This window comes from Lissotriton vulgaris, chromosome 10 (assembly GCF_964263255.1).
Source record: "Lissotriton vulgaris chromosome 10, aLisVul1.2, whole genome shotgun sequence".
In the NCBI taxonomy this organism is placed as follows: Eukaryota; Metazoa; Chordata; class Amphibia; order Caudata; family Salamandridae; genus Lissotriton; species Lissotriton vulgaris.
Genome location: NC_141698.1, coordinates 119959841 through 120104019, shown reverse-complemented (window position 1 = coordinate 120104019; position 144179 = coordinate 119959841). Strand labels below are relative to the sequence as shown.

At 45.4% G+C, this 144179-nt stretch overlaps 2 protein-coding genes across 2 annotated transcripts; both read right to left on the bottom strand.

Moving 5' to 3' along the window:
- Positions 1-4215: 4215 nt before the first annotated feature.
- On the bottom strand, positions 4216-49874 carry LOC147684808 (actin, cytoplasmic 1-like). The gene is made up of 6 exons (XM_086940676.1): positions 49740-49874; positions 26420-26548; positions 24089-24328; positions 19260-19698; positions 9591-9772; positions 4216-7004 (listed from the first exon to the last, which is right to left on the bottom strand). Exons 2-6 carry the CDS (start codon positions 26540-26542, stop codon positions 6861-6863), a joined length of 1128 nt encoding a protein of 375 aa, XP_086796802.1. The 5' UTR covers positions 26543-26548; positions 49740-49874; the 3' UTR covers positions 4216-6860.
- A 43699-nt stretch (positions 49875-93573) lies between these two features.
- LOC147684807 (actin, cytoplasmic 1-like) lies at positions 93574-142882 on the bottom strand. Its single transcript, XM_086940675.1, has 6 exons — positions 142791-142882; positions 116036-116164; positions 112249-112488; positions 109415-109853; positions 96983-97164; positions 93574-94069 (listed from the first exon to the last, which is right to left on the bottom strand). Exons 2-6 carry the CDS (start codon positions 116156-116158, stop codon positions 93926-93928), a joined length of 1128 nt encoding a protein of 375 aa, XP_086796801.1. The 5' UTR covers positions 116159-116164; positions 142791-142882; the 3' UTR covers positions 93574-93925.
- Positions 142883-144179: the final 1297 nt, after the last annotated feature.

The window sequence follows — 144179 nt, the reverse complement described above, 5'->3', positions numbered from 1 at the left end:
TTGTGATTGTATCTCTTGGCATCGCTCTCTGGTACATTAAGGTAATTAAATTCTTAGGACCCTAGTATAGGGCCCCTTTATTCACGGCAGGGTCTCTATTCTTTAGCTTGAATTTGGCCTCTCACAGTCAAAATATTTCAGTGCCCTCTGGATTCCTCAGACCACAGGAACGCCACAGATAGAATTACGGCCACTATGATGCTTAACCAGAGCTGCATGCCATGATGTTCTAGTTGCAGCAAACAATTATTTTCACTGATAGGTGCCCATTGAGATGTGGGTCCCTAAGACCGCTTTCACCATCATAGCTAAAAGGAGCCCGAGTTGTTGCAGGATATGGTACTCTAGCTAATGGTTGTTTGACCCTGACACAATGGGCAGTGATCAACGGTGCCAGACACGGGTGGGAGGATTCATAGGGCTCACCTCATAGCAGCAATGGAGATGGGTCGTGATGTGGCACAGGGTTCACAAGGGGGGTAACAAGTAGTCTGGGGTTGTTGCAGTAAAGTATATACCGACAAGGAGCATTTAGGAACTCTTGGAAGCAACTCACCAGTACTTTACGTTGCCTCCCTTCCCTCCTTATGACTGTTTATCCACTAGAGTGCCTCTTGATCATTGACTGAACTGGTCCCATCACAGGTAAGAACACTCTCCAAGACAAATTGAGAAAACTGACTTAGGCTGGCAGGGCTGTATCCCAGCCCAAGATAGACACCTCAACAATATCTCCTTACATGGTGAAACCGCGTGCTTGCAGCCACTCCAAAGAGAAGAGGGTCATACCTGCCTGGTTGGTCATCTAGTGGAACAAGCACCAAACCTTTATCAGGTACTCATCAAGCAGTAGTCTCATCCAAGCTCACAGGCAAAGGGAATGATTTATGGATCCAGCCTGTTTATGCTGTAGGTCTTCAAAGCTTTTCCACAGTAAAATCTCGTCCGATGGCAACAGCAGAACAGGCTGTATCCATAAATCAGACACGTAATCACCACCTTTGTGGTATCCCATGGCTCAATCATGGCGAGTACTCTATGGTTATCAGGGCAGAAGACACATTAGGCTTTCCACACGTTTAAAAATGACGAAAGCAATCTTTTGGAGAAAAAAAACACTAAAAGTGGCAGGGTATGCCTGATACAATAAGCAGCTCCATATTTTTGTCTTTTGAGGCTGCTTTTAATGATGAGATAATATTTTGGTATGTATTGTTTCTGCTTGTCATTTGACACCTGTGAGCCTACAGTGTGTTTGCTTTGGCTGTGTTAGGTGTTTGATCAGTGTGGCAATATTTTGTTGTACTTTGTATACATTTGCTGTTTGATCACAGTCATCCAGTTATGTGCTAAGTGAATGATTATTTTTGTGTGCATTTGCAGTGTGTGGCATCTAATATAACACTTTGTATGTGGTGGAGATCAATTGGTGTGCATTTTGCTGTATCGGGGTTGTATTATAAACATCTTTGTGAATATTTATGTGAGAATATTTGGGTGTGTATTGGCTATGTTTAGGGTTTATGAGTTCGTAATGGTGTAAAACTACTGTACTGGATGTTTATTTAGTACGTTTTTTTAGGTCTCGCCTAGGCAGCACATGCGCGGTCTCTTCGAGACATGCTGTATCTAGGATATGGGCTTGAAAAAACACCCATCTTTTTCATTGGTTCCTCTTGCTGTCCTTTAGAAATGCTGGTTTTTCATTGGTGTATACAGTTGGTAGTCCCTCCTTTTGGAATTTTGTATCCTCCCATGAGGACTGGCCCTCTTACATGTGTTCTTACTGTTCAGGTTATTTATACTTAGAACTCTTTTTTTAAGTTAGCCTGCCTGTTTGTTCGTTAACTGTTCTGTTTACTTGTGCAATGAAAATTCGGTCATTTGCTTAACTCCCACTCACCCCTCCCATAACACCGCTTTGGTCGCTTGTCTCCTGTGCCTCTCCCTCACCCCTCCCACAACACTGCTATGCTAGCCTGGCTGGTGAAGGGTGTTACTCTAAAACCGTCCCAGGATGCTTGTTTCCGGTTCAGGGAGGACCTGGCCTGGCAGTTCGAGGTGGACTGTTCAATTTTCAGGATCCCTCTTAGAAACAACTATCGCCCTTGCCTCAGTTGCACCTAATTTCATCCTTTTAGGGGACTTAAATTTTCATTTTAATGATCCATGCGATAAGGGGGCAATGGATCTAAAGCTAGAGTTAAAAGCCTTGGAGCTGGACCTTAAAAATAAAGTTGCCACTCATACCACTCTCTTGTGTTGTTATAATGAATGAAGTTGATTGAGATAAATTCCTCTCTACATGGTATTTTGTTTTTCCATGTTTTAATAACAAAATGTGTTATATACTACTGGAAACGAAATCAGTACACAGAGTAGTATTTATGTTGCCATTTTGTATGTTTTTGATAAAGAAAATAATCTGTAAAGAATAAATAACAGTAAATACTGTATTTTCCTTGCATTTTTTGAATGATAGATCACTGTTGTGACTAATGAAGAAGCTATGAAAAGTATTTAAGTGATTTCTATGGGGACAAATTGTAATTTTACTCATACTAAAGGGCATCTACTCGACCCCATATTTACGAATATCGCACATTTGGCATCATGTCCCCCCTGCCCGTTACCCTGGTCTGACCACTTTTTGGTCCCATTTGAGTGGCAAATTAGTATCGACCGTCCACAGGTACAGGCTCCACGCACCTTAGAGAGAGTGTTGTCCAAGCTCTCCTTTGAAAACTGGATCCTCAGATTGGAGCAGACAGCTCCTCTCTCTGATCCTGATCCCTTAGAGGCAGATAAAAAAAATCTAATTGGCTCAATAGCTCCCTAGACTCCGTTCTTCCTAAGAAAATAATGGTAAAGAAGAACAGGGTGTTTAAAACGCCTTGGTATACTTCAGAACTCCGAGAGCTAAGGAAAATATGCAAAAAAGCCGAGCGTACTTGGAGAAAAGATTGGGCCTCCCACAATAAAGATGAGTATAGAGCTGCTATCAGGACTTATAAATCATCCCGGAAACTGGCGCAGGCCGTATACTTTGAGGAGAAAATTAGAACATCCTCAAATTCATCTAGAGAGACTTTTAAGATTGTGAAAGATCTCCTAAAGGCACCAAATCCCCCTATGGTGCAGGAAGCGTCTGAAGCCATATGTAATCAACTTGCGGCTTTCTTTGAAAGTAAAATTCAAAATATATTAAAAACTCTATCTCCGAATGACCAAGTCCCGGACCCTGTTCAATCAGTGGGCAGTATTTTTGCCCCTCGCCTTGATGCATTTACTTCTATCTCAAGGGATGAACTCCAAAATATTCTGTCGACTATGAAGAGTGGTTCCTCTAATGATCCAGCGCCCATGCATATTTTGAAACGGGTAATAACCACCATTGCCCCGCTAATTACAGATCTTCTTAATGCCTCCTTCAGTCAGGGAGTTGTCCCCCCTAGCGGGAATCAGGCCTTGGTTAAAGCGCTTCTTAAAAAACCTGAGCTTTCCTCTTTTTTAGAAAGTAATAGGCTGCTTCGCAACTCCCAAACGTGCTTCCGTCCAGGTCAGGGAACAGAGTCTGCCCTGTTAGCAGTGGTGGAAGAGGCAAGGCGTATCTTGGATTCAGGAGGATCAACGATGGTGGTCCTCCTGGATCTAAGTGCAGCCTTTGATACGGTGGACCATAAGATCTTAATCCATCGCCTGAGTAATTTGGGAGAATTGGGCACAGCGTTGCGATGGCTCACTTCGTTCCTGGAGAATCGAACTTTTCAGGTCTGGGAAGGTGAAGCACACTCCAAACTGATCCCCCTCCAGTGTGGGGTCCCGCAGGGCTCATCGTTGAGCCCTACCTTGTTTAATGTCTACATGGCCCCCCTGGAGGATGTGGTGAACCCCTCTGGTATCAAAGTTGTTACCTACGCTGACGACACCCAACTGGTCGTCTCGTTTTCTCAAGAGAAGCATTGCATGGAAAATCTTCACTCCTGCCTAGTGGAAATCCATTCTTGGATGAATAGTTCACGACTTAAGTTGAATGGAGTTAAGAAAAAGGGGTAACCCTGTGTCCCTCAGAACCTGGGTATTTATGGTTTGAATAAAAAACGGTTCTGTTGGGTTGGACCAATTACTTGTGAAAACATTCAATTAAGGAGAACAGAAACAAGAACTCTCTGATACAAGTCCCACAATTTGAGGAATAAATCAATGAACACTCAAGAGCTTTAAGTCATTTATTCAATCAATTGTATTAAAGGCTTTCAAACATTTGGTATCTGAATTGTATTCATTCTTAGATAACATTCAATGCTTGTAGTGACTGTCAAATAAAAAGTGACTTTCGGTGAAAGGTGCTCAGTGAATAGCAAGATATACAGTGCAATCTATGTACAGGTATATACAAGTTTCTTCATTGTCAAGACAATGCTTTTTGAACCAAGGATTCCCTAAGTTCCTATCCGGATCCTGGTCTTTCTGGGCCTATGATGCTCGTCGACGTTTCGACCCTATTGCGCCCCGGTTGGTGGTCGCGGCGGGTCTTTCTCAAGACAGGGGGACAGTATATGGGACAGACCGGATAACTTCAGCCTGAGACCGGTGTGGCATTCATGCCAATCAACTCTTGTGAAGAAATTACTTTCCAGGACAGACGGAGGTGCTTCTTTCCTCTCGTATGCGCGCTTGAGTGTTGTTTCTGTTCTCATTAATTGAATGTTGTTTTCACAAGTAATTAAGTTGAATGGAGCCAAAACAGAGCTCATGATGTTGGGCCACCATGCAACTTCTCTATCCAATTCCATCTGGCCCACCTGCTTGGGGACTGTCCCCACTCCAAAGGGTGAACTAAAAAGTCTGGGAGTATGATTGGATCTGTCATTCAGGACCCAAGCAAAAAAGACAGCGGGCATTTGTATTGGTTTACTCCGTTCTGCCCGTAAGATTCTTCCTTTACTGCCAGAACAGTCAAGAAAATGGCTCATTCAAGGACTTATCCTGTCAAGGTTAGATTATAGCAATGCCCTTTTCTAGGCCGCCCCCGAAGCTACTATCAACACTCTTCAACGAGTTCAGAACTCGGCGGCGAGGCTGCTCACCAGCATCTCTCGTAAATCTTCAGCCAAACCTGCACTCAGAGCCCTTCATTGGCTGCCAATATGTGAAAGGATTACATTTAAATCCTTATGTATCGCTCACAAGTCCCTACAAGGGAAGGGACCCCCCATCTTAGGGAATCTTGTGTGTCCATACAAGGTTAATAGATCTCTTCGCTCTGATCTTGGCAATTTGGCTATCGTCCCGAGAGTTAAGCGTGCCCGAACAGGGGGGCGACGATTCTCGGTGAATGCCGCAACCCTGTGGAATGCCCTTCCGGTCAGGATTCGGACTGAACCAAGTCATCTGAGGTTCCGAAAGCTCCTTAAAACCTTTGTTCCCCCAGGGCTCCTAACTCTGAGTCCAAACTGGAGTGGGTAAATGAGCTAAAGAATGATGATGGATTCAACCCAGCTCTGTGACAGGGGTGATTGTCTGAAACGTTTCGGCTCTCCATCCAAGTTTGCAGTGCACCTATATCCACAATTCATTCCTCATTCTGACCCCACAAACTCGAATTGCAGAAGTAAATCTGTTCCAGGGTGAAACTGCAATGTCTGGCAATGGATTTACCCCAGGTGATTTTGCCCATAGCTCAGAGCAAGGCTCTAGGGAGTTCATTAAGAGCAGGGTGGTAACTTTTCTAATATATAAACATATATGTAAATCTATAATTTTATATTCTGCTTGTGAAACTTCTATTCACTGTAAATAATATAGGTTACTACAGTAGCGGCTCGCATAGGGCATGCTGCGGGGCGTTGGGGCAGGGTGGGGGAGTAGCAAACACAGACATACAACGGAACAGAGGAACGTAATAATTACTTTCCTCCGTTCTGTCCTATGTCCGTGTTTGCTCCCCCCCGCCCCACAGCACGCCCTATGCAAGCCGCCACTGACTACCACCTAATTTAATAGTGCTCAATTTCCACAGCTTGGAAAGCTAGAAGGCTGAGTGGGCATTGCTGAAATTCAAATTTGTGACCTGCAGATCACATCACACGTGATAAGCAGATGTTTTATCTCCATGAACCACACTGCAGACTTGCTTTGGATTGCCACATGCAGTAAACCCCTTAGGATATTCACATTAACTACCTGCAATCAGTCAGCAAATAAATATTTTGAGACTAAACTAACCTTCCAAAATTCGCACCTTTATTTTACATTAAAAACAAACTGCTATCAAACTTTTTTCTTCTTTGTAGTTGAAGCAGTCAAGAAAACACTCAGGTTTTGCCTGATCAGAGTGAAACACTGTGTTGTGGGCATTTCGATGAAAAACAGCGCCGCCCACAAAGGTATTCAGGCTTTATGGCTTATTCCCTGTAGGGCAGCCTCTGGCCAGGATCACGGACTCCAATATTGTACAAGATGTCCCCAGAAGAGAAGCCAACCCAACATCCAAGCCAACTGAACTCTGCCAAGATGATATAAAAGCTGGTGATGTGAACACAGATTTATTAAACCAGAACGAGATGCATGTACAACCACATTGACTGCCAATAGGTGCCTCAGGTGTCTTTTCTCGTGGTTCAAAAGGAATTTTAAACCTAGGAACACTGGTATGAAGGAATCTTTCTTTTGCAAAACCATGGCTGTACAATAGATCCTGCATGGATTCTATATGGAGAAACTCTTTACAAGAGTGAAGTACCATCACCTTTTTTTCGAATGCTCGACTAAGGGTATACAAATGCAAGGTATAAAAATAAAAAAGCCTTGTCTGTGGTTGCTTTGATGTTTGTACTGCGACATTGTGGGGAGTCCACTTAGAAGCATTTGCGGTGGACGATGGAAGGGCCGGACTCCTCGTACTCCTGCTTGCTGATCCACATCTGCTGGAAGGTGGACAGGGAGGCCAGGATGGAGCCACCGATCCAGACCGAGTACTTGCGCTCAGGTGGGGCGATGATCTGTATAAGAAAAACAGAAGAATTATATGAACATGTGCAACAACAATCTTTGCTGCAGGTGGACCGAGACAGCATTTTTCGGTTCCTACTCTACATCTTGAGTTCTAACCTTAGCTACAGGTCGTAGTGACGAGAAAGAAATACTTGGGTCTTCAGAGAGACATTATCCTGCTAGCACTGAAGGCACAGAAAGTGGAAAACACTCAACCACAAAGACAGTTTTTGCATTATGTATGGAGCAGGATCTGAAGTGTTGCAGTGCCAGCCCCTTGTAAAATGTGCAATAAAATGGTACATGTCCAGACCTGTAAATTCAGTGCGTTTGCTGCACCAAGAATGGTATGGAATGTGGCCTGCTGTCAGCAGTGGGTTTCGTTTTTTGAGTCGCAAAGGTCAGAATTCAGAGGCTGGGCCCCAAATGGCCCATTTGACATATTTGTCCACATTTGGAAACATTAATTTTAGGGTGTTCTGTTGGTGAAATGAATATTGAGACCTTTACATTTGGTCCACAGTTGTCAGACCTCTCCTTAACAGAAAACATTCTTTGTTAAAACATTATATAGGGGAGAGGGATGCATGTTCTCACCTTTCTCTCTGCATCTCTCCATCTTGTTCTCTCTCACTCTTATTCACTCATTCATTTGCATCTTGAGGGTGGATTTAGGATGGCATTGCAGATCTGGGCAAGTTATTGGCTAAGCACACTTGGGTCAAGATTAATATAACGTTTCCTACTCTTATGCCCACTTTCCTTCTTTTATCAATGTTTGGAGTAGTTTGCTGTGCATGAATTTAGAATTAAAATAGTTCACCTTACACCAATCTTTGGTGTGGGGAAGCTGCTGAAATAGCCTGGGCTGTACGGTTAATCGGATCTTCCCAAAAATCTTTTTTTCAGGCCATTATCAACCTCATTAAGTTTGAGGGACAAACAATACTTTTTCTGTTCTGTAGATTGTAGACTCGTTAGACGTTTATAGATCTTTTAACTCTGATAACAGGGAGTTATAAGGAATGTTTCTTTACAGTGTATTGTGGCTTTCTAGACCCCTGCCTTCGCGGTCAACCCACGAGGGATAAGGCATTGGATTTTTTTTTTTACACCACCCACCTTGTCATGATATGTTCTGCACTTATAGGCTCCTCCTTCCCTGAGAATGTTGGTTGGGTGGAGATTCGGGGTGTTTCCTATAAAGACATTTGTAGTGCTGGTACCATGGAATCCTAAACTTTGTGCTTCTCTTCTACAATTAGTTAGGAACACAGGCATGTTTTTGATTCCATAGTAGAGACTATACAATATTCAGAGGGCTCCCAAATTAGGGTTTGGTGTTCAGAGGGCCCTTACAATGGCCAGTCACCTCGTTGCCCATTTTCATGGAATAATTGGAGATTTAGGGTCACATGTACGAAGCATTTTTGCAGTTGGAAAGGGCTGATCAAAAATTATTTTACATATGAACAAAATACAAATTGCGATTCGGTATTTGGTAGGAGTGTGTTTAGGTTGTCCCTTCCAAATCTAAATTGGATGTATGAATGTTTTGTGACCGAATTACGGTCACAAAACATTAACCCTTTCCATGCGGCCGCGATTCCCCTGGTGGGCTGTAAACAGCACGAACAGGGGCGGGCCGTGACGAACCCCAGCCGTCATCAGCACACGAGCACCGTAGTGCATGACGGCTGGGGTTCGTCATCAGCATGGAAGGGGTTCATATTTTACTGACTCTTTGAAGGAAGTGGTGGTAACCCATTCGCAAATGGTAAGTGGTCCCCAGGGGACTCCTTCCTCTTTGAGAATTGAAAACAAATAGTTTTTTTAAGAGCAGGCAGTGGTCCAAAGGACCACTGCCTGTTCTCAGAAAATGAAACTGTAAAGTTTCATTTTTTCTTTTTAAATGCATCCCGTTTTCCTTGAAGGAAAACAGGCTGCATTAAAAAAAAAGACTGCTTTATTAAAAAGCTATCACAGACATGGTGGTCTGCTGACCTCCGCAGGCCACCATCCTTGTGATGGCTGCACTTCCTCATGGGTTTCAAATTGCGACCTACCTCATTAATATGCATGGGGTAAGTCACTTTGCGACCCTCTAGGAATTGCTAATGAAACTCAAAAGAGTTTCATACATTAGAGATACTGATTTCCTAATTGTGATTCACAGGAAATTGGTATTCCTAATGTAAGTACACCTGGCCCATAATTATATTGCTTTGGGTCTTGATCAGTGATTATGGAATTGTCTTAAAATGATATTGTTTTCCTCTGTGAATGATGTTAGGTATTCTTCTAATCTGTTTTCCTTTCTCAAGTAATCTGAGAACCTGGATGGTGGAGATTTACATTTAACAACAGAGCTCATCAATTTAATCTTACATGCATTTAGCTCTCCTACGGCTCATAGTTGTGACGCACTATGCAGTTTGATAATGCATAGTCGGACTAGTATTAGTATCAGTAGTCAGAGGGTCTGAGCCAAGCATGACTTCAAGCTGAAAGTTACCTCCACAGTACACTAGCCTCAAATCCTGTTCATTACAATGGTTCCATTGCTTGCATGTGGTGCTGCCGTTGGAAATTACCTTAATCTTCATTGTTTGTGGTGAAAGGCTTGTGATCTCCTTCTGCATTCTGTCAGCTATGCCTGGGTACATGGTAGTACCTCCGGATAGCACAATGTTAGCGTACAGGTCCTTACGGATATCAACATCACATTTCATGATGGACATGTATGTAGTCTCATGGATTCCAGCCACTTCCATTCCTACCAGGAATGAATGGACAGGTCAGCAAAGGACATAGTGCACCACCACAAAAAAAACAATTCCTCCCCAAGACAAAATTAACAGTTTTCTCTCTCAAGAACATGAGGTTCCCTTTCCAACATAAACGAAATATTGAGTTTTCCCCAGTGTTGCAATATATTTTTATAAATAGGCTTTATCCCTCCAATTTCAGACCTACATCATACAAGTAGTATGGCACAACAGAGTGGAAACACTTCAGCTGTGTTAATATTCAATTGCAAACACTAGTATAAGATGCAACATAGTAGGATTTGTTTTTAAAAAAAGAGTAGAGTATCATCTGCGTAAGCTGAATCCCTGACGTTAGTATCACCTATTCAGTATTCTGAAGGCACGAGGTACATCTAATTTCTTCACGTACTGTTTCCTGTAGCAAAACAGATAACATAGGAAGTAGTGCTAAACGTGATGCCTTATATCCACTTGATTTGTTTACCCTTTCCTTTGGTGTAATTTTGATCTTAGGAAAATTACCTCTCTAACAGTGAAATTCCTAAGGGCTCAAAAAAGTTTTCATATCCAGGGATTTCCGTTGCCAAATTACAGAGAAGAAAATGTTGTGGGGAGATTAATTTACCAATTTATAATCTCTTGGTTGAGGTGTAGAATAAATATCATGCCTTTTATCTTGAATATATGAACTTCTATGAATATTTTGGATTTTGGCTTGGCAGTTCGGGCTTGACTGTTCCCATGAGGCACAGGGTCAGACTGATTTGCATATGGCCATGTCTGAACTGGGGTGGCGGAGGCAGCTAAAGAACGGTGATGGATTTAACCCAGATCAGTTGACTGGGGGTGAGTGTTTGTATTGTCAACGCTCCGTCCATCACCACCTTTGGTTTTTCTTTGTTCGCCCTAAGTTTGCAGGGTATGCTCAGACGTGAGTCCCTTGCTCACTTTGCCACTAGAGTCAAGCAAGCCCGGCTGAAGACGGCTGTAATGCCAGAAAATGGTCCTGGGAAGCTTGATTCCGGGGAAGACATGGCTTTGTAGTTCGGGCTGGATTGTTCCCATGAGGCATAGGGTCAGACTGATTTGCATATGGCCATGTCTTAACTGGGGTGACGGAGTGAGCTAAAGAACGGTGATGGATTTAACCCAGATCAGTTGACTGGGGGTGAGTGTTTGTAATGTCAATGCTCCGTCCATCACCACCTTTTGGTTTTTCTTTGATATGTAGGTGCACATTAGCTAAATAAGGAATCGCAAAAAATTGCGATTCCTTATTTTGCTCAAGCATTTAAGGAATCGCAATTTTGCGATTCCTTAAATGCTATGTAGGAGTCAATTTTAAAATGCAATTTTGGAGGGAGGAGCCAAGCCAGCAACCGCGATGGCCGCCTGACTCCTCGGCTCCGCCGACCCGCCCGCTTTCTTCCCGAAGCGCACCGGATCCTGATGTCTATCCTGTCTGGAAGTGGGCGCTTCGGAACCGCGCTGGGCTTCCGACTCGGATGATGTGCTCCCCGTCGACCGGCTCGCAGTGGATCCGGAGCTCCGTCCTCGTCCTACCCCTCCGTGGCGTGTGAGGGTCCGGGTCTTTGTTCCTCAGTGCGGCTGCCCCTGGACTCGACAACAACGACAGCCTGCAGCGGGAGGGATCGGCGGCTGGCGAGATACTGTTGCAATACTTGCTACAGTTTGCCGACCGACCCTCCGCGCCTCCATGACTCCGCGCTTGCTTTGGAGATTGTAGCGGGCGCTACATTGTATCCTTCGCCCGACTCGAGATCGGCGCTGGACGAGTCCCCGTTCCTTGGCGCTGCGGTAGACGCCATCTTCCTGGACGCTTTGTATCTCAGCTCGCAGCTTCTGGAGACCTGCATGGGTCGCTCTCCATCATATGAGCAGTTTCTGGCAGAATCGGGGCAGCTGGGGTTTGCCTTGCAACGTTGACCCGTGCTAACTGCGCCACTTCATAGCACCATCGGCTTTATCATCGGGATGGGCTCCGGCGGACGCTCCAGCGGACGACAACATGGCGACGCCCTCCGGGGACATGACTCTGCTGCCGAGAAACCCATCTTGCTTGCTGAGGTTTTACATGCCCTACGCGACCTGAGATCATTTATTTGGGCGAGCGCCCGGGACCTGGGTGACCGTCTGGATGCTGTGCTGCCTGGAGAGCCTTCGGACGTTAGCACTGCCTGCTACCCCTCGCCAGCCCTGCTGCACCCGGTGATCGGTGGTGGTGTCCTGAGCGCCCTGCCGTGTGTAGCAACGCGGAACCTCCCGGATGAATCGGCTGTCGGGCCCCCCACCCTGGATGTGCTGAGACATGTGGCAGTGGAACCTGCCCTTTGGCTGGAGATTTCTTGTTGGTCGACCTGCCTTGTGCCCACCTTGGGGTCCCCCGGAGTGCCCCCCTGTTCTGCCGGAAGATTGTTGCATTGGCCCTGGCTGGTCGGCCTTCAGGTACTGTTGCTGGGTTTCTATCCTGATTGGATAGCTGCTGACTGTTTGGCGCTACGTGGGACAGATTTCTGTGTGGGGTTTTTGACTTGGTGGTGGTCCCTACATCTGCGCCTCTCGCCTAAGATGGCCGCTGCCCGCCCGGACTTCACTGGTGGGCTAGATCGACGGGGACAAGGCTGACATTGTCTTTATGGTTTCCAGATGGTCGGATGCTGTTATGGTTGACGGAACACTAGCATTGCTGGGCTGATGTATGCTACTACGGTGTCAGGTTGGAATCCGAGGAGAGGTGGCCAAGGGTGGACACGTTAATCATATGTTTTCTTTACCTGGGCCCTCCCCCGGTCTTCTGTGATTTCTTTTCTCTCTTTTCTTTCTTCTGCATTTCGGGTACTCTTTTTGGGGCGACAGACACTCTGCTAGGGGGGGGTAGGCCGTAGCCTCTGCATGTGTGTAGGGTGGGTTGGGTATTCTTATGTTTGTTTTTTGTTACTATGGGCCTTGGTTTTATTTCTTCTATTCTTCTTCTTTTCTCCTCCTTTTTCTCGGGGTCATTGGGTGGATTATTGTGGTGTGGGAGGTAACTGCCGACCGTAGTATTGCTTGCTTAAAATTTCTCCTGTCCGGTCTTCTGCGGTCAATTGCTTCGGATATATTGTTTGCCTGATATTGATGCCGCTACTTGCCCACTTATGTCCTGGATGATCTATTTTGCCTCTGATCCTCTTTAGCTTCTTTTATGGACATACTAAAAAACTTTAAAATTAAACCTCACTTCTCCTGAATCCCGGTGGCATGTATGACTCCAGTGTAACTCAGCTTTATCCTGTTTTGTGCTCTATTGCTCCCGGGTCGCTGTAATGCTTGCTACCTTGCTTGAGATGTTTGCGAGGCCGGCCGGATGGTTGTAGGCCCGTATTTGTATGATTCTACTTTGCAATAAAGGTTTTCAAAAATTTAAAAAAAAAAAAAATAAAATAAAATGCAATTTTGACTTAAGGAATCGCTAAATACCACCTACTCCAAGTAGATGGTATTTTGGGATTCCCTTTTCTCAATGCATTTTTTTTTTATTCAAAGTGACATGTAGCGCACAGACATGCCCTTAGGGCATGTATGTGTGCCACATGTACTTAGAGGCACATTCCAGGGGTGCAACAGGTGTCCTTTGGACACCCTGGCACCCTTGGAATTGCGATTCTCAAATTGCGATTTTCTCATAGAAAATCGCAATTTGAGAATTTATCCCCATTCATTCCTATGGGCCTCTTAGCCCATAGCAATGAATGGGACACTCATTCCTTAATTGCGATTCGCAATTTGCAAATCGCAATTAAGGAATGTTAGAGATTCTCAAAAAAATTGCGAATTTTTACCTACATTTCATTTTGCTATTCTCAAATAGCGATTCCTTAAAAATCGCTATTTGGGAATCGCAAAATGGAAATTACCTACATATGCCCCCTATAGGCGAGTGGAGAACTTCTCTCCTCTTTGTGGGCTCACTAGGAGATCTTGCAGGAATAAGTCATGTTTTTCAGAAATAATGTGAAAAAAATATAGCACATTTCTTTTAACTATCTTAATCAGGAACATGTTAGTTGTGGAAATGGACAGACAGTCATTGCTCCAGGTGAGTCTCATGAGCTTTGGGCTACTGCAGTGTACAGAGTTTCAATAGCTTTAGGGTTCTTTCTGATCTAATATGCACTTGGTTTACAATTAATTCCGGTTTAGGACAGCTCTATTTTAGAAACAAACATCTACAAGGGAACTATAGGAAAAAAATACATGTTTACTCTTTGCATCCCAAATAATCTATTCTCTGAGGGCAGACTTTATTTCCACCTTGGATTCCTACAAAAACATATAGGGAACTGTCATAAGACGGTTTTTATTTAAATTAAAAAATATATATGTTAGCCCTTTTACCTCCTTTGCTCTACATCAAGTAGGAAAGGGGGACCTGGGTATTTATTCAGCCAACTAACCCACATTGTCGCCTGATGTAAGTGAATATAGAGGAAACCCTGGCATGGAGCCTGTGACATCCACCTGAAGGTATAAATATGAACATAGCAAAACTATAACTGTTCACATTTTTCATAACCCTGAAAAATGTATTGATGGATATCTGATGTCTCTCGTCCCTCTGTTTGTCTGCTCAGCATTAAAACTGAAAATTCACATTTTAACTTCTTTCCCAGCTGTTAACATTTCCCTTTTTCCTCACTCAGAAATGAGGACAGTGTTATTTGGGAAGGAGAGCATAGGTATCAGTCTCCTCTGGTCTTCTCAGTGGAGAGATATTACACATACATACACCTAGACATTATGGCCTCCACCCATTGATGGTTATATGGTTACAGCACTCTGTCTGTGACATATACCTCCTAATACATTTAGAAGTGGATGTTACAACAGATTAGCTGGCCTGAAAGATGCAGTGAAAATGAAGTTTCTGTGTTTCTGTATAACATTTCCATAAAAATGTTGTTTTCTGGGCATCTTTTATACCGAGAGATGGTAGAATAAAAGGAGCCCATATATTTACTACACAGGATCCTCTGAGAATAAGGATAAAGAGATGCTAGATGGGCTTCAGAGTCCTCTGATCTACCTGTACGTGCTATGCTATGGGATTTGTAGAGCGCATGGCGACCGAAGGCATCTCAGCGCTAGTAAAGAGCGGATGCACAATTAGACAGATATCAGCAGTCGTCCTAGAGGGCTTTACAAATATGCAACTCAGTGTCTAAAGTCCTGATGGCCAAGGAGAAGGAGTTCCAGAGCTTAGTTACATTAAAGCTAACCTAGCGTCCTCCTTTTCTGGCCCTTTTAACTGCAGGGACGGTGACCAAAAGTAGGTTGGAGGAACGGAGTTCCCTTTTGGGACCATATGGTTTAAAAAGCTGTTGAAGGATGGGAGGACATTTCCCATGAAGGACTCTATGGGCAATGCACAGCGACTTCTATTCAATTATTTGAGCAACTGGGAGCGAGCCAGTGAAGAGAGCTTAAGATGTGCCTTCTAGTATTGTCAAACTGTGATTGAACTCACCTCGTCACCCTACCATTTTTTACAATTTAAAATAATTTCTCTTTGCCAGTATCATGCCCCACAGTTTAAAATTAACTGATGCACACAAACTACAAAAATTGCTTTTAATTTATTTTACTTTCTACTCTCAGAGAGTTTGATCATGCACAAAATAAACTAATTTAAATTAATTTGCCTACTTCAGATTTCTTTCATTCTGTCAAGATGTCTTATAAAGACCCCCACTCACTTTCATTTACAACCACAGAAATTATGGTATAATTTGTGTTAGTATTCAAATACAAGTAACACATTAATTGGATTCAACATGTAGTAATTGGCGTGCTCTGGCTCCATCCCAACCTGTAAGCAGAAGCAATTCTAAATGTAGAAAATAAGAAGTGTCCCTTTATTAGGTGTTTAGCTGTTTCAATCGCAGGCAAAAAAACAAGTGCAGAGCCCTTTATTAGGCGCAGTGAATCTAGGCATGTACAAGGTGCAGATTGAACCACACCTTTGTGCTAGGAGAGGCGAGATTGTGCCATGGGTTTGTGAAGGTGTGAATGGCCAATTCCAAGAATGTAAAACTGGTAGTTCTTTGCTAGGCTCCTTGTAGAATGTAGTGCCAAAGGCATGTTTACACTTGACTCCCTAGAGTCTATTCCTTCATCTTTTATCATCAGCCATACGTTGTGTGGGAATGAGATCAGGTAGGTTTGTAACACTGGTGGCCATCATGGAATGGCTGCATCGCCAGGGGTCCCGACAGCTGCAACTATTTCCACATCTTTTACTCTGAGATAGTGGGAAGCAGCAAGACAGAGTTTGTCAGGCAGTGTGCATCAAACACGATGACAAAGGGAATTTCGGATAGTGGCATTAGACAGGACTTCAGACAGAGGACCAGAAAGCAACAAGTTAGTTGCAACTAATTGGTACAGGTTGTAAAAGGCAGGAATATAAGGCTGGTAGGGGGATGTTGGAAGGGCTAGGGAAGGGGATGTTGTAGCAGGTAAACAGAAAAAAATGTATGGCAGAATTCAGGCAGGACGGCAGGCTGAAAAAGGTAGGTGGAGGCAAGAAGGAACAGCTGTAGCAGGCTCATCTTTAGAGGGTGGTTGTTAGAATTGGGATTTTTTATTAGGCTAGGACATGTGCCAAAGCCAAGCAGAAACCACTATTCTAGTCAGGATAAATGATGTACACTCCTATAATAACCCCTGCTCACCCCCTTGGTAGCTTGGCAAGAGCAGTCAGGCTTATCTTAGAGGCAGTGTGTAAAGCATTTGCACATAACCAACAGTAATACAGTGTAAGCACTACAAAAGGACACCACACCCGTTTAGAAAAATATCCAATATTTTTTATGTACTTAAGACAAGACCAAAAATGATAAAAATCCACAATACAGTACTTAAAAATCTTCAGTTATCAAAATATGCTTGAAAAACAGTTCCTTGATGTCAATAGCTTCGTCCGGGGCTTTCAAGGCGTCGTGAACAAATCCAAACAGTTCTGGCTGACCGTAGCGTCGCGGACCAGCTACAGTGTTGAGAAGATCTGCAAACAGTACCTTTTAGAAATGCAGGGCATCGGCGACCTCTCATTGTGCTTCCAAAAGCACGGTGTCTGCAGGCGCCGGTTCCGGAGGTCGGTGCAGGAGTCGTCGGGGCCCTCGAAGTCACACACGTTGCAGATTGAGTTCCTCTCTGTTGAAGTCAGGAGCGCTGGCTTCTGTAGGCGTCGGGTGCAAAGTGCAGCGGTGCGGTGTGCAGTGCCTTCAGGTCGTGGTGCGAGCAGCGGTCGGTGGCGGCATCAGATGGTGGCGTCAGTGAGACTAGGGTCGTGGTATGAAGTAAATGCGGTGCTCGTCGAGGTGCTGGCAGGTCACGGTGCAAGCAGGGGCGTTGTCACTGCTGAAGCGCTGTTGTCGGCTGACGAACAGGAGTCGATGGCGCCTGTGTCGGTAGGCCAAGGTTGCGGTGCAGGATGAGGGCGGTACGTGGTGTAACTTTAAGAGCTGTGTCCTCGAACCACGGTGCTAGCAGCGGCATAGATTTCGGCGTGGAGCATAGTCGTTGGGGATACCAAGGTGTCGTCGTGAAGCGAGTCGGTGCTGAGTGCTCTGCCCCTAGGTCGCAGTGCGAGCAGTAGCTCGGTGGCGGTGTCAGTACGTTTCGTCGGTGAGCCCAGGGTCGCGATGGTGCCTTAAGGACACTGAGTCGGCAGCTGCGTCGGCGACGTCGTCAGGTTGCTTCTTCTTCTGTTGCAGCACAAAACTCACAGTCCCCAGTGCTGAGGGCAGAAGAGCTTGAAGTCTTTGCTGTTCCTGATACTTCTTGAACAGGGGGCAAGCTCTACCTCAATCCCTTCTGAGAAACTCACAAAAGTAGGTTTCAGAAAGTTCAGTCCAGTCCTTTCACTGCCCAAGACAGAAGCAGCCACTGCAGGCCAACACAGCAAAGCACACAGTAATGGGGCAGTTCCACCTCACAGCTTTTCCAGCTCTTCTTCTTGGTAGTCTTCTTGGTCCAAAAGAGTTCTAAAGTTCAGGGGTCTGGGCCCCAGTATTTATTTCGCAAAACTCTTTGATCTCTTAGGCAGAGAGTGTCTGTGCCCGGCCAGAACCAGTTCTGCCTTCTCTGGTGTGACTTCCTGGCAGAAGTTGGAGACGGCATGGTCAGAGGCAGACCAAGTCCTTTGAGGTGCAAGCAAACCTCCTCCCCCTTCCCCAATTGCAGCCCAGGTCTATTCAGCCCTTTCGCAACTCACCTAGACTATCTGGAGCCACTCCTGCTCCCCAGCCTTCTGTCATCCAAAACCCAGACAGGCAATACAAATTCCAGCAGAGGCACACAGGATGATTGACCAAGAAAATACCTACTTTCTAAAAGTGGTATTTTCAAACACAGAATGTAAAAATCACCTTCACTAAAAGATGCATCTTTAGATTCTGAGTTCAGGCATACTAAACTTTATTTTCCTACCTAATTTCCCGGGCCAGTTATGTTTACAAGATATTATAACAAACTCTCCATTCTGTCCTATGGGGAACAGGTAGCCTTGCAATAGGGAAAAATGAAATTGGCCCCAATTCACCATCAGGACATGCCACACACATGAGGGCATGTCCTACCTTTCACATACACTGCACCCGGCCCACTGGGTACCTTGGGCGTACCCTTAGGGGTGGCTGACATGTAAGAAAAGGGAAGGTGAAGGACTGGCAAGTGTGTGCACTGGCAAAGTCGACATGGCATTTACAAACTGAGCGCAGGCTTCGCAATGGGGGGTCTGAGTTACCTTTTCAGGGCTACTCACGTGGATGGCACAATCAGTGCTGTAGGCCCGCTAGTAGCATTTGATTCACAGGCTCTGGCACACTCAGAGCACTTTACTAGAGACTGACAAGTAAATCAAATATCCAATCATGGAGACACCAATCCATAACACAATTTACCACAGGAGCACGTGCACTTTACCAATGATCAGTAGTGAGAAAAGTGCAAAGAAACACTACGCCAGCAAAAACAGAGTCAAAACCGGGAGGTCAGAAAGCAAAAACTCAGGGGAAACACACCAAAAGATGCCATGTCTAACAGTGGTGCTTAGGAAGGCAATCAGATGGCTAGAAAGAGGTTTGCCAGCAAAGGTGTAAAGGCTCTGGAGCTATGATCCCCCATTAGGCAGACCGGTGTATTAGCCGTGGGCACTTTGGTTCCACACTATATGGTTCATCTGTTCAACCATCCTAATGTCCCACCAATCCTCTGATAACACCCCTCAATCCTTCTGTCATGACATAGCCCAACTCTTTGCACTGTCACCACCATGCCCTTCCTAGCTGGTAGACCCTTCTACTGTAAAAACAAAATTCCCAGAATCCTGCAGACAGGCGCAGATATTCACTATTTAAGAATATTAATGAATATCCCACAATGTAGCCTCATTATCACATTACAGCAAGAGCATTGATATTGACTTACCCAGGAAGGACGGCTGAAAAAGCGCCTCTGGGGACCTGAACCTTTCATTGCCAATAGTGATCACCTGACCATCTGGCAACTCATAACTTTTCTCTAGTGAGGACGAGGAGGCAGCAGTGGCCATTTCCTGATCAAAGTCCAAAGCAACATAGCAGAGCTTCTCCTTGATGTCACGCACAATTTCCCTTTCAGCTGTGGTAACAAAGCTGTGGCCCCTCTCAGTCAGGATCTTCATGAGGTAGTCTGTCAGGTCACGACCAGCCATGTCAAGACGGAGAATGGCATGAGGCAGGGCATAACCTTCATAGATGGGCACAGTGTGGGTGACACCATCACCGGAATCCATCACAATACCAGTGGTACGACCAGAGGCATACAGGGCCAGGACAGCTTGAATGCTAACATACATAGCTGGTGTGTTGAAGGTCTCAAACATGATCTGAAAAAGAAAAATTGTACAATGCAATAAGAGAACAAAGGCTGGATCAAATGTTGGTTGACTGATAATGGTTGTGTTATCCATCAGAAAACGCTGTAGTTTCATTAACTATTTGAACTAATGTTAACACTGTTTATTGCATTTCCAGAAACATCCTACAAATACATGCAAGATTCTGGCCAGTAGAGTGTAAATAATATGCAGTCCTATTGCAATAAATCACGGTTGGTATCCTTTAAGGCACTTAGGGGCTCATTAGGATTGCGGTTTTTCCGCATCCTCGGGGCCGGCGGAAGCCACCGCCGGCCCAGAGGATGCGGAAAACCGCAGCGGACTGACCATAGACCCACCGCCACATTAGGATGGCTGGTGGGTCCTGGTTTCCGTCCGCAGCTTTTCCGTCGTGGCTGGCTTACAACCGCGGCGGAAAAGCTCTAATCTGGTGACGGTGTCTCTCAGACACCGTCAGGCAGATCAGGATGGGATGTAAAACATGCTTTTCCACTGCGGCTTTTCCGCCGTGGAAAAGCATGTGTAACTTCACTGCGGGGGCCCGTTGCGGGCCCCCTAGGTGAAGGGGGTGGGGGTGCACATGGGGGGTACCTACTATGGTACCCCCCTGCATTTGTATGTAGAAAGCAGCAGGCACCGCAAGGTGCCTGCCTCTTTCTGCATGCAAATGCAATGACTGCATTTTTAACATTGCCACGGGTGCAGCTTGAAGCCGCACCGGCCGCAATGTTATAAATAGAGGATGTGACCGCCAGGGTGGCGGTCACATCCTAATCGCACAGGAGGGGACTCCGCAGCCCATGCGGACGTCCCTTCCTCCTCATTGATCGCGGACGGACGCAAGTCCGTCCGCGATCATAATCGGCCCCTGTATATGGATGGGAGGTCAAGGAGAATCATCTTAATTATTATGGGGAAAATTGAGTTATTAGCAAGGTGCCCCAGAATTCCAGAGATGTGGAAAGTGTCATGGGAATACACGTGACACAAAGCCTATCATTTTCACAGTCTTTTATGATTGCACAAAAATGTTTTCTTGCTCAGACAGTCTGAAAATTAAACTTTCTAGTTCAGACCGTAGGAAACTAGATTATGTAAAAAAACGTGGAATATTTTAGGTGTAATTAAGAGAGATATAGGGCTAAAAGTATCCTCTTTTCATATGTTGGAGTACGCTTTGGTTTTTAGTACAAATCTGATCTCCGAATGTTCTTGCTTAGAAATAATGATGGCCTTATTAGCTTTGTATTTTATTTAGATTCTATAACCCTCATTGGGCCCGACTTAGACTTTGGTGAACAGAGTAGTTCACTGCAAACCTGGTGGGTTAACATGTCAGCCTAACCATCGTTCCACCCGCTCTAATATAAGGGACTATCAGAGTAAGGATATCAGGCATCCTGCCCTATTTACTGCAAACCGTTGAATTTTTTTTTTTGTCGCTGCCCGGAATCACATGGCGTTCTGGAATATCAAAGAATGGGAAATGACTCATAGACTCTGTAAGACATCTCCCAGGTTGTGAGGGTCATTAGTTCTTTTGTTTTTCAATAACAAACACCTACTTTCTAAGTCTGTTTTAGAAACAGAAATAAGTTTGGTGCGCAGCCATTTGATAAGCAAAAAGATGAAAGAACAATTGATGGACGGAATTCAGAACAATGTCATACATTCACCCCAGTACAAAGTTGTGGGCCTAAATTCTTCGTTTTTTTTGCTCACCGTGCCATTCCAGTTTGGACCCAGCCATATGCAAATCAGTCTTGACCCTGCGCCCAATGGGAACAGCCCAGCCCGCATTGCCAGGCCAGGTACTCCCTGGACTGGAAACAAGCATCCTAGGACCGGTTTTGGGCTTTCAGCCCTCATCAGCCAGGATAGCTTGACCCCAGCAGCATGGAGAGCACAGGACCCACGTCTGGGCATACCCGTCCCACTCAGGGTGACTAATACAAAAAGAACTATTGATGGACAGAATGCAGAACAATGTCATACATTCACCCCAGTACAGAGATCTGGGCCTAAATCCATTGTTTTTTGGCTCTCCATGCCATTCCAGTTTGGACCCAGCCATATGCAAATCCTTCTTGACCATTTGCCCAATGGGAACAGTCCAGCCCGAACTACCAGGCCAGGTACTCCCTGGACTGGAAACAAGCATCCTAGGACTGGTTTCGGGCTTTCAGCCCTCATCAGCCAGGATAGCTTGACTCCAGTGGCATGGAGAGCACGGGACCCACATCTAGGCATACCGTCCCAGTCGGGTGACTAATGCAAAAAGAGCAATTGATGGACAGAATACAGAACAATGTCATGCATTCACTGCAGTACAGAGATCTGGGCCTAAATCCATCGTTTTTTGCTCTTTGCTCACCATGCCATTCCAGTTTAGACCCAGCCATATGCAAATCAGTCTTGACCCTGCGCCCAATGGGAACAGTCCTGCCCGAACTGCCAGGCCATGTCCTCCCTGGACTGGAAACAAGCATCCTAGGACCGGTTTCGGGCTGTCAGCCCTCATCAGCCAGGATAGCTTGACTGCAGTGGCATGGAGAGCAAGGGATCCACGTCTGGGCATACCCCGACCCACTTGGGGTGACAAATGCAAAAAGAACATTTGATAGACAGAATGCAGAACAATGTCATACATTCACCCCAGTACAGAGATCTAGGCCTACATCCATCATTTGTTTGCGTAGCACTTTTCACCCTAAGTGGGATGGGTATGCCCAGACGTGGGTCCCTTGGTCACTGTGCCACTGGATTCAATCTAGCCTGGCTAATGAAGGGTAATACCCAGAACCTGGTCCCAGGATGCTTGTTTCCGGTCCAGGGAGGACCTGGCTTGGCAGTTCGGTCTGGACTGTTCCCATGAGGCACAGGGTCAAGACTGATTTGCATATGGCTGGGTCTAAACTGGGGTGTCATGGTGAGCAAAAGAACGATGGATTTGACCCAGATCTCTTGACTGGGGTGAATGTATGATTTATTCAGCATTCCGTCCATCATTTGTATGTGTAGCGCTATTTGAAATACGGCAGCCACGAATCAAACTTGCAGTGCCTCAGAGGAACCTCTGTAACTGTGGTTCCGGAGATCACCGCTGGGCCGGGAGTGATCTCTGGATATGGTGAGCAGTAGTCCCTCAGGCTGGAAGACTTAATGTCTTCTGCCACCCGGACGGGTGGAGAGCTGGCACCAAACACCAATCAGGCCCATTACCTTTGACAGATTTGACGGAATACATCTTGAGAATTACAGTTGTCCCGGTACCATGAATTAACTCAATTTTGAAATGTTTGAGGTTTACGCTGACATTTTGTATTTAAGAAATGGTAAGATGCTGGTAGGACTGTGAAAGAAATCGTTATGAATTTTATAAACTGTAAAGCTTTCTCTGAGATATAGGTGATGCATCTTCATTTTTGTAATAATTGTTTACAAGCTATACAATTTACCTATCTCGCTGAATTGTTTGTTGTTCATATCCATGGTTAAGAAGGAGGTCTCCTAAGGACTCGCAATTATAAATATATCTGTTGACAAAATGATTCCTAAAATATGCACTTGTTGGAAAGAAAACATTTAAATTTACTTCATGGTTCAAATCTAAAACTTGAAGGTTGATTGATGTTGGCATTACGTTCCTTCAGTGAACTCTGCCTGGAAAGTCAATGCAGTTTGGGGAGGGACCTTGTTGACACAGGCGTTATCTCTTTTAGGTCATTGATTTCCGTGGCTTTGGATGCACAGAACTTAAAGAAGAAACCTACTCAAAGGAATTTGTGAGTGAGAGCATTATCTAAAGCAGGCTTTCCCCTTAGGAAAGGTGCTATTCGTTTAGTTTCACGATAATATTTGGAAAAGTAAGAGGGTGGAGGAGAATGTTAACACATTGTTTCACTGGAATAAGGGACAGAATAAAACCCTTTGAATTCCACTAGTGAACTGAATTTGTATTGTGTCCCCCAAATAGTTTACTCAATAAAATTAAAAAAGATTCCATGACAACCAGCCATATTCTTAATAGGTATGATTTTGTTTCTATGCAGCGATTCCGTATTCTTGGTGAAATACAAACTAAGCCTGAAGGATGTATCTGCCTTAGTAGAATAATCAAAACCCCAGACAACAAAGCGAATCCACTTTTTCCTGGAAGCTTCCTAAATAAGAGCTTCTCACTCTTCAAACCACACATTTTATTTGGTGAACTTAAATGTGGCCAGTGATTCTCTCTATGAAAGTAGATTTTCAAAGGAATGCAGACAACAACATGAAAATATTATAAAAAATGAGTAAAAGTAACAAAAATGTACAGAAGTAATACGCTTTCTTCGAAGGTTATGATTGCTCAAGGTGTGGGTATTGATTAACAAACCTGTGTCATAACTTTTCTGTTTACTTTAGGGTTCATTGGTGCTTCTGTTAGCAGGACCGGGTGTTCCTCTGGGGCAACTCTCAGCTCGTTGTAGAAGGTATGATGCCAAATCTTCTCCATATCATCCCAGTTGGTCACAAAACCATGTTCAATAGGATATTTCAAAGAAAGGATGCCTCTCTTGCTCTGGGCTTCATCACCAACGTAGCTGTCTTTCTGGCCCATACCAACCATCACACCCTAACAAGAGAGGAAGCGGCAATGTAATGAAAGCAATGATTTTATATGTATTCACAACTAATTTAAATAATTAAGGTTTGATCGTTAAAAGGACATCCATATACACAACCATAAACACAGGGTTCTTCTTCACAGAGGGGTCCGAAGTAAGGGGCTCATTGGGATAGCGGGCGGACTTTGTCCGCCCGCCACCCTAACGGAGAACGGGACCGCCCGCCATAAGGGCGGGGGTCCCGTAGGGGAAATTAGGATGTACCCGCCACAGTGGCGGGCACATCCTACATGGTTTGCATTGTGGCGGGCGGTGTTCTCTGCACCGCCCGCCACAATGCAAAACATAAGAGAACGCATTTGCATATGCAAAGCGGAAGGCACCGCGCGGTGCCTGCCGCTTTGCATATGCAAACGTGGGGGGTACCATGGGTACCCCCCCCTGTCCTCCCCCTAAGCTGGCGCCACCTGGGGGCGCCTGCGCCTGCCTTTCTATGGCGGCATTGCCGCCGCGGAAAGGCCCCTTCATGTGGACATTGTTATATGGCTGGCAGTGTCCATAGGACACCGCCACCATATTATTCTATTACCGCCGCGGTCGCAAGGCGACCGCGTCAGTACAGTGGCAGACGGTCTTTCCGTCCACCGCTGTCTCTACCGCCATCCTAATCTGGGGGGGGGGGGGTAATGCAGGCATGGATGTCAGGCGGACAGCTTAAGTAGTCCACTGTAATTATTTCAGGATGGAATACAAGTCCTGATAATAGTCAAACATTTGGATTAATTTACCCCATTTTCTCTTTTTCTCTCTCTCTCTCTCTTCATTATTAGCTCTTTTTTTCTATATCTCTCTTGATCTATTTTTCTGTACAACTCTCTCCGTCCGTCTCTCTCTTTCCCTGTACATGCTAAATATTTGGGCTAGATATCTTGATGTATTCAAATCCCACAGGCATGTGACTAAGGGCTTGACTACAGCTAGCCAGTTGTCTGAAAACAGATGAAAGTCTAAAACCTTGGCCAGCAAACGACTATCTTCCATCCTACCCCTGACCCCACTGAAGTTTCCTTTGCGGTCATTGTCAATTTTTAAAATGTATAGTAAAAAGCGTATGTCTCCTTGGAATCTAAGATGTTAACTTGAATAAATTGAAATGGTATTTTCCATACTGTCTCAGTTTGGAGGGACTGAATGCTAATGAGCTACGTGCAGAATGTTATTGTGAAGGAGTTTCATTTATTAACACCTTCGATGCTGATGACGGAACCGCTCCGTCATCAGCTGCGGTGGCGCTGTGCTGATGACGAAGCGGTTCCGTCATGGCCCGCTAGCCGCGCCTGCGCGGCGCGGATTCCTTGCCTGCGCTGGGCGTTCCATTGAGCGGGCGGGGCCATGACGGAACCGCTCCGTCATGAGCACAGCTCAACCGCGGCTGGTGACGGAGCGGTTCAGTCACCAGCATGCGGCCGCCCCGCCCCCTTAGCTCTGCTGCGGAATAGCCGCTGCAGCGAAAGAGTTAATGTATAACAAACAATTGTATGCCTCCTTTGTGGAATCCAAGATGTCCATTCAAATAAAATGTAATAATATTTTCCATACCAACTCAGTTTTGAGTGACTGATTGCCAACGAGCTACGTGCAGAATTATACTGTGGAGGAGTTTCATTTCTAACCCTCCCCATTTGGCTACAGCGCCGCATTCTAAAACTATTGCAGCATTAAAAGCTTTTTAATAGCTGAACCCTTATAGGTGGATTTCTAGCTGTTTCTAAACGTATACTTTTTCACTTTACTACAAGTTTTATTGAATTGCAGTGATTTGCCTGCACTAAGTAATTTACTTAAAGCTAATTTATACTGATTTGTATGTATTTGTCTTAAAGTGGCCTCCTTGTTACCAAATCGCAAAATGGGTTTGCGATTCATAATTTGGAAGGGGCGTCATTAGGGCTTCCCTTCCAAATAGTGAATCCTAACAGTATGCATGAATGTTTTAAATCGTTTAGCACATTATCACTCAACTAATATATGAAGAAAGGAAAATCAACTAAAAGAGCCAACCAATACCAAGCTGTTCTTGCAAATTAGGGGTCACTAACCTGGTGTCTTGGGCGCCCCACGATGGATGGAAAGACAGCACGTGGAGCATCATCTCCAGCGAAGCCGGCTTTGCACATACCCGATCCATTGTCGATTACCAGTGCAGCAATATCATCCTCCATGGTGAACTGTGGGAAGAGGAGTCATGAATATTGTTAGCAGCAAAAACATGTGGAATACGGGGGAAGCTGGAGAGCAGAATGGCATTCACTCATTACACATTTTCCCCCCATATAAACTACTTGTGAATTGTTGCTGCATTCTGTAGGCAGTACAGGAAGAGGTGCACAAAACCCCCAACAGGATTCTCTAAATTTGTTCAGTAATAGGAAAAAATATAATCCCTCGTGGTATGTGTATATTCACACCAAATCCAGGTCAGACCTTTACTACACCAGCTATAGTTAGTTTCCTTATTTTGTCTGTTACTAGACCCAGCTTCATAGGACGTCTCTGTATGGCAGGGATGGGGTCCTTGCCAAACACATTTTTGAAAAAACTAGTTTAAAAAATAGATCATTTCCAAATGTATCTCAATAGGGTTAGAGATACACCCCATTTATTCCTCTTTTGTGTGACTGATTCTCTTTCTATCCACTATTTGCTTGAGGTTCCCAGTACCACACCTCTTGTGAGCTAAGTTCCTCTTGTGTTTCCATTCACCATCTAAATTCCCAAATTTCCCAACTGTTGCCGATGACCCTCACATTGATCCACTTTGTGTTGTTGGATCGTCATTCCATTCCATTTCCTCCTCTCCTTCTGCTCTTTTGGGTTGCTTCTACCTCGTGCTCATCACACCCTCCCTTCCGCTAATTTCCCTCTTGAATAATCCTTATGACTGCGCCTTATCCTCCCTTGCATGAGGATGATCTACTCTTCCATCCACTACATTCTTGTTACTCCATATCTAGCTGCTTTGTGAGGCAAATCCATGTTCCCCGCGTGGCATGAAGGAGGTCTTCTATAACCCTTGTGGAGGACTGATTCCACTTTGAAGACTATTTTTATCTGGTCACACCATTTCATCCCAAAGAATTTCAGTTTGTTGAAAATGGAAATGCTTGGTATGGCATTGGAGTGTAGGCTTTGTTGATGTTTGGGTAATTCACATTCATCACCCTGCCTTTACCTATTTTCTTTGTTACTGACTCGAAGGAATCGAATAGATTTGTCTAATATGACCTTCCTGTGTAGCATCACATTTCAATGGACCTAGTAACTAGCTTCTCCCATGAAACAGTGACATATGACTAAATCCTGCATAAGTGATTTCATAAATGTTCTCCTCCCCAGGTGTTGTATTGACAAGCCTAAAGGTGCAGGCCCCTTCTAACTTAAAAAGTAGATCACTCTTCGTTCCATTATATGTGACTACATAAATCTCAGGAAAGACTTAACTGTGACTCATCTTTAGTTGCACAACTGTTACATACTCTCATTCTTTTCAGAGTTGGATCACTTTTTTTTATGAATGTGTTTTAATCTTGTGAATAACTCAATGAGGTTGTTAATCTCTGTGCTCTGTTATTTGCTTACATGCCTCGTTACAAGTTCACCTGGGATACCCTTGTGGTATTCCTGCGCCAGAGAGAACGATATCATGGGGATGTGTAATTATAAGACACCTGAATACCTTGGTACTTAAAGTTTAGCCCTCACCAATGGGAAATTGCCTCGGCAATTGGTGTTTCTGCACCAATTCCCATGGGTTTTCACACACACTGGGACTTTTTTCCCTTCGCATTTGCCAAGTGTTTTCTGGGTGAGTTGAACGAATGGGTGCAGGAAGGGGCATCAGTAAAATAGTGTTGCCGATAAACTTGTAATCCAGATTCTGCAGGTAACTTCTGTTACTGAACCAATCTGGATTAATGGGACACTCGTAATGAGGGCTTTGTGGAAAAACATGTTTTAATCGGTTTCCATATTTCCTTTTCCATCAGTGGGATGTGTTCTTGGTTACTCTCTATGGGGACTCTCATGTAATCTTAGCGCCGGGACACCTCCGCCGGAGGTAGCCGTGCGCTCTACAAGCTTCTAAATAAATAAATAAATAAATCCATATTCTCCGTTCGTTAAAAGGCAAATCTCTATAATTGAGAAATGTAGTAAAATTGGTAAGAACACATGCTCACTGTTTTGTTTATATTTGTTTTTAAAAATGTAAAATTCTTGAAGACCAACTCATGATTTCCTTTGGCCCAATCTTTCATCTGCTTTCTCAACTTTTAGTTGCGCACTAGTTCACAACATCCTACCTGGTCCTGTCACTTTACCAACTAACTCTTTGTGAGCCCCAGTGTAAGTGATTCTTTGGTAAATCTGCTGGTGTCTAATTCCTCCAGGTGTTGTATTTCAATTCTATTGTTTGCCTTTCATAATTGTTCTTTTATTTCTATTAGTAACTGATTATAAAAAAATGCAAAGTAATCTGTGAGTATGGTCTCCTTTGCTATATAGATTGCGATCGAAACATGTACTCTGAAAAAGCAGTAGGCAAAGTATTCAGAAGTTGTTTGCCTTCTAAGGGGTGAACCTAAAAGGCATACACAGCAAAATGTTGCTTTCCATGTACTATTTAAAACGGGCCATTAGTTTGTTGCTTCTTAAAGAAAGCCTATATGCACAGACGTCTTTGGTTTGTGAACAAAAAAAGACGCAAATTGAACTCCATAATGACAGCAAAGTAAAACAAATCTGTAACTATGCAATATATATTTGTTCAACCCTAATCGCTTCAACTTTTGTTAATATGTACTCTTGAGAACATTTGCAACTTGTGTATATGTAATTCTAGCCACGAGTATCTGTAGTAGACATGTACTTTTTTAAAAATAACTTTATTTCGCATTTTGGTAAGAACAATGCGAAGCACTGAGTACAGATGAATGATATAAAGGGTACAGTCATAATACGGTACTGGTGACATTTTCTCCAAAGCACAGTAGATCGAACAAGTAAGGCAAAATTATGCATTTAACACACACAAGACCCATCCAAGATGCCACTATCGCCAACTGGTCCATCAGAACATCCCCACCTCCCCTTCAAGGACAATTACGCAGGGAAACAAATAGTCTAGGCACGGTGTGTGGGCGTGACACATCAGTGACCATCAATGCAGAATCTGAATCTATCTAGCCCACCCCAGTCGGTACTATACCCCGCTCCAGCTGGGAGTGGGGGTCTTGCTGTTGCTGCGAAAGGAAAGATCTGAAGGGGCCCCAGATGTCTTTAGGTCTTGAGAAGGGAAGGATAGTATTAGCATATATGTCACTTCTCATAGAGCAGGTTGCTAAACTTTGGATCCAACCGTGTATAGTCCGAGCCCTCTTGCCGCCCCAGTAGATTGCGACTTCCCTTTTAGCCAAGAGTAGAGAGATGGCAGCAAATCTGCGTGTTTTAGGAGGGAACTGAACAACATATCCCAAGAGGGCAATTTCAGGCAAGGGTTCAATCGGCAATTTTATCATTTTACTTAAAGTTTTGTGTACTTCAACCCAAAAGGTGTGGATGCTTGGGAACGTCCAGGCAAGGTGCGCAAAGTCTGCTTGAAGGGACTGGCACCGCTGGCAGTGATGTGGTCTACCAGGATCTATCTTTTGTGCTCGGGCAGGTATAACATAAATTCTGCACAAGAACTTGAAGTGGATCAATTTATCTCTGCTATTGAGGGATACCGTTTTATCACCTTGCAGCAGGCCGTCGATTGCTCATCAGTGATTGGGTTGCCTAAATCCGTCTCCCACGCGTTGCGTATCCTTTCATCATTAAGCGGGACTAGGTCGGAACATGCCTTGTACAGTTGTGATATAAGATGGATTCCTTTGCTGCTACCTAACACCATTGTAAGGGGGGGAACGATGGAGGCTCTAGCGGATAGTCCGGGAGCTGAGCCCACAGAGCTGAGCGCAGCCTAGCTAAGACAAATTTATCCATAAATGTATCCATAAATGTGGCATTTACATTTACATCTGGAAACATAGACACATCATCTGGGTCGAAGGTGTGGCCGGCAGGGAACAAATCCCCCATTGTGCTAATATTAAATTCAGTACAAGTCTTTTGTACCAACTTTTCGCCCGTAATGGGTAGCAATATAGCTTTGGGGAGTGGGAGAGATGAAGAGTACAGTGTCTGGGTGTTTGTGATACGACTCCACTTAACCCATGCCCCGGTGTTGGGGATGCCTGAGGGCAATACGGTGGCCAGGGTGTTCGGTAAGACGAATTCTGGCTCCGGACGTAGGTATGTAATCCTGGCATCCGGGTGGTACCATGTCTGTGCGAAACTACATTGTGCTGCCAGAAAATACAACTGTAGATCAGGGACCACGTAGCCTCCTCTATCACAGGGGAGCGTCATTATCTGCCATCTCACCCTGGGTGTTCTGTTGCCCCAAACAAGCCTGATTAAGTGCGATCACAAAGTGCTGAAGAATTTATTTGTAAGTGGGATTGGTATATTATGAAACAGATATAAAAACTTTGGAAGTACAATCATTTTAATAAGGGCCACTCGACCTGCCATGGAGAGTGGGAGTCGGAGCCAGGAGTCTATTTGTTGCGTCGAATGATCTGGTTGGAATTGAGGTGGATGTGAACCTCCAGATATTTTACGGAATCAGCACACCATTCCAGTGGGAATTCCAGATCCCAGCGGGCTGTTCCTGCTGTGAGAGGGAAGATAACTGCTTTATGCCAGTTAATCCCCAGACCAGAAAAAATGCCAAAATGTAGGATCTCTCTGACGAGTGGATCCAGGTTTGCCTGGGGGTCTCGAACATATAAGATTGTGTCGTCGGCATATAAAGAAACTAGCAACGGGCTCGTATTAAATTGCAAACCTCTATGCAGTTTTTTTTCCTGAAAGTGCCTAATCTAGGGGTCCATTGCTAAAATAAATAATAAAGGGGATAGTGGGCGACCCTGCCTCGTGCCCCGTGATAAGGGAAAGGGTGCAGACAGAGTACCATTGAGCCAGAGCTAGCTGTAGGTTGACTATATAACAGACCTGTGGTGGCAATGAATCCTTGTGGCATCCCCATGCGTTGCATTATGGAAAGGAAAAAGGGCCATTCCAGGGAGTCCAAAGCCTTCTCAGTATCTAGAGGGATCGCTGCTGTGGGGATCTCAAGGTTTATTCTGTGCAAAGTGTTAAATAGGGTGCGGTGATTGAAGGCAGTGGAACGGTGTGGAATAAAACCAGATTGGGCGGGTGAGATTATAGATTCCATAAAGAGCAAGAGGCGGCAAGTAAGCGCCTTAGCGAGGATTTTGCAGTCTAAATTTAGTAGTGACGGGGCGATATGAGCCACACAGTAGATCTTTACCCGGCTTGGGGAGCAGGATGATAACCACCTCTCGGAGAGTAGGCAGGAGTATCTGTTTCTCTAGGGCGTCGGCATAGACATCTAGCAGTCAGAGGATCAAGAGGTCTTTATAGGCTTTGTAAAACTCACCAATAAACCCATCTAGAACAGGAGCGCTGGACGTCTTGAGGGCTGTAATGGCATCATCTATACTATCTTTCATGATGGGCTCTGCTAACAAATCTTGCATGAATCTTTCTAAGTATACTAATGCAATTTCAGATAGATAAGACTTCTGATCCGTACGATCAGAACCCAATTTTGAAGTGTAAAGTGTTTTGAAGTAAGACAAAAACGCCTTCTGGATTTCTAGTGGATCCGTGATCGAGTACCCCGGTGTGGACTGCAACTTTGTGATGTATGCTTTAGTGTAAGGGGGTCTGGTCATTTGCGCTAGCACTCATCCAGGGCGGTCCCCCTCCCCATAAAACATTAGCGTTGTGATACTTCCCCATGTAAAGAATTTCCCTGTCAGCAACCTCAATGCACTCCAGGAGCAAAGCTGCCCTCTTCGAGTCGTAACTCTGGTCCCCAGTTGCCCTCTGACTGGCATCCAACGATCCCAGCTCTCTCTCTAGCATGGTAAGCGTGCCACGGAGGTCATGAAGCACTCCAGCACTCTTAGCGATGCATACACCCCTCAGGTAGGCCTTAAACCCCTCCCACAACACCGCCTCGGAGTCCACAGAATCTGTGTTTAATTCAAAGTAGTCTTCTATAGCTTCCTGAATTTCCTGTCTGAACACCTCATCGTCCAACGCACATCTTGGGAATCTCCACTGTCTTTCGAACCCTTCAGGGCGAGGGATCTTTAGCAATAATATGACCGGGTGATGGTCCGAATAGGACCTGGGCAATGTTTGTAGCTCATGGAACCAGCGAAGATATTTCTGGGGAGGATAGCCAATAATCGGGCCGAGACCATGTGTCATGGGAGCCCGTATAATGTGTATATGTAGTGTGGTCCGGGTCACGAACGCGGCCCAAATCTAGAAGAGAAAAGTGTCCATACAAAGATTGCAAGACTTTGCGCGCTCTAGGTTTACAGTCTGGGGCAGTTGAAGTGCTACCAGTGGTGGGATTAAGAGCAATGTTGAAATCAATCAATCAATCAATCAAAGAATTTGTATAGCGCACTACTCACCCGGAGGGTCTCAAGGCGCTTAGGGGAGGGGGGGTCTGCTACTGCTCGAACAGCCAGGTCTTGAACTGCTTCCTGAAGGCGAGGTGGTCCTGGGTCAGGCTGAGGTGGGTCGGGAGGGAGTTCCAATTCTTGGCGGCGAGGTAGGAGAAGGACCTTCCCCCTGTGGTGGCTCTTTGGATGCGGGGGACGGTGGCGAGGGCGTGGCCGGTCGATCGAAGCTGGCGTTTGGGAGCGTAGAAGGTGAGGCGGCTGTTGAGGTATCCTGGGCCTTGGTTGTGCAGGGCTTTGTGTGCGTGGGTGAGGAGACGGCAGGTGATTCTCTTGTTGACCGGGGGCCAGTGCAGGCCTCTCAGGTGTCCGGAGATGTGGTTGCGACGGGGGATGTCCAGGATGAGTCGTGCTGAGGCGTTCTGGATCCGCTGGAGTCTCTTCTGGAGTTTGGTGGTGGTTCCGGCGTAAATCACCCCCTAGTAGAAGGGGCATTGAGCCAAGCTGTAGAAGCCTCGAGTATAGTGTATGGTAAAAATCAGGGAAGTCTATATTTGGACCGTATATGCATACCAACTCCACCTAATAAACAAACAATGTGCCCACTACAATTACAAATCTGCCTTCCTCATCACAGGTTACAGAGTGGGACCTGAAGGGGAGTCGTTTGTGTATGAGAATTGCTGTGCCGCTGGCATAGTTGCTATAATTTGCAAAAAATCTGTTCGTGCCCCATGACGATGCAAACCGGGCCTAATCGCTGTGTGGGAGATGTGTCTCTTGTAAGAATGTGATGACGACCCTATGCCGTATCAAATAATGGCGGTACAAAAGGGGGTGGTGGGGGAGGGGTGGTGATGGACGGAGTATCTGAACCAAGCAAACACTCACACCCAGTCAAAAGATCTGGGTTTGATCCATCACCGTTCTTTAGCCCACTCTGCCACCCCAGTTCAGTCATGGCTATATGTAAATCCGTCTGACCCTGTGCCTCATGGGAACAGTCCCGCCCAAACTGCCAAACCATGCCTTCCCTGGACCGGAAACAAGCTTCCGAGGACCGGTTTCTGGCATTACAGCCGTCTTCAGCCCGGCTTGCTTGAATCCAGTGGCAAAGTGAGCAAGGGACTCACGTCTGAGCATACCCTGCCACACCTATGGCGGCCAAAAGCGGTACAAAAGGGGGTGGTGATGGACGGAGTATCTGAACCAATCAAACACTTGCACCCAGTCAAAAGATCTGGGTTTGATCCACCCCCTTTTGTACCGCTTTGGCCGCCATAAGTGTGGTAGGGTATGCTCAGACGTGAGTCCCTTGCTCACTTTGCCACTGGATTCAAGCAAGCCGGGCTGGAGACGGCTGGAATGCCAGAAACCGGTCCTCGGAAGCTTGTTTCCGGTCCAGGGAAGGCATAGCTTGGCAGTTAGGGCTGGACTGTTCCCATGAGGCACAGGATCAGACTGATTTGCATATAGCCATGTCTGAACTGGGGTGGCAGAGTGGGCTAAAGAACGGTGATGGATCAAACCCAGATCTTTTGACTGGGTCTGAGTGTTTGATTGGTTCAGATGCTCCGTCCATCACCACCCCCTTTTGTACCGCTTTGGCCGCCATAAGTGTGGCAGGGTATGCTCAGACGTGAGTCCCTTGCTCACTTTGCCACTGGATTCAAGCAAGCTGGGCTGAAGACGGCTGGAATACCAGAAACCGGTCCTCGGAAGCTTGTTTCCGGTCCAGGGAAGGCATGGCTTGGCAGTTCGGGCTGGACTGTTCCCATGAGGCACAGGGTCAGACTGATTTGCATATAGCCATGTCTGAACTGGGGTGGCAGAGTGGGCTAAAGAACGGTGATGGATCAAACCCAGATCTTTTGACTGGGTGTGAGTGTTTGTTTGGTTCAGATGCTCCGTCCATCACCACCCCCTTTTGTACCGCTTTGGCCGCCATAAGTGTGGCAGGGTATGCTCAGACGTGCGTCCCTTGCTCACTTTGCCACTGGATTCAAGCAAGCCGGGCTGAAGACGGCTGGAATGCCAGAAACCGGTCCTCGGAAGCTTGTTTCCGGTCCAGGGAAGGTATGGCTAGGCAGTTCGGGCTGGACTGTTCCCATGAGGCACAGGGTCAGACTGATTTGCATATAGCCATGTCTGAACTGGGGTGGCAGAGTGGGCTAAAGAAGAGTGATGGATCAAACACAGATCTTTTGACTGGGTGTGAGTGTTTGATTGGTTCAGATGCTCCGTCCATCACCGCCCCCTTTTGTACCGTATCAAATATTGGAGCACCCGTCTCCGTTTGCGGGTTTCATTCAAACCTCGAACGTTCCATGTGGCTAGGGCAACATTCAAAGGGCCAAGGTTGTGACCTAACTGTGCCATAACAGCGTCTTGTTTAGAGGATTGAAGAATAGCCAACATTTGTGCCTATCCAGAGTGTCTGTGATCAAACATACCAGAAACTCAGTGCTTAGCAATAACAACCGTTCCCCGCCCACCATCCCCCACCCAGCCTGCCCGCCCGTTCGGAGAGGCAATACCAATTTACCTAAAACAATGCAAGGCACCAGTGGAACCCATAATGCAATAAAGAACAAACAATTAGGGTTCCTTCTATCTTCACCACAGATATCGCTAGGTGTACACCAAAGGTGGGAACTTGTACTATCCTGTGGCTTAGTAACCTGTAAAATGATACATTATATAAGTCGAGTCCCGGTATTACTTCAAGCAAAGAAATGTGCGACAAAATAAAAAACTTAAACTGTTAGCCTAGGCCAGAGCTCGAGAACAGGTCTGCACTGGCGACCGAACCACTATTTCTGTTAAGTTTGTAGGTGTGGCAGAATTCCTGCACCTCCGTCGGATTCTCAAAGATTTGGGGTCGGCCGTTGACTTCTACCCGTAATCTGGCAGGATACAGTATGCCATATTTTAACCCCAAGTTCTTGAGTGTTGCCTTAACTTCAAGGTATTTCCTTCTAGCATCCTGTACCATGGCGGTGAAATCAGGGTAGAGAGATAGTCTGGAGCCCTGCCAGGAGAGCTCACCCCATTCACGAGCCAGGCGTAGTGCTGTGTCTCTGTCTCTAAAGTTCATTATTCGTGCAATAATGGGCCTTGGAGGGCAGGCGGGGTTGGGTCTTGGGCCAAGTTACCTGTGGGCGCGTTCCACCAAGAATCCAGAAGTAAACGCCTCTTTGCCAAACAGGACGGTCAGGATTGTTTCCACCATGTTGCTGTGGATTCGGGCACGCCCAAATGGCGAATATTTTTTCGACGACTTCTCGCTTCCAAATTCTCGTTTTTTATCACAACATCTTTCAGGATCCGTTCCATGCGATCGGTTCTTTTCAGGGATTGCGCCATCCCATCCTCCAGGTCCGATGTGCGGGACTCTACCACATCAAGGCGCCGATCGTGCACCTGGATCTTCATCCCCAGCTCTGCCATATGTTTGTCCAAGGCGTCAAATTGAACATCAAGAGCTTTGAATCCTGCCCTCATCTCTAGTAGCAGCGGACTTAATTGGCTGGCGTCGTCCACCTGTCGCCATGCCACTAGGCTGGCCGTGAGTAGTGTCCACTAATTTTTCAAAGGGGACTAGGCGCTGCTTAGGGTATTTTTGGCCCGTGCCCCGATACCCCGGAAAGGCGTGAAGATGGAGGACAAGGACAATTCTTATAGTAAGCCGTTGCTTTAGATGTGAACAGGGCCGCCCCTCGAACTAGACCAACTTGCAGGCTGATGTAGTGCAGCGTTAGGTAATTTCTCCCCCTCTGAGAGTACAGAACTGTGTCCATAGTACCAAATCCAAAGAGACCGGATGTAATCGGTGGTCAGGGTAGCATGATGTCAAGGCTCTATGTGCTGGAAGTCTTTAATGGTAGCAGGGTGAACAATGCGCTTGCCGATTGCAGGTCTGTGCAGTAATATTGTCCTGTATAGTGCAGAGTGTGCTCCTTCAATATATCTCTCAGTTCAATTTGGTGCAGCTAGGTAATGGAGTGGGATCATGCAGCATACGTGAAAAGCTCTAGGCCAGGGGGGCGGGGGGCAGCCCAGCATATACCCAGACCCCGGATCACAGTTGTAGATGAGCTCCCCAGGAGCACCGGGTGAATGAAGTGCTTAACTCAAGAGGTTGTGTTAAGCGAGCTGTTTTACCAATCACAATCCTGTAATATCAAATGAAAGGACACCACACAAGTTATATATTATAAAAATATATGTATTTATTGCTAAAATAATCCTCAGTACTCTTTATGAGTAAAGAGGCACAAGCGTTTAAACAAAAGCACAGTTAAGCATATGAAAGTTGCACAATTATGGATGAGGCCGGGTGGCCACTCAAACCATATATTAAGAAAGTGGTATAAGAGATACCAATCGAATAGTGGTCAGGCCTAGGGCCTGGGGAATCGCTGGAACTGGTCGGGACTAGCAATGCTGAAGTCGGGAAAAGCCCGTGGGACTCGGGTGCAGCGCTAAAAGCACACGCATGCACCAATGCAAAGTCAATGGTGTGTAAAAGTTATAAAGTTACAGTTTAAGGAGACTTCCGCTTAACCTAGAAGGATGAAACTTAAGACACATACACTAGAGGTGTGTACCAGTGTGGGCACACCGGCGTTGTTACCTCGCCCACAGGAAGCGGGTGCATAGGTGGGAAGTTATGTCGGGTTTCGTCACGCAGGTTGTTGGTGCTTGAAGCTGAAGATGCTGCAGGCGTTGTGAAGGAGAAGTGTCCGGTCTGATCCAAGGGTGGATCGAAGTTGTAGACTACCTGAAAGCAGAGGGGACAGAGTCTGGGTCACTCAGCAGTGACCAGGGTGGAACCAGGACGGAACCAGGCAATGTCGGGCGCAATCAGGTGGTTGTCGAGGAGCTTTTCTACGCTGCCACGTGGACTCTAAGGCATCTGCGACGTTGAGGAGTGGATCACGAGCTGTCCCACGAAGGCTCTCGCCGTCGGCGGTGTCGCCTTCAGGATTGGAGCAAACAACACTTGGCAAGAGCAATCCACGCAGGACTGGAAGATTGCTTCTCACTCGAACCAGGAGGGTCAGAGCGGGTGCTCCTTTTCAGAGGAGCGAGTGCAAGTCTGGAGCAACCAGAATCACAAGTTAGATTTTGCAGTTAATTGGCACAGGGGCCACAAGCCAACGGGCAAATTACCGGGCCAACGCGTTGAGCCAAAAGATGCAGAAGGGCCCCTCGCAGCACTCGGTGAGTGTAGAGGGGTGAGCTTTGGTGCAAGAGTGGCTCAGGGCTGGGGCTTCTCAAACCTTGATGTACAGCTTTTAGTGTCACTCGTGGGCTGCACGGTCAGCATCTCGTGGTCTTTCCAAGATGGCGGGCCCCACGCTTCCGGTCGCCTCCACGGGTCTCAGCTCTGCAGGGACTGTGGATCGGGCTGTTAGAAGGCAGGCTCGCTTGGTCTTGTTGATCGCTGTTGCTCGAGTTCCGGCGGGAACAGCAACAAAGCAAACGTCGAGGTGCTGGATGGTACCTGTTTGCACAGGGTGGTCACTCCTTGACCACAAGGGAGATTCTTCAGTCTTCTACATCGAGTAGGATGTCGAAGGGTCCAGAGTTTCGTTTCTTAAGTTTCATCAGGATAATCTGAATGCTTGGGCATTGCTCCCACTGTTATACCAATCTGGTGGGTTGGATTACCTGCTAGGTCCCTCCTATGGGTGGGACCCAGGACGGAAGTGGTTACACCCCTTTCCCTTTGTCCAGGGTCACGCTGGGACTGGGGCTGGGATGCCCCAGAACCGGTTTGACCGGATTATGCAAGGGGAAGCCTTGTGCTCCCCAGGCAGTGTCTGGTTTCTTTCAAACCTCCCTGCTACAATCCACTATCTCCTGTCTGGGGTGGTGTGACAACTCCCTGCGACAGGAAAGCCTTTGTCCAGGCCTCCTCGGCTCAGTTTCGGTCAGCAGCAGGAGGTCAGACTTGTGTCTGTGGCAGAAGTGTCCATTTTGTGGAGCTGAGGCTCTTTTAAAAATCAACCGCGTTTTAGTAAAGTAACATGTCTTCTCCCTCTAGAGGGGTGGAATGCTATCCCCGTTGACAGGACTGTCGAGGGGATAGTATTCCAAATCGTATGACACCTTACGCAACATGTTTTGATAAAGCCAAACCAAAGTTAACATATAACCGCGAGGATTATAATGCACTTAATAGTATATGGTTTGGCATTATCCCGGAACAGCTAAGGGAATTGGTCCCGACAGCTGCAGACAGGCTCAGCTCATGCTAGAGCCCCATCTCACCTAAAACCAAGCACTCTGCCTCGAGGATTGTTAAGGCCTGCCATAGGAGTGACTGATAGGTATATATGTGTCCAGATATAGGTTTAGATATAGGTATACTATATCTAAGCAAGGGGTGATTACACCAACTTGCCCCAGCTGAGTGATCAGCCAGTTGCGTCAATTTAAGTACCAGCCAGGGGTGGCAAAAGATATGCTGCAGCCCCTGGTAGGCCTGGTTGGCACCTATGCCCTGAGCACCTATAGTGCATGGTACAGGGGCTGACAAGGAGTCCATTTCCAATTGGGTTATGTACCTATAGTACATGTATGTGAATTTAGAGAGAGAACAGCAGGCTGGGGGCCTGATTAGCAGGCCCACAGCCTCAGTAAGTCGAAAACCAGTGAAGCAAAAAGCAAAAATTTGGGGTGACCATAGGATAGCAGACCCTACTCTCCTACAGCCAACCTTTCTATTAAAATTAAAATTTTGATTTTATATGTATATGTTTAAGAAGTAAATATAATGTGTCATAATTTATGTATTTGTTTGAATGCTTTTTTACTGCACTTTTTGTGTTTTGTTTTGCTGATTAAATCATCGTCAATGCTTAGGCTGGGTGGGTTTCCCAGCTTCCAGTAATGACTCGAGTGGGGGGGGGCCGCTGGAGGAGGGGGTAGATTCTAATAATAATTCAGTGAGGGTTCCCTGTAAAGATTAAGTGGGCGTTCACAGAAGTTAAAGGGTTGAGAACCACTTATGTTGAACACAAAATTCCTACTGTTTTCTGCATTATCTGAAAGTCCATTGCAATTCCAATAAAATCTGTTATATTTCGCTTTGCACCTTGTTTCATTTATATGGGTAGTTTTTAGGTCTCGCCTGAGCCAGCACATACACTACTCTGCGAGACATTTAGTTAGTGGCTTTTCAAAGTGCTACCACAAGCTTTGCTTGGCCTCAAGCTTGCGGTTATACGTGCGTGCACGCGCGCAGCCACCATATCGCATGTCCCGGTTTTTGTTTGGGGTTACTAGTGTGGATAACATGTCTTGATAGTGAAATACTGCCAATTTCGTTTTTCACTAATGGAAGGCTATCTTGCCCATAGGATAACATGGGGAATGCTGTGTGACATGTTTACCTGCATATCTTACCATAATTGCAAGATAGACATATGGAATCTGGTATCCCTGAACTCAGAATGTAATAACACATCTTTTAGTGAACATGGTTTTTAAATTCTAAGTTTGGAAATAGCACTTTTAGGAAGCAAAAGGCGAGCTCTGGTCACTTGGCAGCTGAAGACATTCTTACAGCTCGGCAGGAAAATACATTGGTGGTGACAGTACACAAATGTAATGAAAAACATATGGAGAGCACATGCAGGGTATTTGACACTGCCTACTACTTTGCAAAAAAAGATCGCCCTTTCACTGACCACCCTGATCTAATTCGCCTTCAGGCAAAGAATGGCAGTGCAATGGGCTGTGTTTTGCACAGCAATGTGACTGCAACTGAAATAATAAAACACATTGCACTGGAAATGCAACAAAGATTGGTCTGTTATATCAGACAACACAAACCAAAGATCACAGTATTAATTGATGAAAGCACTTCTATTAGCAGTGCTTCTACCTTAATCATCCATCTCTGAGGCATTTTTGGAAATGAACCATCTATTTCGGCCTGCTTGAGCTGGCAGAAACAAATACCCTTGGCGTAAAGACAGCTCTCCTAAGCTACTTTGAAAAAGTTGGACTCACAAAAAGTCTGCTACATGATATCTTGATTGCAGTATGTTCAGATGGAGCAGCATTAATGTTTGGTAAAAAAGGAGGAGTAGTAGCATTGCTGAAATCAGAATTTCCAAATCTTGCTGTGGCAGATACAGTTGATGAGGTTGCCAGGGTCAATCACTTCAAGATTTTCATGGACTCATTGTATGCCACATACAGCATGTAACCAAAAAATCAGAGAGAGCTAAATCTTGCCACCAGCAAGCTATGTGTACAGCTTCAGAAGATAGGGAAAATGATACTAGATGGGTAGCATCCAGTTACAGATCTGTGAAAGCTGTTTGGAACTGCTTCCCTGACTTGTGCAAACATTTTGAGAATGCTTCAAAAGAGCCATCCAGACCCATAGGAGACGGGATTAAGTATAAAGGTCTCTTGAAGAAGATTACATCCTATTGTTTTAGCAGAGATTTGGGGGTAATGTGTGATGCACTTCAAGAGCTCAAAGACTTATCACTCTCCTTACAGAGGAGGGACATTACAATTGTTAATGCCCACAGACTTTTGGTTAGTCAAGTACGTATATTTAGAGCAATGAAGGACTCACCAGGGGAGTTTGCTTCTGAGAGCAGTTGACGAGGGCAAATTCAAGAATGTTCCTCTTTTCCTAGGTAGAAGTAACTCTGTTGCCCTTAATCCAAATCAGTTTTACAAAAGTTTGTCTGTAAATATCAATAAACGAGGTGCCCCGGATTCTGAGAAAAAACTTATAGCCAGCTTCAGTGTGCTAGATGCAGGCAACTTGCCCTCTGGTGATGAACGTATTCTTTATGGGGAAACAGAGATCCAGAAACTGTGTTCAGAGTTTCAGCTGATACTATCATAGTTTTTAGACTCTTCAAAGATTTCGGTGGAAAGAAAACCCCTGAAGCATTAAAAAAGTTAGTAGTTTGCATGGACATGGAAACCCTGCCAGCAAGCAATACGGATTGCGAGAGAGGTTTCAGCGCAATGAACTTAATTGCTAGTCCAACAAGGGCCGGCCTCTCTTCTTGTAGAGACCATGCTTATGGGTAAAATTCAATGGTCCTCCATTTGAAACATTTGACGAAAAGCTGTATGTAAAGAGTTGGCTGGCAAAAGGTAGAAGGTCTGCTGAAGGAAATTGTTGTGAGAAACCCCAGCAAAATAGACACAGTGAATATCTTCAAGCATTTTGTGAAATCCTGCAATAGATTTCTAAGTAATGTAAATAATTGTACATGTTTTTTTAACCCCTCCCATACTCATGACGAGCTCAGCTCGTCATGAGCTACGGTTCTCGTGTGCTCATGACAAGCTGAGCTCGTCATGGCCCGTGGAACGCTCGCACACTGGGCTAATTCCCCTGCTGTGCTGAGCGTGGTCGTGACGAGCTCAGCTCGTCCTGAGCACACGAGTGCCGTGGCTCATGACGAGCTGACCTCGTCATGAGCACCGGGGCGCTGTGCACGCCTCCCCCTTCACCCTCCAGCACAGCAGGAAAATAGCCGCAGCAGCCAAGGGGTTAAAATGTTTGGTATTTTTTGGCTTATACTTAATAAAAAGACTTTTTTGCCTATTTTATTATCCTTGCTGGATGTGACTTCGTGATTTTCTTAAGCTCACAATGCTAGTTATCTTGATTTAGACCACGCCCCTACTCGGATAGGCCACACCCCTTTAATACATTTGCCACGCCCCTTTTAGAGCACCCCCAGATTTTTTTTCCCACTTAAAGCCCTGCCCTTGTGTCTTACTTAAGGTCATGCAACAGCAGAGACAAGCAAAGGGCGAGCGCACCCTCGCTCCCAAGTGCTTGTAGAAAGATGGCTGCTCTGTGCCATCAGTGGTGCTGCTTTCTCTGGGGCTGTTTGCATTGGGTGTTTGCGCAGCCTTGTACTCTGCACCTGAAGAGAAGTAACCCACAGTGCCAGTATGTGTTTGCTGCTGAGAAGTGCCTGTACTCCCTGCTAGTCCTGCAGCTTTCGGGCCCTCTCCCTTTGAATGGTAGAAGTGCAGGTAGCCAGGGCCTGGCAGTGTTGTGCTGCAATAAACCAAGGCCTTAGGATCAACTATACTAAGGGGGCGGCAACAGCCTTGTGTGCGACTCCGAAAGGGGCGGGGTACTTGAGCGACAGATGGGAAACCTTGGCAACGTCCGATGCTACTCGGACACTGCATCTCCAAACCTCATACTACCACCGACCAACAGATTTTCCTCAATCAGACCTACAACCAAAAACACTGCTTTAATATGCATGTGGCTCCTCTCTTCAAATGTACTCCCTCGACCTGCCCTTTTCTGCAGCCAAACATTCCTGCCTCAAGCAACACACAATCGTAGCACCCGTGCATTACTTTGAAAATGTTATAAGTAAAGCGCGGGTGCCACGATTATACTAAAGTGAAAAAAATAGATGTTTTTTCCATTTCTTTCATTTTGGTATAATCGCGGCACTCGCGCTTTACTTTTAAAAAGTTATAAGTAATGTCCTATTACTTACCGGTAATCTTCATTACTCCTTGTCCTGTTGTCCTCGTCCCATTCCTAAACATAGTGGAGATCACTATCTCCGCGACAGAAAAAAAGTACAGGAGCATGCTGGGATACCTAACCCACTCCCTCCGGCATATGAGTGCATAAGCGGTACCAACCCAGCATGCAGCCTGAAAATACCAAGCCAACAACCAGAAGGCCGTCCACCAGGGAGGGAGGGAGGGGTGTTAAGAATGGGACGAGGACAACGGAACCAGGAGTAATGAAGATTACCGGCAGGGCTCGAGTCGGGGTACCACGCGAGTGGACGGCATCCTCCCACTTATTTTAACGGGTGGACGCCGTCCCCCCCTGCCAAACAGCTGGACTTCACTCTTTGGCCTCTCTGGGACGAGATTCTTTCCTCTACCGCAAACTCTTTTTCCATCCCCCACTGCATTAAGACAGTGCAGTTTGAACGTCGTTACTACATCACCTCCTGCAGGGGTCATCCAACACAAATCTCTCCACTCCTGCACTTGCAAAGCTCTGCCAGCACAATCACAGACAACAGTTGTTAGAACCCCCAACACGTCAAAGTTATGACAAGGGTCCTCGATCGTTTAACCACAGGCTAATATCAAAATGCATTGAACTTGAATACGCTTTTGGAAGTCCCTCCTACAGGTACCCCGCTATAAGAGGAAAAAGTGGGGAGGGTCCAATTTCTCATTTCTGGCACCCGCCTTTTGGAACTCCCTCCACGACCATCTACGGTTGGCCAAACACTACTCCCTCTTCCGCAAAGGCCTGAAAACCTTTTTGTTCAGTCAAGCTTTCCCGCAGTAAATCCTTCCTCCTTTTCATCTCTTTGCCCCTGCTTTCTATGCCTCCCAAGCGCCAAGAAACCGTTTGGTGTACGCTGCGCTATATAAATATTTTAAATTCAAATTCATGGTATGAAACTTGTCACAAGTTTCTGGGTTGCAGTGAGCCCCATGGTGCAAGCCACCTTTCGTGACGTCACTTCCTGTCGTGACGTCACGTCCGATGACCGCGTCCCCTGCGAGAGCTGGGCTGGCTTCAGGCCCTTCCTGTGTTCCTCGGTTGTCACTTCCTCCCTGTTTGTCAGGCCAGGCTATTGTGGCCACGTCTGTCTGCACCTTTACCTTTGAACCTGAGTTTCCGGACGGATTTACACGTTTGCAAGTACAATAAGGAAGTGATTGATTTCCATGTAAAGCACTAGGCATTATGCACGCAGGACTCGTACGAGGCAGTGGTTAAAAGGCTGGACAGTGTTATAACCACAGTTTCCGGTATTTTGCACTCAGGGAGGGTCGAGGTCAAAACTGGAGTAAAAAAACCTAAGCATCTTCCCTTGAATTTCCTTTCTAATGTTTTAAAGCGCCTGTAGGAACGGAGGCTTCCCCAACAGATAGTTGGCATTTAGCAAGGTGCCGCTTCTGCTGAGCCTCACTTTCGGGCCTTCTGTCTTGCCCCTGCCACTTCATGGAATCATGTGCTGGATCTCTGGAGAAGCCCCTTCCTGCCTCTGGTTGCTGATAGGTGCTGGTACTTTTGTTTTGACTGCTTCTGCTAAGTTCTTACAATCCTTAAAACAAAGATCCAAGGAAATGCATGGGGTCTGAGGTGAGGCCAGAGACAGACCGACCAATGTCTGTTCAAGAAAGCCAGATCAGTACGGTGAACAACCTTTACAACGCAACTTTTACCACGCAGTGCCTTTACAACGCGGTCATTACAACGCAAACCATTACAACGCATTGCGCTGGGGGGCGCTCTAGGATAGGGAATACGTTTAATTTACTATCCAACACCTTCCCTAGTGTCCATGGGGACTGGTGTTGGAATAGTAAATTAAACTTTTCACTATCCAGCACCCCAAAGCGCTATGCGTTGTAATGGATTGCGATGTAAAAACCGCGTTGTAAAGGCATGCGTGGTAAATGCATGCGTTGTAACGTCATACATCCATCAGTACTATATTTTCAGGATAACTGCTTGTTAGGTAAATTATTGCCATATAGATGTATCGAAAGAAATGTGCCCTTTGTGAGAATCTGCACAGATCACACCCATACAGACGAAAGATAGACACACCTGAGGCTCAGGGTGTTGACGCTGTTAGATTTTTTTAGCTCTGTCTGAACAGCATGGCTGTCTCTGACACCTGTTGTTACCAATTAATTACAGTTTTACATAGAGGGGGCTTTGACACCACCCAGCAGAGTATTTCACTCCTACCTCTAATTACAGTTTTACATAGAGGGGGCTTTGACACCACCCAGCAGAGTATTTGACTCCCGCCTCGTACTATTGGCTGTTTCATGTATCATTCTGCCTCCTATAGAGTGTTTGCATTGAAATGTATGTCAAAAGTACACTAGGATATCACACATTAAATTATTTATCTCATAGATGTGCATACCGAAAGCAGTGATTTTTAAAACATTTTTTCACTGGAGGAGGCTTTTCAAAATGTTTTAGCCAGGACTGAAAATGCAAGACAGACTTATTGGCTTTACCAGCACTTGATTCACATGAGATTTTTCCTTCCACTACTATGTTGTCAGCTGGTTCCTCCACTTTTCGGGGGTTGCTGGTGATGAGCACCGGCCCTCATTTTTTGAGACTGGGATTTATTTTTCATAATTTGAAGTTGAGGAAGAGACAGAAAGACAGAAAAGGAGACAGGAGATAAAATGACAACAACAGAAAAGAGCGATAAAAAAAGAACCTGCCCAAGTGAGATAAAGATTCAGGAAATGTAGGTGACAAAAGGAAGGGGCATAATGTGGAATCAGGACTGGGCAGTAACGCCAAAGTCCTAAAAAGGTTTGGGCCCTGAGCTTCTTTCTGTATTGTATTATCATTGTTATTTTACAATTATTTAGTATTATTATTGCTATTATTGTTCTTAATATAATGTTATTATTGTTACATTTAATTGTGTACTTATTATTATTTTGTACAAAATAAGCACTTTGGAAACTTGAGCTATAGTGGACGAAACCTAATCTGATTACCAAGCATCACCTTGTGTTCCTATCATTATGACTGATTGTACATGAGTGAATATAAGAACCTGAATCGCTCTATTGCTCTGATAGGCACAGGTGGACTTGCACTATGGACCCCGTGCACAGTGAATGAGTTATTGTCTGTTACTGTGAGCGAGGTCATTTCCAGGCACAACACCAGGGGGTTTCAGAGCAGGCAGGGACGTGAGCAGTCTTTGCATCCAAGTTATTTCCTAATATGGAATATTTACCTGAAGGCTGCTTGAAAATGTATGGATTGATTATGCTCAGTGATATATTGACCTCTCACCACAACATAGTGTTCCTTGGTCTGAGGACATCCGGCAAAGTTCTTGCAGCAAACTTTATGCCAAAGGAGCGCATTCTGTGTTTGATGTCCTTCTTCAGGCCGGTCCTGATGGCCAAGCGAGCCTCAGACAACAGAAGGAAGAGTAGAGGTTTAAAGGGCCCTGTTTATTACAACAAAAGTCTTCCTTTGGATAAGGTATGAAACCGTGCAAAGAAGCAAAATTGTAGCTCGCGGCTCACAAAAAGGCTTGGGAAGAGATCTCTCCTCCTCTGCCTTGAATGCGATTGCGGCAGGTAGATATTGAGTCCTGTAAACAGGGGCAGTCTCAGGGTCTCCTTCTGAGGACCACACCTAGGGTCTGATCATTTCATTCATGCAATGCATGTAACAATGAACCAACAAACACTACCGGACTACGGTGTTGTATTGAATGAATGTATGTCATTACATCGCATACCAATACCAAGCATGCCATTACAACGCGGGTATTACTACGCAATATCATTGACCATGACATGCCATTACATCGCAAACTTTTACCATGACTATGCCTTTACCACGCATGCCATTACAACGTAAAGGCATGCGTGGTAAAGCTATACTCGTTTGCAAGGTAAGTGACTCTACCCTACCCCTGCACGACTACTCCCTCCAATAACACTACACCACCCTGCACGAACCCCGACACTACCCTAAAACACTACACAAACATTACAACACCACCCTAAACCCTAAAACGCTACACTACACAAACCCTACAACACTACCCTAAACCCTAAAACACTACAATATTACCCTAAAAACTACATTACACAAACACTACAACACTACCCTAAACCCTAAAACACTACACTACACAAACACTACAACACTACCCTAAAAACCTAAAACACTACACAAACCCTACAACACTACCCTAAAACCTAAAATACTACACTACTCAGACACTACAACACTACACTAAACCACTTCACTATACAGACACTACAACATTACACTAAACCACTACTCACACTACTCCCATCCCTACACTACCCTAAAACACTACAACACTACCCTAATACACTACCCACACTACTCCCGCCCCTACACTACCCCTAACCCTAAAACACTACACAACTACCCTAAACCACTACCCACACTACTCCTACCCCAAGCACAATAACCCTTATCTCTCTTTCCTCGTGGTTCCTCTCCGGCGTCGCCGTCTCTGTTCCCGGTTCCTGCTTCATGGCGGTGCACGTCGTTGTGAGGAAACGGAATAGCCCCAGTTTCCTCACAACGAGGTGGATCGGCACTACATTGCATGCGTTGTAACAGCGCATGCGATGTAATGGTATGTGTAGTCATGGCTACGCGTAGTTACATTGCATGCGTTGTAATGCATGTGATGTAATGGCATTGCGGGGTAAAATCCGCGTAGTGATTGCTGTTTCCCGTATTAAACATGTATTGACCAATGCACATCAAACACCTGTGGGCCTGATTTACATCTTTGTGCACATGTTACTCGGTCACAACTGTGACAGAAATACAGTCTGCCGAAACATAAGTCCCATTATATCCTATATATACGTTTTATCGCTCTCTGAGCTGTGGACAGCATACACATCCACTAGTATCATTCCTCCTAGCACTGGCTAAACAAGGACTACTGCGCTTCAACAGATAGACATTAATGTGTTCTTCCTAAGCTTTGCACTGAAAATTAGAAGTGTTTGCACTAGATTTCAAAACAGCACAAGTACATTCACAACCTTTAAAGTATACTTTCTTCATTTTGGACAAATAGTTGGGTCCAAACTTTTTAATTTGATCCTTTGGCCACTATTGTAAAAATAAAAGGAGCAGCACAAGCACAGTGACTTGGTTCGCTCATGTATATCTGGCAGAGCACTGAACTGCCCCAGGAGCACCTAGAAGACTGGCCGACAGTACTGTAGTTGAGCTGGATTCATTACTGCGGTTTTCGTTGTGTTGCATCCTGTTCAGTGAACACTCATTCAGGACGTCTCAGCATCCTCATCTCTCAGCATCCCTCGAAGTGGACTCCTGAGGCTTGAAGACCTGTTCAAAGGCAACAAAACACACAAGCTCTGGAACCCTCGCCTTCTGTCTCCATTTGCAAGCTGAAGAGCCATACAGCTGTTCTACCACCTCTGGCGGGATGAGGCTGCTCTGTCTCCGCTGCTTTTGAGGGAGAATCCTTTTGATTCCAAGCCTCCAGGCCGATGGAGCCAAACCAAGGAAGCGGGAGGCATGTTGGTGCCTGAAGCAGTCCTGCTGCCCTCCTTCTTGACGCGCCCCTGTCCCAAGGGGCCAAGCGTTGCTGCCATCCAGTGTTGGAATGGGGAATAACACAAGCCCATGCGGAGGAGGGCAGATTTTCAGGGGAGCCCTAAAACCTTCAGGAGGGCCCCTATTTAGACCAAGATCATTGATTATCTGTGAGATATGAGAGACCCAAGGGCCCCTCCTTACATTCTGCAGGTGGTTCCGTCACTTTGTCTTATGGGGCTTGAGGGCGGTATCTGCCTGGCAGAGGCTGCCATCACGACAGCAAGTCAACTGTGCTGGCCTCAGCTAATTCTCTGGGTTAGGGTACCGTGACAGTAGCAGGAGGAGGCTCTGACCCTACCTAATATACATTGCCCTTTTATGATAGTGTTAAAAGGGGCAGATTTCGATGCCCTTTCATACATCCAGGAACAGTGAGAACTTCAGAAAGTTGCTAATCAGCCCACACCAGTCCTTGTGTTGCTTCCAAGGCACGCTTCTATCTGATAATTAATTCAATTTATAGACAAATAGCTCTTCTTCGTGTAAACTTATGCCCTTAATTTAAAACAATATCCTACACCACTTCTCCACCAGCTCCCATCATTCCCCATAGAAAGCTGGAGGCATCTGGTATAGACCATGTCCCAAGAAAGTCTAAACACTGCACCATGGAAGTATGCTTACCTTTGGGCTGGGTGGTTGTGATTTGACGACAGTTGCAGGCGCTGGGGTGACACTGCCCACCTCTGGTGATGGAGCTCAGAGTGACAAGCCGTCAGCTGGGGCTTCGGGAGTTATGAGACATGAGCTGGTTCCCGATTGGCTGGAATGCGTCTCAGTTAAGTCATAATCTAAAGAAACAAGACAGTTTTATGAGCTCCCCATTTATGGCACGGCCTTTAGGCCCCCATCTTATCTCCTTTATTGCTGTGGTACCCCTTGGTGAATAGACTATATTTACAGCATCGATGCTATCTGGGAAACTTTAACCCCATGGGACGACCGTGCCACGTGCTGGTGCAAGGCCAGTCCTCCCTTCTACTCCTTTACCTGTGAATGTGCTGTCCTGCCAACACCATTAATGTAGAAAAGTGCCTCTTTTGGACATGGTTAGCCCCCACTCTTTGCCTGAAAAATTGTATAATGTCGAGCAGAAGTGCACAGGGTTCCTGCCAACCTTCTCCCCTGTGCCAGAAGCTCTTTCCCTAAGCTACCGTTTGTTTCCCATTGGCACCCTTTCAGTACCCCTTGTAACTCCCTAGTAAATGGTACCCCTGGTACCTAGGGCAGCATGAATTGTGCCACCCTACGGTCCCCTCACCATGGCCATGCACCCTGCCATCGCAGACTGCATGCCTCTGTGCAGATAAAACCGAAGAGTCAATATAGCACGCTTCCCTGTGTGCCATGTCCACAATCACTGCATGTGAAATAGGTAAGACACCCCTCTGGCAGGCCTTATAGCCCTAAGGCAGAGTGCACAATATCACCTGTGAGGACATATCTGCATGAGCGGATATGCCCCTGCAATAACCATGTTGATTCTTGGATATTGTAAGTGAACATTTATTTATTTATTTATTTATTTATTTATTTATTGACATTTGTAGAGCGCGGCGAATACCCGTTGGCGTCTCGGCGCTAGTTAAGGGATGGATCAGCAACTGGGGTAAAGAAGATATACAGGCTATTGGTCAAATAACCACGTCTTTAGCTGTTTGCGGAATGTGAACAGGGAGGGACTTGCTCGGATATGTGCAGGAAGGGTGTTCCAGAGTCTAGGGGCGGCAACCAGGAAACGCCTGTCGCCCCAGGTGACTGTTCTAGTGCAAGGCACAGCCAAGAAGTTCTGAATAGAGGAACGAAGAGATCGGGTTGGGACATGATGGAGAAGATTCTGTTTGAGAAAGTGGGGACCTTGATTATTGAGTGACTTGTAAACAATACACAGCGATTTGAATTTGATACGGCTGCGTATCGGGAGCCAATGGAGATCCCTAATGATGTTTGTAACTGGTGCGAACTTGGGGATCCCATCCAGCATTCGTGCGGCTGCATTTTGGATTGACTGCATCTTATTTGTCACTCGGACTTGGGCATTTAAGAATAGAGCGTTACAATAGTCCAAGGAGGACATGACTAGTGAGCTGACCAGTGTTTTCCCGGCCGTGTTCGGTAGGAAAGGTAGTATTTTCCTAATCATTCTCAATTTCATATGAGCTGAAGCCGCAGTTTTATTCGAATGTGCCATAAAATTGAGGCCAGCATCGAAGATGACGCCTAGATTTCTCACTCTGCTAGCTGGACTGGGCGGGGGACCGAAAGATGGTGGCCACCAGACAGGTGACCAGCCCGGGGAGAGAACATGGAAGGCTTGAAGAGTATATGGGCTGGGCACTCATTTTTACGAGTTCTCCAGCTCTGTGATGGCTTCACTGTACAATGGGACATTTAGTACTGAACACCTCATCACTGATTTCAGTGTCAAATGTATTTATAATTGCACACAGAGGATCCCTTTGAGGGGTGCCCTGAAACCTACCAACCCTTAGAGTGGCCACCGACTGGTCTAAGCCTGCCTGTCACCACCAGACAGAGTTCTGACCTCAGGGGTTGAGCACCAGCGTGCTCAGAGGCCGAGAGCAAAGTCTGCCCCGCGCAGAGGTGTTTACACCTTCTTTGTTTTTTTTAATTATATTGCAAAGAAAAAGTAAACAAAAAAAATGTACATAATAGTTTCTCCAGTGAATCTGCATGGCACACATGACAAAATATTAACCATAGTCCACTAGATCCCAAAGTACAGTTCTCCATATACCATTAATATAATAATCCCCATCAAATCAAGACACCAAATGAAACGGGAAAGGAAATTAAAATAAAACCAAAAGAATCACATCTTTGACATGATACAATCCTGGGTTGTATAATCGTGACTGGGCATTACATCAATCATTGCTCGCCATATGGCCCGCCCCCCTGATCTTACTTCTAGACATAACATCAATCACTTTTACTGAGCAAATAGATTTGCATCGGCTCCCAAATGTCTCTTGGTATTGACATGGCTGGTAACTCTTCCGCGTATGTTTCCAGATTGTCTCTACAGTATACCAAATCTTTTATCCACATGTCGATTTTCGGCCGGCATCTGACCCCCATACAATAGCCACTCTCCCTGCCGCTAGTAACAAAGCCAGACGCACAAATTTACCACTCACTCATATAAGTGGAGTACAATGAAGTTCCACAGCTGCCATATCTTTCAAATGTCCCCCTACCGCTTCCCAGAGGCTTTCACACCTTCCCCCAGTCAGGAAGAGCCATCTGTGACTGGAAGCTTGCAAGGCCTTGCTGCCTTTGAAATATGACCCTCTGACCATACCCCCTTTTGGATAGAAGATAGGCAGAAAAACTTAGAAAGAATAGGAGGTGTGTCCCCTCTGCCAACTTCACCCCTCAGGTGCTTATGGTAAGGTGAAGAGCAAACATTCTTCAGTGGTCACCATCTCGAAGATAGTGGGACATCTCCAATAAGTGTTGGACTATGTCTGCCTCCCACAGTAGGTGGGCATAATAAAGGCTGTAGACACCGCAAGTAAGAGGCCCATTAGCCACTACCTGTCACTCCCTTGTAAACACCCCTACATTTAGTATTCAAGTGGCATCAACAGACCCTTAATTTAGATTCCATGGACACAAGAAGAAGACGAATGAAGAAATGCTGTTGGACCGAGTACTGCAGACCTCCTGGTGGACTTTGGGAGGAAAATCCTGCCTACCACCATAGAACTCGACACATGCCATCCACCAGCTATTCTTGTCACTGTGTGGCCTCCACAATTCTCCAGAGGGTCCTCACCACTTTGAAAATTGCCAAAGAACTCCCTTGGGATAGAGATACTATTTCCCTGCAGCCACAGGTCTCCAAAACAGCAAATTCCTGTGCATTGTTCTCCAGCTCCTCAGACCGACCGATACCTCTGAGTGAAATCCAAAGATACACTTGCTCTGGAGGATCAGCTCGGCCCCTGAACCAAGTGTTGAGGCAGGAGGACCCACCGGAGCTGCCAGGCACCATAACCTGGGGTACAGGAGCCCTTGCTGAAAAAAAAACGACAAAGCAGAGTCCGGACGGACTCCAACTTTATAGCCAGCCAGCCAGCACCTGAGGAGGGACTTCAGGAATTCAGCGACCCACCTCAGCAGTGGCACAGCAGCTCAAGAATCATCGCTGCAAGTTGTCAGCTCCTGACTGCATGGTTCTTATTTGTGCGCCGTTGCCCAGCCGCACATCTCCTCTACAACCAGCCAGCCCGGCAGGGACTTCTTCAATCCAGCTGTGCTCCGACTGCCCCAGAGCCCTTGTGGCCCCTACTCTCTGTTTAGAATCTTCAGACTTGCCTGCAAGTCCCCTTTGCTTTGTCTTTGCAGGTAGCCCCTGGTCTTCATAGCGCTCCAGGTCCAGAGACCCACTTTGCCTTGTTTCCTGAGAAATCTGGGAAACTTCTGAGAACTTGGCCTCAGCATTTTGGTCCTTGGCCCGATCCTCTTGATTTCCAAAAGGGTAACCACAGGAACCACTGTATTGCATTGCTTTTCTACTTGCCTTTTTCCTTCCATAGAAAATGTCTTGTTCGTAATTGTAATTAGTGCATTTTCTTGAAATTTATCGTATTGCAAAAAGTATTTACCTTGTACCAAAGTTCTTGGTCTAAATATTTATATACAAAGAAGAACTATTTTTCTAATTTGGTTTCGACTTCATTCTTTGAGTGTATGTAAACATTTATTGCCTTGCTGTGTACAACAAATGTGTCGCACTCCTCTGATAAGCATAACTGTTCACCCACACTACCACAACAAAAGAGTGTTAGTATTATCTACTATTGCCTCTGTAAACCAATAAGGGCGTCTTCGACCTCTTTGCATAGTGTACCTCGTTGTGGTGCACTATATAAAGAGGTGGGTTTCCTTTATTGGTGGTTCAGCGTTGAGGTCTACGACTTACTGTAGTTTGGAAACCAGCGTTGTTACAATTTGTTATTGTTTCCAGAAAGGTTCCTGACTCAGTAAAGCATCATGAGTACCAGAAGCAAAAATTCCGAAGAGCTGGTACAGGTGGAGGAGCTCGACCTCACACTTTACCTGTCTCTACCCATGACACAGCTTAGAGGTCTGTGCAAAATGTATAGCCTTAAGACTGGATCAACCCCTTCCAAATTACAGCTCCAGGAGATTTTGGTAGAGTAAGATGAAGAACATCCAGAGTATGACACTGATCTTGCAAAAGATCAGATTACAGATTATGGGAGTGATGATATAAACCCCCGGGACCGAGGAACACTTCCAGGTGAAGGGCTTGCTCTGGAAAGAGTAGCCCAGAGGGCAGCTATTGAAGCTCAACTTCTACCTATAGAAATAGAGAGAAATCAGTTGGGACATCTCTGGTGGCGCCACAATCATAACTAGAGAGAGAGAGGATTCTTATGACTCTATGATCCCCAAAGGGTTGTCCCAAAATACTTTGAGGGTGGTGATATCAAGTAGTTCATTGCTTTTGAGAGGGCCTGCCTTAGTAGACAGGTCAACAGAAAGCTGTGGAGTGCTACCCTGTGGGAGATGCTCTCTGGAAAGTGCAGGGATAGACTCCTGACACTTAATGAGAAAGATGCTAAATCTTATGATTTCATGAAGGGTACCCTGAATGAGGCCTTTGAATTCACCACTGAAAAGTATAGAATCCGGTTCAGGGAGGCTCGAAAAACCGAGAGCTAAACCTGGGTAGAGTTTGTAGACTACTCGGCGAAATCACTAGGAGATTGGTTAGCTGGTAATACTGCGCATGACTTTGAAGGCCTTTATAATTTGATAATGTAGGTGCATCTTTTAAGTAATTGTTACTAACAGAAGTTACACCAATTGCTGGTAGACCAAGGTCCACTTTATCCTCAAGAGTTGGGGAAAAAGACAAACCACTGGGTCAAAACAAAGGTGACTAAAACTACCACTGGTGGGGTATACCAAAAGAATGAGCAAAAAAGCCCTGCAAGGGAAAGGGGGTAATCCTAAAAATAAAAAGTCTTCCATAGGAAATGTCTTGTGCATAATTGCACACAACTGTAATTAGTGCATAATTCTTGTAATTTATCGTATTGCAAAAAGTATTTACCTTGTACTAAAGTTCTTGGTCTAAATATTTATATACAAAGAAGAACTATTTTTCTAATTTTGTTTCGACTTCATTCCTTGAGTGTGTGTAAACATTTATTGCCTTGCTGTGTACAACAAATGCATAGCACTACCCTCTGATAAGCATAACTGCTCACCCACACTACCATAAAAATAGAGCGTTAGTATTATCTACTATTGCCTCTGTAAACCAAAAAGGGTGTCTTCGACCTCTTTGCATAGGGTACCTCATTTTGGAGCACTATTTAAAGATGTGGGTTTCCTATATTGGTGGTTCCGCGGTGGGGTCTACGACTTACTGTACCTTTGGAAACCAGCATCGTTATGATTTATTATTCTTTACAGAAAGGTTCCCAACTCAGTAAAGCAACATGAGTACCAGAAGCAAATTTTCTGAAGAGCTGGTACAGGTGGTTGTAAGTGAAGCAGCCATATACCATATAGAGGGGCAGCATGTAATTACACAATAACCATCATGAGATCGGCTGCAATGAATCCTATCATGTTTGGTATCAAACCTGTTGGATTCATACCCCCTGTTAGAACTGGCTATTTCTGGTAGGCTAAGGCTGACGCCATAGCCAAGCAGAAACCACCATTCTAGTCAGGGCAAGGAAGTCACACGCCAAGATAACCTCTGCTCACCCCCTTGGTAGCTTGGCTCAAGCAGTAAGGCTAAACTCGGAGGCAATGTGTAAAGCGTTTGCGCCAGCGCACAACAGCAACAACATACTAGGCACACCACAAAAGAGACTCCACACAAGGTTATTATAAAAATAACTTTTGTATTGTAAAAACACACCAGATAAAATCACACATATACATGGTGCCAACTGGCACGGGCAATATTCACAGGGATTATGTACACAAGACAGGGCCTCATGGGCGCCTGTCAAAATCAGATATAGAACTTCTAGATAAAGTGTAGAATCTAAAATCACTTCTAGAATAAAGAATAAATGTAACATAACATAATCAAAGATAACCACCAGTAACCACTGGTAACAGGAACCAGGACCTTACTAGGACCACCTGTACTAAGAAAGAAGAACCACCTAAGTATCACACAGCATTAGGGGTCTAAGAAAGGATACATTACTCATGATGTAATAAACCTACATTCAGACGAGTAGAAAAGACAACCACCTAAGTATCACTCAGTGTTTAGGGGTCTAGGAAAAGGACACATTACCCATGATGCAATAACCTACATTCAGGGGAGTAATAAGGAGAAACACATGATGACTAAACATTCAGAGGTGTTAAGGATAGAGCACATGATGCAATAAAATCACATTCAGGGGTGCAGCGCAAGAAGACACATGATGACTAAACATTCAGAGGTGCAGCGCATGGAAAGGAAGACACATAATGCATAAACATTCAGAGGTGCCATAACATAAGTCAATAGCGCAAAAACACACAGTAGGTAATTACTATTAAAAAGCATAGAAATCACATTGCGCCCACACTACATAAGCCACTACCTGTGGCAGTCCCTAGGCCAACTGGCCTTGTGGGGCAAAGATGCCCTGGGTCCAATGTCAGGGCGCGCTGCCATGCAGCGCCAGTCCAAAGTACAAAAAGCCTAAACGTGGCACTACCCACAAAGTGCTGGGCAACTGGGGAATCATCAAAACTGTGGCAGGGCCTTCACTAGCCCTTGAGCATAAAACTGCGCCACACGAAGCCACACAGGCTCTGAGAATTACTCTGCCCCCTTTAGCCTCTCGGGGCTCGAGATCAATGGCCTTCCGGACGTACATAGTCCCACTGAGCCACACAGGCTCTCTACATAATTATGGCCCCGTCGTTGGAGTCCCTCGGAGGGGACTCGAAGTACACTGGTGCCCCGGAGCCTTCCACTAGGCTCAAAGACAATCATTCCCAATCGATGGAGTCCCTCGGGACTCTGCGCACCAATGCAAGGGGCCCTGGAGTCTCGGAGCGGCCCACGGTCAACTGGGGCCGCTCTGAGCTAAGCAACACGGCACCCGCACTCACCATTGACGGCGGGGCTCTTCTCGTGCTGCTCCGCTCTGGGTCCTGGCCGCGCTGAGGCGGGGGCAGGCGCTGCACTATGCCTCGCGCCCCTCCTCTCTTCATCTGCACCACGGAGTCCCCTCAGGCCCGGCTCCACTTACCGGGCGACTTCTTCTGCACTCGCGGTGGGGGCAGGCACCGGCAATGTGCCTCGCGCCCCTGCCGCATTTCTCCGCCTCTCTCCTCAAATGCCGCCGGGCTCCCTCAGCTCACGGGAGCCCGGCCGACCAGCGGCCGTGCAGCGCCATCTTCTCTCCTCTCCCCGGGCCCGGCGGTGATCCCGGCCATCTTCAAAACACGCCCGGGAGCCAGCCAATGACAGCGCGGCTCCCGGGACCAGCCCCTGGGAGATGCTGAGCCGTCAGCCAATCAGGGCGCAGCCTTGGCGATGACGCGGCGGCGCTGGGCCAATCCCAGCGCGGCGTTACTGGAGGGGCTCGTCTCGCTGGGCCAATAGGAGCGCGGCGGCTTCGATCTTCGCTACCGCAGCTCCTGGTCCTCGTCCTGGCCCCGGGCAGCGGCAATCACGGCGTGGGCAGCCAAAGTCAGACAAAATTAACAATAAGCGAGGTGTGCACTCGCCAGGGCGGCCAAAGCGCTCCTCAGCGCTATAATCCAAATAAAGCTCTCTACAGCGCCAGAAAACAGGCAGAGCGCTCCCAGGCGCTCCGGGGGAAGCACAGCGCTTCCTGCAGGCAAATGCAGCTCCTCCATGCTGCAACAAGGTCCCAGAGATTCCAAGGGGCAAGCAAAGTCCCCCCCTCAGCCCAGCAAGGCAGAGGGGTCCCCCAGGAGTCCAGGAAAGTCCATCAGAGGTCCAGGAGCTGGGCAGGACCCAGGGATTCCCCTGAGCCCCAGCAGCAGCATGCCCCTGGCAGATTCAAGTCAGAAACAAGAACATTTTGGAAGGGGATACAACCCCTTCTTATACAGTGCAAAACCTTTGAAGTCCTTTGAAGTCCTTTGAAGCAGGCAGTGTGAGAACCAGCTGGACTGGTTGAGAGGGAAGTCCCCTTCAGTATCAGGGACAGAGGTGTCAGTCGCCCAGCGGGAGGTGGAGCCAGCTTTGTAGTTACACAGGAACAGCCCTTCACTATCAGGTGCCATCTCCTCCCACTTCCCTGGCAGCAGATGCTGCCTTTCATCCATGGGCTTACTCAGACAACCTCCTGGGCTCTCCAACCCCTGTCATCCTCAAACCAGACAGTCAATCCACAAGCAGGCCCATGCACTCTGGGCCAGGCTCACCAGCCAATCACACGCTAGCAACAACCTACACAAATATGCCAACTTCCAAAAGTAGTACTTCTAGACTAGTCACAGTCATGTCGCATACATCATTTTGCAGCATTCACTCTCACGAGTTGATACATACCAAACTCGCCCCTGCACTCCCCACATATCAGGAACTACCATGGGCATACATACTCCCCATTCATTCCTATGGGAGGGCAGGTCACTCACCACACATACAGAGAGCTCAAGCACTTTACACTGTACAACAGTGAAAAAGTGCGCAGAGGCCTAAAATCACCAATACCAGGTTCCATAAATAGGCTAGGAAAACGCAAAAAGTCTAGGGGTGAACCTGCCTAATGGGCCGGGTCCAACACCCCCACACCATAAATGGCGTGGGAGGTATGATTCCAAGCACTATAAAGGCCATCCATTAAGCTCTCAGTGCTCCCGGTGCCAGTCTTCTAGACCCGTACAACACAGCTGCTGCCTACCAGAGACACCATTCAGCCCTCCTGCTGTTGAGCCAAGCTCGATCAGGGGAAGGTAGAACAATAGGTATCCTGTCACAGGGAGGTGTGACTACCTCCCAGACAGGATGTAGTGTATTGGTGCCGGGTGGGTATGCTGCCAGCGCCACTCAGTCTGCTTGGGGGGCACATTTGGTGGCCTCCTTGCATTGTCCAGTTCAAACCAGCTCAGGTCCAGCTTTGGTGCGAAACTGGACAAAGGCCATGGGAGTATCCTACTCACTGTCCAATCCCTCCCCTGGGAGGGAACCTTGAATAGTACCAACCCTTTCATTTAGGTACTTAATGCTTACCTGTGTGTAAGTCCCTAGATTCGTCATGGGACATGATTCTAGTCAGACAGCACTTCAACTTCTACCGTCTGGGCACTCTGGACTTTGCTGGACTTCGTTTGGGCTGGACTTAGTCTCTCTGCTCGTCTGCTGCATCGTCTGTGCACCATACAGGAACTTTCCAAGGCCTGTGGGCATCCAAGACACCTGAAGGAATTTCCCTTGAAGTGAAAGAGTCCCCACTTCCCTGCATCTGCAGGCACCGCAACTAAGCTGATTGGTCTGCTGATCCTGAGCTCCCACGGACTGCAAAAGGCTCAGCAACACAGGTGGTGGTTCTTTACATCCCTCGAGGCCTGTCCTGTCCTCTGACCAAGTTTGAGGCCTGTATCCCTCATCGGAGCCACAGGAATCGAACCTCTGTGCACCACATCAACTTGCCGTTGCAAAAACTTGTTTACTTCCTTCCACTAAGATCTTTGGGCTCCAAGGAGTCCCAACCTCAAGCATCTCCAGTGACCAAAGTCTTCGTCCGCACCGCATTGTTTGCACCATGGCCTGCATCTTTTGGTGAGCTGCTCGAGGTCCTCTTGAGACTCTAGTGCCTCCGGCCTGTGGGTCCTGTTAGGTGTCATCTTTGATTTCTTTTGGGCTCCCCTGATTGCTCGGGCCTGCCCTGACTCCCCTGCTTGTGGTGTGTCCGATGGACCTTGCTGGTCCCGACACTGCACCTTCGGCACCTTCCACATTGTTTGCAGTTGCCAAGGCGTGTTGGTGCTCCAGAGGGACACCGCCCCCTCAACTCTCTACATCGGACATGGGCCAGCTCATGAACGGCTCCTGATCTTCCACAGCATCGCCTGGTCCTCTCAGCTGCAGAGTCAAGGTCACTGTCAACTCTCCTGCAACTTCCGACATCGGTGGGCATTCGTCTTCCAGGATTCCAGGTCACTCCTGAGTGAGATAGACTCTGTCCCCTCTGCTTGCAGGTACTCCTCAACTGGAATCAACCTTTGGATTCCACTGGACAATTTCACCTTCTCCAGCAGCGGCATTTCCCTGAAGTCCTCCATTGGGTTCGATGGCGGTTTCCGACACCACTTCACACCTATGCACCCGGCTTCCCTAGTGTAGATAACATGGGTACTAGGATATCCACAGGTGGGGTGGCTCTCCAACATTCTGTCTTCCAAGGGTTTTTTTCAGGGTCCACTTGGAAGGGTCCTTTTTCTTTATAATTGCAACTGCGACTTACACGTTGATTGGTACGGAGAATGCGGTCGGGTTCGCACACCGCACACGATCGCCATGGGTGGTTCCTTGGGTCCCCAGCACTTCTACGTCCTCTGGACATTGTCTTGACATGAGTCGTTCACATACTACTTTCTTAATATATGGTTTGTCGTCCCTCCCAGGGTCCGCTGTGCATTTTGTGCTATTTTCTTGATTTCTATTGCAAAGTATTGTGTGCAATGTGCATATCTCTGGGTAGGAGATCTGTATACATTTTGGTGAGTATTATATAATAAATACATAATTTTATGTATACCTTGTGTGTTTTTTTTATTTTTAAATTTAATCTATACCTATAAGATTGCATTCTGGTAAAACAAGCTGCTTTACACTCCTTCTGGACTGAGCCTGAAGGCTGCTCTCCACAGCTACCACTTAAAGAGCTTTCCAAGGTTGTCTAAGACCTCCTAAATCACCATAAGAGTTGTATGGACTGGTGCAGGGTGTCCACTTTCATAAGTGTACATCATATACCAGGCCAGCCTTTCACAATTGCTCAGCCCTCAAAGGGACAAGGCAGGAAGACTCGGGAGCCAGCATCAAAACAGACACCAGACCCTTAGCCTCAATCAATCAATCAATCAATCAAGACATTTGTAGAGCATGCTACTCACCTGTGAGGGTCTCAAGGCACTAAGGGGGTGGGGGAAGCAGCTACTGGTCCAATAGCCAGGTCTTTAGAAGTCTCCTGAAGGTCAGCAGGTCCTGGGTCTGCCGCAGGTGGACGGGGAGGGCATTCCACGTCTTGGCGGCGAGGTGGGAGAATGATCTGCCGCCGGTGGTCATTCGGCGGATGCGTGGGACGGTGGCGAGGGTGAGGTTGGTTGAGCGAACCTGATGCTTCGGGGTGTAGAAGGACAGTCGTTTGTTGTGTTGAGGTATGCTGGTCCGGCGTTGTGGAGTGCTTTGTGGGCGTGGGTGAGAAGCTTGAAGTTGATCCTCTTATTGACTGGGAGCCAGTGCAGGTCTCTCAAGTGGGTGGTGATGTGGCTGTGGCAAGGGAGTCCGAGGATGAGGCGTGCGGAGGCGTTTTCTATGCGTTGGAGTCTCTTCTGGAGTGAGGCCATGGTTCCTGCATAGAGGGCATTGCCATAGTCCAGCTTGCTGCTGACGAGTGCTTGGGTGACCGTTCTTCTGGTTTCAGTGGGGATCCATCTGTAGATCTTTCAAAGCATGCGGAGGGTGTTGAAGCAAGAGAAGACATTGTTAACTTGCCAGGTCATAGAGAGCGTGGAGTCCAGAATGAACCCCAGGTTGCGTCGTGGTTGGTGGGTGTCGGGCAGCTCCCAGCATGGCCAGCCACCAGGAGTCGTCCCATGCGGAGGGGGTGGATCCGAGGATGAGGCCCTCTGTCTTGTCCAAGTTCAATTTCACAAAAAATATACCCTTGTTGCCAAGGATAAGGAGCCTGGTCTATAAGTAAATAGTACTCGCAACACGCAATGGAGTTGCAATAGCTTAGATATGGTGAAAAAAGAAAAGGCTTTTTCTTTTTAGTGTCCCCTCACTCACCAGGGTTTCCCCACGGTGACATGCTTCATCATTGGGGCCATCCCAGCACTCTACGGACTGGGGCGCGCTGCGACTTGCGAAATACGTAGGAGCACTTATAATTGTGGACTATGTGTGGTGCTTAGTGTATTGTGAAGCGGAGTGGTATGTGTACATTGGGTTTAGAATACTACCTGCCTAGTGAGCTATAAATGCTTTATTTTTGCTCCTGGGTGGTATATTTAAAAACGGGGTTTCTAGGGATCCTACTAACAATGAGTCAGGTGTGCCTAGCATACAACATGTTTCGAGTTTCCCCCAGCTCTTCTTCAGGACTACGCAGGAACCAGCCCTTTGTTCGCCACTCCTAATGTGCTCAAGTGAGTTTAACTAAGAAAACAAATATTTAATTAGAATGCTGCAAAAATAAAGGCATGCATTTAGTACATACGCTAATATTGATCACGTAAATGACTACACATTTCCTAGAAAAATCACACATACCGAATGATATGAGGTGGGTGGTTTTAGAAATTGTGCAGAACCAAACACACATGGACAAAAAACTCCTTGAAAAAGAACAACGATGGGTTTTCAAGCTACGCTCTGACACCCAAGGGCTCAATGTTGATATACCGTTGGGACAACTTACAACAGGATGATTCAGATCTTTCACTGTTAATAAGGGCTATATGAAGGACCATAGTGAACATTTGTGTGGCACCCCTCGGTTTTCGGTCATTTCGAAGTAAGAATCATGATAATATTAATGGACTATGTTAGGTCTCCTAAGTCAATCATTCTAAGATAGCCGCCACCGTGGAATCTTGGTTTATGGGGCGGAAATACAATAATATCACCTAGCCTTCATGAACACAAAGGCCCCTCCTACACACCGAGGGTATCTTGGCCTTGACGTGACCAATCTCACGAGGACCTGCACCCCCCAACGTATGCCAACAACACCCAGCTGATCCTTTCCCTCACCAAGGACCCGGCAACAGCCAAATCCAACCTCCAAGAGGGAATGAAGGCCGTCGCAGACTGGATGAAGACTAGCTGGCTGAAATTGAACTTGTATTTATAAAGAGAGAGGGAGGAAGAGGATAAAGAACCAGGCTCACCCTCCTCAACTATAATTAAACAAAAAATATACCCTTGTTACCAAGGATAAGGAGCCTGGTCTGTAAGTAAATAGTACTCACAACACGCAATGGGGTTGGAATAGCTTAGATGTGGTGAAAAAAGAAAAGGCTTTTTCTATTTAGTGTCCACTCACTCACCAGGGTTTTCCCACTGTGACATGCTTCATCATTGGGGCCATCCCAGCCCTCTATGGACTGGGGCGTGCTGCGACTTGCGAAATATGTAGGAGCACTTATAATTGTGGACTATGTGTGGTACTTAGTGTATTGTGAAGTGGAGTGGTATGTGTACAGTGGGTTTAAAAAACTACCTGCCTAGTGAGCTATAAATGCTTTATTTACGCTCCTGCCTGGTATATTTAAAAACAGGGTTTCTAGGGATCCTACTAACAATGAGTCAGGTGTGCCTAGCAGTCAACATGTTTCGAGCTTCCCCCAGCTCTTCTTCAGGACTATGCAGGGACCAGCCCTTTGTTCGCCACTCCTAACGTGCTCAAGTGAGTTTAACTAAGAAAACAAATATTTAATTAGAATACTGCAAAAATAAAGGCATGCATTTAGTACAGAATGTTTTTGTTATTCTTTACAGTTTCCCCTGAAGAAGGGACAACGGTCCCGAAATGCATCGGGCCCCACAAAACAGCAATCGCCGCTTAAGTTGTGTTGCAATTCATGAATTATGTACAATGTCGTGAGAATCTTGCATATGTAAAGCATTGGAAAATTCAGGATGTTGTTATGAATTAATAAAAATATATGGATAAAATTTAAATGTAAAAATAAAATTGAAAACAGTAAACAAACAGAAGGTTATCAATAAACACAACGTCCAAAATAATAACTTTGAGTTAGGGATTTAATAAAGAAGTGTAAGTAGTAGAAAAGAAATTCATTAGGCTGTGCGCTTGGTCAGGTCGTGATAATCTATCAAGTACCCCCTATCACTGACACTTCCCTGTGTGCCATGCCTACAATCACTCCATGGGTTATAGGTAGACACCCCTCTGGCAGGCCTTTTAGGCATAAGGGAGGGTGTACTATATCAGCTTGAGGATATATCTGCATGAGCAGATATGCCCCTGAAATATCAATGTCCGATGTTGGATATTGTAAGTGAACAGGGAAGCCATAAATAGAAAATGGGTTGGAGACTCGTCATTACGAGTTCCCCAGCTCTGTGATGGCTTCACTGTACTATGGGATGTTTGGTTCCAAACATCTCATCTTTATAAACCTGCACTGATTCCAATGTCAGATTTATTAATAATTGAGCACAGAGGACCCCTTAATGTGGTCCCCTGACACCTACCAACCCTTAGAGTGTTCACCAACTTCTCTAAGCCTGCTTGTCACTACCAGACATAGTTCTGACCTAATGGGGTGACTACCAGTGTGTTCAGAGGTCAAGAACAAAACCTGCCTTGGGAGGAGGTGTTCACACCTTCCTCTTGTCAGGAAGAGCCATCTATGGCGGGGAGCTTCAAATGTCTTGCAGCCTTTGAAACGAGACCCCAAGACTCTCCTGACAGAAGGAGTAGGCCCCTCTCCTGTCCTCACCCCCTTTTGGTAGGAAGACAGGCGGGAAAACTTAGAAAGATTAGGAGGTGTGCCCCCTCTACCAACTCTACCCCTCAGGTGCTGGAGGTGAGTTGAAGCACATTCTTCAGTGGCCACCACTTTGAAGGTTGTGAGAATTCTCCATTCAGGGCTAGAACTATGTCCCTCTCCCACAGGAGGTGGTCATACCAGAGGGGGTAGACAACGCGGGTAAGGGGCCCCATTGCCCACTACCTGTCACTCCCTTGTAAAAGCCCCAAAATGTATATTTAGGTGGCATAACCATACCCTGAATGTAGATTCCAGGGGCAGAAGAAGAAGACAAACGAAGAAACGCTGTTGCAAGGGTGTAGTTAACCACCCGCTATGTCAGTTTACGCGGGGGTGCTACAGAAGCAGATTATATTGTTTTATGACCCTTCTTGAGTTTTAGCTAGGGCTCGCAGGTAAATGGAAGTCAGAAGAAGAAAGGGTGACAGATAGAAAGAAAAATATTAAACTGGCAAAGAAAACATAAGATAGAGGCAAATGAAGTGAGACAGCATAAAGGAAAGAAAGTAAAATGCAAATAATGAACAAAGGAAGGTAAAATAAACATGCGGGAAAGAGAAGTAACAAAAGTACATGAAAAATAAGAAAAAATGGAAGGAAAAGGCATAAAATGACAAAATGAAGAGTGAAAAGAAGAAAAGCAAGGTACAACGAGATAAATAAGAAAAACAAAAGTAAAGAAAGAAGGAAAGTAATAAATATATTGTAATAAAAAAAGAAATGTGAGACAAAGGGATGGACGACTGAAGGAAAGAAGAGAATAAAAGAATACATTAATGGAAAGAATACAAAAACAAAATATGCAAAGAAGGTGTGAAGGAACAACATGAGCATGATAAGATAAAAGGGATATTGAGAAGGATGGAAAATTTGAAACAAGTCAGATGGGATGAGAAAAGAATAGACAGTAGAACTGAAAGGTGGAAAGAAAGAATCAAATATGCATAAAAACAAAGGAAAGATAATGGAACGAAGGAAGGAAAGAGGCATAAAAGAAAAGAAAGAAAATGGAATGGATTCGTAATTTTGCACCAATTTGTAAAAATGTTCCCCAAGGGTACAATTCCCATGGCACTTCATAGGAAGAGTTTGTGTCACTCACTTTACGTGTACATTTATTACTACATATGGGTCAAAGTGTGGGGTATTTTATATTTCTGGTTACTCCCTTGCGCTGCTGGACCGAGAACTGTAGACCTAGTGGTGGACTTAGGGCGCAAACTCATGCTTGTCGCTATAGAACTTGACTATCACCATCCACCAGCTCGTGTTGTCACTGTGTGGCCTCCACGAAACCCCAGAGGGTCCCAAATCACTTTCCAAATTGCCAAAGAACTCCTTTGAGATAGAGGTACTATCACCCTGCAGCTGCAGGTCTCCAAAACAGCAAAGTCCGGTCCAGCGTCGGTCAGCTCCCCAGCTTGACCGATGCCTCCCAGTGCCATCTGAAGGTGCACTTGCGCTGGAGGGTCACTTTGACCCCTGCACCAAGTCTTGAGGCTCCAACACCCACCGTAGCTGCCAGGCACCAACACCCGTGGTACCGGAACCCTTGTTGCAAAAAAATACGCAAAGCCATTGCACTTTGCAGATCGGTTGCACGCCATTTGATGTACAGTTATATGGTCAGTGGATTGGTGTTTTTTTTGTTTTCGTTTTATACAGCGCAGACTTGGCTCATGGGTATTGGAGCGCTTTATATGAGTGACAAATTCACTTTTGTATGTGTGTATCATTTTAGGCACATTGGGTTTACTTGATTTGGCCAGAATTATGGGAACTCGAACCCAGTTTGCCAGTTCCCACGTTGGCAGCTCCATTGAGCCACCTCTCCCCAAAGGCTATTTCCTTTATTGCAAGTGAGTGCTGTGCCTGTGATGTATGGTATTTCCCCCCTCTAAGGCTGTTCTGACCCTGCATAAAGGAGCTAGTTGCATATGCAGGGTCAGTGTTCATTCGCATGTCTGGGCTGGCTCTTTGTCTCTAAGCGCTCCAGTCTCTTGGCTGGTTGGTTCTTTTTTCTCTATGTGGTCGGTGCTACCTCTATGTAAGATGGCTCTGTTTATTTGGGGGCTACTCTTTACCAGGTCTCTTTCTACATGAAAGCCGGTCTTGGTCTGGTGCTCTCTGTTCAGATCAGTTATTTCCCTGTGCGGATTGGGACCCTGCCTGATGGTCCTCCCTTCCACTGTGGAGCGTGATGTTTTTCCTTCTACAACAAGGCCCCTCGGTGTGCATGGTGGCCCTACCCAGTGCAGGTTGGTTCTGTCTCTCTTTGGATCGGTTCTTTACAAGTTTAGATTGGGCCCTGCATGACAGTCCTCCCGCCCACCTCTGCCTTACTTTCAACCAGATAGCCTTCTTGGTGTGTAGGGCACTGCGGCTCGATTCCATCAATATTTGGGTCAGTTCTTTACCAGTACAGATTGGGCCATGCCTGACAGTCCTCTAACCGTTCAGACAGTACACTTCCTTCTTCAAGATGGCCACCACAGTGTGCAGCCTGGCTCACCCTAGTGTGGCTCGGTTCCATCAGTGTTTGGCTCAATTCTTTCCCAATGCCAATTGGTTACAGCCTGACAATCCTCCCTTCCACTACGCAGTCCTTTTATTTCCATCTACATGATGGACCCATTGGAATGTTAAGATCACTCCAGGGGGTCTTGGTTCTGCTGTATAGCTCTGTTTGGTGCTTGCCCATGAATGGATCTGGTATGTGTCAGGGTGATTCTTACCCTGTGTGACTCTGTTCTGTCGCTTGGCCAGACGAACCCTACCCTGCCCGGGTCAGTTTCGACCTTCTGCCCCCAGCGCTTCACAATTTTTTTGGCATCATTTCTGACCATATGGTACTTCTTAAAACTGTAAAAAATGTGACTCAAATCCATTGGCATAAATTGCTTACTGATTAATGACGTTCATACATTATATTTGCACTATATATTGATCCTCACAGAGGCCTAGAGTAACAGATCAAAAGATTAATAGTGCTATGGAATAGCAATCTCCTACATTCATGTTTTAAATGTGGTAAAAAGTGATGTGGGACAGTTGATCTGACTTGAGATGTTTTGCAGCCTATGTATAAGTTTGGATGTGTCCTTTTTAGTCTGTGTTCGTGGTGCGTGTGCACAGATTTTGAAATCTGTGGCAGTGTTTTTGAGTATGAGCTAGCGCTGGGTGCTGTGACATTTTCTTCCCTTCTGAAGCCAACACCGGGGCGCTAGGTAGGTTCCGACTGTTTTAGGAAAACTTATGGGGAGTGAAATTTAAGATTCATCCTAATATGGAATGCATGAACAATTATTATATTTGCTCACATAGATGAACAACCCCAAAATAGTTGAAGATGTTCGCATTTAATGGAGCAAAAATATACATTTATAGAAATCATTGTCCCATATGACCTTAAAAGAAGAGAAAAACTTCAAAAGTTGGAGGGAAAGTGTCCCATTTGATTTAATGTTACTTCATGAAGGGATCCTATAAAACAACCTTTCGGTCCTAACGAAAGCCATCGACCCATAGGGCGCAAAATTGGCTGAAACATGTTGACCTGGTTTTTCCAGAGATAGATGTGAGAGACCTAATACCTATCTTTTCACATCTTGCATTTTTTAATTATACCACTTCCTTTGATCTTCTTAATACATTGTGGGGCATATTATCAAGGACCGGTGTTAAAATTATCGCCATTTTATCGGCAGGAAACTGCTGATAAAACAGCGATAAAGGGCTTGATAATATGCCCTTGTTAATTCCCATAGAAGCCCATGTTAACACAAGAACATGGGCTTCTATAAGAATTAACAAGGGCGTATTATAAAGCCCATTATCGCCGTTTTATCTGCAGTTTCCTGCCGATAAAACTGCGATAATTTTAACACCGTTCCTTGATAATATGCCCCTGTGTTCTTTCTAAAGGTATGAGGTCTTTTTTAACTTTTTTCCTCACATGGTGGATCCCATATGGTCTCAGATTCAAGAGACAATCCCTCCTGTTGGAGCAAAAAACCCAATGATGTAACAATCTGTGGCTAAGTACACCAATGGGAGACATAAGATGGCCTAACGGCTAGGGCGGTTGACCTCGCATCTGGGGAACTGGGTTCAAGTCTCAGAAACGATGCTGAACATCCTGTGATTCTGGGCAAATCACTTAATCTCCCCGTGCCTAACAACAACAAAAATGAATTGTCCTCATGTAACTTTAGACTTTAGGGTCAAACTTCTTAAGGTCCACCAGAGCAGCACAGACTCTCTTATGGCCTTACTAGTGTGAGTACCAACTGAATTTTGGACCCGGTACGTTAGTCATTTTTAGTACCCATGGGTAGTTAGTGGTGAAGGATGTGGCGGTTAGGGGCTAAGGAACCGGGTAGGTTTTAGCTTGAAATTGGCCTTTCGCAGTTGAACTATTTCAGTGCCCTCTGGATTCCTCAAACCAAAGAACCGCCACAGATAGAGTTATGGCCACCACAAGACTTACCAAGAGCTGCATGCCATGATGTTCCAGTGAAAGCAAACAATTATTTTCACTGATAGGTGCCAGTTGAGCTGGGGGTCCCTTTGGACAGCTTCAACTATCTGAGCTATAAGGAGCCTGAGTGGTTCACAAAGTCCATGTTACAGGATATGGTACTCGAGCTATTGGTTGTTTGACCCTGACACTCTACCGAACGGTGATCAAAGGGCCAGACATGGGTGGGAGGATTCACAGGGCTCACCTCATACCAGCAAGAGATGGTTTGTGATGTGGCACAGGGTCTTCAAGGGGTTAACAAGTAGCCTGGAGTTGTTGCAGGAAAGTATACACCGACAAAGAGCATTTAGGAACTCCTGGGATGGTCTCACCAGTACTTTACATTGCCCTCCTTATGACTGTTTATCCACTAGAGTGCCTCTTGAGCCTCGACTGAACTGGTCCCCATCACGGGTGAGGACAGTCGGGCAGGTCCTGAGACAAATCACTGCTGTCCTCTAGCACGCTCATAAGCAACCAGGTAGGCAGATATGGATAGTGATCAGCCGGATCATCTCCTAGCTATGTCCTAAATAAAGGGAAATTAAAGATATACTAAGCAGCGCCAAGAGACTCACTTTGGAGTGATACGGCTCTTATTGCGTTGTCCATTGGCTCTCAGTATCAAATAATGCAGAGGGTCTAGGCAGAGGTCTAGATATTATATTATTCTGCAGGCACTCAAGACAGAACATTTTGTGGGATCTCTCCAATCAAAATGTATTGAGAAAACTGACTTAGGCTGGCAGGACCGTATCCCAGCCCAAGCTAGACACCTCAACAACATCTCCTTACATGGTGAAACCGCATGCTTGCAGCCACTCCATAGAGAAGAGGATCATACCTACATAGTTGGTCATCTAGTGGGGAAAGCACCACACCATTTTAGGTACTCATCAAGCAGGAGTCTCATCCACGCTCACAGGCAAAGGGAATGATTTATGGATCCAGCCTGTTTATGCTGTAGGCCTTCAAAGCTTTTCCACAGCAAAATCTCGTCCGATGGCAACAGCAGAACATGCTGTATCCAAAAATCTTACACGTAATCACCACCTTTGTGGTATCCCATGACTCAATCATGACGAGTACTCTATGGTTATCAGGGCAGAATACACATTAGGCTTTCACCCTATCTACTTAACTCCTGGCCTCTTTCCCCATCACCCAACCAGAGACAACATGTTGACTGGTACGAAGGGTGAGCATGCACCTAGTGGTAGATACCACACGTTTAAAAACGACGAAAGCAATCTTTAACACAAACCACTAAAAGTGGCAAGGTATGCCTGATACAATAAGCACCTCCATATTTTTGTCTTTTGAGGCTGCTTTTAATGATGTGGTGATATTCTGGTATGTATTGTTTCTGCTCGCCATTTGATGCCTATGAGGCTACATTTTGTTTGCTTTGACTGTGTTGGAAGTGGAAATATTTTGGTGCACTTTCCATACATTTGATGTTTGATAAAGTCATCCAGTTCCGTGCTAAGTGAATGATTATTTTTGCGTGCATTTGCTGTGTAGGGCATCTGAAATTATAACACTTTATATGTGGTGGAGGTCAATTGGTGTCCATTTTGCTGTATCTGGGGGTTTATATTATAAATGGCTGTGTGGAGATTTCTGTGAGAATATTTGGGTTTGCATTGGCTATGTTTAGTGTTTATGAGTTTGTAATGGTGTAAAACGACTGTACTGGAGTACAGTTTGTTAGATCTCGCCTAGGCAGCACTTGTGCTGTCTTTTCGATACATACTGTGTCTAAGCTATGGGCATGAGTAAAAGCTCATCTTTTTCATTGGTTACGCTTGCTCTCCTTTAGAAATGCTGGCTTTTCATTGGTAAATACACTTAGTAGTCCCTCCTTTTGGAATTTTGTATTCTCCCACGAGGAGTGGCCCTCTTACGTGTGTTCTTACTGCTCCGGTCACTTATACTTAGAAATAACTCTTTTTTTAGTTGGCCTGTCTCTTTGTTTGTCAACTGTTCTGTTTACTTGTGCATTGAAACCTTTGTTATTTCATTTGCTTAACTCCCCCTCACTTCTCCCACAACACTGCTTCAGTTTGTTTGTCTCCCGTGCCTCTCCCTCACCCCTCCCACAACACTGCTCGCAGGTCCCCGTCATCCCTCTTATGCCACTGCTGGTTGCCTCGCTTGGATAATGTATGCAGTCTACCCCCACCCCCTTGCATGAGGCTGCTTGCCCACCCCCGAGGTCGCTGCTTTGAATTCTTATGTTATTTTAATTTTGTCACTTAACTTTTTATAATGCACCTATCCATGCTGTTCAACGTTGAGCCGACAACAGTCTCAAACATATATACCCTCCTCCCCAGTCAGGTGCTGTTACCGTTTCGCCATATCCTTTCCCTAGTCATGTTGTTGGGTGCAGTACCACCTAGTCATGTTGTTGGGTGCAGTACCATATGTGTAAAAAAGAAGTCCCAAGGGACGCCTAGTGAACACTGCTTGTACATCTTGGCGGGCTCTTTCTTTGCTTCAACACTTTTCATTATATTCCCCAGAATGTGTGTTTTATTAGTTTTATAGGAAAAAAGATATGGCGTAAGGTCCAGTATTGCCGACTTGGAGCGACACTGGCTCAACATCCAGTGATTCTGAGCTATCATTTTTTGCTTTAATATTGTTGAAACACCCCAAAGAAAAATGAAACAGTGGCATGAAGCCATTGCAAAATAGGGAAAAAACAAAGAAGAACCTCCTCAAACTCTCCCAGGCGCAGCGGGAGAGCCAATGCTATAAAATTCACAGTACCATGGAGACTCAACCCATAATGCTTTGCAGGGCCTTTTATTTTAAAAACCAGGTTGCCTACCTTTATACATATTATTTGGGAATGTGAACATGTCACCACATACTGGCGCAACATACATAACACTATTCACAGAGTACTTGGAGTTTCCCTTTTTCCAGAGGCAAGGAGGTGTTTGCTCAACATATGGGAGCCTACTGACCTAAACAATTCGCAGAAGCAGTGGGGCACGCTAGGGTATATGATTGCCAAACAGAATATTGTCCAGTTGTGGGGGGCGGTACAGCCCCCCTCCCTGGGAGAGTGGGAAAACAACTTAGACTGGTGTATGTTCAGGGAGAAAACTACATATCTAGCGAGGAGACGCACTCGGAAATGGTCATTGATTTGTGGGCCTTGGAACAGTTACAGAGGAGAAATTTGTACACCACCTGTTAGCGCTATCCCTGATGAATCCCCCTCTTGTGAAATTCTGACATGTTTTTGAGTTTTGTTTATTCTGTTGTCCCGTGATGTATACTTGACTACCATGATTTACCCTCTGTAGTGTAAATTATTGCGAATGTTTGTTTCAATAAAAAGAAATAGAAAAATACATTTAAAAAAAACATGATGCTGGGTTGGGGGGGACCCCGAAATCATTACCTCCCCAGGTTTTTTTTATAGGCATTTTAATTCCTCCATGTTTGGAGCTTTTGTTCTACAGCTGGGAGGGTGATTTCCTTTAGAGGTCATATGTATTCCTGAAATGTACATCATTGATGCAGCGCTTATTTTCGTTTGGAAAGGAAATCTAAATCTTGTATCTAATTCATGTATGTCACTTTGCTACCCACAGTCGCACATGTCACCTCTGCTTTATTTCTGTTTTAATCATGGTACAACAGAGTTATTTTTTAAAACATTCTATAGAGTGTTCATGAAATACAAGGCGCAAGTCACGTCACCGCTTCCTACAGGGCATTAGAATGATTTAATGTGTATTTTTTTTCAGCCAGCATATTACTCTTATCTCCTCTCCCTAGTAACCAATTTCCCATTTTCTGGTTCTCTAGTGCCCCGAAGTCATACAAATGGCAATGTCCTTCATCTTACGAACTGTGGATATTAAAATCAGATCTCAACCTAAGAAGATTTGTTTGGATTCTCCTTAAAGACTTTTCGGATTTAGAATATACAGGACGCTGAGACTTCATTGACTGTTTTAGAAAAATATCTACATTACTTGATTTAGAAATACTAATACGGTGTGCTCAGGTGTTGTACATATATATGTTTGACCTGGGTTCATTTGAATCCTAGGACTGATTGACACTTTGGTGGGTAGGTGTCATACACCTAAGGAGCACCCTAGCCATAGTCGCTTTTTCATATTTACTTTTGTCTAAATCTACAATTGGCTCAACTTTGTGATGTGCGGTTTGAATTAAGCAAACCCATTTGCTCTATGTGTCAAATATCATCACTCGCTTGTATACAAAAACAAAAGTAAAAAACATTGTCATTTTCAATGCCAACAGCTCTAACTTCAACAAATGCAAGACCGATTGCATTGCAAATGCTTGTTTATATATATTATCCCCCTGTGTGAGAGAGTGACTGAGAACATGAGAGGAGATGGTTAAGTGAATGAGTCGAAATGTAGGACATTCCTACAAGTTCAAACTTACAACATGGCTATTTCTGCATTTTTTTAAGAATCTGGACAAATTGAGTTCCTAATATATGGGGGCTCCTTTTCATTTGTTTTAGAGCAATTTCAGACAGTCTCTTGTCTGCTCATGTCTTGCGCATTGTTGTTAGCGCTAACTTGGCTTTGGTGCTAGATGTGCTGATGGACACAGGAGTGCAGCTTTCATTAGTGTCCGGACCTGGAGAGTAAACAGCATCCCTTGCCTGCGGGGGACCTGGGGTGCGAGCGGTGGGGTGCGGAGGTAAGGTGCCCCTTACCTCCGCGGCCCCCACCGAGTGACCAACACCTCAGACCGAGCCCGCAGCGACAAACTCGAGGCCCACACAGGTCTGTGGCGCAGAGCTGCTGTGTTCAGGGATGTGGGACCAAAGCTGGCACGGGCAAGGGCAGGGCCTAGAACTGGAACAAATCTACTGTACACCGTCACAGCAGAGGGCCCACTCGAATCGCAACGTGGATTGCTCTCACCGCAACCGACACTTGCTCACACCCTCCGACCAACTCGCCGAATAAAGGCTCCGCAGGGCTCCCTCTTCTCCACTATCGGCACCCGCAGATCTCAATATCGGATGCCCCGGCTCAATCCTTCATCGCTCTTCAATGAGGGGAGCCTCCCACTCCTTCAGCGGCTTCCTGCCTGTCCGTCTCGCCGCCGCCGTGTCAGCTGCCAGATCTCTCCGGGCAACCACAAACCTCTGATTACACCGGCACAGTGGAGGGCCCAGTCGGATCACAGCACTGCTCCTCCTCACCCCAATGGGCACCTACCCAGACCCACCACCAGCACGCCTGACAAAGGTTCCGCAGCCCCAGCCCCAGCCCCCAGCTTTGATCAGTCTGCCCCGGCCGCAATCTTAGGAGACCGCGCGCCGACCGCAGCACCGGAAAAGTCTCAGTATCGGCCAGAAAAACACATCTGGACTCCCCACCAGGCACACTATAGCTTACACACGCCTTCCGATCATAGGCACAGGTATGAAGAAGCAAGGAGGAACAGGATATTAGCAGGATCTGATTCGGAGCCAGAGGGTCCACCATCTTGTTGATTCTTGTGCTTTCCTTTGGTCCATTGGATTCCATCCTGCTGACCATCAGTCATTTCTCTTTTGCTGGACTGACTTATCTCTTTCTGCCCCTCAGGCCCCCCTCCCTCCTCTCACCAATCTCAGTCTCCCACTCTTCTCCCCCACCTACCCCTTTTTTGTTATTTCTCTTTTCACTCTGTAAATATGTGATATATACTCGTCCAAGCCTAATCGCTGGTAAAATGTAATCCTGAGCAAATCTTTTTGTGTATATATATATATATATATATATATATATATATATATATATATATAGATAGATAGATAGATAGATAGAGATATATATATATATAGAGATAACTCTAACCACTAGTATATGTATATATGTAGTAGACCCTTGTACTCACTACCATTCCTATGTGATTCTTAAAGTTTATCCATTTGTATCTCTTCCTTGTGTGACTTTACAACTTGTACATTTGCAATTTTTTCTGTTTGTATCTTTTATGTAACTCGTGTAATCCTAAGTCCTTATGTATCGCAACTGGTTCTTATGTAAAGCGCTCTGACACCTTCGGGTAATGTTCGCGCTATATAAAATTGCATAAAATAAAATAAAATAAATAAACCATGGCCCAGACATGGTGGGGGCTGCTGCACCACAACTATGACTGTTGTGTACAACTCAATATTTAGTCCAGAGCCCCCTTTCCTTGATCACAGTAGCATCTAATCTAAGCTTGTTACACAAGTGGGCGAAGGAAACAAGCATTTGGAATGCAATAGGTCTCACATTACGGAAAGTTTGACCTACTGGTGTTGCAAATAATAATGTAATGCAACGCAATAGCTCAAACTTTCAGTAATGCTAGACCTTTTGCATTACAAATACTTGTTCTTACTTTCTTTTTTACAGGCACACAATGATTATCTATCAAAGCAACAATGTCTATCCATGTATCCGTCATAAAAAATAGTAAACCATTCCAAATGGTTCAGTCAACGATTAAAGGGACAAAATTGATAAGGAATGTGTTCAATGTGAAAAAATAAACACCAAGTACTGGTGAAAAAAATAACCGTCCGAATATGTGATCAACTTAAAACGGTGATGAACTATATGCTAAGTAGTACCTTTGGGATCCCATGGCATTCTTCAACAGCAGGCTAGTGGCCTGTAGAAAAGGGCCTAAATGTTCCACCTCCAGATAACAACATGGATGGATGCAACGTTTGTGCTCGGAGGGTGGGACTAGATCTCACTAGTCAAGTGAAGGTCAGAGCTGGCCAACCAAAATAATCAATTGGTGATGTCCGCTGGGGGGGAAACAAGCACCGAAAGGCTTGACAAATGCACAATATTAACCAACCAGAGAAAATGAATTTTAAAAAGCAGGTCAACTAACCAACAAAAAGCAGTGCAGGCCTCAACAAATCTACTTACGCTGGTGAGTAAACTTAAGCTGGAAGAAACAGGTTAATTGAGAAAGTGAATGAGAAATTAAGAGGCATTTAAATCATGTTTTTATCTTGACACATTTGCAGACTGGTCAAGGACAGAGCTCAAATGTAAGTTTGATTTTTTACTAATTGTTGCCAATCTGTTCCTGGAAAATGGTTTTAACTTTACTTCCACTTAATTATCACAGTTAATGGTTTTTGTCAAGTGAGCTGACAAGAATTGTGAAATAAAAGGATGTAAAATGCTAGATTTTTTTCCCAACAACGTTTAAACTGCTTGTAAATGAATAGTACAAGTATTTCAAAATATAACTGGAATTATGAAATAACTTGTGTTTTGTAATTTAGAAGTGTGATGCAAATAAAGATTTAAATAAGAGCAAAGTAAATCAGAATACTTTACTTGATGATGGTCAAATGACAAATATTTGCAGATACTTTATTTGCAAACATTGTACACTATATAGTTTTAAAACCACATCAGTGACAAATTCTGTGGCAACTTCATTGTAAAATCTGCTTAATGTAAATGACAGGGTGCTGCTACTTTATGCTTTCGTTATGTATTTATTAAAAGTGATAGTTTTTAAACATGATTTGAGAAACCTTCCTGCCGCCGCCCTAATGACAATGCAGTTAATGAACTAAGAGGCAAGTCCGCGGTCATGTGTATCCTTTATGTGGCTAGATCTGTATTCTATATAGAGTTAATGTTTAGTTTACTAAATCAAAGAAAATAGTTTTCTGTAGAGCAGATGCGCTGAACTCATGTATTTAAAGGTGCTCTCATATGGGATAAAGAAGAAAATGGTGTCTCAGTGAATTAAAATACTTGGCCAGGATCACATAATTTGAAACCAGTTTATGGGCCAATAGTATTACAATTAGGTTGAATAGATTATTTAAGTCCCTAGTCCTGCAGGTCTAGTAACATTTTTAGGATTTTTCGAGACCTGCAGTGGATTTGTCCAGAACCCATATACCAAATACAGCATGCCTCGCAGAGCAGCACATGCGCTGCCCAGGCTCGACCTAAAAAAAACAGTTGAAACAGTCCAGCCCGAGCTGCCAAGTAAGGTCCTCCCTGGACTGGAAACAAGCATCCTGAGCATAGTTTCGGGGTAACACCCCTCATCACCCAGGCTACCTTGAATCCAGTGGCAAAGTGAACAAGAGACCCACGTCTAGGCATACCCTGCCACTGTAGGTCGAACAAAGCAAACACAAGGAGATGATGAACGAAGCGCTGGACCTTTTCAAACACTCACCCCAGTCACAGATCGGGGATGAATCCATCATTGTTCTTTAGCTCACTTTGCTACCCCAGTTCAGACTGCGCCATATGCAAATCATCTTTGACCCTGGTCCTTATGGGAACAGTCCAGCCCGAACTGCCAAGCCAGGTCTTTCTGGGACCAGAAACAAGCATCCTGGGGTCTTGGTCCCTTGCTCACTTGGCCACTGGATTCAAGCTTGCCTGGCTGATGAGGGGTGTCTCAGGAGGCTTGTATCTGATCCACGGAGAACCTGGTCTGGCAGTTCGGGCTGGACTGCTCCAATGAAGCACAGAGTCAAGACTGATTTGCATATGGCTGGGTCCAAACTGGGGTGGCGAAGTGAGCTAAAGAAATATGATGGAATCAACCCAGACCTGTGACCGCGGGCGAGTGTCTTAAAAGTTTCAGCACTCCATCCATAATCCCCTTGTGTTTGCAGTGCAACTGTATCCACAATTCATTCCTCATTCTGACCCCACAAACTCAAATTGTAGCAGTAATTAGGTTCCAGAGTGAAACTCCAATTTCAGGCAATGGATTTACCCCAGGTGATTTTATACACAGCTCAGAGTGAGGCTCTTGGGAGCCCATTAAGAGCAGGGTGGTAATTAATATATATATATATATATATATATATATATATATATATATATATATATATATATATATATATATATATACACATACATACATACATACTAGCAGCCCGTCCCGACGTTGTCCGGGGGTGAAAAGTAAAGTGTGTAATGTTGTTACAGATGAACTATGTTATTATTGTAAGATTTCGCGGTAAACTACATTTTTAGTGTCATTTGAATGAGGATGTAGAATAAATTGATTTTGCACATTCCCGGTGCGAGAGAGTGCAACATATAACTGCCCATGAGTGAAGCACTCTTCTCGTAAGTCGATGCCTATAACTTTATATGTTTGACCTTGCGATTTGTTAATGGTAGAAGCAAAGGCAATGTTAATCGGGAATTGCAAAAGTTTAAATTGAAATGGTAGATCTGTAGGTATCATGGGTATGCGTGGAATGTGAGCTAACTGGCCTGCAGCAGGGCCAGATATAATAGTTGCTTTAATGACATAAGGTAAAAGACTTTTAACTTGTAGTCGGGTTCCATTGCATAGATTTGGCGGATGTAGGTTTCGCAATAAGATGATTGGAATGCCAACTTTTATTTTGAGTACATGAGGTGGAAGTCCCGAAGGGTTAAGTGAGTTTAGGAATTCTTGAGGATAATGTACTGCATCTTCAGTATCTAATACTGTGTCAATGGATTTATATACTTTTGTTTCCCCTGGTATTTGAAGTAGTATGTGTTCATTGATGTGGTTGACACTTGTGTTTCTGGGTGCAACTATAGCTCTTTCACAAATCCATTGGTTGTCTTTGTTAATAATATTCTGAACGTCTGGGTATACATGTTGTATGAGTTCCTGTAAGTTCGAGACAGCCGTCCCTAAATTTTCAATATTAATTTTATCATTTGTGTTGTGTAAATCTCCATTACCAACTTGGAGTAGAAGATCAGCAAAGAGATTATTTCCACCTCCTAAATGTGTTCTCATGTTAGTGCGTAAGGTAAGAGTTTGTACGGAATCCCATAGGTGTGATGCTTTTAAGCATGCTTTTAGTATATCAGCACGTGTTCCTCTTGGGACAACAGGAAGAGTCTGACGGAAGTCACCTGCAAAGCCAAAAGTGACCCCACCCATGATTGTAGGACAATTTCTAATGTCTTGTAGAGTTCTGTGTACGGCGTCTATATGTGCGCGATGTGTCATAGTACATTCGTCCCACATAATAAGAGACACTTTTTGAAGCAGGGTGCCTAAGGGTCAGTTTTTGCGTACTGAGCAAGTGGATTCCTTTTCAATGGAAACAGTTAAAGGTAGTTTAAACGTGGAGTGTGCTGTTTTTCCTCTAGTTAGCAAAGTGGCAGCTATTCCAGAAGATGCAACTGCCAGAGCCAATAGTCCTAAAGAGCGTATTTTTGCAAGTATTAGGTTGATAAAGTAAGTTTTCCCAGTCCCTCCTGGTGCGTCTAAGAAGAATATTTTTCCATCTTTTGTTTCCACACTTTCAACAATGGTGTTGTATGCTATTGTTTGATCGGGTACTAAGTTTGGCAAATGTTGTGCAATGTATTGCAGTAAATTATCTGTAGAGTTTTGTAAATCAGTATGGTTGTACGGTGTATGTATAGTTCTATTTGTTTGCGGCAGTTTGAAATTTATTAACGTTTTTTCACTTAGTACATACACAGAGTCTTCAATTAGTATGAGATCCTGGTTAAATATGTCATTACTCATTGGTATTGCTTCATCATTTGTTTCTTGACGCCTATTATGTAGTATATCTTCACACAAATCTTCTTTGTATTGGTCCCATAAAGTAAGAGGATCAGATGGGTTACAAAACAGCAGAATAGTAACAAACAATTCACGTAGCGTAGATGGGGAATGTGAAAGTGCAGCATCACCTAATGTATGTTTCCAATGTTGGTCGCCTTCAATGAGTCCAAGTTCTTTACACGCTGCTTAATAGGTAGGCATTAGTTGTCCGTTAACCGTTAAAAGAGTGTCAAAGCCTGTAGGTCCACGAACATGTTGTAAAAGAATGCATAAGTGGAAACACTCCGATTGGTTTGGGTGAATAGTGTACATTCTACCAAGAGCTGAGTCTTTTTTTACACCAGGGTGTCCTAATACTTGCTGTCCACGTTTTCGCCGTTTAAAACTTAATTTTGACCATGTATAGTACTGTGGTACTTCTTGGTATAGCAATGTTTTTGCAAAATTGTCGGTGGCACACAATTGGAAGAAGGCAGTAAGCGTTGTGTGCGTTGGGTTTTGTGCTACATGTAGAATGTTTTTATCATTGAAATAGACTCTTTGACCATTTTCAAGATGCACAGCTAGATGTGTGACAGTGGGATGGCGTTCATGAATGTTAAACTCTAGAATGCGCCACACTGCTTCGGAAGTGCTAATATACCGTCCATTTAGATATGTGTCTATTTCATTGTGTTTGTTTTCAATAGCAGCAGTTGCTTGATCCGAGCCTTTGTTAATATATTTGCAAATATATTTGATAGCTTTAACAGATTGGCAGTATTCAATATTAATGTGAGCATTGAAAGTGCGACAGAGTAGTGGTGAATATGGAACAACCCACTGATTATTGACAGTGACTTCCTGTCCTCTAACCGTCATTGTGACAGTATGTCCACCATGTTCGGTGTTCCTCCTACGATAAATGGGGTGGCCGTTAACCCCAGTTTCTGTCTCATTAATGAGAGGGCGTGGGTATTTTTTGGTGCAAATCCCGTTTTTCATACATGGTGAAAGAATGTTGTGTTCACCACAAGGACCATGTATCATGTTTTTCTTGACAATAAGAAATAGTTTTCGATCGTTAATAGGATCAGGCAGCTCTGCGGAGATAATGAGATCAACGTCATCGGCATTAATTTTTGGTTCAAGCCATAATAGTATGTGTACATGAGGTAGTCCTCTCTTTTGCCATTCAATAGTAAATACGTAAGCTTTAGCAGATCCAAAGATACCCTGTTGTGTTAATAGTTTCATTAGTGTTTTAACTTTCAAATTGAAGACCCGTGCAACGATGTCATGTCTATCGCATGGTTTTTGTTTTGGGAACAGTTGATTTTTAATTTCTTGCCACTCTGGATTGCATGTGAAAGTAATGAATAAGTCTGGTCTGCCCAAGTGCCTGACGTATGTCATAGCATCTTGTGTTTTTTCATGCATGTACCTTGGTGATCCAGTGAAGGTAGCTGGTAAAATAACATGCTGTCCAATGTCTTGAGCTTGTACGTTGTGATCTTGATTGACAGCATCTTTTAAATTTATGTAGTTGTTTGCGCGTAGTTGTTTTTGATTGTGCCTGATAAAGTCTAGTCTTTCTGTGATCATTTTGGCCATCATATCTACAATGTATTGATTGAAGAGATTGCGGAACCAATGCAAGGTATTGAAAGTTGTATTTCTAACCATAAGAGTATAGGCATAGTACTGTATGCATATAACTGTTTTGTTTGTTGCAGAGTTTGTTTGTGGTATATTGAGACAATAACCATCTTCACCTGTAGGGAATAGGATGGGGTACTGTAAAGGATCATAGGATCTATGTAATTCAGATACATTGCGTAATACTCCCTCTCGGGTATGTAATACAATGTCGCGTGGTCCCTTGTTTTCATTGACTAAAAGAACTGCAACTTCATCGGTAGTTGGTGCATTATATCTTCCTGCATGTGTATTTGGTGGCCGTTTATCAGCGTGTATAATAATGCGCAAATCTTCCTCTTGTGAATTCATTTCATAGTTGTACTTTAGTGAACGAATGTATGTGTTATGATGGTGCAATGTGTCTTGTTGTAGTTGTATAAGGTGTGTGTTTAAATTTGGCACCATGTGTGAGCGTGCGTCTATTTGTTGTTGTTGGGATAGGAAATATATTTGTAGGAACTGTGGCGCTTTCCCTTCCATTGGAAGCATACTTCCAATCAAGTGGTATAACTGTCCCTGTATTTTAAATGTTGGCATGAAATTGCCTTCCCTAACTTCATTTGCACCAAAGGATGTCATTTGGAATAGAGTATTGTAACGGCGTGTGTTTGTTAAGAAATGATTTGAAAGTGTGTGAGTGCCATCTAGTAGTTGTCTAATGAGTGGCGGTGGATCTGGAATGTTGTTAATAAGTACTTTTCCTGATGAGCAGCAAAGGCCTTTAGGTTCTGCCTTCCATTTAGGTGGGTTGCAGTGAGTACAGACATTGTCCATGTCTCCAATTTTGACATGTGGACTGTTGCAGTAGTCATGAAGTGGGTTGTAGTTGAATGCAGCTCTGAGAGTGTTTGTGTGTTGTACTGTATGTTCTTCTTGTTGTGATTGCATATTTGGAGTTAATAAAGTTTGCTGTTTTTGTATGTGAGTGGTGCCTTTGTTGGTCTTGTTAGTGTTGTCCACATGTGTGGTATTAGAGGTTGTTAGCTGTGGAGTACTGTTATAATGCTGCTGTGAATGTGTTGTATTTGTTGTTTGTGAAAGATATGAGGTTGATGGTGCATCGATTTTATGTAATGTTTCCTCATTATTTGTTTGTGTCAGTCTTATGCGCTTGTTTGTGTTTGCGCGTTTTTTGTATGTAGTCCGTGAAAGATGTGTTTTCCTCTTCACCATATTGAAATGAATGTGTTTTAAATATTTTCAAAAGAGAGAGTAATGTAGTTACGTTGATGTTCACTGTTGCTTTCCCTAATTGTTTTTGCGTAGTAATGTCACAATTGTCACTTTTTCCTTATGTATCTTAACGTCTGCTTTTGTAATCTGTTTATGTGTATTGTGCTCCTTATGTTCCTTGTAACCTGCACACTTGTCACTGTTTCTTCCTGGCAGTTTTTGCTACCTTATGTATATTTTTTGTTCTCCATTGTCACTTTTTCCTAATGTATGTTAACGTGTGCTTTTGTAATTTGTTCACGTGTAATGTGCTCCTTATGTTTATTGTGACCTGCACACTTGTCACGGTTTGCTCCTGGCAGTTTTTGGTAATTACTTTTTTTTTTGGTCACAATTGTCACTTTTCCCTCTTGTATCGTAAGGTCTGCTTTTGAAATCTGTTCACATGTAATGTGCTTCTTATATTTTAATTATCCTTGTACTTGTGTTTAGTACCTGTTTGTAAGTTGCACACACCACTTTTCCCTTGTAACACACAGTATGCAACCTCTTAAATTTTGTTTGCTGTTGATACTTGCACAAGTGCCACTATTGCCTACGTAACGTTTATTTTTGTGCCTGAGTGTGTAGCATATATTGCAGTATTATACCTCTAATTGTACGTTGTTTTGTCTTGTAACCTGCACACTTGTCACTGTTTCCTCCGGGCAGTTTTTGCTACTTCATGTATATTTTTTGTTCACAATTGTCACTTTTCCCTCATGTATGTTAACGTGTGCTTTTGTAATTTCTTCACGTGTAATCTGCTCCTTATGTTTATTGTAACCTGCACACTTGTCACGGTTTACTCCTGTCAGTTTTTTCTTTTTTTTTTCTTTTTATTTAGTCACAATTGTCACTTTTCCCTCTTGTATTTTAAGGTTTGGTTTTGTAATCTCTTCACATGTAACGTGATTTTTTTGTTTAAATTTTTTGGGTCACAATTGTCACTTTTCCCTCATGTATTGTAAGTCGGCTTTTGTAATCTGTTCACATGTAATGTGCTTCTTATGTTTTAATTTTCCTTGTACTTGTGTTTAGCACCTGTTTGTAAGTTGCACGCACCACTTTTCCCTTGTAACACACAGTATGCAACCTCTGAAATTTTGTTTGCTGTTGATACTTGCACAAGTGCCACTATTACCTACGTAACGTTTATTCTTGTGCCTGAGTGTGTAGCATATATTGCAGTATTAAACCTGTAATTGTACGTTGTTTTGTTTTGTAACCTGCAGACTTGTCACTGTTTCCTGCTGGCAGTTTTTGTTACCTTATGTATTTAGTTTTGGTCACAATTGTCACTTTTCCCTTATGTATGTTAACGTCTGGTTTTGTAATCTGTGTACGTGTAATGTGCTCCTTATGTTTCAGTTCTGTTAGTTCCACACACCACTTTTCCCTTGTAATAGAATGTATGCTACCTCTTATATTTGAGTGTGGAGCATATATTGCAGGATTATACCTCTAATTGTTGTTTGTTTTGTGTTGTAACCTGCACACTTGTTATTGTTTCCTGCTGTTTATTTTTGCTACCTCATGTATTTTGTTTGGGCTGAATTATCACCTTTTCCCTCATGTATCCTTAAGTCAGCTTTTGTAATTTGTTAGTGTGTAATGTCCTCCTTATGTTTGTTATTTGATGTGTGTTTATTTTTGTGCCTGAGTGTGGAGCATATATATTGCCTCTAATTGTTGTTTGTTTTGTGTTGTAACCTGCACACTTGTTATTGTTTGCTGCTGTTCGTTTTTATAACCTTCATGTATTTTGTTTGTGCACAATTGTCACCTTTTCCCTCATGTATCTTTAAATTAGCTTTATGTAATTTGTTGTTCTTATGTTTTTTTTTTTTTTTTTTTTTTTTTTTTGAAAACCTTTATTGATTCTTCACAGATTAGTACACAGCACGTGGCCTACAACCCAACCGGGCCGGCCGCTAACATAGCGTATAAGCAATAAATATGCAGTAACACAGTACAGGCTGTCGTGAGGACTTGAGGATAAGGTACCGAAAGGAAATTGTGAAGAAGGAGTTGCGAATGGTCCTTGCCAAATTATGAGGTTTCCGTTTTTTGTTTAATACCTAAAAAGAAAAACATTCAAACTTCGGGAAATCACGTTGCCATCGACACAAGAAACTGAATGCCATGCAGGCGGAAATGTGCCTCTGAGTCCATTCAATTTGCGCTTTTCACATTTTGGTAATTACCGTAGCAATTGCCCCATTCCGTTATAACGCCCCCACCCAGTGCAGCCCCTCCTCCCACCCCCATGCCCTCCCCTCTCAGTCACTCATCCTCATCCGACTCCAGTGTGTCCCCTTCAGGGAGTGGCTCACAAATCTCACCCCGGTAAGCATTCCACGGGGACCAAACTTTGTTCCACTTGGCCGGGCACCCCCTGGATAAATACACCGCCCGCTCCGTGGCCATGGTCCTATCCATATTCACACACCATTGGGAGGCCTTCGGCAGATCTGCCACCCCCCAGCGATGCGCGATGTCCCTCTTCGCCACCATCATACCAATCGTCACCCAGATGCGACCATGTCGGGACAGGTCAGTTGGTTCCCACACATTAAGAAGACAGCGACGTGGTTCAGGAAGCACTGAGACCTCTAGGACTTGTGAGACGGTGCGCATGACCTGACGCCAGTATGTTTGTATGAGGGAGCAGTCCCAGAGTGTATGGAGTAGTGTGCCCTCCTCCCCGCAGCCGCGCAAGCAGAAGGGGTCAGGGGCTCGCTGTATGTGATGAAGCAATGTTCTGGTGTAGTATGTCCTGTGCAGAACCTTGAGTTGGATGAGTCTCATTCTAGAGGATATGCCCGCCTCTTTAGGGGATGCCAGTGCCTCGTTCCATTCGTGTTCATCCATCTCCCCCACGTCCTGCTCCCATTTTCCCTTAAGAGGCACTAGCGGGTCTGGGGAATTATTCAGGAGTTTCCGGTAGGTAAGGGAGGTGGCCTTCTCCACCATATAGTCAGTTAGGAGGCGATCCTCTAGCGGGGATGACTCCGGGAGAGTTGACCCCACCGGAATAACCGCCAGCAGAGCATGACGCACTTGAACATACCGATAGGTTTCATGTGGTCCCATTTCGTAGAGTTCCTTCAGGCGGGCGAACGTGATGACAGCCCCATGGTCCCACATGTCTCCCACTGTTGAGATGCCTATGTCGTCCCAGCGGGAGAACCCTTTACTGGTCCGAAGGTTGCCCAGAGCACGCGAATCCCAAAGCGGGGTGAGCTTAGTGATAGTATCTTTCCAGCCTAGCGCAGCGGTGGCTGCGTGCCAGACGGAAACTGTGATCTTCGTGGGCCCCCTCAACAACCTGAGTTTACGCTTGTCATAGAGCGGGGCCAGCAGGGTACCCGCCCCTAGCTGGGCCGATCCGCCTGGAATGCAGGGTCCGATTGTGATGCATGCAGCCATTGATTAATCGGTCTAAGCTGAGCCGCCCAATAATAAAGTTGAAGGTTAGGGAGTGCGATGCCACCCTCGTACCAACCTTTACAGAGTTTGGCGTGAGCTATCCGTGCCGGGCGATTGTGCCATAGTAGACTGGTGACCACTGCCGCCACCCTTTTGAAGTACCTGGGGGGCACTGCAAAGGGGGTGTTGTCCAGAATGTACAGAAAGCGGGGCAGGGATTTCATCTTAAAGAGGGCTGCTTTTCCCAGCATCGTTAGCGGTAATCCTGCCCAGAAGCTCGCATCTCGCCTGAGGCGGTCCAGCGGCGGCTCCAAGTTCAACTTTTCAAATTCCGTCGGGTCACTCGTAACATGAACACCAAGATATTTGAAGGACGTGCCGGCCAACCGCAAGGGGCAGTCTGAGCCAACCGTGGGTGGGCCGCCCGCCAGGGTGTATAGTTCAGATTTAGTCCAATTAATTGTGTAGCCCGACACCTCCCCATGGGCATTGCAGATACTTAAAAGAGCCGGGATGCCATGGTCAGGATCCGTCAGGTATACAAGCATATCATCCGCGTAGAGCGAAATGCGGTCCTCCCAGCCCTCCCTCCATTGAATCCCCTTGAGCAAGGGGGTGGTCCTAATGCGGATTGCCAAGGGCTCTAGCGACAGTGCAAATAGTAGGGGGGAAAGAGGGCAGCCCTGCCGAGTGCCGCGTCTGAGCGGAAAGGAGCGCGAAATGTGGCCATTCGCCACCACATGCGCTACCGGCCCAGTGTACAGCAGTTTAATCCAGGATATGAAAACAGGGCCGAAACCCATGTACTGGAGAACCTCGAAGAGATAGGCCCATTCAACCATATCAAAGGCCATCTTGGCATCCAAGGCCAAGATGGCCGCTGGTTCGTCGAGTTCATCCGTTTTGGCCAACACCCCATGCACCCGTCGTAGATTGAGTGAGGTGTTCCTGTGGGGCATGAACCCGGACTGGTCTGGGTGAATTAGATCAGAGAGGTGGGGCAGGAGACGATTTGCCAGCAGTTTCGCCAGGATTTTACTTTCTGCGTTGAGTAAGGATATAGGGCGGTATGAGGAGCAGTCCTCCGGAGGTTTGCCAGGCTTAGGGATAGCCACTATCGTGGCCGTTCGTTGGTCTAACGGGAGTACCCCCGCCGTACGGCACTCCTCATACATTCGAAGCAGGTATGGGCTAATAACAGCAGTGCGGTCTTGGAACCATTCAATTGGAATGCCGTTTGGTCCGAGCGCCTTGCCCGTATGCAGGGCCCCAATGGCGATCCGCAGTTCGTCAGCAGTGAACGGCGTCTCAAGCTCAGCCGCCGCCTCGGGCAACAGCGCCGGGATGTGCAGATCATACAGTGCGCTTTGGGCCGCAATGGCCGTGACGTCCCGCTCCGGGGTGTAGACTTTCTCGAAGTGGGCAGCCAGCTCTTCTACTATCCGAGCTGGGTCCGTGTGAATGTTCCCCAGGACATCCCTGACCTGTTGGATCCCCCTGGCACTCCCGCCTCTTTTGTCTAGCCAGGCCAGCATCTTCCCTGCTTTGTCCCCCAGATCGTACACTCGGTTTTGTGTGTCAGAGATGTGACCTTGGGCAATGTGTCGAGCATGGTCTGTATAGAGACGCTGGGCCAGCGTGAGCGCATGCAGTGTGTCGTCAGTGGGGCCCGCTTCATGGGCTGCGGTTGCGTCGCGCAGTCGTATCTCGAGCGCCAAGTGGTCCGCCGCCTGTTCTCGCCTATATGAGGTTATGGAGCTAATGGCCTGCCCCCTCAGGACAGTCTTATAGGCCTCCCATAGCACCTCAGCCGAGGCCGCGGTAGGCTCGTTCTCTATAAAGTACTGTGTTGTGGCGGTCTGCAGTGCTTTCCGGACCTTCGGCACCTTAAGATATGAAGCATGCATCGGGAAGACACGGTGGCGTGAGCGTGTTTGTGAGGTAATGGTGAGAGTCAGTGGGGAGTGATCCGAAATGCCCCTTGGATGAATGAGCACCTCCTCTACGCGCTGCAAACCATCCCCGAGCGCCAGAAAGTGGTCAATGCGGGACAGGCTATTGTGAACGGCGGAATGGAAGGTGTACTGTCGTAATGTAGGGTGGACGTGCCGCCATATGTCTACCAGCCCCAACGCCTCAAGGAACCTTTGGAATCTGGAAGGACCCCCGGGGAGAGCGGGTGCGGGGAACCTGTCGAGTAGTGGGTCGGCAGGGGAATTAAAGTCCCCGCCCAACAAGGTGTCACCCTCGGGGAGGGACAGTAGGAAATCGCCCAGGGCAGGCAGCATCACAGAGTGTAAGGACGGCGGGATGTACACTGATACTATTGTCAGGGGGCGCCCCTCCCATTGACCACTCACTGCCGCAAAACAGCCCTGTGAGTCGGTTTTTGTGCAAATGGTGATAAAAGTTGAGGATTTTCTAAGCAGGATACCTGTGCCCCGGGACCCAGTGGAAAATTCGGAGTGGGCCAACATTGAGTACCCCCGCCTGTCCAGGGCCTTGGTGGCAGTACCCATTAGATGGGTCTCTTGAAGGAGTATGAGGTCAGGTTTATGTCGCTTGACCTCGGACAGAACAAGGCCTCGCTTCACTTTATCACCCAATCCACGCACGTTCCATGCCAGAAGCTTGAGGGAGGAGCCGCCCAATCGCGTCTCACCCGCCTGCATCACGTTACGCCGCTCACCCACCACCCTCGAAACTCAGGGGCCTGAACCCGCAGCACATGGCCCGCCCTCTCAACATCGTTCCAGTAAACAGCACAGTACATTCTACATTGTTCATACGATAGCATGAATTTCCCGTAAAACCAAACAAGTCCCCCCCCCAACACCCCCCACCCTGCCTCCCTGCCAAACGGACTCAAAACTGCCCGCCACCCCAACTTAGCAGAGCGCTCAACCCATAGCTGAAACAGAGTACTTGCACGTCGGGGGAGAGTGTCCCCCAAAGTAGGCGGTCCCTCTGCAGCCCTTGGGCGTCCGGGCCAGTGTCCATTAACGGCTCAATAGAGAATCAGTGGGAGTAGAGTTCAGGAGTAACACGATAGTCCCTTGTGGTATCTTCATTTGCCGCCATCCGCTCCCAATTGGTCTTGTGGCGGTGTTCCATTCTCGCTGGTCCTGGATGGGGAGCGGGAGCCCCGCCGGCTCGTCCCTCCCGATCTGTTGCGTCGACGGTTAGAGGTGCGGTCCACTGTGCGCCAGCCATCCAGCCATTCCCTGGCATTCTCTGCCGAGTCGAAAAACCAGACCTTCTTATCCGCTACCACTCGTAGCCGGGCCGGAAACAGCATGGAGTACGGCAGTTCTTGGTCGCGAAGCGACTTTTTAACTTCGAGGAAAGTCCTCCTCTTGCGGGTGACCTCCGCCGTGTAGTCGGGGAAAAAGGAAATCCTTGAATTCTGGATTTGGATGGGCAGTGCCACCCTAGCGGCCTTGAGGACTGCATCGCGGTCTCGAAAATTGAAGAGTCTCGCCAGGATGGGGCGCGGAGTTGCACCCGGGGTGGGCGTCCCGCCCGGGACCCGATGGGCCCGTTCTACTGTGAAGAAGTTTGATAGTCCCTTCGGGGCCAGTTTGGTCTTTATAAGGTCTTCAACATATAGGTCCATGGCCCCCTTTGTTTCAGACTCCGGGACCCCCAAAATACGGACGTTGTTGCGTCTGGAACGCCCCTCCTGGTCGTCCAGCTTACTTTTCAAAAGTTTATTGTCCGCCTGCAGCCTCTCCATTGCCACCTGCAGGTCCGAAACGTCTTCTATCAACGATTTGGTCACTACCTCCACCTGCTTCACCCTTTCGCTCATTTTCTGGAGGTCGGCTCTGATCAGGGTAACCTCCGCCGCGGTCGAACCCACCGTGGCCTGCACCTGCTCCAGTGTCCGTAGCACGTCGTCCAGCGTGGCCTTTTTTGCGCCGTCATTGTCAGAACCCTTCCCCAATGATTTGCGCTGCTCAGATTGTGTGGCCGACTGGCCCTCATAGGCATATTTCCCAAGCCTCGCTTGAGCAGCATTCTGTCGCTGTCCCTTCCCCGCCATTGCTGTCCAGTGAGACAAAGTCCAAGCTGGAACGGGCCGGAGGGGGAAAAGGGAATGCAGGGGGGGTTCAGCAGTGGTGGGATGCCAACGTCCGCTGGTACTGTGCAAGTGTCGCCGGCCGCCGCGGAGCGTTGGCGGCCTCGGCCAATTCAGCAAAAATGGCGTCTGGTGCCGTGCAGGACCTCCGGTCCGCGTCGAGCGCAGCCAAGGGGCACAGATGCCCAGCGTCACTGTGTATTCCACGGGAGGGGTAGAGCAGCCGGCGGGGAAGGATCGCCAGCCAAAGGTGTCGGGCGATGGCGTCGTCGGCTACTTCCGGATGGTTGCGCCGGGGAGGATGAACTTCCGCCCGGCCTCAGGATTCACTCGACACCGCTGCTCGCCTCGTGTCACCAGGCCCGTCTCGCCCAAGGGATGGAGATGAAGTTTCGCCCCGAAATCGGGGTCCAGGCACTCCCAAATTTTCTGCGCCGGTGCCGCCCGGTCACTGCACCCAGTACACCCTCTCCGGACTGAGTAGTGCGCGGATTGGCATGCGGATTGTTGCGGGAAGCCGCCTAGCTACGGGAGCCTCTCTAGGTTGCTGCCGCCATCATCGGCTGCTAGCCACGCCCCCTCGTTGTTCTTATGTTTGTTGTTTGATGTGCTCTGACGCCTTCGGGTAATCTCGGGGCTATGTAAACATGCGTTCGGCTTAATGGAGCGCTTTGTATTAACGGGAGCGCACGAGTGTAATGTCCTCCTTATGTTTGTTGTGTGATGCGCTCTGACGCCTTCGGGTAATGTCGGGGCTAAGGAAACACGCCTTCGTCTCAGTTGAGCGCAGTGTCAGAACGGGTCAGCGCTATGTGAAGACGTTTGTTGTTTGATGTGCTCTGACGCCTTCGGCTAATCTCGGGGCTATGCAAACACGCCTTCTGGTAAATGGAGCGCTTTGTATATAAGGCAGCGCGCGAGTGTAATGTCCTCCTAATGATTGTTGTGTGATGCGCTGTGACGCCTTCGGTAATGTCCGGGCTATGTGAACACGCCTTCGGCTCATTTGCGCGCAGTGTAAGAACGGGTCTGCGCTATGTGAAGACGCCTTCGTCTAAGTTTTGCGTTATTTTTGAATGGGATTGCAGTATTTAAATACACCTTCGGCTAACTGTTTCGCTATGTTTCAAACGCATAAATCAATGCTCGATAGCATTTTGTATGTGATGAAACGGCGCCTTGTTTTCTTCCGGTCTTGCCCCTTTATGAAGTCGTTGGCCAATGGTTAGAGAGTTGTTTGGAAAGTCGTTCATGTGTGTTCTTTGCTGCGTTTTGATTGGTCTACAATCGTATTCACCCTGCCCCCTGTGTGACGTAATTGTTGAGTCATCATGTATTGAATGCACGGCCGCTTTAGAATGTAATGGGAGTACGAAGGCGTTAATGTAATGAGGGTAACTACGAGGAATGTGTGTATATAGCGCGCCCCTCTTATACTGCGCTGATGGCTGTATGTGTGTATCGCATTTCCGATGTATTTGCTACTGCGCTGTTTATAATTATGTTTGTTATACTGCGCTGATTTTCCTTAGCATTTCCGATGTTTTTGCAAATGTTGTAAGTATATTTGTTATACTGCGCTGATTTTCTTCCTGCTCTGATGGCTGTATGTGTTGATTTTCTTCCTGCTCTGATGGCTGTATGTGTGTATCTAAATAGCATTTTCTGATGGCTGTATGTGTGTATCTAAATAGGTATTTGCAAATGTTATACATCCACATTGGTTGTTTGATACGCCCACAGCCACGTTGTTACATACGACCACGCCCCCAAGGGACTACTTTTACACTTTTAGCGTTTTTGCTTTGTAATGTATATGGTGTACACATCTATAGCCTATGTCCTTCTGCTATATCTCCCCTTTCATATGGTGTATTGGGTGTAGTGATTGGTGCATTACTTTTTAAGTTTACCTGGCTCAAAGGTTTGTGTTCTCTCTTTATAATAGTAGTATATATATTTATATATATATATATATATATATATATATATATATATATATATGTAAATCTATAACTTTATACCCCACTTGTGAAACTTCTAATCTCTGTAAATAATATAGGTGACTATCACCTAATTTAATAGTGCTAAATTTCCGTAGCTCGGAAGGATAGCAGGCTGAGTGAGCATTGCTGAAAGACAAACTTGTCAACCGCAAATGACAGATCACGTCATAAGCAGATGTTTTTAACTCTGTGAACCACACTGCAGACTTACTTTGGATTTTTACATGCACTGAGCCCCTTAGGTTATTCAGATGAACTACCTGCAATCAGCCAGTAAATATATAATTTGACAACCCAAAAACCCTCCAAACTTCGTACCTTTATTTTCTATTAAAAACAAACGGCTATCAAACTTTTTTTATTCTTTGTAGTTGAACCAGTCAAGAAAACACTCAGGTTTTGCTTGATCTCAGTGAAACACTGTGTTGTGGGCATTTCGATGAAAAACAGCGCCGCCCACAAAGGTATTCAGGCGTTATGGCTTATTCCCTGTAGGGCAGCGTCTGGCCAGGATCATGGGGCCTCATTTATGAAAAGTGACGCATCGCTGTGTGAAAACAGCGATGCGTCACTTTTCATTGCGCCCTCCTTGCAACACCAATGATGCATCATATTTACAGTATGACGCATCATTGCACAAGGAGTTACAGATACGTTAGTATTTCTGACGTATCTGTATGGCGCAAAAGTGACGCATTGCTGGAGTGTGTCACAAAAGTGACGCAACTCCAGCAATATGTCCTTTCACATGGGGCAAGCCCCATGTGAAAGGGCCTGCGTCAGTCTTACGCCTGCTGTGAGGCAGGCGTAAGAAATTGACGCATTTGCGTACTAGAAGTGGCGCAGTGAAATCTTATAGATTTCACTGCGTCACTTCTATGGCCTTTTCCTGCGTCATAATGCCCCCCTGCATACATTATACCTGGCGCAGGTATAATGTAGTGCAGGGGTTTACAAAGTGACGCATCTACCTAGATGCGTCACTTTGTAAATATGGTGCAACAAGGCACATTTTTTACGCTGCTGGTGCGTCACAAAAAGTGACGCAACGGCGTCGTAAAAGTGACACACGGCCTCATTAATGAGGCCCATGGACTCCAATATTGTACAAGATGTCCCCAGAAGAGGAGACAAACCAACATCCACGCCAACTGAACTCTGCCAAGATGATATAAAAGCTGGTGATATGAACACAGATTTATTAAACCAGAACGAGATGCATTTACAAACACATTGACTGCCAATAGGTGCCTCAGGTGTCTTTTCTCGTGGTTCAAAAGGCATTTTAAACCTAGGAACACTGGTATGAAGTCATCTTTCTTTTGGAAAGGCATGGTTGTACAATAGATCCTGCATGGATTCTGTATGGAGAAACTCTTTACAAGAGTAGAGTACCATCACCTCTTTCTTCTAATGCTCAACAATGTTTAAAATCTCGACTAAGGGTATAAAAATGCAAGGTATAAAAATTATAAAAAGCCTTGTCTATGGTTGCTTTGGTGTTTGTTTCTCTGTAACTTTATGGGGAGTCCACTTAGAAGCATTTGCGGTGGACGATGGAAGGGCCGGACTCATCGTACTCCTGCTTGCTGATCCACATCTGCTGGAAGGTGGACAGGGAGGCCAGGATGGAGCCACCGATCCAGACCGAGTACTTGCGCTCAGGTGGGGCAATGATCTGTGTAAGAAAAACAGAAGAATTATATGAACATGTGCAACAACAATCTTTGGACCGAGGTAGACAGAGAGCATTTTTCGGATCCTATTCTCCCTCTTGAGTACTAAGCTTAGCTACAGGTTGTAGCGATGTGAAAGGTACATTTCTGTCTTCAGTTAGGCATTATCCTGCCAGCATATGGGAATACTGTTTCTACTAATGCTAAACGTTTGCCATCTTCCTCTTTCAATCTTTTCTTCGTTATCATTTACACTAAGAGGAGTAGCAATCAGAAGGCATTCTTTGCAGTGCAAGCAGAACCTTGGCCTCTGTCTGGGGTTCTGTGATGCATGCCCACACCTTTCTCTGCTTCTCTCCCTCTTGCTCCCCTTCACTCTTATTCACTCATTCATCTGCATCTTATAGCTGGATTTAGCATGGCATTGCAGTTCAGGGCAAGATATTGGCTAAGCACACTTGGGTCAAGATTAAGATAATTTTCCTTCTCTTAAACCCACTTCTCTTCTTTTGTCAATGTTTGGAGTAGTTTGCTGTTCATGAATTTAGAATGAAAATAGTCCTGTATCACCTTGCACCAATCTTTGGTGCGGGGAGTGTGGGGGCCTGGGCTGCATGGTTAATGACATTTAAAAAAAATCTTTCTTTTAGGCTATTATAAGTCTAATTAAGTTTGAGGGACAGGCAATATTTTTTTTGCTCTGTAGATTGTAGACTTGTAAGACCTTTTAACTCTGATAACTGGAAGTTATAAGGAATGGTTTTGCCAGTGTGTTGTGGCTGTTCTAGACCCCTACCTTCGTGGTCAACCCACGAGGGACAAGGCATTGGATTTATTTGTTTTTGCTCCACCCACCTTGCCATGATATTCTCTGCACTTATAGGCTTCTCCTTCCCTGAGAATGTTGGTTGGGTGGAGAGTCAGGGTGTTTCATATAAAGACATTTGTAGTGCTGGTACCATGGAATCATAAACGTGTGCTTCTCTTCTACATTGTTGGGAACAAAGGCATGTTTTTGATTCCATAGTAGACACTATACAATATTCAGAGGGCTCCCAAATTATGGTTTGATTTCCCGAGGGCCTTTACAATGGCCACCTCGTTACCTATTTTCATAGAATAATTGAAGATTTAGGGCCACAAGTACTATGCATTTTTGCTGTTGGAAATGGCTGATCAAAATGCTTTTACATATGAACAAAACACAAATTGCGATTCGGTATTTGGTAGGGGCGTGTTCAGGGTATCCCTTGCAAATACCAAATCTAAATTGAATGTATGAATCTTTTGTGACCGAATTACGGTCACAAAACATTCATATTTTATTGACACTTTGAAGGAAGTGGTAACTCATTCGCAAATAGGAAGTGGTCACCAGGGGACTCCTTCCTCTTTGAGAATGGAAAACAAATATTTTTTAAGGGCAGGCAGTGGTCCATTGGTCAAATGGACCACTGCCTACTCTTAAAAAATGAAACTGCAAAGTTTTATTTTTTCATTTTTTCTTTTTAATTGCATCCCGTTTTCCTTGAAGGAAAACAGGCTGCATTGTAAAAAAAAGACTGCTTTAGTAAAAAGCAATCACTGACCTCACCAGACCGCCATCCTTGTTATGGCTGCAATCCTAACGGGTTGCAAATTGCAACCTACCTCATTAATATGCATGGCGTAGGTCTACTTGTGACCCACTAGGAATTGCTAATGAAACTCAAAAGAGTTTCATACATTAGAGATACTGATTTCCAAATTACGATTAAGAGAGAATCGCAATTAGGAAATTGGTATTCCTAATGTTAGTACTTCTGGCCCATAATTATGTTGCTTTGGGTCTTGATCAGTGATTATGGAATTGTCTTAAAATTATATTGTTTTCTTCTGTGTGTGATGTTCGGTATTCCTATAATCTGTTTTCATTTGTCAAGTACTCAGAGAACCTGGATGGTGTGGATACACATTTAACAAAAGTATCCAATAATTTAATCTTACATGCATTTAGCTCTCCTTCTACAGCTGATAGGTTTGACCCACTGTGCAGTTTGATAATGCATAGTCGTTCTAGTATTAGTAGTCGAAGGGTCTGAGCCAATGATGACTTCAAGCCTATACAGTAAACTAGCCTCAAATCCAGTTCATTTTAATGGTTTGGGTTACATCTATTACAACGCATGCGTTAGGTCGCATGCGTTTACATCGCAAGCGTTACAACTCAAGCAACGTTAGGATGCAGACCATTACACCGCGCATCATTAGATAACATGCGCATTTACCACGCATATGCTTTTAGATTGTATTTGGTGTAATTGACTAGAGGCGGGCGGCACAGACACGCACCGGGGAAGAGGCGGAGGACCACCGGGACGACGCGAGGAGAAAGAGGTAAGGGGGCTTAAAGTTTAGTGTTTAGGGTTTAGGGCAGTGTGTGGAGATTAGGGTTTAGGGCAGTGTGTGCAGATTAGGGTTTAGGGCAGTGTCTGGAGATTAGGGTTTAGGGCAGTGTCTGGAGATTGTGCGGACAGTGCAGTGTTTAGGGTTTAGGGCAGTGGCTGGGGATTGTGCAGACAGTGTAGTGTTTGGGGTTTAGGGAAGTGTGTTTAGCGTAGTGTATTAGGGGTTAGGGTTTAGGGAAGTGTAGGGTACTTTTTTAGGCTTTAGGTGAGTGTGTGTTATGTAGGGGGTATTTGGGAAAAAATTGCGATGTTAAACCATGTGGGGTGTTTGTGTGCATTGTAAATGTGTTTTGCATGTGTTTGAATGCGTAAGCTAAGTAATGGTTTGCGTGGTGAAAGAATGCGTTGTAAATGTGCATGCGATGTAAAGACGCCGATGTAAAGGGATGCAATGTAAACGTTTGTGATGTCGCATCATACACCCCAATGGTTCCATTGCTTGCATGTGGTGCTGCTGTTGGAAATTACCTTAATCTTCATTGTTTGTGGTGAAAGGGTTGTGATCTCCTTCTGCATTCGGTCAGCAATGCCTGGGTACATGGTCGTACCTCCAGATAGCACAATGTTAGCGTACAGGTCCTTACGGATATCAAGATCACATTTCATGATGGACATGTATGTAGTCTCATGGATTCCAGCCACTTCCATTCCTGCCAGGAATGAATGGACAGGTCAGCAAAGGACATAGTGCACCACCACAATAAAAAACAATTCCCCCAAGACAAAATTAACAGTTTTCTCTCTCAAGAACATGAGGTTACCTTTGCAACATAAACAATATATTGAGTTTTCACCAGTGTTGCAATATATTTTATAACTAGGCGTTATCCCTCCAATTTCAGACCTACATCATGCAGTAGTAAGATCGGCACAGTCTCTCCTTCAGTTTAGGAAGCTGGTGAAGACTTGGTTATTTAACCAGTAATGAATCTTCCGCCTAAAACGCTGCCATTACTCAGAGATCCTTTTAGTAATCTTAGCGCCAAGACGCCCAAGGGCAAACGTATGCGCTCTACAAATCGTATAAATAAATAAATAAATAAATAAATCCCTACGCCAGTATCACCTACACAGTATTCTGAAGGCACGGGGTACATCTAACGTCTTAAAGTACTATTTTCTGTAGCAATACGTGATGCATCATATTCACTTGATGTATTTCCCCTTTCCTTTGGTGTAATTTTGATCTCTGACAGTGAAATTCGTTTGGGCTCAAAAATGTTTTCATATCCAGGGATTTCCTTTGCCAAATCACAGAGAAGAAAATGTCGTGGAGAGGTTATTTTGCCAATTTATAATCTCTTGGTTAAAGTGTATAAGAGTATGCCTTTTATCTTGAATATATGAACTTCTATGAATACTTTGGATTTGGTTAAACAAGAACACGTAGAGGTTTGCATAATATATAATTTATTAAAATAATGGCATGTGCTCTATGTTCTATTGATAAATCAAGGAGGTATTTTTTCAAAAAAAATAGAAAAAGAAAGCTAGGTTTGAACCCTGGGGAATGATAATGACTTGGTGCCCTCACACATCCAAATTGATGCCATGCTTCATCATAGGGCATGCTTTTTGTCGGGCAGGTGCTACAATGCCCACGGGCCCTGCGAAAGGGCACTATTAAAGATACTTGACCTTTATTAGTGCCCTAGCCCCACTTGTGCATATAACTATGTTCTATCTAGTCAGTAATGTGGCGATTGGAGTTTGGTTTATAGAAAAAGGCATACACGTTATTTATTGATGGTAATCTTAGATCCTGTAGCAAGATGTTTGAACCAAGTGGAGGAGGAGTGATACAGTAAGCTGATTAACATTCTTGCCTTTTACAATCCATACCATGGACAGAATACTTGCAGGGAGCCTCCGATTCATGAAAATCTCTTAAGATCAAAAAGTGAGTTCAGGTAAAAAGAGAGTGTGAGCTTCAATGGGAAGATGTTGTTGACTCATTTTTTGAGAGTAGTTGGAAGAGTGATTGGCCTACCTGTATGAAATTGTCTATTTCTGTAAATGCAGCACACACCTTGTTCTTCCTTATGAGCCAATTATTGAGGTCTACGAGCCTTTACGCAAAACTTAATCAAATGCTCCAGGTTCTCTGGCATTGTAATTTACATCATGGTGTCAAGGCGGCTCATGTATTGCTTGACTTTGAGCTGATCCACAATATCTGGCTTAGAGAGTGGCAATCAGTCTTCAGAATTATGTGAATTTTGAATTGAACAGATAGTTCATAATATTTAGTGGTTGGAGCGATCACCAACAATTAAATTGTTCTATTTGGCAATTATTATTTTATACCCAAGTCACTGGAGCTTTTATGGTAAATAATTACAAACACGATAAATACAAAATGATTAATGTTGTTTGATGAAACAAATCATGAAAAAGTCAGAGACTGGAATAAGAATGCAGAATAGAGTCAAATGCCTAGAAGAATTCCACCCATTAGTATTGTGTGTGCGCTTCTTCAAGAAGGATACCTAGGATTTTATTGGTATGGTTTCTAAATTATGACCAATATGGCTCTGTAGGACCGGATTATTCTACTCTCTCATTTTGCTGCCATTTGTTACTTTCTTGTCTTCAGAGCACAGACTGCTTCCCTTTTACTATTTTTAGGATTGCTTAGCACTGTAGACATCTATTTAGCATTGAATAAGGATTATAGATTCATAAAACTGTCACAAGAATATTAGGGTGGGTGGAACTTGCAGAGTTTCACTCCACAGAATTTCGCCAACAGGTGGAAAATATCCTGCTGGCGCTGCAATTTAGCACTGGTAGCGCGAGCAATGCTGAAAATCAGCACAAACGGAACGCGCGGCCATTTGAGTTGATTTTGCTCCACTCAAATAGAAAATCTACTTGTGTGTTGAGGCAAATCTACTCAAATAGCAGCCCTCTGACCGTGAATGCTCGCGTCCACCCAGGTTAGAAAATTGTGTTAGGAGACGCCAAATCTCGCTTGTGCTCACCAGCTCCAATATTTTGAGCCTCGCGGGGAACAAAATCAGCCACGCAGCGATTGGCGGAATATGGCGTGAGTAACTCGGAGAGATCAAAATTTCTCAGGCGGAACGTAATTTTTCACCCACCCCTAAAGAATATAAGATACAGATCCCATATTGAGTCGTAGAAAAAGGGCTTGAGATCCTATGGAATATGAAAGCATACAGTTCAACTAAATAATTATGAGTTTTTATCATTCTCTTGGTATGTATTTTGTTGTACATGCAAATCTATTTAACGACTGAAACCTTCGTCATATAAGGAGTTTAGGGAAAAACTGAAAATACAGACGTCATAAGGAATCTACAGGCGAGTGGAGAACTTCCCTCCTCTTTGTAGGCTCACTAGGAGATCTGTTTTTCAGAAATAATGTGTAGAACATAGCACATTTCTTTAACTATCGTAATCAGGAACATGTTAGTTGTGAAAATGGAGTAGACGGTCATTGCTCCAGGTCAGTCGCATGAGTTTAGGGCTACAGCAGTGTACAGATTTTCAATAGCTTTAGGGTTCTCTCTGATCTAATTTGCACTTGGTTTACAATTAATTCTGGTTTAGGACAATCCTATTTTAGAAACAAACATCTACAAGGGAACTATAGGAAAAAAATACATGTTAACTCTTTGCAACCCAAATAATCTATTCTCTGAGGGCAGACTTTATTTCCACCTTGGATTCCTACAAAAACTGATTGGGAATGGTCATATGACAGTTGTTACTTAAAAAAAAAATATGTTATCTCTTTTACCTTCTTTGCAGTACAACAAATTCGAAATGGGGACCTCAGTATTTATTTAGCCAATTAACCCACATTGTCACCTGATGTAAGTGAATATAGAGGAAACTGTTATACCCTACTTATTTGTATAACATGTATCCCAGCCCTGCTGCCTCTAGCTGCTCAGCCAGAGTGTGAGTTGGTCATTGGAATGTTGGTGTGCCTGTGATGCGTGGAATGCCTGGGTGTCTGAGTGGGATGAATGTTGTCAGTTAGAGATGGGCTGGGCAGCTGGGCAGCTAGGCAGCTAGGCAGGCTGCTCCATGTGGGGCTGGTACCACACTTCTCCTGGCTGGACTAAAGATTGATGGAACCTGAACTGGAGACTGAATAAAGAAGACTTAAATATACATTCTGGCTCCTGGTGTCTACCTTCATAGGACACAACAGAAACTTTTTAAAATCCTGGCATGGAGCCCCTCTTCTTTTGTGACATCCCCCTGAAGGTATAAGTATGATAGCAAAACTATAACTTTCACATTTTTCATAACCCCAAAAAATGTATTGATGATATCTGATGTCTCTCGTCCACCTGATTGGCTGCTCAGCATTAACACAAAATTCACATTTTAACTTCTTTGCCTGTTGTTAACATTTCCCTTTTTCCTCACTCAGAAAGGAGGACTGTGTTATTTGGGAAGGAGAGTGTAGTTATCAGTCTCCTCTGGTCTTCTCAGTGGAGAGATACTACACATACATACACCTAGACATTAAGGCCTCCACTCATTGAAGGTTATATTGTTACAGCACTCTGTCTGCGAAACCATACCGCCTAATAGATTTAGCAGTGGGTTTTACAACAGATTAGCTGGCCTGAAAGATGCAGTGAAAATGTAAGTTCTGTGTTTTTGTATAACATTTCCATAACATTTTTCATTGCTAGGCATCTTTCATACCGAGAGATGATAGAAGAAAAATAGCCCATATATTTACTACACAGGATCCTCTGAGAATAAGGATAAAGAGATGCAAGGTGACCTTCAGAGTTCTCTGACCTACCTGTACATGCAATGCTATTCTATGGATGGGGACCCTTCCCATGAAGGGCTCTATGGGCAATGCCCAAGAACTTCCATTTAATCCTTTGAGCAATGGGGAGCCAGTGAAGAGAGCATAGGATGTGCCTTCTCCTAGTGTTTTCAAGCTCTGCTTGAACTCACCTCGTCATCCTACCATTTTTTACAATTTAAAACCATTTCTCTTTGCCATCAATAAGCCCAACAGTTTCAAATCCTCTGATGCACACAAATTACTAAAATTGCTTTTAATTTCTTTTACTTTCTACTCGCGGAGAGTTTGATCATGCACAAAATAAATTAATTTAACTTAATTTGCCTACTTCAGATGTTTTTTCATGCTGTCAAGATGTCTTATAAAGACCCCAACTCACTTTCATTTAGAACCCCAGAAATTATTGTATAATTTGTGTTAGTATTCAAATAAAAGTAACACATTAATTGGATTCAACATGTAGTAATTGAAGTGACTTGGCTCCATCCCTTGTGGACTCAAATAGTCCGGACAACCTGTAAGCAGAAGCAATTCTAAATGTAGAATATAAGAAGTATCCCTTTATTAGGCGTTTAGCTGTTTCAATTGCAGGCAAAAAAATAAGAGCAGAGCCCTTCATCAGGCGCTGTGAATCTAGGCATGTGCAAGGTGCCGATTGAACTACACCTGTGTGCTAGAATAGGTGAGATTATTTTATGGAAGGTGCAGGTATTTGTAATTTAGTTGGTGGACCATTGGTGGAAAGTAGGATTAACAGAGCCATGGAGTCATGAAGGTGTGAATGGCCACTTCTAAGAATGTAAAACTGGTTCTCCAGTATTCAATCTTTCATAGATTCACATGCTTGTATCTTCCCCGTCGTCATGGTGGGAGTCTCCCGGTAAATAATAATCATAGCAGTAGAAGAAAAAACTGCCTGAAACCATAGAGTAGAGAAACCAGAGGGTAACCTCTCCTCCTCATTATGTGGCCCAAACTACGGCCAATCAGCAACCAGCCCCAGCCTACACCATTCCCAGCAGAGCCACCATACCTCAGATTTCTAACCGCCTTCGTGTGAGAAGGAGTCTCCCTGAGCTCTGCTCAGATTTTTCTCTCTTCACTGAACTTTTGACCTTTGTCAGTTGGAAATCAGGTACTATCTTCTTTTTTCTTGTCAAGAATTACTTCAGTCATAATGTCTGAAAGCTCCAAGAAGAGTCTTTTCAGAGCTTGCAGATCCTGTGGCAAGGCCAGACTTTTTTCTGAGGATCCTCACAAGGAATGCTTGTACTGCCTGTACCCCAAGCATATCCCTAAGGACTGCAAGTATTGCCGGACCTTCCCTCCCAAAACTCTGAGGGATAGGGAAGGGCGCCTCCTATTATGGCTTCAGAAAAGGAAAGTTCAAGACTCAGAGTCTGAAGGAGAAGCCAAGGGACAAACCTCTAAGAAGTTAAGAGGGTCCTCTGAGGAAAAAGGAGATGTGAGGAAGCAAAAAGCAGGAAAATCTAAGGAAGGTGAACCTTCTACTTCACTCCCTCCAACTCCTCTCAAGCCTTCCTCAGAAAAGAAGGCTCCGTCGTCGCTTCCATCGACGAAATCTGTTAAGAATCCAGTCAGATCGCCGACGAGACTGTCGACGACCATTCCGTCGACGACGACGACCATTCCGTCAACGACGACGACGACCAGTCCGTCGACGACGACGACGACAATCTCGACGTCGACAACTTCGTCGACGTTGACGACAACGACGACTCCGTCGACGGTGAGTGCTAGGCCTTCGTCGACGGCGAGATCTTCGTCGACGAGCATCCCGTCGACGATGCGGATGACTGTTCCGTCGACGATCCCGTCGACTATCCCGTCGACGACGAGTAAATCATCGACGATGCCATCTCCAACGAAAATAACGTCGACTTATATTTCTGTTAAAAGGATTGCTCCGTCGACCGGGGTGTTGACGAGCAGAAAAGGGGAATTTTCCACGCCAAAGATTTCACCTCTGCTGCCCTCCACCATTCTGGATTGCCAGGAATCAGAGGAGGAAGGATCCTATGGTGTGGCGTACAGTCCTTCGCAGCTCCATATTAAGCATCAGGACACTGATGAGGAAGAACACCAGGAGGACTTTGCCTTTACAAACCGGCCGGTCAAGGGCCAGATGAGATACGAGTCATTTCACCAGGCCTATCACTATGATGATGATGAGGAGGAAGTGGATACGCCTGCGCGAGAAGAGGCAATGTCGGTGCCTATCTCTTTAATATCTGACTTAAGGAGTATGATAGACCGCTATTATCGTCGCTTTCCAGAAGATAATGCTTCCGCGGCCTCTGAGAAAGGCTCTCAACCTGTTAAAGAGACGCCTATAGCTCAACCGCCTCCCCCTCCTCGGAAGGAGGTTCAAAACGTAATTACGATTCGTGATGACCTGAATGAGTCTGATCATGAGGATCAGGAGGAGGAAGGAGAAATTTCTCAGGATGAGGAAGTGGGAGACGAATGGAACCAGTATATTGCTCCAACGTCCCCGGCGTCACCTTTGCCTCAATCAAGCTCTCCACCAGAGGATATATGGCCAGCTTTCATGACCTGATGGAAAAAGCGGCTAAAAGGTTCAAGCTTTCTATGCCAGTCAAGGAAAGCGATTGTTTCCTTTACGACTTTAAGGAGTCCTCCAGGAAGTCGGTAAGAGCTATTCCGATCATTGAGCATATCTGGGATGAAGGACTCAAACTGATGAAGAATCCAGCCTCAGTCCCAGCATCCATACCCAGGCTAGACAAGAAGTATCGTGCTGTCGAGAAGGCTCCAGCATGTCTTATTGGTCATCCTTGTCCAGACTCGGTGGTGACTCAAGGAGCCCAGAAGCGCTCCAAGAACCCGATGGCTACATGCGTGGCGCCCCCCGATAAGGAGGGCAAGAAGATGGATGGCATAGGTAAACTCTTTGCGGTCATGGCAGCAGCTTCCATCAAAGCTACCAACGCAATGGCTCTGCTGAGCCGGTTCAATAGGCAGATGTGGTCGGACATCGCGCCTTTCCTGTCGCACCTTCCGGAGGACAAGAAAGAGGAGGCAACTACCATTCTACAAGATGGAGCTAGAGCAGCGTCGGAGTCCATAGACGTGGCAATGGACATATTGTCTATAGCCTTTCGCCAAATGGCTGGGGCGGTAACCCTGCGGAGGCAGGGATGGCTCAAGGCTACGTCTTTTCGACCGGAGGTCCAGTCTAAGATATTGGACATGCCATTTGATGGAGAAAGCCTCTTTGGAAAACAGATTGACGAGGCGTTGCAGGGGATAAAAGCAGATACCGGCACTGCTAGATCCTTGGGATCATTGCAACAAGGCCGTTATCAGTCCTTTTGTGGCCGAGGATCCAGAGGACACTTTCAACAACAACGTTCCTCTTATCAATCTAATCGGTACCAACCTTACAACCAGCAGGGTTACCGTCAGTACTCCTCCAACCAGCAATATCGGTCCTCAAACACTTCCTTCCAACAACAAGGAAGGAGAAAATCTGCCGCCAGAGGGAAGCAAGACTCTGGTCGCAGACAGTGATGTTCCACAGGCGCCTCCATTGCCGCTTCAGATCGACCAGTTCCACTACCTCTCTCAGTTTCTCCCGCATTGGCAGTCCATAACATCGGACAGATGGGTATTAGACATCATTACACAGGGTCACACCCTGGAATTCTTGCAAAGGCCTCCAAATCGTCCACCCCTCTGCAGAGTTCATCAGCACCTAGCGGCTCTCAAAGCAGAGGTCTTATCGCTCATTCTGAAAGGAGCGATAGAGGAAGTACCACCAGACCAGCGGGGAACAGGTTTTTATTCACACTTCTTCCTTATAAGGAAAAGGCAGTCATCAAAATGGAGACAGGTACTGGACCTCAGAGATCTGAACACGTACATAAAGAAGATTTCTTTCCGTATGCTATCCTTGCAGGAAATTCTGCTACTGCTTCGCAAAGGAGACTACATGGTCTCTCTAGACCTGCTGGAGGCATACTTCCACATTCTGATACACAAAAAGCACAAAAAATATCTACGATTCATGGTGGCGGGGCGCCATTACCAGTTCAGAGTTTTACCTTTCGGTCTGAAGTCTGCCCCCAGAGTTTTCACGAAATGCATGGCTCCTATAGCGGCGCATTTAAGGCAGCAAGGTCTACAGGTGTTCCCATACCTGGACGACTGGTTAGTAAAAGGACCATCGTTCCAAGCAACGCAGAGATCTCTACGGAAGTGCACGGATCTCTTCCAAAGGCTAGGTCTTCGGATAAACAAAGAAAAATCATTTTTTGTTCCGACTTGTGCTCTACAATTCTTAGGAGCAATCTTAAAAACACAAGAAATGAAGGCTTACCCTTCAGAGGAAAGGGTAACGAAAATCTTGAATCTGACTGCATCCCTAGCAGCAAAAAAGTTCACTTCCATCAGGATATTCAAATCATTACTGGGAATGATGTCCTCTTGCATTCCGCTGATCCCCAACTGCCGTTTACAGATGAGACCGTTACAGGAAGCCCTGGACAAACAATGGGTCCAAGCCCTGGGTTCCTTCGACGACAAGCTGGTCATAACCTGTCAGATCAAGCGGGCAATGTCATGGTGGGGTATCAGGAGCAACCTAACAAAGGGCCTGTCATTCGAAGCACAATCACCAAGCTACGTCATGACATCAGACGCTTCATTGCGAGGTTGGGGGGCGCATCTGCAAGACCTGGAAATTCAAGGCCTTTGGTCTCCTCAAGAGGCGAAACGTCACATCAATCTCTTGGAATTAGAAGCGGTCTTCCTGGGCCTCCAGGCTTTCCTTCCCAGGATCCAAGGTTCATCGGTTTTAGTGCGGACAGACAGCACAACAACAATGTTTTACCTGCGCAAACAGGGTGGAACGAGATCAAAACCCTTGTCAATTCTGGCACAAAGAATTTGGAAATGGCTATTGTGTCAAAACATAACGCTGCAAATGGAACATGTTCCAGGACTAGACAACACAAAAGCGGATCTGTTAAGCAGGTTATTCGACATTTGCCACGAGTGGGAAATCAGCCAGGTCCAGCTGAATCGGATTTTCAAAGTGTGGGGCAAACCAGGTCTGGACTTGTTTGCAACTCAGAGCAACAAGAAATGCAGTCATTATGCCAGCAGGTTCCCTCAGCAAGATTCGAGGGGAAACGCTCTTCACCTCCGATGGACAGGGATGTTTGCCTATGCCTTCCCTCCCTTTCCCTTGATTCCCAGACTACTGAGGAAAATGAGATCATAACCTTGCCAGATAATACTGATAGCCCCGGCCTGGCCGAGGCAGTTTTGGTATACAGAGCTTCTGCAGTTGTCGGTGGAACCAAGAATACAGCTCCCGATAACCAGGGATCTGATTTCCATGAACAGAGGCCAAGTACTTCATCCGCAACTGACCTCGCTAAGATTGTCCGCTTGGAACCTTTTGAGCACGAATTCCAGTCCCTAGATATCACTCCGGAATGTCGTGAAATACTGCAAAGTTCCGCAGCGCTGTCTACCAACAGGACATATATGGCAAAATGGAAGCGATTCTGTAGTTGGTGCGTTGCTAATGCAGTGCATCCCTTAACGTCCTCTGCTGAGCAAATCCTTCCTTATTTGCTGCATTTAGCCAGATCAGGACTGGCGCACTCGTCTATTAAAGTCCATCTAGCAGCAATTTCCAGATATAGAAGATCGCCCGGATGCCCTTCCTTGTGGTCTAACAGACTAATCAAAGAATTCTTGAAAGGGCTGTTCAGGAAGTTTCCTCCTGTCAAGCGTCCCCCACCTTCATGGCAGCTTAACACAGTATTGTCGCAGCTGATGAAAGCTCCCTTCGAGCCCATACACAAATCAGAATTGCAATTCTTGTCATGGAAAGTGGCATTACTGTTGGCGCTCACATCAGCCAGAAGAGTGAGCGAGATACAAGCTTTTTCTATATTGGACCCCTTCATTCAATTCAGGCCGGATAAGGTGATGCTAAGAACTAACCCTAAATTTGTGCCTAAAATACCCTCTTATTTTCATCTGAATGAACCTGTCATCCTGCCTACATATTTTAAAAATCCATCCACAGCGGCTGAAACAGCTCTGCATACTTTGGATATTGGCAGATGCCTAAAATTTTACATTGAAAAGACAAAAAGCTTTCGCAAATCAAACCAACTGTTTGTTGCTTACTCAGGGGTCAGAAAAGGGCTGGCCCTTTCACGTTCCTCCATATCCAGATGGATCGCTTCCGCTATTGGCTACTGTCATGAGAAAGCAGGAAGACCTCTCGACAGGAAAGTCCTTGCCCATGATACGCGGAAAATGGCGACGTCTTCTGCATTACTAGCAGGAGTACCCCTTCCAGACATATGTAGAGCAGCAACCTGGTCGACTGCTCATACATTCACCAAGCATTACTGTCTGGACACGGAATGGAAAGCAGATGCAGCAGTGGGACAGGCAGTTCTGCGACATCTCTTTAAATAAGGTACATGTTTATGACTTGTATTCTGCAATTTTTTTTTACTATATAATATGTTTTTTCTCTTTACGCAAATAATTATAGTGACAATGTTTAATTGATCATGCCTTGGTATTGTGAAAAGTTTTTTTTTAATAGAAGCAATTTATGGCACACAGCCCCGAGATAGGAAAGGGGTCTAGCCTAGAAACGCTCTAACTATAGGAACTGCTATCTACTCTGATACAAGCATGTGAATCTATGAAAGATTGACTACTGGAGAAAGAACTAGTTACTTACCTGTACACTATGGTTCTCCAGTATTATCTTTCATAGATTCACATGCGCCCGCCCGCCTCCCCGTTTCCTTTAGGTAGACCGCCTTTTATCTCTGGTTTTCCTGTATAGCTCACTTTTGGGCGGTAGGAAATCTGAGGTATGGTGGCTCTGCTGGGAATGGTGTAGGCTGGGGCTGGTTGCTGATTGGCCGTAGTTTGGGCCACATAATGAGGAGGAGAGGTTACCCTCTGGTTTCTCTACTCTATGGTTTCAGGCAGTTTTTTCTTCTACTGCTATGATTATTATTTACCGGGAGACTCCCACCATGACGACGGGGAAGATACAAGCATGTGAATCTATGAAAGGTAATACTGGAGAACCATAGTGTACAGGTAAGTAACTAGTTCTTTCTTTGCTAGGATCCTTGTAGAACGTAGTCTCAAAGGCATGTTTACACTTGACTCCCTAGAGCCTATTCCTTCCTCTATCATCATCAGACATACGTTGTGCGGGAATGAGATCGGGAAGGTTTGTAACACTGGTGCCCATCATAGGATAGTGACATTAGACAGGACTTCAGACAGAGGACCAGAAGGCAACAATTTAGATGTCACTAATTGGAACAGGTTGTAAAAGGCAGGAATGTATAGGCTGGTAGGGGGATGTTGGAAGAGGGTCCCTGTGTGCAGGTAGACAGAAAAGAATGCATGGCAGAATTCAGGCAGGACGGCAAGCTGAAAAAGGTAGGTGGAGGCAAGGAGGAACAGCTGTAGCAGGCTCATCTTTAGAGGGTGGTGCTTAAGGAGGCAATCAGATGGCCAGAAAGAGATTTGCCAGCGAAGGTGTGAAGACTCAAACATATGAGAGGACAGAAGCACAGTGAGCAGGTTGAGGGTTGTAGGCAGGACAACAGGTCAGAGCTCAACCATGTATTGTGTACTTGTCACACTTGTTGATTGTGGGAAATTGCATTTTCATGAATATGTTGTGCATTGGAGTCTGGTGCTGGAGCTGTGATCCCCATTAGGCGTACAGGTGTATCAGCCGTGGGCACTGTGATTCCACACTATATGGTTCATCTGCTCAACCATCCTAATTTCCCACCAATCCTCTGATAACACCCCTCAATCCTGCTGTCATGATGGAGCATAACTCTGCATTGTCACCACCATGCTCTTCCTAGCAGGTAGACCCATCTACAGTACAATAAATGTCCCAGAATCCTGCAGACAGGTGCAGATATTCACTATTTAAGAATATTAATGAATATCCCACAATGTAGAATAAAAGTTCCATGATCAATCCTGCAACCACATCATCACATCATAGCAAGACATTGATATTGACTCACCGAGGAAGGATGGCTGGAAAAGCGCCTCTGGGGACCTGAACCTTTCATTGCCAATAGTGATCACCTGACCATCTGGCAACTCATAACTTTTCTCTAGTGAGGACGAGGAGGTAGCAGTCATCATTTCCTGATCAAAGTCCAAAGCAACATAACAGATCTTCTCTTTAATGTCGCGCACAATTTCTCTCTCAGCTGTGGTAACAAAGCTGTAGCCCCTCTCGGTCAGGATCTTCATGAGGTAGTCCGTCAGGTCACGACCAGCCAGGTCCAGACGCAGGATGGCATGAGGCAGGGCATAACCTTCATAGATGGGCACAGTGTGGGTGACACCATCACCAGAATCCATCACAATACCAGTGGTACGACCAGAGGCATACAGGGACAGGACAGCTTGAATGCTAACATACATAGCTGGTGTGTTGAAGGTCTCAAACATGATCTGAAAAAGAAAAGTTGTAGAGTGTAATAAGAGAACAAAGGCTGGGGCAAATGTGGGCTGACAGATAATGGTTATCCATCAGAAAACGCTGTAGTTTCATTAACTATTTGAACTAAAGTTAACACTATTCATAGCATTTCCAGAAATATTCTACAGATAAATGCAAGATTTTGGCCAGTAGAGAGTGAATAATATGCAGTCATAGTGCAATCAATCATGTTTGGTATCCTTTAAGGCACTTAATGTGGATGGGAGGTCAGGGAGAAACACATTTTAATTATTATGGGGAAAACAGGATTTGCAAGGTCCCTCAGAATTCCAGAGATGTTGAAAATGCCATGGGAATAACACGTGACACAAAGCCTATCATTTTCACTGTCTTTTATGATTGCACCAAAAAGTTTTCTAGCACAGATAGAATGAAAATTACATTTTTTAGATCAGACAGGAGGAAACTAGATTATGTAAATAAAACGTGTAGTACTTTGTGTAAATAAGAGATATAGCGGTAAAGGTATCCTCTTTTCATATGTTGGAGTATGCGTTGGTTTTTAGTACAAATCTGATCTCCGAATGTTCTTGCTTAGAAATAATGATGGCATTATATGCTTTGTATTTTATTTAGGTTCCATAACCCTCATTGGGCCCGACTTAGACTTTGGTGGACAGAGTAGTTCACTACAAACCTGGTGCGGTACCATGTCAGCCTAACCATCTTCCCACCGGCTCTAATAAAAGGGACGGTCAGAGTAAGGATATCAGACCTACTGCCTTATTTAGTGAGAACAGTTTAATGTATTTTTTTTTCTGTCTGTAGCCGTCCGGAAACACTTGGCGGTCTGGAATATAAAAGAATCGGAAATGACGTAAACACTGTAAGAAATCTCCCAGGGTGTGAGGTTCATTAGTTTTTTGTTTTTCAATAATAAATTCCACTTTCAGAGTTTATTTTTGAAACAGAAATAAGTTTGGTGTGCAGCCATTTGAAAGACGGCAGCCGCAAATCAAACTTGCAGTGCTTCAGGGGAACCACCATAACTATGGTTCCAGAGATCACCGCTGGCCCAGCAGTGATCTCGGGATATGGCGGGCAGTAGTCCACCAGGCTAGAAGACTTAATGTCCTCTGCCACCCTGACGGGTGGAGAGCTGGCACCAAGCTCCAATCAGGCCCATTTCCTTTGACAAATTTGACGGAATACATCTTGAGAATTACAGTTGCCCCAGTACCATGAATTAACTCCATTTCGGAATATGCTGGAGGTTTACGCTGACATTTTGCATTTAAGAAATGGTAAGATGCTGATAGGAATGTGATAGATATCGTAATGCATTTTATAAACTGTAAAGCTTTCTCTAAGTTATAGGTGATGCATCTTCCTTTTTGTAATTTTTGTTTATAGGCTTTACAATTTACCTATCTTGCTGAATTGTTTGTTGTTCATATCCATGGTTAAGAAGGCGGTCTCCTAAGAGTAAGCAATTATAGATATATCTGCTGACAAAATGATTCCTAAAATATGCACTTGTTGAAAAGAAAACATTTAAATTTACTTCATGGTTCAAATCTAAAACTTATAAAGTTTTATATCAGTTCTGTTTATGTGAGCGGCATTTTAAAAGACATGCAATAAAGAAATAGGTTGATTGAAGTTGGCATTGTGATCCTTTGGTGGACTCTGGAAAGTCAATGCCGTTTGCGGAGAGGACTTGTTGACACTGGCGTTATCTCTTTTAGGTCATTGCTTACCATGGCTTTGGTTTCACAGAACTCAAAGAAGAAACCTACTCCAAGGAATTTGTGAGAGCATTATCTAAAGCAGGTTTTCCTGAGGATAGGTGCTATTTGTTTATTTTAATGGTAACATTTGGCAAAGTAAGAGGGTGGGGGAGAATGTTAACGCATTGTTTCACTGGAATAAGGGACTGAATAAAACCCTATGAATTCCACTACTGAATTTAATTTGTATTGTATGTCCTTTACTAAGTGTCAAATAGTTTACTCAATAAAATTAAAAAAGATTCCATGACAACCAGCCATATTCTTAATAAGTATGAGTAGTTTCTATGCATCGATTCCATATTCTTGGTGAAATACAAACTAAGACTGAAGGATGCATCTGCCTTGGTAGAATAATCAACACCCCAGACAACAAAGCTAATCCACTTTTCCCTGGAAGCTTCTTAAAGAAAAGCTCCTGACTTCACAAACCACACATTTGACAGTTGATCTTAAGTGGGACCAGTCATTGGCCCTGTGAAAGTAGATTTTCAAAGGAATGCAGACAACAAATGAAATTATTATAAAAAATGAGTTAAAGTAACAAAATGTACAGAAGGAATACGCTTTCTTCAAAGGTTATGATTGCTCATGGTGTGGGTATGGATTAACAAACCTGTGTCATCTTTTCTCTGTTTTGTTTAGGGTTCATTGGTGCTTCTGTTAGCAGGACCGGGTGTTCCTCTGGGGCAACTCGGAGCTCGTTGTAGAAGGTATGATGCCAAATCTTCTCCATATCATCCCAGTTGTTCACAACACCATGTTCAATAGGATATTTCAAAGAAAGGATGCCCCTCTTGCTCTGGGCTTCATCACCAACGTAGCTGTCTTTCTGGCCCATACCAACCATCACACCCTAACAAGAGAGGAAGCGGCAATGTAATGAAAGCAATGATTTTATATGTATTCACAACAATTTAAATTATTAAACTTTAATAAAAAGTGACAAACACAGCTGAAACCATTGACAGGACACCCAGATACATAACCATAAACACAGCGTTGCTCTTCACAGAGGGGTCCGTAGTAAGATGGACACTTGGAAAACAGCTCAAGAAGTCCACTGTAGTTATCTCAAGATGGAACACAACTCCTGTTAATAGTCAAACATTTGGATTCTTCTACCTCATTTTCTCATTTTTTCTCTCTTTCTCTCTCTTTTCATTATTAGCTCTTTTTTCTATATCTCTCTTAATCTCTTTTCCTGTACTACTCTTTTCATTTCACTCTTTCCTTGTACATCTTAAATATTTAGGATAGATGTATTGATGTACTCCAGTCCCACAGGCATGTGAATAAGGGCTTGACTACATCGAGCCAGTTGCCTGAAAACAGATGAAAGTATAAAACCTTGGGCAGCAAACAACAATCTTCCATCCCCTCCTGACCCCACTGAAGTTTCCTTTGCAGTCATTGTCAATTTTTTAAAATGTATAATAAAAAGCGTATGTCTCCTTATTGGAATCTAAGATGTTAACTTAAATATATTGAAATTATATTTTCCATACTGTCTGAGATTGTATGAACTGCAAGCTAATGAGCTACGTGCAGAATGTTATTTATTTAATTATTTAGGATTTATAATGTGCATGGCTGCCCCAGCAACGAGACGTCCCATCGCATCGAAACTCAAGATAAAAGGCGAGAGAGCCCAGCCTAGCAACTAACATGTGAAAATGGGAATAGCCAGGTTTTTATGGTTTTGCGAAACACTAAGAGATTGGGCATAGCTCTAATGCGCACTGGGAGCGAGTTCCAGAGCTTTGCCGCTAAATAGCGGAAGGACACTATTGTGAAGGAGTTTAATTTTTTAATGTATAACAATGTATGCCTCCTTTGTGGCATCCAAGATGTCCATTCAAATAAAATTAAATACTATTTTCCATACCGACTCAGATTTGAAGGACTGCTTGCCAACGAGCTACGTGCAGAATTATACTGTGAAGTAGTTTCATTTCTAACCTGCCCCATTTGTATACAGCGCCGCATTCTAAAACTATTGCAGCATTAACAGCTTTTTAATAGCGGAACCCTTAAAGGTGAATTTCTAGCTGTTTCTAAATGTATACTTTTTCACTTTACTATAAGTTGTATTGAATTGCAGTGATTTACCTGCACTACGTAATTTACTTAAAGCTATTTTATACTGGTTTGTATGCATTTGTCTTAAAGTGGCTTCTTTGTCTGTCTGAAAAAAGTGAAATTGACAGAGCACTGTCTTTAATTGTAGTAAGGACTTCTTACATTAGGACATCACAATATTACAGCAAGCTGAATTGTCAAGCCAAGATGTTTCAGAATCTGCTCTTCAGTGCTAAAATGTGGGAAGTCCTTCTTCTACTAATATCCTCTCTTTTCAATGCGCTCTAAAAAGGTATTTTTTATCTTTACTGTTTAACAACTACTGTCTGTTTGTGATTACTAACTGTGCTTTTATTTTTTGTCTGAATACTTTTTTGTCCGACTAGTTTTTACATTTACACAATGTATCATTTCATTGAGGAATTTTACTTTTGACAATGTATTTTTTATTAGTCAATTTAAACTGGCTCTCAAACAGTGGCGAGTAGACATTAAAAATGGTGGTTGTCAAGGACAATCCAGAGTGCCACATTTATTATAGAGGCAGGAATATCAATAACCTAACTCCTATTCCGTACATCAAACATGACTAGATGGAGCGACATTTATACTCAAGACATCACAACCATCCCACTATCAAGGCTCAAAGGTTCCCACAAACTCCTAGGCCCTACAGCTACGTTATGCTCCTCAATTACAGAGAGTTGCAACCAAAGACAGAGACCAAAGTCAAACTTGATTCTTCAAAACCTATACTGAAGTGTGACAAGTAGTAAAAACGTAAGCGCATAAATGGACCTTACAAAAGCCGTTCCATTGCCTCCTTACATACTTTAGGAGTGGACACCACCATCTCCGAGCTAAGCAATCCATGCCAACAACCAACAGCCTCCCATCAGGTCTGCATAGTGCAGTGACCTTCCTTCCCCTGTCAACCACCAGGGTTCATTAGTTTGTGAACTTTTGCACCACTAATTTATGTTCTATAGGGCCAGATGCATGAAGCATTTTTCTCCTCACAAACAGGCCGATTCGCAGAACCCGCCCATTTGCGCTTGCAAAAAATGCTTTCGCAATGCATCAAACCCAATTTTGTGATTCAGTAACCTGTTACCAAATCGCAAAATGGGTTTGCAATTCACTATTTGGAAGGGCGTTTAGGGCGTCCCTTCCAAATAGCGAATTGTGATGATGAATGCTGTAGCAAAACATTCGCATTTTACCACTTACTTCAAGTAGGTGGTAAGACATTTGCAAATGGGAAGGGGTCCCCAAAGGACCCGTTCCCCATTGTAAATGTTTGTAAAAACATTTTTAAGAGCAGGCGATGGTCCCACGGAGCACTGCCTGTCTTAAAAAATGTAAAGAAAAAGTTTTATTTTTCTATTTGAAAAGCATTCTCATTTTCCTTTAAGGAAAATGGGCTGCTTTACAAAAAGAAAACGATTGCTTTATTTAAAATCAATCACAGACATGGTGGTCTGCTGATCTCAGCAGGCCACCATCCCTGTGATTTTCGCGATTACTAGGGTGTCGCAAATTGCAACCTACCTCATTAAGGGGCAGATGTATCAAGATTCCATTTTGCGATTTCTAAATAGCGATTTTTAAGGAATCGCTGTTTAGAAATCGCAAAATGGGATGTACGTAAAAAATCGCTATTTTTTAGTGATTTCTTAATCTTCCTTATTTGCGAATTCGCAATTAAGGAATAATTTCCCAATCATTCCTATGGGCCAGGAGGCCCATAGGAATGATTGTGAAATTAATCTCAATTTGCGATTCGCAATTTGCTAATCGCAAATTGAGAATAATTTCAAGGGGGCAGGGGTGTCTCAAGGACACCCTGCTGCACCCCTGAAATGTACATGTGTGTACATATGGCGCACATTCATGCCCTATGGGCATGTGTGTGCGTCACATGCCACCTTCAAAAATGCCAAATTGTAAATTTTTAAAAGAATTCGCAAATTAACATCAACTACAAGTTGGTGTTAATTTGCGATTTCTTAACCAAAATTCGCAATTGAAAAATGCTACATATATAGCATTTAAGGAATCGCAAAATTGCGATTCCTTAAATGCTATGGCAAAATAAGGAATCGCAAGGTTTTGCGATTCCTTAATTTGCGAATTTTTGATGCATGCCAAAACATGCAAATAGACTGTTTGCGATTCGCAAAGGCTGAAATTCTGCGAATTTCGGACTTTGCGATTCGCAAACAGCTTGATACATCTAGCCCCAATATTCATGAGGTAGGTCATTTGCGACCCCCCTTAGGATTCGCAGAAAGTGTACTTGCAAATTAGAGGTCACGTACCTGATGTCTTGGGCGTCCCACAATGGATGGAAAGACAGCACGTGGAGCATCATCTCCAGCGAAGCCGGCTTTGCACATACCAGATCCATTGTCGATTACCAGTGCAGCAATATCATCCTCCATGGTGAACTGTGGGAAGAAGAGTCATGAATATTGTTAGCAGCAAAAACATGTGGAATACGGGGGGAGCTGATGAGTAGAATGGCATTCACTCATTACACATTTTGCCACATATAAACTACTTGTGAATTGTTGCCGCAATCTATAGTCAGACAACAGGATGTGGGAGCACACCGCTGACCTCTCAGGCAAGGTTCTCCCCAGGCATTCTGGGGAATGTAGTCTATTGTAGCTCGCTCCGATATTTGCGAGTATGGGATGTGAAGTGGTGTGCTCCCACCCCTGTTCCTGTTTAATAGTACTCCCGTGAGTCATTGAGCTGACGAGCTTGTGAATGAAGGACCCGCATGCCTGTGAGAGGTACCTGACCTGAGAAACATGTTGGCAGCCTACTCAGCAAACCCCAAATGTGAAAGACTGTAATCTCTACTGATGACGGTTAAAGAACCAGAAACACGTGTCTAGAGATCAGCACTATCTGCGCCAACTGTGACGAAACACTCAAACACTCTTGAAGCAAGCAAGTAACTGAAACTGCATTTACCACAATGCCAGGGGCGAACCTTGCTGGGAGGTGAAGCGGTGTGTTCCCACCCCTTTTCCTGCATTCTATAGGCAGTACAGGAAAAGTTGCACAAAGACCTCAACAGTATTCTCTAAATCTGTTCAATAAAAAGAGAAAATATAATCCCTCATGATATGTGTATATTCACACCAAATCCAGGTCAGGCCACTACTACACCAGCTATAATTAGTTCCCTTATTTTCTGTTACCAGACCCAGCTTCATAGAGCATCTCTGTATGGAGGAGATGTGGTATTTGCCAAACACAATTTTGAAAAAAGACATTAAAAAATAGAACATTTCCAAATATACCTAAAATAGGGTTAAAGATATACCCGATGTATTCCTCTTTTGTGTGACTGATTCTCTTTCTAGCCACCCTTTGGTTGAGGTTTCCAGTGTCACACCTCTTCTGAGTTTGGGTCCTCTGGTGTTGTATATTCACCATCTAAATTCTCAAATGTACTATCTGTGGCCGATGACCCTCACATTCATCCACTTTGTGTTGCTGGATATTCATTCCATTCCATTTCCTCCTCTCCTTCTGCTCTTTTGGGTTGCTTCTATCTCGCTTACCACACCCTCCCTTCCGCCTATTGCCCACTTGAATAATACTTATGGGAAAACGCCTTCGCCTCCCATGCATGAGGATGATCCCCTCTTCCATCCCCCTTGTGTAAGTGATGCTCCCTTCAACCCATCACACTGTGTTCCTGTTACTCCAGATCTACCCGCTTTGTGTGGCAAATCAAAGTTCCCCGCGTGGCATGAAGGAGGCCTTCTATAACCTTTGTGGAGGGCTGATTGCACTTTGAAGACTATTTTTATTTGGTCACACCATTTCATCCCAAAGAATTCCAGTTTGTTTATAATGTAAATGCTTGGTGTGGTATGGGAGTGTAGGCTTTGGTAACGTTTTGGTAAATCACATCAGTCGCCCTACCTTTACCTATTTTCCATGTTACCGACTCAAAGGAATCACTTAGATTTGTCTAATATGACCTACCTGTGTGACATCACGTTTTAATGGACCTAGTAACTGGCTTCCCTCAAGAAACAGTGACGGATGACTAAATCCTGCATAGGTGATTTCATTAATGTTCTCCTCTCCAGGTGTTTTACTGACAAGCCTGAAGGTGTAGGCCCCTTCTAACTTGAAAAGGGGATCACTATTCTTTCAATTATATGTGACTACATAAATCTCAGTAAAGACTTCAATGTGACTCATCTTTAGTTGCAAAACTGTTCCATACTCTCATTCTTTTCAGAGTAGGAGCACTTTTTTTAAAATGTATTAATGTGTTTTACTCTTGTGAATAACTCAATGAGCTTGTTAGTCTCTGTGCTGTATTAATTTCTTACTACAAGTCTCACTTCAAGTGCACCTGGGATACCCACGTGGTAGTCCTGCACCAGAGAGAACAATATCATGGGGATGTGTAATTATGAGAGACCTGAATACCTTGGTACTGAAGGGCATATGTACAAGGACTGGCGATAACTACCGCTAACACTAGTTAGCTGCAGTTTTCTTACCGCTGTGTACCGCTGAAAACTATCACCTTGTTAGCGACGCATTTACAAGACGTTGCTACATGGCGAAAGCTTCTGGGATCCTCTGTGAAAACTGCAGCTAAGATTAGTGTGATGGCGTTAGGAATTCCGGCGTTAGCGGGTGAAAACCAACAAAAGCCCCATTAGCAGCAAAAAAACACAAGTTAGTCAGCCCAACGTGAGTTTTTTGCCTCTTTTGGGAAAAATAGTCTATCAGTCGACCTCCAATAGGGAAATAGGTAAAAAAGAAATTTAAATGCAGAATGCAGCAGCTAGGACCAAGTGCAGCACACATCAACAGCCCCCTCAAGCCACTCAACATCCAGGATGACCTGGATAAGAGCCTGGATGCCTCGCAGGACCTGCGTCTGGAGCCTGGATGCTCACTGGACCTGCGCCTGGAGCCTGGATGCCTCACTGGACCTGCGTCTCGAGCCTGGAGTGGGATGCGGAGGAACTGTGGAGTCGATGACCCATGGTAGTAGACATTGAGGCGCGGCGATCGCCCGTACCTGGTGGTGAAGTCTGGCCTGTCGCATGGAGACAGGTTGCTGACCTGTGTGAGAAGACCGCCTTGGGCCCCTTGGAGCTATGAATGCTAGAGGCGCTCCAGTGCACCAATGTAAGGAGGTCTGCATTGTATACTACGATCCACCACTACACTGGGTTGCATGGAGGGGATTACCAACGGTGGGCGGCACCTCTTTGCATGACAGGCCGGATGAGGTCGCGCTGGCCGGAAGCTGTGGAGGGTGAGGCCCCTGAGCTGCGCCAAACTTGTGTTGCAGGAGCGCTGCAAGTTCATGCCTAAGGGGGCCCTGCTGCATCAACGGCATCAACAGGTTCACTAGCGGACTTGGCGGAGACTGCTGTACCCAGGCTTGTGCAAACCTACCTGGCCGAGGCTCCTGCTGGCTGAGTCACAGATTTGGAGGGGGTTTAGCGGATTGTGTCACAGTGTCAATGTCCAGGTAAGGAGAAGGTGTGACATGTAGCGGAGAAGGCCCGGGGGTCCACCGACGACATCCTACTTGGCGAACTCAAGTTCCACCTGGACAAACCCCAGTGACCAGAACACCACCCCCTCCTGGTGTAGCTCCCCAACATCAGACTCAAACAGCTAGTCACCGCAGTAAGCCAGATAGCAGGACACGCGGTCGAGTACGTCTCCTCCACCAGCGGGACCTCCAACTAAAGCCACACCACCCGACGCTCCTTGACCGACCATCATTGTATACATCACATCTCCACCATGCCCACCGTACAACAACCGCCATCATGGCCCCCCTCGCAGCTGGATCAGGGCCAACTAAGTACGTCTCACCAATTCCCTCAGCACCACCTCTCCGCCAACGCTTACAGACGATGACACCGCAGCGCAAAACTGCCACTGATGGATCTTCAACTGCGCCCACACCCGGGCACCCCTCAAGAATGGCACTACGTCAGTACCTTACGCCTGCATGATGGCATGCGGAAGGGTGATGCAGTGTCACAGGGATATGCTGGCCCCATGCATTGCTGAAATTGCGTCATGGTTGTGACACAACTGCAGCAATGCGTGACTTTAGCGCAGACAGATATGTCAGTATTCCAGACGGATCTGTCATTGCTTGCGTCATGGAGCGCTGTCCATTGAAAACATTGCATCTGTGGTGTCGCAAGAAGGGGTAGTGAAAAGTGTTGCAACAATGTCTTCTCACAGAGCTGCAACACTTTTCATGAGAGAGGCCCAGGAATGCGCACTATCTTATTGATGGTGCGCAGTTCTGCCCTGTAGTTTTGTCGCAGGGCAGCGCAGCAACATTGCTTGCAGCGCGGTCCAGCAACAAAACCTGCTGAAACGAGGACCCAAGCGTTATCTCCATTTTTAAGACCAGCTATTTTCTTGTCTTAAAAAACTGGAGGCAGTTTTTGTGGTCCTCCAAACTTAAGGAATCCCCTTGTTAATATTGTGAAGTGGGGTTAGCGGCCGTTTTTGCAGGGGAACACCTTCCTTGCATGTCATTATCTCTAACAGAATTGGTGATCTTTTTAATTGATGTTTCCGCCGGAAAGCTGCAACTAAAAGAGGTTAACGACAACTTATACATATGGCGATAAAAATATTGCCTCAAAACCGTCGGAAAAGTGCCGCTAATGTGCTGTTAACTCCTTGTACATATGCCCCTTAAAGTTTAGCCCTCACCAATGGGAAATTGCCAAGGCAATTGGTGTTTCTGCACCAATCCCCATGGGTTTTCACCTGCACTGTAACTTTTTTCCCTTCACGTTTTGCCAAATGTTTTCTTGGAGTGTTGTCCGAATGGGTGCCGGAAGGGCATCAGCAACACAGTCTTGCCGATAAACTTTTAGTCCTGATTCTGCAGGTAACTTCTTTTAGTGAACCAACCTGAATTAATAGGGCACTCGTAATGAGGGCTATGCAGATGTGTTTTTTTTTAAATTAGCTTCCATAGAATCCGCGATCTCTGTTCATTATAAGGCAAATCTCTATATTTGAGAAATGTAGTAAAATTGCTTAGAACTCATGCTCAATGTTTGTTTATTTTTGTTTTTAAAAATGTTAATTTCTTGAGGTCCAGCTCATGATTTCCTTTGGCCCAATGTTTCATCTGCTTTCTCAGCTTTTAGCTGCGCACAAGTTCACACCAACCTACCTGGTCCTGCCACTTTACCAACTAACTCTTTGCAATCCCCAGTATAAGTGATTCTTTTGAAAATCTGCTGGTCTCCAAGTCCTCCATGTGTTGTTTTACCGCTTCTTTGTTGGCCTTTCATAAACTGTTCTTTATTTTCTATTAGTAACTGATTTTAAAGAAATGAAAAGTAATCTGTGAGTACGGCACATGGCCAAGGGGTAAAGCAAGAAGTACCCTAGAGTGAGGCGGAAGTGGTTGGGTACTGTTGAGGGTCTTAAGTAACTTGCCTTTGTATTTTGCCTGTGTAGGACTTTTGGGGGTCGTGATTGGGGGTCGCTTTGATGGTGGGAATGTAATTTTATCCAGTATTGGGGTATCTTTCATAGATTCACATGCCTGAATCATTCCCCGTCGTCGAGGCGGGAGTCCCACGGTAAATTATATATATATAGCAGTGCCTAAAAACCATTAGTAGTAGGCTAGAAAAGGATATAGGCCCAACTAGGCCCAAAACTTAGCAGCCTATCTACCTCATTATGTAAAAAGAACTGAAAATGTAGCCTCAGCCAATCAGCTAACCTCACCCTCTAGAACCTTCCCAGCCCAGGCAGTTCCCCCCAGATTTTCACCGCACTTCGTGTGTAAGGGAGTCTCCCTGAGTGCCTACTCAGTTTTTCTTCAAAATTTCTTCTATTCTCTCAAGATGTCTGAAAAGAAGGCTCTATTCAAGGCTTGTGGTTCCTGCTTCAAGAAGAGGGTACATGTGGACGACCAGCACTCTGATTGTATTTATTGTTTGCATCCTTCACATGTTGTGAAGGATTGCAGGATATGTCGAACCTTCCCTCCTAAGACCATCAGGGATAGAGAGGCAAGAGTTCTTTTGTGGCTGAAGTCGTCTGCCACAGATGACGAGGACAGAGCCTCTACCTCAAGTAAGAGAGCCAGTTCCAAAGAGAGGTGTTCTCCTGAGAGATTGAAAAAACCTAAATTCTCTCATAAACCCTCTGAGTCCACAAAGAGTGCTGCGTCAACAGAGTCTTCTACTGTGAGTACAGTCCGCACTAAAGCTGTCTCTTTGGTGTCCTCTCTCACTGTCACCACCTATTCTACGTCATCTACTTCTTCAAGTACTGTTACCACCTCAGCAATTACTTCTCCTGTGATGTCCGTCATGGTTTCTTCTTCTGAGAAAAAATCATCGAAGAAAAGCTCGTCGTCGACGAGTCTTCCGTCGACGACCAAATCACCATCTACGAAGCATTCGTCATCGCTTCCGTCGACGCTCTCGTCGACGGCTCCCCCGTCGACGAAGGTTTCCACTATCCAGTCGACGAAGATCCCGTCGACGAAGACCCCGTCGACGAAGAGCCCGTCGACGACAAGCCCGACGACGACGAGCCCGTCGACGACGAGCCCGTCGACGAAGGTTTCAGCTCCATCGACGACAAGCTCGACGACGAAGAGTCCGTCGACGGATCCGTCTACTAGGACGCCTTCAAAAAAGTCCTCGTCGACGATTACAACACCAATGACGATACCGTCGACGACAGTACCGGCAACTCACACATCTGTTTCACTTCTACCGTCGACAGCAGCGCTGGCATCTTTGAATGTGCCGTCTACGCATTTATTGCCCACATCTCCGGTAAGGGTACAGTATACCCATTTCCAGATGAAATCATTTCAGAGACAGAGTTACTCTCATTTGTCTCCCCTCTTGCCTTCGCATATTTTGGAAAACTACGTGGAGGCAGATTCTGATGATGAAGGGAATGATGACGAGCCTTTTGGAGTGGCCCATCACCCTTCCCAGTTACACATAAAATATCAAGAGGATGAAGATGATGATGAGGTTTATTACTATCAGGAAAATTTAGCTACTCCTTATCATCAGGAGCAACAACACGCAGAAGACACGACTCATCTTCCGTCTTTTCTAATTCATAATTTACAGGCCATGCTGGCTGATTATCGTCAGAGGTTTCCACCAACTCTGCCTACTCCAAATCCTGTGCCAGTAGACATGCCGATAAATTCCCCGCCACATCCTTCGCACTCTCCAAGGCAGGACGTTGACCCCGGGACTGGAGGTCATGATGTTGACGTCTCCTCTCCAGATGAGGATGAAAGAGAGGATGGGGAACTTCCGGATTCCCTGCCTACGGAACCATGGAATGATTACATCATTCCTATGCCCTCTCCTAATTTGCCACAACCTTCAGATTCTCCGCCAGAAGACATAGGAGGTTTTCATAACATCATGCACCGGGCAGCTGCTCGATTTGCAATTACAGTTTCGGTTGAGCAGACTGACTGTTTTCTTCATGATTTCAAAGAAGGGTATAGAAGGGTATCCAGATCTATCCCTATCATTGATTATATTTGGAAAGAAGGGATTAATATAATGAAGACGCCAGCTTCCATCCCGGCGGTTCTTCCAAGAGTCGACAAGAAGTACCGAGCACCACCGGATACTCCTTCATGTTTGATCGGTCATCCACGTCCTGACTCAGTGATTTTACAAGCGGCTCAACAACGATCCAAGAATCCGGCTGCACCAATTTCAACACCTCCAGACAAAGAGGGCAGGAGATTGGATGCGATTGGGAAGAAGTTCTCAGCTAATGCCGCTGCTACTGTTAAGATTGCTAATTCTTTGGCAATTTTAGCACGTTATGACAGACAAATGTGGTCAGATCTGTCGGAATTCATCAACCTGGTTCCCGATGACCGTGTTGAAGAGGTCAGGAAGGTTGTCATGGAAGGCGAGCGGGCAGCTTCTGAGATTATCGATTGCGCCCTCGATGTCTCTAATACAGCCTTTAGACAATTGGCCGGAGCGGCAGTTTTCAGACGGCAAGGATGGCTCAAGGCGACTTCTTTCAGACCTGAAGTACAGACCAAAATACTTGACATGGCCTATGATGGCGAGTTATTGTTTGGCAAGCACATAGATGAAGCATTGCTTACGATCAAAACGGATACTGATACGGCCAAATCGCTTGGTACACTACAGTATAAGCGAGGTTTTTTCAGAGGAGCAAGAGGCCGTGGTTTTTCTTCCAGAGGACATTATCAAAATCAGCAAAACCGCCAGTATCAACCTCAGAATAAGCCGTACTACCAACAGTCCTATCGGCAGTCATCGTCAGCGGGTTTCTCTCGTCAAGGAGGGAAACGACGTTCTAACTACCAGGGACGCGATTCAAATAAACACCAGTGAGTTTTGCCGGACACCATCCTCCCTTCCTTCCCTCCCCGTGGGCGCCAAGATCTCCGCCTTTTATCAACAGTGGCGGAAGATAACTTCAGATCGGTGGGTTCTGGACATAGTCAAACACGGACACACTCTGGAGTTCTTGCAGAAACCTCCAATGTCACCGCCCAGGGGTCCCTCCCCTCCTCGTCTTCATTTGTTATACATGGAAGCCATGAAGATGCTACGCAAAAATGCGATAGAAAAAGTTCCAACATCCCAGAAAAATCAGGGGTTTTACTCTCGCTTCTTCCTTGTGGAAAAGGTTTCAGGAGAGTGGCGTCCAATTTTGGATCTACGAAACTTAAACAAATATCTGAAAAAGCAGAGTTTCCGCATGGTGACGCTCACGGATGTCCTCCATTGCCTCATGGAAGGCGATTTCATGGCTTCCCTGGATATGGAAGACGCTTACTTCCACATTCCCATTCATCCAAACCACCGCAAGTTTCTGAGATTCACAGTGGCTGGTGTCCATTTTCAATTCAAGGTGCTCCCTTTCGGCCTGAAATCTGCACCGAGAATCTTTACCAAGACTCTAGTTCCGGTTGCAGCTGCGTTGAGGTCACAGGGAATCCAAGTATTCCCGTACCTCGACGATTGGTTAATAAAGAGTCCAACAAAAACTTCAACAAGGCAATCGGTCAAAAGTGCTCTATCAATGTTCTCGAATCTGGGCCTGACCCTCAACGTCAAAAAATCTCAACTGCAACCCAAACAAATTCTGACGTTCCTAGGAGCAGTACTGGACACTTCTCAGTGCAAGGCCTTCTTGACCCAAATTCGTCAGGACAAGATCACAAAGCTGGCAAGTCAAATACGGTCAAAAAAGTCTCTTTCGGTCCGACAGTTTGTTTCCCTGCTAGGGATATGTTCCTCTGCACTCCATCTAGTTCCACTGGCTCGACTCAGAATGAGGCCTCTCCAAGAGGAATTGCATCGCCAGTGGCGGCAGATAGACGGATCTTTCGAGGACCGAATCAAGGTCACGACCAAGATGAAACAAGCTCTTCTATGGTGGGCGGCAAAGAACAATTTGTCTCCGGGGCTCACTTTTCTTCAGACCCTACCGGAATTTACTCTGACAACAGATGCCTCCATGGAGGGTTGGGGAGGCCATCTCCAAGACCTTCAAGTGCAGGGACGGTGGTCCCATCAGTACAAGCACAAACACATCAACTGCCTCGAGTTGAGGGCCATTTTTCAGTCCTTGCGAGCCTTCCTGCCAAGAATTGCAGGCTCTGCAGTGCTGGTGCGCACAGACAACACCACCAGCATGTTTTACGTAAACAAGCAAGGGGGCACAAAATCTCTAGCCCTGTCTCTTCAAGCGCAGGAAATGTGGGAATGGTTAGTCCATCACAAAATTTCCCTCAGAGCGGAGCATGTTCAGGGAATTCAGAATTCTCTGGCCGACGATCTCAGCAGATCGTTCACAGGATGTCACGAGTGGGAACTCGAACAACGCCAAGTGGAAACAATTTTCCGGCTCTGGGGCACACCAACACTGGACCTGTTTGCCACGCAACAGAACAGCAAATGCATATACTTCGCCAGCAGGTTCCACCAGCAAGGATCGAGAGGAAATGCCCTGTTGATGAGGTGGACCGGAATCTTTGCGTATGCCTTCCCACCGATTCCTCTCATCCCAAAGGTTCTACAGAAAATGAAGAGAGAGCGTTGCTCTCTAATCCTAATTGCTCCTCGCTGGCCGAGACAGTATTGGTTCCAGGAGCTTCTGATACTCTCCCATCAACCTCCACTGCGCCTCAAGCCGACACTTTCAATGCTGACAAGGGAGGAAGGACAATACTTCATCCAGATCCTCAGTCGCTGCACTTGCACGCCTGGCTCCTGACTTCTTAGAGTTTAAGGACCTGGAGATTTCTCCAGACTGTAGAGCTGTTCTATCTCAGGCTCGTGCACAGTCTACCATCAGAACCTATCGCTTCAAATGGAAGAGATTCTATTTATGGTGCGGAGAGCGTGACGTCCATCCACTACAGGCTCCTCCAGAGAAGATTCTGCCTTATCTGCTGTCTCTAGCCAGATCAGGTCTCGCTTTTTCTTCTATCAAAGTTCACCTTGCTGCCATATCCAGATTCAGAAAGAGTTACAACAAACCATCTTTGTGCTCTTTCTCTTTAATTAAACAGTTCCTTAAAGGATTATTTCAAGTTTTCCCTCCAGTGCGGCCTCCTCCTCCTGAGTGGGATCTCAATATTGTGTTATCTCAATTGCTGAAAAGGCCTTTTGAACCAATTCATAAATCAGAACTTAAATTCTTGACTTGGAAAGTGGCTGTTTTATTGGCCCTCACTTCAGCCCGGAGAGTAAGTGAGATACAAGCGTTCACTATATCGGAACCTTTCCTACATTTTTCAAAAGATTGTGTGACACTTAGAACTCATCCTAAGTTTATTCCCAAAGTTCCGACCCAGTTTCACATCAATCAACCGGTGAAACTCAAAACTTTCTTTCCAGACCCCAAGACTCCAGCTGAAAGGATGCTGCATTCCTTGGATGTCCAAAGATGCCTCAAATTCTATTTACAAAAGACAAAAGATTTGCGCAAATCTACCCAACTGTTTGTAGCTTATGGCCAAGCTACACGTGGTCAGGCAGTGACGAAGGCAACTATAGCCAGATGGCTTTCCTCTGTTATAGTCTTCTGTCATGAGAAAGCGAACAAGCCCCTGACAAGAACGGTTAAGGCGCATTCCACCAGGATGATGTCAGCGTCTACAGCCCTATTTGCAGGGGTGACCCTGGAAAACATCTGCCGTGCTGCTACATGGAAAAGTGTGCATACTTTTACCAAGCACTATTGCCTGCAGCCGGTGCTACATGAAGATACGTCAGTGGGAGAAGCAGTGTTGCAGCATCTTCTTCACTGAGGTCAGCCTTTTATGGTTTTCTTATTTCTATTGCTACATTTGTGCTAAAATACTGATTTAATGCTCTATATATAGATATATATTATATGGAGGTATTGTCATGATTATGCATATGTACTGAAATATGTTCTTGCTCTAGTACCTTCCAGGTTGTGTGGGGATATATGGTTTGGATTGTCTCCCACCTTCCTCTACCGACAGTTATGGTTATTACTGCTTGCTATTCTGATTCAGGCATGTGAATCTATGAAAGATACCCCAATACTGGATAAGAAAACAAGTTACTTACCTGTAACTACAGTTATCCAGTATTGGTATCTTTCATAGATTCACATGCACCCACCCTCCTCCCCGGCTGGGCAGTTCTTATTATGGATACTACTTCTCACTTGTGCTGGGAAAATCTGAGGGGAACTGCCTGGGCTGGGAAGGTTCTAGAGGGTGAGGTTAGCTGATTGGCTGAGGCTACATTTTCAGTTCTTTTTACATAATGAGGTAGATAGGCTGCTACGTTTTGGGCCTAGTTGGGCCTATATCCTTTTCTAGCCTACTACTAATGGTTTTTAGGCACTGCTATATATATATAATTTACCGTGGGACTCCCGCCTCGACGACGGGGAATGATTCAGGCATGTGAATCTATGAAAGATACCAATACTGGATAACTGTAGTTACAGGTAAGTAACTTGTTTTCATTTTAATGAGCTCTGTGTACTTGTTGATTTGTTCAATGCGTTTAAAAGCAATAAAATGTAATTATCAAAATAAATCTGTGAGTACGGCCTCCTTTGCTATGTAGATTGCCTTCGCAGAGTAAACATGTACTCTCAAAAAATAGTATGCAAAGGATTCAGAAGAAGTTTGCCTTCTAAGGGGTGAACTTAAAAAGCATACACAGCAATATATTGCCTTGCATATACTATTTACAAAGGGCCAAGAGTTTGTTGCTTCTTTAAGAAAGCCCCTATGCACAGACGTCTTTAGGTTGTGAACAAAAAAGTTGTAAATTGTATGTCATTATGATAGCTAAGAAACAAATGCACCTGTAAATATGTAATATATATTTGTCCAACCCTAATCACTTCAACTTCTGTTAATATGTAATCTTGAGTGAATTTGCAACTTGTATATATTTAACTCTAACCACGAGTATCTGTAGTAGACATATGCACTTACTACTAGTCTTTTTGAGTTTATCTGTTTGTATCTTTTATGTAAATCATGTACTCTGAAGTCCTTGTGTAATGTAACTGGTTCTATTGTAAAGTGCTCTGACACCTTCGGGTAAAGTTTGTGCTGTATTAAAACGCATAAAAAAAAACACTTCCTAAATAAACCTGCCATTAACTGGCAATCAAAATGCTGTTATGTTCGTAGAGTAACTACATCTAATACCACACTAACTCAGTTACAAACTACAAATCATGTTATATCTGAAACAAACAAAAGGACTATGTGATGCCCCTCAAGCAAAAAACGAATGAGAAAACAAATGGGTAATGTACCCATCCGCTAAATGACTTGGGGACAGATGTAGGTCGCCCAATACTGGTCGGTAACGGCCGAAATTACCGAATTACGTCCGTTACCGACCGGTATTGGGCTTTCCTGAAGTAGGTGGCATTTTTTTAGGATTCAGTATTTTACTGAATCGGTAATTTAAAGATTCGGTAAAATACCAAATTCTTAGCATACCGATCCAGTAAAATACCGAATCTAGGATGGAGGAAGCACTCAAGTTAGTGCATTCCTCAGTTAAGGATTCGTTATTTGCCACAAACTAGAAGTTGGTGGTAAATAATGAAAACCCTTGAAAAAGCATTTTTATTGCTTATCTAACAGTGCCATGTTGCAGACATACATGCCCTTAGGACATGTGCATCCATGCACAATTGAGGGGTGCAACAGGGTTGAAAGTGACACCCTGCCACCCTTCAATGTTTCCCCCAATTACCGAATCGGTATTGGGCCTCCAGGCCCATAGGAATGAATGGCAATTACCTAATCGGTAAATACCAATTCGGTAATTACCGAAACTTACCGATTCTGTCATTTTTTCGGTAAAATTACCTACATCCCATTTGCCTGTTCTTAAATTCCGAATCGGTATGATTTGGTATTTAAGAATCGGTAATCTGGGATTACCTACATCTGGCCCTTGGTCTTTATAGTCAATTCAAGCACATTCGGACTACGAAGAAGACATGAAAGCCAATGGCTGAATGGTGCTGATCCTAAGCCATGTCTATGTACCTCTTATTGTACTTTTTTCAGGGATTGCTAATGTGAGGTCTTGTAGACAGCTAAAGCTGTCAGTAACTACACCTAAAAAGCAGAGTTTAGGAGCAAGTGTTATAAAACAGAAAATAATATGTAGAACAGTGGCCCAAACCTGTGGCACAGGGACCCCTTGGGGTCCTCAAAGACTCCACAAGGGGTACGCGCCTACTTAGTAAATTGATTTAAATTAACAGATTAATAAAGTGTATATAAATAAAGAAGCTACAGGTACAATTATTTTTAAACGCACTGTAAATGTGAAGGAATTAGAAATTGGAGGGTAATAATTCAATTAGTATCCTCAGATGGTTTCGTGGGAGCTGTGCAGGTGCATCAAACAGAATATAGTATTGAGCAGTGGCCTCAATTGAATTTAGAACAGTCCTAACCTTTCTATTAAAAAATGTTTCTTAACTATTTTATTTATATGTGTTTGAGAATTAAATGAATGTGTCATCATTTGTGTATTTGTCTGATGAATGTCTTTTTTTCTGCATTTTTATGTTTCGTTTTGCATTTCAAACCATCCTCAACACTTAGGCTGGGGTCCTGTAATACTCAGTAGGGGGTCCCCTGGTTCCAGTAATGATTAAGTGGGGGTTCACAGAAGTTAAAAGGTTGAGAACCACTGATGTAGAATATAAAATTCCTACTCCTTTCTGCATTATCTGAAAGGCCATTTCAATTCCTCTATAACATTTGTTACATTTCGTTTGCACCTGGTTTCATTTATGGGGTCGTTTTTGAGCTTCTGAATGGTGTATTTACTTTCATTTTCCCAGACACCTTTGGGATCTGCGATAGCTGTGCAGGCTTCAAGGGTGTGGCCCTTCCTGAGCTCCACGGACGTCGCCTTCCTCCCTGTTTGTCATGCGTGGCTATGCTGGCCACGTCTGGCTGCACCTTTACCTTTGAGCCTGTTTACAAGGCGTCTCACTGCGGCCATCAGACGCTGCTTCCATAAAAGGCAATGTTAGAGCGTCCTGGGTGATTTAATCGATACTCGTTTTGCTGACACTCGGGGAATACTGAGTTTATACTGTCACAGGCTAAATTGGAGCACAATCTGGTCGTAAAGTTGGCACGAAAACTGCCCGGAGAGGATTATGTTTGCCCGGGATTTCCGCAGAGTTTCAGGACCGATTTGCACTTTTGCACGTGCAAGGGGTAAGTGGTTTATTTCCATGTGTGAAGCACTAGGCATAAGCAGTGGTCGAAGTGGGGAAAAAAGTAGGGGAACTGTGGGTGGAGAATCAGGGGGCGGGTATAACCGAAGATTGAATCAGTGGGCGGAGTCAGGGGTGTGGCTAGAAATAGCAAAACATACCAATTTTTAGTACGTTTAGCATTTCACTGACCAGTTACAGCTTATAACGTTATTTAATTAAAACCATGGATAAACATGTTTATTTGAGGTTTAATTCAGGAAAAAGCAAACACTCATAGGGAATACAGGTTTATGTAAAGCGTGTGAAATATAAGCAGGAACAACATGTTACCTTAATGTGTTGTTCATAAATCCATGATTATTTTTTGTCTCAAACATTGAGGTCATGAATACAGGGCCCTCCCGTACACATGTGTTAAGCAGGGCTCAGAAGAGAAAGGGACTCTTCAGAAGAATCTAGACTCACGGAAACCCACAAAGGCTCCTTCATATTCATGTCAGCCCGCTAGCTGCACAATCATAATATAGCAAAAAGAATAACTGGTGGACAGAATGCAGAACAATATCATACATTCACCCCAGTACAGAGATCTGGGCCTAAATCCATTGTTTCTTTGCTCACCATGCCATTCCAGTTTGGACCCAGTCATATGCAAATCAATCTTGACCCTGTGCCTCATGGGTACAGCCCAGCCTGAACTGCCAAGCCAGGGCCTCCCTGGACTGGAAACAAGCATCCTAGGACCGGTTTCGGGCTTTCAGCCCTCATCAGCCAGGATAGCTTGATTCCAGTGGTATGGAGAGCACGGAACCCACGTCTGGGCATACCCGTCCCACTCGGGGTGACAAATGCAAAAAGAACAATTGATGGACAGAATGCAGAACAATGTCATACATTCACCCCAGTTCAGAAATCTGGGCTTAAAAATCCATAGTTTTTTGCTCACCACCACTCCTGCCCCGTCACCTCTCCTGCCCAGTCACCTCTCCTGCCCCGTCACCTCTCCTGCCCCGTCACCTCTCCTGCCCCGTCACCTCTCCTGCCCCGTCACCTCTCCTACCCAGTCACTTCTCCAGCCCGATCACTTCTCCAGCCCGATCACTTCTCCAGCCCGGTCACTACTCCTCTCCTGCCCTGTCACGTCACCTGCCCGTCATGTCACCTGCCCGTCACTTCTTCTGCCCGGTCACTTCTCCTGCCCGTCACTTCTCCTGCCCGGTCACTTCTCCTGCCCTGTTGCCTCTCCTTCCCCATCACTTCTCCTGGCCTTCACTTCTCCTGTCCCGTCACTTCTCCAGTCCCGTCACTTCTCCAGTCTCTTCACTTCTCCAGTCCCTTCACTTCTCCTGTCCCGTCACTTTCCTGTCCCGTCACTTCTTCTGTCCTGTCACTTTTCCTGCACCATCACTTCTGTCCCGTTCACTACTCCTGCCCCGTTCACTGCTCCTGCCCCGTTCACTGCTCCTGCCCCGTTCACTGCTCCTGCCCCGTTCACTGCTCCTGCCCCGTTCACTGCTCCTGCCCCGTTCACTGCTCCTGCCCCGTTCACTGCTCCTGCCCTGTTCACTGCTCCTGCCCTGTTCACTGCTCCTGCCCTGTTCACTGCTCCTGCCCCGTCCGTTCACTGCTCCTGCCCTGTTCACTGCTCCTGCCCTGTTCACTGCTCCTGCCCTGTTCACTGCTCCTGCCCCGTCCGTTCACTGCTCCTGCCCTGTTCACTGCTCCTGCCCTGTTCACTGCTCCTGCCCTGTTCACTGCTCCTGCCCTGTTCACTGCTCCTGTCCCGTTCACTGCTCCTGTCCTTTCACCGCTCCTGTCCTTTTACCGCTCCCGCCCGGTTACTGCTCTAGCTCATCCCGCCCCGTCACCTCTCCTGCCCGTCACCTTCCCTGCCCCATCACCTCGCCTGCCCTGTCATCTCTCCTGCCCCGTCATCTCTCCTGCCCCGTCACCTCTCCTGCCCGTTCACTGCTCCTGCCCGTTCACTGCTCCTGTCCGGTCAGCACTCCTGCCCGATCACTGCTCCAGCCCCATAACTTCTTCTGACTCATCACTTCTCCTGTCCCATCACTTCTCCTGCACCGTTCACTGCTCTTATCCGTTCACTGCCCCTATCCGTTCACTGCTCCTGCCGGTTACCGCTCCTGCCCATGCCTAATCACCGCTCCTGCCCCTTCACTTCTCCTGCCCCATCACTTCTTCTGCCCCGTCACTTCTCCTGCCCGTCACTTCTCCTGCACCGTCACTTCTCCTGCCCCGTCACTTCTCCTGCCCCGTCACCTCTCCTTTCCTGTCCTGTCACCTCTCCTGTCTCGCCACTGCTCCTGACACGTCAACTCTCCTGCCCTCTCGCTTCTCCTATCCGTTACTTCTCCTGCCCGTCACTCCTCCTACCTGTCACTTCTCCTGCCCGGTCACCTCTCCTGCCCTAGGACCTCTCCTTTCCTGTCACCTCTTCTGTCCGGTCACTGTTCCCACTGCTCCTGCCTGTTCAATCCGTGTGCAACATTGACAAATTACACAAGGTGTCAAGTTCCCCACAGTACTCTGTCTGGGGAAAGCTCCTCTGTATTCACCAGGCCCGGAATGGCCATAGCGGCCACCGGGCGTTTCCCCGGTAGGCTGCTAGGGTGGGGCCGGTTTTGGGCCCCTGGGAGGCTAATTTTGTTACTGGGGGTTGGCAATATCGCCCCCCTGTAACAAAATCGGCCAAAACTGAAATAGAACTGGAAATATTATCTGTGACCTAATACTGTTACTTTGTGAATTTTGCCGAAAAGAAATGAAAAATGTATGTATAAAAATGTAAAGTGCTCTTACACCTATTGTGTTAAGTTTGCACTACATAAAACTATAAAAATAAATGCATAGTAAATAAATAAACAAATATAACACAGGGATAGGGTTGACGGTGATTAGGACTAATATCGAAAGAGAGGTAATCCTATTGATTTGCAAAAGACTGATGATGAGAAAATCAAGAAATGTCTCTCAACTCCCGACAATAAGGACCTCTGAACACAAGTGGCAATGGGTGGTAGCAAGAAGTCTGTAGTAAAGTACAGGAAGGTACAAAGCATTACGACATTAGTGCAATGAAGCTTTTTGTTATAGGTCTGGGTGAAAGTGGTCTCTGAAATACGACCACTAATTCTTATTTGTGAGTTCACTTGGTAGAAGGCAGATTTATTGCCCAAAACAGAAAGCACATATGCTCAAGTTGCTGGGCTGCACTCCCCCTCACCCCAGGGGAGGCCCGCTGAGCAGTTTGCCAGGGCCGGTTTCTGTACCCAGTCAGGCCCTGGTAATCACCAACTCCGATCTCACTCACTTGATGTGCTAAAGGCAGAGGGTGGGCGCATTGTCATTCCAAACGGGGTTAATCAGCCTCAATTGGAATGACAATGGGCCTGCCCTCGCTCTGTGCGAGTTCAGGGAGGGGCTGCTGCAGCCTCTGGAGTTCACAGAGAAGTGCGAGCAGCCCCTGGATTCTGAATGAAAAAAGTTATCGTTTTTTCAGTAGGACTATTCTTGCCGCCCCGGGATGCTTTTTATGAAAGTAAGAAGTAGGGGAACGGACTGAAATATTTTTTAGAAGTAGGGGCACGCCGTGCCCTTCCGTCCCCGCCCATTTCTACCACTGAAGCATAAGTAGGGTGACCTGAATGTTAAAGGCAAAAACCGGGACATTTCACAAAAATAGAAGAAGGACTACCATTTTACTTTAAGCGATGAGAGCGCTCCTCAGCAGAGAATTACAGAACAGGCAGTAAGAACATTCATAAAATATAATTTTTAAACCCAGTAGCTTGCCTGTTAATTAAATTGCTTTCTTGAAACAACTGCTAACTTTCCCTGCTTTCTAAAACATAAAAAACACCTCTCACCGTTTTCAGTCGACCCTCTCTAAAAAAAAACAGGACATGAGCTAAATTTCTTGAAATTTGCTGGGACAGCTGGTTAAAAACAGGGACCGTCCTGCCAAAGCAAGGGACGCCTGGTCACCATAGCCGCATAAGGCACGTACGGGGCAGTCGGTAAAATGCCTGTGTGGACTGTGTTATAAGCACATTTTCCGGTACTTTCCACTCGGAGAGGGTCGAGCCCAAAACTGGAGTAAATTCAACAGGAGGTAAACTCTCCTGGGATCCTTTAGACCAGAGGTATTCAAACTTTTCCAGGTTGAGCCCCCCCAGCTGAATTCCCCCAGATATTGGGCCCCACCACCACCCGACCGAAACCTCGGGAATCCGGCACACCACATGATCGACTGCAACGCGCACACCACGGGCCATATCCGACAAACAATGCTCAACACAACAAGAGTGCCTAGCAAACTGCAGGCCTGTGAGTGGGTGTGGCGAAACGGCAGAGGCGTACCACACAGCTCAAAACACAATCCTCCAAGGCAAAGGAAGTCATCACAACCCTCCCCATCCATCATGTACACCTTGTCATCCACCAACTCCCCCACCATTCATTCCGTCCCTCCATCTGTGCCCCATCCACATCCATACCCCTTCAACCACTTGCAAACCCATCCATCCATCATCTCACCTATCCATCCCTCCATGCACCCCCTCACCCATCCATCCATCATCCATCCATCCCTTCACCCAATCCATCCTCTCACCAATCCATCCACTCTTCCACCCACTCATCCATCCAACCACTCACCCCTTCACCCAAGCTATCCTCCCACTCATCCATCCACTCCTCCATTCATCCATCCACTCTTCCACCCATCCATCCACTCCTCCACCCATCCATCCACTCACTCATCCATCCATCCATCCAACCACCCACCCTCTCACCCATCCAGCCATCCCCCCACCCACTCATCCATCCACCCAGTCACTCATCCGTCCACCCACTCAACCCCCCACTCATCCATCCACCCACCCATCCCTCCCGCTCTCCACCCTCCCCCCACTCATGCATGCACTCTCTGACCCATCCATCTCCATGCTCCTCTCCTCACCCATCCATGCACACACCTGCCCATCCACTCTGCCATTCATCCATGTCCTCACCCATTCCTCCATCCACCCTTCACCCATCCACCCACTCATCCATCCACTCATGAATCCATCCATTGACCTCACCCACCCCTTCACTCCTCCATCTATCCCCCCGTCCATCCACCCTCCTCAATCACCCATCCATCCCCACATCCACCCCTTCACTCATCCATCCATCCATCCATTCATTCACCCCTTCACCCATCAATACATCAATCCATCCATCACCTCTCTCATCCATCCACCCACCGACTCGTCCACCATCCACCCCCCCATCGATCCATCCACCATTTCACTGATCCATCCATCCCTCCACCCATCCATCTACCCTTCCAACCATAAACACATCCATCCACTCCCATCCATCCCTCCACTCATGCATCCATCCTCTCTCCCACCATCCATACACCCCTTCACCCATCCATCCCCTCACTCATCCATCCACCCCCCCACCCATACATCCACCATGTCACCCAGACATCCACCATTCCACCCATCACTCCACCCATACACCCATCACTCCACCCATACATCCACCACTCCACCCATACATCTATTCACCCATATGGCAACATAACGGACGTCTGGTGGCCGGCTCCACCCGACATCCCTCACACATTTGATGATTCAAATTCGAATCTGCAGACCAACATCCCTGAACACAGACACTTCGGTGCCCCACACAAAGATCCTCATGAGTTGATGACCGCAGACCAGAGCCCACCGTCCCGATTCATGGCCCAAACCCGGATTGCAACCTCTCCCTCCCTTCCCAAAATAACTGAAGGACTCCCGCCCCCCCTCCCCCTCACTCCCACCCCCTTGAAAGGCTGGGTCCCTGGGCAAGAGCCCACCCGCGGGTGCCTCAAACCCTCTCCGGAAACCTTCTCTCCCTTCTGGGAAGAGCTAACTCTCCCAGGAGGGGACCAATTCATGGAGTCGACAGCTTCAGCTGCAGTGGGAGGCAAGGGGTCTTCTCTGCTAAAGCTGAAAGCGTGTCTGTTTGTTTGCTTTCGTTTTTAGCAGAGGAGACTCTTTGCCTGCACTGCAGCCGAAGCTGTCGACTCCATGAATTGGCCCCCTCCTGGGAGAATCACCCAGACAAAGGAACGGGCACAAAGGGAAGATTGGAGTGGAGCGCGCGCCCCCCCCTGGGATGGTGCCGCGCCCCCCCCCTCCAGGGGGGCACGCCCCACAGTTAGAAGAACCCTGCTTTAGACTCACACAGCAAAACGGCTGTAAAATCATCTCTGTAATGGGGTGAATGTTTGACATTGTACAGCATTCTGTCCATCAATTGTTCTTTTTACAAAAACATTACCAGCTGGTATCCGGTGTGTTTTGCACCCGGTTATTACCTGTGCTTAAAAAAGTGAGGTATAATGTGTGCATTTTCCATTTATTATTTTTCAGATTGTCTCGACCCTAGCCACTGATAACACGTGTTAGTTATTACCCACATTAATGGTACACATTTTATCCTTCTCGAAAGACAAGCCTCCAAGGCCCTGCAGGTTTCAGCCTGTGGCATTCAGGTTGCACACCATCTCGAAAGATAGATGCATTAGCCCACCAGACTATTACACTAGTCCAGGTTTTTAGCCTGATGTTGAGTGTTTTCGTGAACCGGCTTTGCTAGTGAGGCCCTACTGGTTATCTATTTGCACAGCAGGGGCGGCCTTAGGCATGTGCAAGCTGTGCACCTGCACAGGGCCACCAAATCCTAGGGGCCTCTACACCAATATATATCCTTAATATTATAATCCTCTGAGGATGGATACATATTTGCGTAGTGGTCACATGCTGGGATTTGGCAGCCTCCGGCTCTGTTCCACTTCCAAACACCCTGACCCCAGTCTCCCCCCTCTTCACTGTCCTCTGCGCCTACATTCCTCCTAGTTCCTGAGCTGTGGAGGGCTCCGCCCCGCCAGGACCCCCTCGTCCGGGGCCCCCAACCTACGCTCCCTGCCCAGGGCCGCCATGAGCCTAGAGCCGCCCCCTGTGCACGGCGCTAGACATGTATCCTGACATTGACTCTTTCCTAAGAAATGTATTCTGCTTCAATGAGCAGTGCTTCTAGTCCCAAAGACTCCTACATCTCCTTTGAGTGTTGCATTGACAAAGTGTGAGAATCAAGCCGAGTTTTTTTCACTTTTTCTTGGAGCTGCCACTTAAAAGAATTAACCTACTACCATTTCCTTTCCATAAAAAAATAACTCTTCTTCAGTCAGTCAGTCAAAACAAACTTTATTTGGTTTGTTACAACCATAAAAGTACAATTTACCTCTTATCTTACTCTTATTCATTCTCGTTCATTCATCTTGCCACATACCCTACATCCCTCATTCCAACAAAAGCCTAAACATCTTCCCTTTAATTTTCTTTCTAATGTTTTGAAGCCTCTGTAAAAATGGAGTCTGCCCCAACAGAGAGGTGGCATTTGGCAAGGAGGAGCCTCAGCTGAGCCTCACTTTCAGAACTTCTGTCTTGCCCCTGCTGCTTCATGGAATAATGTAGGACAGAAAATTGTCAGAAGTGGATCTCTGGATAAGCCCCGCCCTTGCGCTGGTGGCTGTCAGGTGCTGGTACTTTGGTCTTGGCTGCTCCTGCTAAATTACTCATCTCCCTGGGATTTACAATCCTTAAAAACAAAGATCCAAGGAAATGCATGGGGTCTAAGGCGAGGCCTTGGAGACGGATCGATCAATGTCTGATCAAGAAAGTCAGATCAGTACTATATTTTCAGGATAACTGTTGGCTGGTATATTATTGCCATATAGATTAATCGTATGAAAATGTGCCTCTTGTGATAGGTAATCTAGCACAGATCCCACACATATAGATGAATGATGAACACACCTGAGGCTCAGGGTGTTGACGCAGTTATGTTTTTTAGCTCTCTCTGAACAGCACGGCTTTCTCTGTGACCTATTATTACCAATTAATTCCAGTTATCCATAGAGGGGGCTTTGGCTTCACCCAGAGGAGTATTTCACTCCCACCTCTTGCTATTGGCTGTTTGATGTATCATTCTGCCTCCTATAGAGTGTTTGCATTGAAATATGAGGGACTGTTTTACAACTCAAAAGCACACTAGGATATCACACATTAAATTATTGATCTCATAGATGTGCATACCGAAAGCAGTGATCTTTTTTCACTGGTGGAGGCTTTTCAAAATGTTTTAGCCAGGACTGAAAATACAAGACAGACTTATTGGCTTTACCAGTGCTTGTTTCACATGGGATTTTTCCTTCCACTACTATGTAGTCTTCTGGGTCCTCCACTTTTCTAGTGTAAATGGGATTCTCTTAACAGCAAACCTCTGCATCCCGCTGACCTCTGTTAATTTACCTGTAAACATAGAGAATACTCAGAGATGGCTGCACGGACACCATAGGGTGGCACAGACCCATGCACGTGTTATTTTCCAATCAGACAGTAATTGATTGTAAGCTTTCTGCTCTGCACCCCAAAAACCGGATTGTGTGATCCACTGCAAATTTGAGGATACACTCCACCGGTGGAACTTCTGAGGATCCACCAAGCCTGGGGACCCGATCCCGCAAGAAACTGGCCAAATACCGGATTAGACAGGTCAGATCATTAACGGGTCTGCTGCTTAGACGTGCACCTGCCCTACAGGGCCATTCTCTGATAGTGGATGTACAGAGTGCTGTTGACTTGACTAATGAACAACACAAAGTACCCATACCACAGTGACTTATTGAGTCACTGTGGTTTGGGTACTTTGTGTTGTTCACTATTGATATTAGGTCTAGCCCTCACCACATAAAGGACCTAACCCCTTTTGTTTCCAGTTGACTTGACTACGGCAAGCACTTGTCCTGACTGTGATTTGGATCTACTGGTGAGTACTAATTGTGCTGCAAGTGTTATGATTAATACCAATATTCTGCAGTTCAGCACACATGCAGAAACCCTCTCTCCTTGAGCAAGGCTATTGCTTGCCCGGCCAGTGCCAATTTTTTCATTTGGTGAATAAATATTGGTGACCCCTGAAAGAATCAGAGAGAAGACTTTAATACCAGAATAACTTCTGCTTCCCTCCTCTATCAGAAACGTTTACATTGCAATTCCAAATTCATGCCAGTGGTTGCAGGCGATGGGCACACACCCTCATTTATTGAGACCAGAATTTATTTTTCATCATATGACTTTGAGCAAGAGACAGAAAGACAGAAAAAGGGAGACAGAAGATGAAATTACAAAGACATAAAAAAAGAACCTGCCCAAATGAAATAAATATACAGAAAATGTAGGGTAACAAAAGAAACAAACATGAGGTGGAATCAGGACTGTGCAGTAAGTTTTGGGATCCTGAACTTCTTTCTGTACTATATTATCATTACTTTACAATTTTTTTAATTGTTATTACTATCCCGATTATTTTTATTTTTATTAGTATTAATATACTTCTTGTTATATTATGTTATCATAGTTTAAATTATTTGTGTACTTATTATTCTTTTTACAAAATTGGCACTTTGGAAATGTGAACTATAGTAAATGAAAGCTAATCTGATTACCAAGCATCACCTTGTGTTCCCTGAACCACGATTGATAGTACATGAGTGGATATGAGAACCTGAATCACTTTATTGCTCTGATAAGAACAGGTGAACTTGAACTATGGACCCTGTGAACAGTAATTAAGTTATTGTCTGGTACTGTGAGCCAGGTCATTACCAGGCACAACACCAGGGGGTTTCAGAGCAGGCAGGGACGTGAGCAGTCTTTGCATCCAGATTTTTTCCTAATATGGAATATTTACCTGGAGGCTGCTTGAAAATGTATGGATTGAATGTGCTCAGTGATGTATTGACCTCTCACCACTACATAGTGTTCCTTAGTCTGAGGACATCCGCCAAGGTGCTTGCAGGAAACTTTATGGCAAAGGAGCCCATTCTGTGTTTGATGTCCTTCTTCAGGCCGGTCCTGATGGCCAAGCGAGCCTCAGACAACAGAAGGAAGAGGAGAGATTAAAAGGACCCTGTTCATTACAACAAAAGTCTTCCTTTGGATAAGGTATGAAACCTTGCAAAGAAGCAAAATTGCAACTCACAGATCACAAAAAGGCTTAGGAAGAGATATCTCCTCTGTCTTGAAGGTGAATTAGTGCCAGACTACAATGAATGAGGCAGGTAGATATTGAGTCCCTTTAAACGAGGGCAGTTTACCCTACACTCTCAGGGCCTCCTCCTGAGGACCATGCCTAAGGCCTGATCATTCCACGCATGCTTGTAACAATAAAGCAAAAATCACAACTGGGCTATGTACCGGGTTGTATTAAACATGTATTGGCCAATGAACATCAAACACTTGTGGGTCTGATTTAGATCTTGGCGTATGGGTTACTCCGTCACAACTGGTCGCCGAAACATGAATCTCATTATATCCTATATTTTACGTTTTTATAAATCTCTCGGAGCTGGAGACACCATAAACAGCCACGTGTATCTTTCCTCCTAGAATTGGCTAAACAGGGTCCTTTCTAAACTTTGCACAGGGAATTTGAAATACTTGCACTGAGAATGCAGCGCACAGCATTTCAAAACAGCACAAATACATGCATAACCTGTAGAAGATGCTTTCTTCATTTTGGACACAGGTTTGGGTCAAAAGTTTTTAATTTGATCCTTTGGCCACTATAGTAAAAAAAAGAGATTGCACGCGCGAAGTGACTTTGTTCGCTCCTGTAGAGCAAGCAGGATATAGCTGGCAGAGTACTGAACTGCCCCAGGAGCAGATAGAAGACTGGCCTGCAGTACTGTAGTTAAGCTGGATTCATTACTGCAGTTTTAGTTGTGGTGCATCCTGTTCAGTGAACACTCATTCAGGAGGTCTCAGCATCCTCATCTCTCAGCATCCCTCGAAGTGGACCGCTGAGGCTTGAAGACCTGTTCAGATGCAGCAAAACGCACAAGCTCTGGAACCCCCGCCTTCTGTCACCATTTTCACCTTAAGAGCCATACAGCTGTTGTACCACCTCTGGCGGGATGGGGCAGCTCAGCCTCAGCTTCTTTTAAAGGAGAATCCTTTTGATTTCAAGTCTCCTGGCCTATGGAGCCAAATCAAGGAAGCGGGAGGCATGTTGCTGCCTGGAGCAGTCCTGCTGCCCTCCTTCCTCAGGTGCCCCTGTCCCTTGGGGCTCTGCTGCCACCTGGTCAGGGGTATAACACAAGCCCCTGCAGCGGAGGGCCCGTGTTCAGGGGCTCCCTCAAACCTTCAGAATGGGCCCATTTAGGCCAAGGTCACGGATTATCTGTGAGATATGAGAGACTCAAGTGCCCCTCACTACATTCTGCAGGGGGTGCCATCACTTTGCCCCACACCTCTGGGGCTCGAGGGCGTTTTCTGCCTGGCAGAGGCTGCCATCACAACAGCAAGCCTCAGATAATTCTCTGGGTTAGGGTACAGTGACAGCTGCCCCTCCTGGGTATACAATACCCTTAAACAATAGTGTTAAAAGGGACAGGTTTCGCTGCTCTTTCATACATCCAGGAACAGCGAGAACTTCAGAAAGTTGCTATTTAGGCCACATCAGTCCTTCTGTCGCTTCCAAGGCCTGCTTCTGTCTGGTAACGAATTCAGTTCATAGACGAATAGCTCTTCTTTGCGTGAACATTTACCTTAATTAAAAAATATATCCTACACCGCTTCTCCACCAGCTCCCCTCCTGCCTCAGAGGATGCTGATGACATCTGGCATAAAACATTTCCTGAGAAAGTCTAGACCCTGCACAATGGAAGTCTGAGGAATTAATGGCAGAAATCTTTCCCATATATGTATTAATGTATTTATTCAATGAGAAGCCTGTATGCATCCCATACACCTAACAGAAGCCTCGCAGCGCTTTAGAGAGCGCAAGAAAAACATTTCGACAACAACAGAGCGAATGATGGGGGTTCATATGCTAATGCTGTCATGTTAGAGTTGTCTGGTGCGCTGCACTAACATTAGCAAGGCCTCAAGGCGCTCCTAGGCTTTAGGACCTCCACGCCCTGGTCTCGAGGAGTCCATTACAGACTGAGTCCTACAGGTGGACGTTGAAAAGGACGTGTTTAATGCTCTCATTAAAGACATATAAAGCAAGCCTTGGCTCTACCGGCAGGGAGTTCTGTGTATTATTAAAGGTTAAAAAAGTATCTTTCCAGTGGGTGCACTCAGGTCCATTCGAAGCCACACGTAAGTACCAGCACTTCTCACCTCTGCAGCACCCGCTTACCTTGGGTTGGGGTCGCTGTGATGTGACGTCAGTGGAGTCAGCTGCAGGCGCTGGAGTGACACTGCCCACCTCGGGTGATGGAGCTCAGAGTGACAGGCCGTCAGCTGGGGCTCTGGATTTATAAGGCGCGAGCCGTCGCCCCGATTGGCTGGAAAGCGTCTCAGTGACGTCATCGTCGAGAAAAACATGACAGTTTTACGAGCTCCCCGTTTATGGCACGACCTTTAGGCCCCCAGCTTATCTCCTTTATTGCTGTGGTACCCCTTGGCGAATAAAATATATATTTACGGCGTCGGTGCTATCTGGGGAAACTTTAACCCCGTGGGACGACCGCGCCTCGTGCTGGCGCGCGGCCTTTCCTCACTTCTATTCCTTTACCTGTGGTGGATGTGCCGTCCTGCCACACCTGAGGTAACAAGGTCAGTCCTGACCTGTGCGTTGCCTTATAAGGACAGCTGCGTGGATGTTTTTGTTTTACCACCTCATAAACGGTCTCTCAATCAATGTGCCTCTTTCTTGCAAGGCTACACATTCCCTCCCTCAGAAGTATGAACTGAACCAGGGACTTTTTGAGGCATGGGCAAAGCAGGCAACTGCCCCCCACTTCCCCAGGAAAAGGTGACCTTTGTCTATCTCACCTCTGTCTATTCAAGTAGTTCACCCTCTCGCCTCCTCTCTTCCTGTCCCCACCTCTGACTATATATCCGCCCTTGCCAACTACCATCTTAAAGCTAACTGGGAACCGCAGAAAGACACTTCAATATTTTTTTGTGTGACCCCATTTTAATGTTATGTTAATATATTTTATGTAGCGCTCTAATACCCGAGGGTGTCTTGGCGCTGCCTTGAAGCCAGATAAGAAAGGAGGAGGTTCGGAAACTAGTGATTAAAAAGCCAGGTTTTAAGGGTCTTTTTAAATTGAAGGAGAATTTGGGCTGCTTGAGATGAATAGGGAGGGAATTCCATATCTTTGCGCAGTGCTGATCACAAAACTACCCCCCCCCCCTGCACAGTATTTTCTTGAAGGTAGGTCTTGTCAACAGTTTTGCATTATTTATTTATTTATTTTGAAAGTTTTATATAGCGCGACAAGATCTTTGCAGATATCAGAGCGCTTAACAATAACAAGGGGTAAGAAAACAAGAGAGTGATTAACAGACTTTTGAGCAAAGAATAGAAGACTGAAGTGCTCTAGGGCGTCTATACCAATTGAAATTTTGTACAGAATTATGCAGGGCCCTGTAGGCAGTACATAGGGCCTTAAAGGTGCTTCTCTTCTGTATGAGTAGCCAATGGAGTTCATGTAAGGCTCGAGAAGCTGACTCATGGTTAGGAATGTTAAAGATAAGGCGTGCTGCCGCGTTCTGTAGAGTTTGAAGTTTTGTCAAC

What these genes read in the sequence shown, in the direction of transcription:
- LOC147684808 (XM_086940676.1), bottom strand. Translation starts at nt 26,542, where the DNA reads ATGGAGGATGATATTGCTGCACTGGTAATCGACAATGGATCGGGTATG. An exon ending in ACAGAAAAGTTATGACACAG is followed by an intron (nt 19,699 to 24,088) that starts GTTTGTTAATCA and finishes TTTCTTTTTCAG; the next exon opens with ATCATGTTTGAGACCTTCAA. An exon ending in CACAAACAATGAAGATTAAG is followed by an intron (nt 7,005 to 9,590) that starts GTAATTTCCAAC and finishes TTTCTTATACAG; the next exon opens with ATCATCGCCCCACCTGAGCG.
- LOC147684807 (XM_086940675.1), bottom strand. Translation starts at nt 116,158, where the DNA reads ATGGAGGATGATATTGCTGCACTGGTAATCGACAATGGATCTGGTATG. An exon ending in TGGGACGCCCAAGACATCAG is followed by an intron (nt 112,489 to 116,035) that starts GTACGTGACCTC and finishes CTCTCTTGTTAG; the next exon opens with GGTGTGATGGTTGGTATGGG. An exon ending in ACAGAGAAAAGATGACACAG is followed by an intron (nt 109,854 to 112,248) that starts GTTTGTTAATCC and finishes TTTCTTTTTCAG; the next exon opens with ATCATGTTTGAGACCTTCAA.